General features: G+C 40.3%; 2 protein-coding genes across 2 annotated transcripts in view; one reads left to right on the top strand and one right to left on the bottom strand.

Annotated features, from left to right (window-relative positions):
* Window positions 1-14,986: 14,986 nt before the first annotated feature.
* Rdx (radixin) lies at window positions 14,987-79,050 on the bottom strand. Its single transcript, XM_070038142.1, has 16 exons — window positions 78,857-79,050; window positions 64,250-64,328; window positions 62,123-62,206; window positions 56,348-56,443; window positions 55,294-55,568; window positions 53,335-53,418; window positions 53,005-53,151; window positions 50,410-50,506; window positions 49,408-49,571; window positions 46,193-46,323; window positions 41,842-42,002; window positions 41,033-41,125; window positions 39,017-39,259; window positions 38,121-38,281; window positions 18,780-18,877; window positions 14,987-15,570 (listed from the first exon to the last, which is right to left on the bottom strand). Exons 2-15 carry the CDS (start codon window positions 64,259-64,261, stop codon window positions 18,811-18,813), a joined length of 1,815 nt encoding a protein of 604 aa, XP_069894243.1. The 5' UTR covers window positions 64,262-64,328; window positions 78,857-79,050; the 3' UTR covers window positions 14,987-15,570; window positions 18,780-18,810.
* Window positions 79,051-130,974: 51,924 nt separating this feature from the next.
* Window positions 130,975-131,059, top strand: part of Fdx1 (ferredoxin 1) — a 13,490-nt gene continuing 13,405 nt past the window's right edge. Inside the window, exon 1 of the mRNA XM_070038141.1 lies at window positions 130,975-131,059. This exon is cut by the window's right edge and continues 256 nt beyond it. The gene's annotated coding sequence lies outside the window, so the exon portion shown is untranslated.

Here is a 131,059-nt window from a genome sequence, read left to right as displayed (position 1 = left end):
CTTTTCCACTACTTGTGCAACACCATGTGTTGCACGGAGTAGGATTTGGGTATACAGTAAATGCTTCTAAAAGGCATTGTGCATATTGACATATCCAATAATCTGAACCATGTTCAGCAAACTTAATTCAGGAAAGTGAAGTCCGACACCATTTCCACTGTCGTGTTTGGCTGGAGGAGACCACGCTTACCCTTCTGAGTGGGGTTGGGGGGGAGAGCGACCCCCACACCTGTGGAGTGTCCTCCCTCCCCTTGACCGTCCTTAGCTGTAGAACAAGTCTAAATATAGAGGCCGGGTGAGTGCCAAGAATAGCGTTTCAGATGCGTAGGTTAGATACCTTTGGTTTGGGTCGCTCTGCTAAGACTTTGTAGTATGAAATTCTTTTTTTTTTTAAATTGTACCTGGGAGCTTGGCTTCCGCATGCTTCAGTTTAGCATTCTGATGATTTGAAAGTGGCCAGACGTTAGTACGTTGTTGCAGATCACATCTTCTTAGGTGAAAACAGTTGGACTCTTTGAAATATGTTGTGAGCTGGCTTTATCTTTGTGGTGGTGGTGGTGGTGGTGGTTGCTTTGGAAAAGTGTTCCCCTGTCCACTACTCCAGGGAGTAGTGAATGATAGAAAGAGCAGCGTTCTAAAGGTGAGGGGACAACCTGTCTGTCCCCTCCCCTCTTTTCTTTGGAAGCTGCTAGGCTTTAGGTACAGCCTGTTATTGCTGATCTAAAGCAGAAAGTGTTTTTCTTTTAAAGTCTGTTATTCAATTAAATCCTGTCACCAACCTTCCTTTTGAGTCAGCTCTTTCTTCCTAATTCCTACTCCCTGTCTGGCAGACTTGCTAATAGACAACCAGAAAGTAGTGTTTTCGCAAGTAGTGCAATTGGCCACAAGTGGTCAGCGGATGAGAGAGCAAGGTTGCCAATGGCTTGTATTTCCCCTAGGGATCAGCCATGTCCGGTCTGTTGCCTCTGTTTCTTACTCCAGAGGGAAGAGTACCCAACTGGCCAAATACTGGCCCTTAGTATTTCCTCCTTCCTTGCATGCAATACAAGACATTTTCAGTCTTGTTTTTATGATCTCTGTCTCCTAACGTTAACCTAAACATGAAAACGTTCACTGGTATTCAATCTCCGATACTGGTGACAACTTGAATTTTGTGTTTTATGAAAAGGCATTTATGAGAATATGTATTATAATAGAGTGTTTTTATATAGCCACACATAAATATTTCTGCTGAAGTATTAAGAATAGAGAGGGGCTTCTTTCCGTAGCTAACATTTCCCTTCTTGAATTGTTTCTTGGAGCTGTGGAAGGCCTTGCCGGGTCTGAGTGAGCAGTGAGAAGGTGTAGAACCACTTACAGGGAACGCAGCTGTTGGCTGCTGTCTTCCTTGCTAGCTTCATTTTGACTGATCTTTCTTGAGATGGAGTTCACATAGCATACCGTCCTTAGCCGTGTAACGTGTACAGAGCCACACGTGTACCATGATCAGAAGCAACTTTAGACCAGTCCATCTCCCTACAGAGCAAACTGGATCCCATCATCAGCCTAGCTGTAGGCAACTGCTGACCCATTTTCTGTTTCTATGGAGATTTCCTGTTGTGGGCACCTTCCCATAAACAGGATCCTTCAGTGGGTAGTAGCTGGTGAATTAGTCTCTAGGACTGAGGCCCTGGTTGCAAAAAGGTTGCTCTCATGAACTTGGAGCCACTCCAAAAGCCCCCGTGGTGTCTTTTGGCCTTGGTCCTATGGAAGGGAGGCAGACCCCAGGGGGCCTGGTGAATGGTGTGGCCTTAACTTGGCTGCTGCTTCCCCCTGGCTTCAGCGTCCCTGCTTTGCCTTAAGAGCTGATCATGGAAGGAGAGCTAATTCTGCTGAGATCTGCTGCTGGATTTGAGGTACTTTGTGCCGGGCCTTCCAAAAGTTTGGGGTCAATATGGAAGTCAAACCCTGCTTGAGACTCTGGTGTTGAGAAGCGAGGCCTGGTGGTGGTGAGCTCTTTCCTGGTAGACCCAGGATGGGTGTGGGCATGACAGGGTTTGGGGGTGAGGCGCGGGGAGGGGGGCGGGAGGGAGCACTAGTTAGGACTATAGCGAAGGTTCCATTCAGGAAGCTTTCTGGGGCAGGCAGACCTTCCTCAGCCCAGGTCAGCTGATGGATTGTGGTGAGACACACACAGTCAGTTTGGTTTTATCTGAAAATGTGGTTTCGTATTTGTTCCCCACTTTCTAAGTCTGTCCATTGTGTGATGCTACAAAATAAGTTATTTAGTCAACAAGCTTTAACTTAGTAGAAGTAGCTAGTGGATCCGGGGATCTATGGGAATGAAGATATTCCTTTCTTCAAGAAGCTCAAACTTGTATCCCGCCCCATCTCCCTGACCCAGTAATCTTCCTAGTATTTGATAATTTGATAATAGAAGGTATAATTTTTTTAATGCATAAAAACCTTCCAGTAGTGCTGATTATAAAAATTATTTAACATGTCTTTTATGGATGTATCTATATGCATATAAACAATAATATATTTATACAACAAATATACTTTATGTTGTAGTTCTTTGTGAAAGATGAGCGAATTTGAAGAGACAGAATGTATGTGTATGTGTGTGTTATAAAAGAAAACTAGTTTTTTCTCCCTAATTTAATAATATCTGCTCTAATGAATGTTTGCATTTTGTTATTCTATTTTCTATCCAACTTCCTTACTCAAGATAAAACAAGATATATAGTTTACTGGCCCTTCTGTTGGTGTATGTTTCTTGCCTTCTCTCTTCTTTTTAATGCTCTGATTCTTGGAGAATTCCTGATTAACCTAAAATCAAGCAGAATGTTGCTAGAGATGAGAATTCAGCTGCAGTGTCATGTAAATGAAATGGGACACATGTGCCTATGTACGCACGCACGCACGCATGCACACACACACACACACACACACACACACACACACAGACTCACATCTGTTACTCTAGTGGAAAGCTGAATACTAAGGTAAGCTCTCTTATCTTGGTCTAGAGAAACCCCATAATAGGGATGATGGCAAACTTTTCCTGGAAAGGATCACATAGTAAATAGTTCAGGCTTTGAAATCAAATGGTCTTTTAAAAATCTGCTCACCTCTGCCTTTTATAGCATAGACCAGCCATCGATAATATGAAAATAAAAGTGTGGCTGTATTCCAATAAAACTGTATATATATATAAAAGCAATGGGCCAACAAATTTGGCCTAAGGGCCATTCCTCATCATCCCTTTCCTTGAGGGAGAAAAACAGGTAGATTAAAGAGTAAAAATATATTAATGGAAGAAATAGTTATTGTATTTCAAAGGACTTTGAGAAAACAAGCTGATAGTAATTGATGTCTTTCTGAAGGTGATCTGAGACAGTAAAACATCTTAATGCATTTTCAGTTTTAGTTGGTCACACCCATTATTTGAGCTATTTCTTGGATTTTCCCATTAAAAAGCAATCTGTAAGAAAATATTTTAAGATGGGCGCTGGTGGCTCATGCCTGTAATCCTTGCTACTCAGGAGGCTGAGATCTGAGGATCACGGTTCAAAGCCAGTCAGGGTAGAATAGTCCCTTTCAGACTCATCGCCAGTTAACCACTCAAAAACTGGAAGTGGTACTGTGGTTCAAGTGGTAGTGCTATCCTTGAGAAAAAATGCTCAGGGACAGCACCCAGACCCTGAGTTCAAGCCCCACAACTGATCCCCCCCAAAAAAGATATTTTAATAAATATTGAATTTTTGACCATGAACTTTGCATTTCTGTTGCTAAACAGGAACCCTGTGTTTTTGAGTGACCTTATCAACCAGAAAACAATTCGTTTTCTTTGGAAAATTATCCTCTAATGAGCCACATTTTTTTTTTAAAGACTTGCATTTACCAGATACATTTTCCCATTGGTTTTGTCTTGTACTGTGTGACAGATCTGCCCTCCTTTAAAAATGGTTTTATAGAAAAATACCAATTCTGTAATTTCACTGCATTTAGCTAATTTTTTTTCCTCTGTAAAATTGAACATTGTAACTAGTATAATTATGGCTCAAGTGTGAGTGTATTTGTTACCTGGTGAGGCTGAGAGGCACTGTGTTTCGGCTTTCAATGTCTAAATGTTTAATAGAGGTATTTTTAGATACCTTAGGGGACTGTTGGTGATGAATGACGTTCTTCTGAGTTTATTGGAAGTCCACACTTCTGGACACATTCCTCAGGATGCTCCTACACCACGTGGAACCATAGCCGCCACCTGTGTAAGAACATTCCATAGCTGTGAAACCTACCATCCTCTCCAGTAGTGATGCTTTCTTTGACATTGGAATCTAGACTCTAGCACTGAGAATGTGTCTCATTTTAAGTGGCTACTTCTCCCCCCACCCCTTGAATGTTTTCTGTGGACTGGGCCATTCATCCTGTGAAAAACAACACTCAATGTATTCCAAGTGTATTCCAAACTAAGATCTTTTGTCTTTCAAGTTTTGACTATGTGGCAGTAGAAAATGTCAGTACATGTTTTTTTTTTAATTAAAGAATGTTGTAAGGCTTTATTTCTTAAACTATGTACTAATGTTCCTGCCCAGGTGTTTGAAGTGAACAGTAACCTGTGGACCATGAAAGCTTCTGCTACCTTCCTTTCTAGAAGGAACTTCTATCACAAAAGAAAACAACATTGGGCAGCAATGATTTGTTGGCTTTTTTTTTTATAGAGAGAGAGTTTGATAGGGATTTCCTTCACGTCTTTTAAATCATACATTTTCTACGTGATGTAAAATACCACCAACACACAGACTTCTGCAGATACAAAGGTGAAGATACATAAGTGTACCAGGTTACCAATCTGCTTTTCCTTTGTAGATTTTTACCTCCAAGCCATAGTTGAGTTAGTAAACTTACAATTTTTTAAGTAAGCAAAGGGTACATTGAAAGCATCCATCTGATAAATACAATTCTATCTCTCTGTTCTCTGGGTTTGTATAGTGGAATTCTTAGTAACTGGAAATCCATATCTAAAACAGCTATATGACTCTGTCACTGAGGGAGGAAATGAAAATAGTCCTATTTTTTTTATGATCACTTAGGTGTGCTTCATGAAGAAATGGGCCTCCTATAGCAGCATAGATGTGAAATAAATAAAAGCCTTCTCTCTCTCCACGGCTCGTCTGGTGGTGAATGACGGGGGTTTTCTGTAGAGTGAGCCAGTATTGATGTAAATGTTAGAGCCAACATTACTGCCTATGAAAACTGAAATTAAAGGTCAGCAATGACCAGTCATCATGTACAAGATGGTGAGAGTGTTTTCTTTCTAGAATGTCACAAGCGTGTGTGTTACGGGTGATATTTGATGGTGATCCATTGTCTGGCTAAGATGGAGTGACTGTTTATATGGACCTCAGCCAGTGAGTTTACAAGAAGCGCTGGATGGCACTGGTCTTCTTTCCCCAATAATGATGATTGCAAAGCATTGGGAAGACTCCTCTTGCTGGGCTGGGTAGGCTATCCTGTATACGTCCTATGAGCACTGATGTGCCTAGAGACACAATAGGCACTTGACCCATAGACCCACATTCCTGTAGTTGGGCTGAAATCTATAGGACAACATAGCTAACATATATTTAAATATACCAAACTGATCTTAAGAGAAATAGGGTCTATAGGATCTCTCTGTCTCTGTCTCTGTCTCTGTCTCTGTCTCTGTCTCTGTCTCTGTTTCTCTCTCTCTCTCTCTCTCTCTCTCTCTCTCTCTCTCTCTCTCTCTCTCTCTCTCTCTCTCTCTCTCTCTCTCTCTCTCTCTCTCTCTCTCTCTCTCTCTCTCTCTCTCTCTCTCTCTCTCTCTCCCCCTACTATTATTTTGGCTCAAACTCAGGACCTTGCACTCCTGCTTGGCTTTTATGCACAAGGCTAATGCTCTACCACTTGACCCATGCCTCCACTTCAAGCTCTTTGCCAGTTAATTGAGGATGAGTCCCTTAGAATTGTCTGCCTAGAACTGGCTTGGAACTGTGATCCTCAGATCTGTCTCCCAAGTAGCTAGGATTACAGGTGTGAGCCAGCAATGCCCAGTGAGTTTTAGTTGAAGCTGGAATCACTGTGAGGAAATGTCCTGAAACAACACCTCCACAGGGGCTGGGAAGGTGGCTCAGTGGTAGAGCACTTGCCTTGCATGCATGAAGCCCTGGGTTCGATTCCTCAGCACCACATAAGCAGAAAAAGCTGGAAGTGGCGCTGTGGCTCAAGTGGTAGAGCGCTAGCCTTGAGCTGAAGAGCTGAGGGACAGCGCCCAGGCCCAGAGTTCAGGCCCCCACAACCGACAGAAAAAAAAATGCCTCCAGAGATTGGAAGAAATGATAGGTGGCTATCAGGTACACATGCATTATAATTCCATGCCAGACCTGCATGTATCATGATGGTAATATCTCTCTCTCTCTCTCTCTCTCTCTCTCTCACACACACACACACACACACACACACACACACGATATTGTATAATCTGGGCAAGTCACTTTTCAGAACCTTTCAAACTCACTTGTGAAATGGTAGATGTCAGCAGTAAGTGGTGGGGGTGAAGGACAGATGCAAATAAATTGAATTCTCCACCTGCCCCATTCTTGCTGACATGAAGTCATCTCTTTACCCCTCATTGTTCTAGAAAGTACTGCCCTCCTGACCCAATGTTGTAGTAATTTTCCTCAATTGCAATTCTGTTTTCAGACAGGGTCATAATGAGGAGACACTCTAATGAGCTCCATGAATAAACATCCTTGTGGCTCACATTCAGGAGTAAGTACTAGTTTGTTTCAGAAGGCAAGATTTTCTTCTACATTGCTTTTCAGACCTTTGCTTATTATTTTCTCCCCTAAAATTACCACTTACTATTGTTACATACCCCCCCTTACCCCCCCACACACACACAATTGCCTAACAAGCCCAGCTGTCTCACTGGGATTATTACAGCTCTGTCATCCATGTGACTATTGGTCCTGAGATATGGCAGTCCGAGAGCTCAGCAAATCCAAAAGAAAGAAGCCTTGAGTGGGTGGGGCTCCACAAGCCAGTACTTCTTCCAGTACCATTGTCTAAAAAGCTAATACACATTGGTGAATTAAGTAAATGGGTGGGAAGGAAATGTAAGAAGCAACTGATGCTGAATGTATTCAAAACAAAATACATGGACCTGAGCCTTTCATGAGTTACATTATTACTTGGATGGCTGCCCCATCTTTGTGTGTGTGTGTGTGTGTGTGTGCGCGCGCGCGCGCGCACGCTGAGAATTGTCCCTGTGTGTGTGTGTGTGTGTGTGTGTGTGTGTGTGTGTGTGTGTGTGTGTGTGTGTGTGTGTGTGTGTGCTGAGAATTGTCCCTGAGTTTTTTTGTCCTCAAGGCTAGCACTTTACCCCTTAAGCTACATACCTACAGCTCGACTTCTGAGTTGTTGCTACTAAATTGGAGGTAAAGAGTCCCACAGATTTCCCTGCCCCAGCTGGCTTTGAATCCTGATCCTCAGAGCTCATCTTCCTGAATAGCTGGAGTTAGAGGTGTGAGCTACTCATCTCTGCTGTCTTTTGGAAGGCTTCATTTAGCTTTCAGTCTCTAACCCTGCTCACTATAGACACCTTTTCTGCTTCTGAAGCCGCTCCCTGTTGCATCAATTCAGCAAGAGATTAAAGGCAAGAACCTTTAGTGAGTGAGCTGGCCAAAAAAAAAAAATTCCCTTCCCAGCCTTCTAAGAGAACTCAGAGAGGGCCTGAAAGAATAATGCATAGTTCAAATGTATTTCCCCTGCCCAGGTCCAAAGCCAGTCCCAGTGTCCATAGAAGCACCCTTCCCAGGCATGGGGGTCCCTGCAAGAGTGGATGCTTTCCTCTGCTCAGCCCTCAAAGCTCTTCTCCCCCTGTGCTTTCCAAGGATGTAATTATCATTCATTTAAATCATTGTTTCAAATATGCATGTGAAAGGATTAAAGAAGATGGCAAATATAATTTGGTAACTACATGAAAAGCTATTCAAGAAAGTCCAGAAGAGAGATGTATGGATGGGTTTTCTTTCTTTTTTCCATGTATGTTACCAAATTAACAAGACAAGGACAAAGCCGCACATTATACCACAGAACACAATACATGGATGCTGCAGATTCTCCGTGGAAAACAGTGTGGGATGTTACGTTGCTAGTCCAAGTTCAACTGGATGGTTGTGCTCAGCAAAATCAGAGGGTGGTGTTAGTGGAGACTAGAGAAGACTCCTGGCCCCAGGATTTGGGGTGTCAGGAACACCAAGACCAGATAATGACATTCCAGCACCTCCCACTTCCCACCTTCCCACACCCCATCAGCTCCTGGCGCAGCTTGCTTCTCAACCAGTCAGAGCCAGTCAGAGATATGGAGATCATCCAGTCAACAGTGGTTAGACGCTGGTACGGAAAAGAGTAAGATAGAAGAACAAATCCTTGATCTTCAAAGTTCAAGCTGCTTCCTCAAACCCAAAAGATATTTAACCAGGAAGCCAATGGTGTACCCCAACTTTGAGAAGGTACAATCATCAGGGAGAGTTGCAATGGGCGCTAAGCTGGACCAACTCACTGGGCGAAAGCCAGGGAAGCAGTGTGAGCCACAGCTCTGAAGTGGAATCAAGACTAGGGTTTTTGTTTTACCCTTTGGTTCATTCCGGGCAAAGGGTTCAATCCATGGTGGTTCTTCAGGCTAGAGCCTGAACTAACAGCACTGTAGAATACAGTTCCTGGCCCCTAGCAGATGCCCAGCGAGCAACCATTCCTGCCACTGCCTTTAATCCTACTGCTCAGGAGGCTGAGATATGAGGGTCACGGTTCAAAGCCAACCTGGGCAGGTAAGCCTATGAGACTCTTACTGCCAGTTAACTACCAGATGTGGTGCTGTGGCTCCAAATGGTGGAGTGCTAGCTTTGAGGGAGAAAGCTCAGGGCCAGGGCCAGGCCCTGAGTTCAAGCCCCACAACTGACAAAAAATAAAAAGCTACCCAGTGGCTAAACAAGGTCACATGTGTAGTTGTGTCTTGGCTTTCTGTCCTCACCATGATCACGTGGTCCCGGCCCTGGAGCTGATACAGCCAGAGCTCAGGGAGGGCAAAGACCCCATTAAATGGCTCATGGGGAGAAAGTGTCTGTTGGGGCAGTCAGAGCTGTGGAGGGAATGGTAAGAAATGGCGTTTGTCCAAGCAACCCTTCTCCTTCAGGTATCACATCGTCCTTGCTCAGAATTTGTACCAAGTCCAGTTTTTTTGCTTTTTTTTTTAAGGCCCAAGACTGGACTGGAACTGGGTAACTGACACTCACTCATTGGCTAGCACTCCACCAATGGAGCCACGCCTCCAGCCCTGCCCTTGGTCTGTCTTTAGAGCACTTTTTGACAGCTGCCCCTTGGGATTGGGCTAGGTGTTTGCCTATGGGAACAGGACACAGGAATAGCATTGCTCTGATGATCACTGCCACCAAAAAATAACCATAAACACATCCTGACAATCAATAGATATTATTTGGGAAGCAAAAATAGTAAGATAAAAATCAGACAAGTTTCTTAGATAATTCGTTCTTTTGCAGGTGGAGAAATTAAAACCCAGAGAAGTCGAGTGACTGGCCCAAGTTACACAACAGAATCATAGTTGAGCCTGATTAAAATGGAGTATTCTCCATTTTAAATCATTGCCAGACACCACCCTTGGAGCAGAGGAGCCAAATGGGAAAAGGTTCTGACTCTGACTGGCTAATTTGGGTTACTTACACCTTGCTTCAGCAATCAACCAGAGGGAAAATAAAGAAAAGAAGAAGAAAGGGCTGGGAATGTGGTAGAGTGCTTGCCTAGTATTCATGAAGCCCTGGGTTCAATTACTCAGTACCACATACACAGAAAAAAGCCAGAAGTGGCACTGTGGCTTAAGTGCTAGAGTGCTAGCCTTGAGCAAAAGAAGGCCAGGCCCTGGGTTCAAGCCCCAGGACTTGCCCCCCCCCCCAAAAAAGAGAGAGAGAAAAGAAAATGTACTGAGAGAGAAATACATAGGATGCAAGAGGTCTAAGAACAATATTCAGGGACCCCTGGTTCCTCTCAGAGGTACCCTGTGCATTTCTTCTAGTCTAGCCTGGCTTTACTTCTTCTCCCACTGCTTTCTCTTCCCGGAACAATGTAAGGCCTATGGTCAGACGAGGTAGCAGGGTGGACCATGTTGTGTTTTAAGAAGCTTTCCAGCATCCTGGCCTCTAACTGCTAGATACCAGAACCACACTGTCTGAAGTCATAATGTCTCCAGACATGCCCCTGGATGCCCACAGGAACAGAATAATGGAGAAGGAAGAGACCGTGTGAGTGTCCAAGGCAGGGTTACAAGTAGGGTATGATCTGGCCCAGAGAATTTAAGAACAAAAGCCAGGCACTGGTGGCTGATGCCTTAATCCTAACTACTCAGGAGGCTGAGATCTGAAGATTCAAAGTTCAAAGTCATCCTTGGCAGCAAATCTGTGAGGCTCTTGTCTCCAATGAACCACCAGAAACCCCGAAGCAGGCCTGTGGCTCAGAGTGCTAGAGAGCTAGCCTTGAGCAAAAGAGCTCAGGGACAACACCCAGGCCCTGGGTTCAAACCCCATGACCGGAAAAAAAATAATACCCACAAATGTTCTGCTTTGATTTTTCCCCTTCAACATTTCTTGTACTGGAAGCTCAGTCCCCAGGAAGGTAGCAGCATCTTTAAGAGGTAGAAAATGACGAGGTCACAGAGCTCCGCCCTTGGAAGGGTTCTCTCGCGAGATTAGGTTGTTATAAAGTGAGGCTATGGTAGCCTATAGGGTTAGAATGGGTGCAGGGCATGCATCCACGTGGGAATATTGCCAGGACAACAGAGCCTTGAGGGACTTTCCAGCCAACAAATCGTAAGTCAAACAAGTCTCTGCGTATATTAAGTATTTGTAGCCAATATTCTGTTATAATCACACCACGTGGACTCATGTTTATCTGATGCTCTCTGCGCTCCAGAAAATGGTTTTTAAAAAATGAAACAGGTGTAGAAATGGAGGTGCAGAGAAAGTAAGTGACTTTCCCTAGGTTACACAGCAGAAAATGAGTAGAACTTCAGAATGGTGCTGGGTATGGCCTTTGGAAGCCAGGACGTTAGTTAGCTTTGTTGCTGAGGGGTTGTGTGTCTGATTTTGAGTGTGGAGCTGAGCTGGTGGAAACAACAGCTCCAGTGATGAGTGAGGGGCAGGAGGCCCCTGGTTTGGGGGTGCTGCAGGTGTCCTCCGCAGAGCCTTGCTTTTCATCGAAATGGAGCACTAGGGAAGGAAAGCTCCAGGGTGTTGAGTCCAAGCAGATGCAAACCGGAAGCATGATGTGGTCCACTTTGGGCAAAAAGCCATTTTGAGGCCTTCTTGTGTTTGTTGAGTCGAAGAAAGCAGACACTTGACCCGCACAAGCTGGACAATTTCACATAGAGAAAACTCAAACCAGGTGATGCTGATCTACCCAGTTAGAATTAAAGGCTTGCTAGGCCCTTGACGAGAGAAAACCTGGGGCCTGAGAAACTCACCAGCACCTGGGACAGCTCGGGTCTCTGGTCTCTGAGCTGATCTCCCAGATGTATTGAGTTTCTGGGGGATTTGTCAAGCTGTTACTTAATCTGTGAATGTTTTTATATATACAGCAAGGAAAAGCTCATGGAACCCATCCATATTGAAAAGCTGCAGTTACATGTTTATCTGTGTTGACAAGGTGTGTTGAAAGGATACATGTGTCTCTTTGATTCTGTTTTTTACCATGACATTATCTTGGGTTCTACTTGGAACGGAAATGAGTTTAAACCCCAACCAAGGCCGTGGGCTAGAAGAGGGTATTGATTTGTGATGACTTAGTCATACTGACCAAGGAATGTTTGCCAGCTCAGTTTAACAAAGGTCACCCGGCTGACTCAGACAGCCTTGAGAACATTGGGTGCCTCTGCAGTCTGAGGGGACAATAAACAGCATTTGTCTCAGACAAGCATCCTGCGCCCTGCATTGGCAGCCTCCGTCTCCCCCTCTCCCCTCCCCCAAACTTGCTAGACGTAGACAGTGGTGCTCGTGATTAAGCCCAGGTCCTTCTATTTGCCTGTGGTCTACTTCCCAAGCCTAGAAATGCAGATTATTTTGCTCATATTGGTGGGGGTGAGGGATATTGAACTCAGGGCCTAAGTGCGGTGCTTTAGCTTTTTCCACTCAAAGCTGATGCTCTACCACTTGAGTCATAGCTTTTTAGTTGTTGATTGGTGATAAGAGTCTCATGGACTGTCCTGCCCCAGCTGACTTTAAACTGGGATCCTCACAGCTCAGGCATGAGCCATTGGTACCCATTTTAGAAATACAGATTCTTGAACCCGAGGTCTGACCTGCTCCATTAGAAACGCTGGGTGTGGAACCTAGCACCTGTGTTCCAAGTCTTCCAGGTGATTCCTATACACTTTCAATGAGAGCCACTGTGCTGAATCCATTAAGAGGTAAAACAAAGGAAGAGGCAGGCAAAGGCTGTGGGAATCGCAGTGTCCATGCTAATGCTAGAGCATGTGGAATGTTGTAGCTTATTAATGATTAGAAGTGATCAGCCCTCCTCCCCTTTGAGCTGGGCTCAGCTTTGCTCTTACACAGCCAGAAATGGAATGGACTGACCCAGATGCCCTGGGGGTTAGTGGTAAGGACAGGGGGTACTCTGCGTGGCACTGCCAGGCCTGGTGCATGCTGTGTTGATAACGTGGGCTCTTCAAGTTCCTCCCTGTCTGTCCCAATGACAAGCTTCAAGTCTTTTTTCCTTATGCAGAAGAGAACCACAAATCCCACCGGTGGGATGTGAAAAGTCTCCTCAGAAGGGTTTTGACTTGATGATGCTTTGACTTGTCAATACTTGTAACAGTGTAGTTCTTAGTATCTGAACATAGCTCTTCACTCCCTCCTGCCCTCTCAGTTGCCCATTTGTACTCTCCAGTGATCTTCTCCGTAACATTGAAAATGGACTTCATTTACTGCTCCCAAGGACACACTAGAAACAGAAAGGATGCTCAGAAGTTTAGATGTTGAAATCAGTGTATTAAAAAAAGCTGTTTTCTTAAAAATTGCAAGCAAAACTTACATATTTTGTTTCCATTGTGACTTTTTTTGCCATTGACAACTTTTTCCTTTATATTCTTGCTGCCCTTTTTGTGTGTGTGGTCATACAATGTTGCTCAATCCCTCTAAATTAATCTTTTTTGCTTGATTTGTCAATGTAATTATATAATAAGGGCTTTGTTTTGCTGGTCTTATTAGCTGTCCTTTAGAAAAAAACTATATAGCAGAGGAATCAGGCTAAGCCCCTCTTGCTCCCATCCCTTACACTGGAGTGACTGGTCTAATGTCAACCACCAATGAGCAGAGCCCACGCCCAGGTTGATTTGCGAAGGCTGGAATCCCGGGCTCTCCACAGCTGCTGATAGGTAGGTTCTCTCGTTAGGATCACCTCTTGTTGCAGAATAGCCAGAAACAACTGATAATCTGTTCCATCTCTGTGAATATTCCCCTGTATCACCTTTGGGTGATACACTGGGTATGGATGGACCCTAAACCAGTCAGTCATGCCAAGGATGAGTGCATCTTAGCTAGAAAAAGCCATCTCTAGAAAAGCAGTGTCACCCAAGGGCCCTTCCATGGGAGGCAACCTCTATCTCTTGACTGGAGGCTCAGGTTCTCTCATACATGTATGGGAAGGTGAAGAGCAGATGTGGTACAGTCATTCACAGGGTTATCTGCTCAGCAGTTCAGTGTTTGACTAGATTATTTCAAGTCTCTTCAAGTCTAATATAATCACATTTTTAATCCGTAAAAAAGTAGCCTTCCAGCACTACAAACCTATGGTGCAGGGTTTTTCAACTTCAGGCTCCATTACTTCCCCGTAGCTTCGGAGGGAATGGCTTGATGCCAACTCTGGCTTAGGATCAAGGGAAGGCCTATTAGGATTCCATAACAAAGCAATTTGATAAGAAACCACAGCAAAGCATATGGTTACCTTTGAAGTTATAAAAATGCCAAGAACCAACGTTTTTAATTGAACTATGGAGGCCAGTTTCAATATTTTTTTCCTATTAGATAAACAGTATTATGCTTGCTAAATAACGGGTTATCATTGATGTGGAGGGGCTTGTCTTTAAAACATCTAGACTTAATTCCCTTGAAAACTATCAATTAAAAGATGGAAAAATTCTCTGTCATCTTGAGATAGCTCGCAGGATTGTTCAGAACATCTTTCAGGCCTACTTTTGTGCCAGTAACATCAGAGCAGCACAACACATTGTCAGAGGAAGTAGAAGAGACTGTTAAAATAGCCAACTCCTGTGTGGTGATGATAGTTCATGCCTGTAATCCTAGCTACTTGGGAAGCTGAGATCTGAGGATCATGGTTCAAAGCCAGCCTGGGCAGGAAAGTCTGTGAGATTCTTATATCCAAGTAATCACCAGAAAATCAAAGTGTCACCTGTACTTTTCCTTAGGTCAGTAGTATAATCAACTATGGAAAGACCCAGCTTGAAGTGGTAGAGCGCTAGTCTTGAGCGAAAGAGTTCAGGTACAATTCCCAAGCCTGTGTTCAAGCCCCATGGCCAACAACAACAAAATAGCTGACTACTTATAAAACAGTAACCTCTCTGAACATCACCTGAATAATAATGACAAAAATCATTTTTTAAAATAGTTAAAAAGAATGAAAAAAATCAAATAGCTGGCTCATGTCACAAACTGTCACATAATCTTCAGTCCTTGGACATTTCAAAACACCTGCAGCGTGAGGCCCAGCCATCGCCTGAATTACTAATGCTGCTTCCTGTCCCGCCTCCTCCAAGAGGCCTCCTGCTCAGTTCCTCCAAGCATTGGCTGCCTTTGAGCAGAGAACCAGAGATGGGGCCCCGCTAGGCCTTGACAATGTGATCGTATGCTCCTGCCACCAGGATGCAAAAGGAAGTGGAAAGTGAGGCTCGGGCTGGCTTAGAATATATTTATTGCTACATTTATATACAAGTATACAAACAGCCTGGATGGGAAGGGTACATTGCATCAAGTTCTGCATAATTCCACACCAGTTGCACAGGGGAAACAGAGCAGCACACCACTGAGTTTGCTCCCAGGTCAAAGCCAAAAATAAGTGTCATACTTCTTTAAAATTTTTTAATGGAAAACTTGTGAAAATTCTCTCCATAGATTCATCTTCACAAGCTAGTCATGCAGACGAGGAATGAGTTCTCAGACGCCACAGCCTTCGGGCAGCTGTGTTGAAGATGAGAGAGTGGCGGGTGCTGGCTTGGGTCTGTAGGGGGACAACGCAGAAACCCATGTCCTGGCCCACTTTCCTAGGAAAGGTTATGGAGAGGGGGTTGGGGAAGAGGGAAGAGCCAGAAAGAGGAAACCAACAGCAAACAGAGGTGAGAGAATGATGAGCAAAAGCCCTAGTTAGGGGAGGCCATTTCCAGCGGAGAGTCAGACTTCGGGGGCCGGACACCTTCCAAACACCAGAGTTGTCCTTGAATCTCCTAATCCTAGAGCTCGCCACAGGTCAGCTGCCAGGAACCTGCACGAAGACACAGAAAGGCCACAAAAAGTCAGGCCAGAAGAAAATTCCACTTGGGCACTCTCAATGGGAGGCTATAACATGCAGGGGCCAGAACACCTTTTCCATCTTCTGGACATTAACTGAGTATTCATTAGTACATTGGGAATGAAGATGAAATGATGTACCAAAATCCTGGCGACTCCACAAACACTGCTGCCCTGGGACCTTAGCCCAGAGAGAATAATTGGAGGCCCCCCACAAGGAATCTAGCATTCAATCCAGAATCCTGAGGTGAACATGAAGTTCTAGCCGAAATACCTTCCTTTCATGGCCAAGTCACAAACCTCTGGGATAGGATGCCTGAGAGAAATAGTGGCGCACCCCAGGACATGTGATCTTATTTATACCAACTCCACCTGACTCACCTCAGGTCACTTCACATGTTCAGGGACCCAGGAGCGAGACCCCGCCCCTCTTCCAGGTCAGTTCTAACCTGATCTTGTAAGCTCATGCCAACCAAGGTCTGAAGGTAAAGAGCAAGAAGCCTATGGTCTGAGACCCAAGCTCTCCAGGCCTTGGAGATGATGAGTAAGGTGGGTGCAATCTGCTTCTGAGGTTGTACAAGTAGGACACTTGGGCAGAAGAAGCCAGTCAGCGATATCCTATCTGATGCTTGGATGTAACCTTGGACGCCATCCTCACCTCCCAGCCCCATTATAACGCAGACAGGGCCGTGAGGCAGACAGGGCCGTGAAGGCCTGAAGATGGCAGAAGAACCAGATGACCATGCACAAGTCCCTGTAGTTTTCCTTAGGTCCATAATATAATCAACTCTGGAGAGACCCAGCAGTTCTTCCCAGAGAACAGGTGACATTTTCAGGCTGAAGGATGTGGCAACTGCCAACCCCCTTGCTGCCTTCATAAATTCATTTCTGGATAATTCAAAATCTCTGTCATTTGGAGCTTGACTTGGCTGGTGAGTCATGCAGTAACCAGCTTCCTACTGACTACAGCTCAGAGTCAGACTCCGATGATTCATGCTAGCAAAGCAAGCGCATTAACAGATGAAAATCAGTGAAGGAAGATGGAGAGCATCAGGGAGATTTTGACTTGGGGCCTTTTTCTTTAATTACCAGCCAAAAATAGAATAAATGAAATGGCTTAAAGATGAATAGCTAAGAAGAAAATTGTAGCAATCTGTGGAACATTTAGAATAGGTTTAAATCCAAGATTGTTACTTCCAAGTCTGGATTCTAATTCCCGGAAGAAGACTATCTGGGTTGTATGAATTCAGAACCAGCTGCACCCTTTTCAGAATGAGTGACAGCAAATGATGATAGGAGAGTCAGCACCCTCCTAGTACATTCTGAAACAGTGCAAGTGTTTTGTTGGTGTCAAGAGATGTACAGAAGATGTTAACATGACCTTAGCCACATTTCAGAGCAAATTACAATTCAAAGGTAAAGGAAGAAGTTGCTTCTAAAACTTCCCTACTTTATGTGAACGTGTCTGACATTTCTGTCACATGCAAAGATTCTAAACTATATTATTACTATAATGGAGACTTAGTCCACAAATTAAAGTATTACCTTAAACGCATCCACTCATCTGTAATCCTAGCGACTCAGGAGGCTGAGATCTAAGGATTGAGATCTAAGGCCAGCCTAGGTGGATAAATATGAGAGACTCTTACCCAGTTTACTAGTTAAAAAGCTGGAAGTGGAGGTATGGATCAAGTGGTAGAGCACCAACCTTGAGTGGAAAAAGCTAAGGACTAGCACTAAGGCCCTAAGTTCAAGCCCCAAGAAGAACCCCCTACCCTCACCCACCCCCACACAAACATAAAATGCATCCATATTTAGCTCAGCTTAGGAGCTGTTTATTTTGTTAGTCATGGAAGCTTGAAATCTAGGTCTGGGTGGTTTCCCTGAGTTCTTCAGCTCAAGGCTAGTACTCTAACACATAAGCCACAGCACCACTTCCAGTTTTCTGGTGGTTAACTAGAGATGAGTGTCTCAAAGACTTTCCTGCCCTGACTGGCTTTGAATCATGATCCTCAGATCTCAGCCTGCTGAGTAGCTAGGATTACAGGCGTGAGCCAGTAGTGTCCAGCAGCTCCTTGTTTTTAAAATCATTTTTTTAATACTGCTGGGCACTAATGGCTCATGCCTATAGTCCTAGCTACTCAGCAGGCTGAGATCTGAGGATCGCAGATTGAAACCAGCCCAGGCATTTTAAAATGTCCCTATGAGGCTCTTCTCTCCAATTAACCAATCAAAAATGGGAAGTAGAGCTGTGACTCTAAGTGTAGAGTGCTCATCTTGAGTAAAATTGCTCAGGGACAGTGCTCAGGCCCTGAGTTCAAGCCACACAACAATTTGAAGTGAGTACATAATTAACCTAGTTTATGAACTAGTTCTTTTTTCTTTTTTCTTTTTTTTGGGGTCCGGTCGTTGGGCCTGAACTCTGGGCCTGAGCACTGTCCCTCAGCTCAAGGCTAGTGCTCTACCACTTGAGCCACAGCGCCTCTTCCGGCTTTTTTCTTTTTGCTTATGTGGTGCTGAGGAATCGAACCCAGGGCCTCAGGCATGCAAGGCAAGCACTCTATCACTGAGCCACCTTCCCAGCCCTGAACTAGTTCTTTAATTTGTCTATTCAACATATAAATATAAAAACTGGGTGGGGAGGAGTTGTAAGAAAGCAGTCCAACCTTTTACATTTAGGGGCTGAGGTCTGAGGAGCAACGTTTAAAGCTGACTTGGAAAGAACAGACTCTTATCTCCAAATAACCAGCAAAAATCTGGAAGTTGGAGATGTGGCTCAAGTGACAGAGCACCAGCCTTGAGTGAAAAAGCTAAGGGACAGTGAGTTCAAGCCCTAATAATACCCCCCCCCACCATGTATAGCACTTCATTATTAAGTTTAGCTGAATTTCTTATATTTTGCAAAGGAAAATCTTCCCACAGAATTCATGTCTACCTATCTATATTTATAGACAGACAGATATAGATAGATAGATCTATATATCACTCTATACCCACTGACTCTTCTTCCTAGTTCTAACGTTGCACATGGGATCTCAAAATACTAGGTGGATCCACACAGTAGAAGATGGAGCGCATACAAGGTGCAATCAGTTGCTGTAACGGTGGAGATGGTTGCTGGTGAATAGGGGGCAGGGGTCCTGGGAACGGGTATGGTCTGGCTACAGATGCTGCTGTACTTACCTCAGGAGTGCAGGAGCCTTTGTAGGAACTCTTACATTTGCTTTATACTGTTTTGGCAAGAGCGCATCTGGAACAAGGCATACAGCTTGGGTCCCCACCTTGCAAAAGAGACATGAAGAGGTGAGAAAGCATTTAGCCAATGCACACAGAAGGACACCAGGTGTGTGTAGAGTGGGCAGCCTGCTCGGCAGTTTGGGATGCCAACTGGATAAGTCAATTGCAAACTAATTTTCTCCCTCATATTTTTAATTTAAAAAAATTTTACCTATGAAACTCCAATATCAAAATGTAGGAATAGGAGTAAACCTCTCTTTGATATGAATGTTAGGATTGTCTTACTTGTACTAATTTATCCGTTTCATAGGAATAAAGGGCTCAGAGCCCTAAATGCCAGATCTTCATCGGTGGTCTAGTAGATTTAGTTCTCCCTTGATTATTAACGTAGGCACTGTTTCCTTTCAGGTCATAATTAGTCTAACAGACCTGAGACTTTGTGGTGCCTACTTTGAAATCAACGCTATCTTTGCACACGCAAGTTCTCAATATACCTTATCTAAAAAAAAATCAATATACCATACCTGCCTACTTCAAGACTGGGATGAAAATGAAGTGGTAATAAAAGTGGTCTCCCTGAAAGCCGTACTGTCATGGCTACATTTTCAGACTTACTTTTTCTCTGGTCTTGTTTCCAGAGCTGCCATTCTCAGATACAGCCTTTAGAGATACCATAAACAAAGTTGTGGTGAACACAAAGGGCTTGCTAAATGGGCTATTTTCATGGGTCACTTCCCAGATTAGGGAGAATGGTGCTTACAGTGTTTTCTGGAATAGTGGAGCAAGCCATTAGAAATACTTCCTGGCAGTCTCTGTCTCCTAAATGGGTTATGGACCAAAAGAGCACCTGTGGTTGGTGGATCGTTTCCATGGAAACAGAGAGGCAGTGTCTTGTATTCATCATTTAAACCATAATGAAGACCTGAGTCTTGGCAATCCCAAGTTTGTCAAAGCTAATAGTAACAAAAGAGCAAAGAGACAGTAAGATTTATTGTTTTGAAATTTTCCTTTAATATCTGGGCTTGTTAAAGGGGCAGAATTAATTAGAAGATGATTGGTAGTAGTTGAACTTTCTAAGGGGAGTTTTAAGTATTTTTAAAGACCTTCAAGGCTAGCACATCTGGCACATATCAAATATTCCATAATGGATAGTTGTATTTTTTCCCCTTGTGGCCATCAGTTTCATACTTGACTGTCAACCATGATTGAAGCATATTTAGATTTGAAAAGGGATGAAGGGAGGGAAAGAGCAGAAGGAAAAGAGAATGATTTTCATAGATATCCTGAGAAAATTCAGAAGAGTAAGAGAAGGGAGAATGGGAGGATAAAGCTGAGTCAATGTAAGGAACAAGAAATAAAAGAATGAAGGGAGACAGCAAGTAACCACGAAGGATATAGTATGTAAATATCTCCCCAAAGGACAGAAAGGAAGAGATGAACTAAGACAGAAATTTCCAAAGCTTGCCACCAGGTGGTGCCATGAACTTAAACTACCTTGAAGATGAAGGGGATACACGTAGGCCGAGCAGGAAAGTCATGGTGCAGGTGGCTCAGGATTTGTGGACAGCCAAGCCATAGGCTATACCATGTCAATTTATTCTAGAAAACGAACTTGGTTTCACATTAGAAAATCTGTTTACCTAGTTCAATATGTTCACAAAAACATTTTAAAAGAGCACACACAATCTTACCACACACAAAAATTACATTTAATAACTTTAAACCCTTCTCATTCTAAAAAAAATTAAAAACCTCTTAGAAAAACATGAATATGGGTCTAAAAGGAGGTTTCATTAATCTAATAACTGTCTGGAGCAAACCTGTCTAATGATACAATGCTAGAGACGTGACACATTGTCCCTAAATCATAAAGGAGACACCTCCTATAATCCAGACTGGACTTGAACTCCTGGCCTGTTTGTACATCATCTTTACAATAAAATGAAATTAAGTTTTAAAAAAATGAAAATCAGAAAAAGAATAAAAATTATCAGTATTGGGAAGACTGACATCATTTGTAGATCACTCTGTAGAAAGTGCAAAAGACTTTGTAGGGGGCTGGGAAGGTGGCTCAATGGTAGAGTGCTTGCTTTGCATGCATGAGGCCCTCGGTTCGATTCTTCAGCACCACATAAGCAGAAAAAGCTGGAAATGGGGCTGAGGCTCAAGTGGTAGAGCCCTGATCTACAGCTGAAGAGCTGGGGGACAATGCCCAGGCCCAGAGTTCAGGCCCCACAACCACCAATAACAACAACAACAAAAAAGACAACTTTGTAAATCATTAGGAACAATAAGAATTCAGCAAAGTTTTCCTAAGGTAATAATAAAAATATAATAAAAAAAGTTTCATTACGTTAGCCAAAATATTTTCAAATGTAACTCTTAAAGTGATAGCAAAATACAAGATTCTTAGTAATAAGTCTTAATAAAAAAGTCTTAATAAAAGTCTTACTACATCTTAACAACTTTCATGAAAGGCATTCATAAATGGAGAGAAAAGGAATATAATTGTGAAACCAGACATCATGATTCGTGAAACACTAAGGCTGTAGTAATTCATTAGCATAGGATGGCACTGCCCTGGGAACAGAAACACTAAGCAATGGCACAGATCACAGTGAAAGACTTGGAAAAAATGGCAAAGCAATCTGGAGTGACTGTTAAAATGGATAACTAGTCACCATACTGGAAAAAAAAATAGAAAATTGGGTCAATAATTTATATCACACACAAAAGTTTATTCTAGCTAGAGATTTAAATGTCAAAAATATCTAAACTTTTAGAGGGAAAGAAAATCCCAGCACTTTTAGATGAAGATATAGAGTATCTGCATGGCATCAAGGAGTAAAGAATTTATTAAATAAGACAGACAGTAAAAAAAATACTATAAATCAGATAGATTCATAACTTAACCTCTAATTAATTTTTTTATTTATAAACTTCCCCCCCCAAAAAAACACTGAAAAGAGAAGATAGGGGAGAAAATATCTGCTTACTAAAATGGTAAAAGAGCTGGATGCCGGTGGCTCACACCTGCAGTCTTAGCTACTCTGGAGGCTGAGATCTAAGGATTGCATTTTGAAACCAGCCCAGTTAACCCACTCAAAACCCAGAAGTAGAGCCTTGAGCAAAAAGAGCTCAGGGACAGTGCCCAGGCACTGAGTTCAAGCCCCACAACCAACAAAAATATGTCAAAAGTTTAGTAAGTAGAACATAAGGAAATTCTAAGCCAATTAGACCAAAATAAATAGGCTATCCTGTTGCTAAAATTTCATGTCAAAGATGAGAAGACAATGAAAGGCCTTAAGTATAAGAACTACATCAATGGGCTGGGAAGGTGGCTCAGTGGTAGAGCGCTTGCCTTGCATGCATGAGGGCCTGGGTTCGATTCCTCAGCACCACATAAACAAAAAGAAAAAAGCCAGAAGTGGTGCTGTGGCTCAAGTGGTAGAGTGCTAGCTTTGAGCTGAAGAGCTGAGGGACAGTGCCCAGGCCCAGAGGCCCCACGACCAGACCCCCCCCCCAAAAAAAAAAAACTACATCAAGGAGGAGGAAAAAGTTAAAAGTACATTAAGATACCATGTTAGTTGGGCACAGGTGGCTCACCTCTGTAATCCTAAAACTACTCAGGAGACCAAGATCTGAGGATCATGGTTCAAAGCCAACCAGGGTAGGACAGCCTGTAAGAGACTTATCTCCACTACACTATTTTTTTAAAGCCAGAAGTGGAGCTCTGGCTCAAGTGGTAGAGTGCTAGCACTGAGCAAAAGAAACTCAGGGACAGCATCCAGCCCTAAGTTCAAGCCCCAGACTGGCACAAAAATAAAGTGAAATAAAAATCAAACATGTTAACCTATCAAAATGGTAGAAATGATGACAATATCTGGCAAAAATAAAGTATGGTAAATATGTGACCAGACTGTTCCTCTGAGTATGTATATGTATGTATGTAAGTATGTAAATAGGTTGGTTAATTGATGATATTTATATATTTTTTCTCTATTTCTCCTCAGTACATTTCTTTTCCTTAACACCATTGTAAAGCAATCTCTAATTTTAAGGGTTGAAAACTGAAAGTGATGGCAGGGGAGGGGGAATACTGCTATAGAGAGAGAGGTAAAGACTTTAGTCCTAATTAGCTTTGGTCTTTGAACCACTCAAAAATTTCCCCAAGTCTCAGAAGCCATGCAGAAAAGTCAATGGGTACACCAAGGCCATGAGGAAAAGCAGCAGCCCTGTGCCCACTCCGCACCCCCTGGGTCTCCTCCCTCCCTCCCCCAGCTATCACCCTGGTGCTGGCCATGCTCATCAATCGAGACAGTGATTCCCAAAGTGTGGTCTAAATCCAATAGCAAATCTATTGGGCTGCAGGAACACCCACCAAAGGAGAAATTTCTGCAACATAGAAATCCTTCACCTGATTCTGATGCCTGCCAGTTTGAGCCACCACCAAAAGGTTTTCAAAGTATAATAATAATCATTTCCTTAATGCAAATCAAAAAAACTCTGAGATTCTATCTCACCCCAGTAAAAATGGGCCAACATTGTAAATTCAGATAACAACAAACAGTATGCAGGAATGTAGGGAAAAAGGAACCCTACTGCACTGTTGATGAGAATGTACAAGCGTCTGTACAGCAGTCTGGAGGGTCCTCAAAAAGCTACACATACACCTCTAAGACCCAGCCATAACACTCCTGGGCATCTACCCTGAACATCATGAGCCAAGATATGATAGACACTTGCATATCCATGTTCATTGTCATACTATTCACAATAGCCAAGATATGGAAACAACCCAGATGCCCCACAATAGATGAATGGATCAAAAAAATGTGGTATCTATACACAATGGAATTTTACACAGCCATTATAAAGAATAATTCCATTTTTAGGGAAATGGATGGAACTAGATCAAATCATGTTAAGTGAGGTAAGCCAAGCTTAGAAAGACAAACCGCCTATAGATCTAAAATTCACTGGAATATGGTAAATTATACAGGATTCTAGATATACACAGTGAATCCAAAAGAAGCGACTCTTAGGAGAGAAACACAAATGTACAATGTCTAAGTGCTTCTTCACATTTACATAAAATAATATACATACTGAACTCAAAGATACGGAAACAAGACTTTCTTTACATTTTTTTCTTTTTTAGTTTTTAGTTTTTGCTGATCCTGTCTTCTTTAGCTTATGCATGGTTTATTCAAGTGTACACCTTTGGAAGGGTGGGGGGCAAGGTACAGAAGTTGGGGGAAAAGAGTGAAAAAGTACAGCAGTGGAGTTCACTGGACACTGATGAAAGTGAGCTATACAACTCGGTGGGTAGAGACTGGGAGGGAATGAGGGAACAGAAGACACTGTACAAAAGGAAATGTACTCACTTACCTGACTAATGTAATTGTAATCTCTCTGTACATCACCTCCATAATAACAATAAGTAACCTAAAAAATCTTTTCCTTGAAATAAAAGACCCTAATGTGATCACACCAAAAGTCTAGGCAGGTGGGAATATCATGCCATGCCACTGGCCCTTTACTCATGACTGACTACGAAATCCATTAACTCAAGGATCAGCAAACTGGCTTGTGCATCAAATCGAGTTTCCTATCTGTTTCAAAACAGTGATTTTAAGAATATGGTTACACTTTATGAGTCCAAAGACTCAAGATGGAAAGGTACTCTCAAAAATTATTAGTACTTGGACCTTTAGCTAAGTAGTTGCCAACCCAGGAATGGAGATACAAATCCATAATCCCAAATGTCGAGAAGCTGCTGGGGCAGGAGGATTTTGAGTTTGAGGCTGGTCTGAGCTATAGACTGAAGACCCTGCTTCAAAACAAACAAAAGGGAAACTTGGCCAATCCTTGTCCCAATTTGATATTTTGCATCTACAAAACTACCGTCATTATCTTTTCCCTTTAAAAAAATGTAATTTTCGGGAAGGGGGTGTAGTTGAGGAGGTGGGAGGGACGGGATGGTAGGGGAAGAACAAAGGAGGAGGCAACAATGCTGGATAAGAAATGTACTCATTACCTTGCTCGTGGAACTGTAACCCCTCTGTACAGTATTTTCACAATAAAAAAACTTATTTTAAAAATGTAATTTTCATTTTAATTTGGCAAGTTAAACTCAGAACCCCTTTTATCTATAAGTAAATGAGATAAATCCACAGAGCATCTGGAAAATGTTTCTCCCCTTGCTCTCTTTCTCTTCGAATAAGTGACAAAGAACTGACGAGTGAATTTTAATGGAATAGTCACATTCAGTTCTGAGAACTAATTTAGCATTTTCCTCCTACAGATAATCACTCAGGTGGTTAAGGAAAATGATTTGCCTGTCTCAAGCACAGGATGTTGGCCTTACTTCTTAGATCTCCTGGTGGAGGGACATCGAACCACACTGGGCTCTCTGCTCAATGCTCCTTCTGCCTCTTGCATATTCTCCAGACTGGGCTCAGTTCATATCACAGAAGTTTGGCCCACTGACTTCCTGAAATATTCAACACCTATTGAGTGTCTGAAAAAGCCTGTTTCTTCTACGTCCAACTTCACTTCTCCAATTTCATTTTCCTCTAGATCTCTTTGAGCCCAGATCTTCTGTTTATTGGAGGGAGGGGGCTTTAACAAACAATAGAAAGGGAAAGGAGGCCTTCTCTCTCCTGCAAGAGTCATTGCATGTCTCAACTTGAAGCTAAGACATATTCACCCTAGCCTGAAAATGGGAGTGCGGGGTTTTGCACCTAGGGATGAATGGCTCACATGTACACACGTGTTTGCACACACATACACAGCTTCCAAATGTACATGCAAACTCCCCTACTATGGCAAGTTACTGAACTTTAAATGCAATAATAAATAGTACACCTACCTTCAAGACCCCCTGAAGACTTTGACATCATTGTGGATTAGGAAAGCCGTCCCTCTCTTTAGACAGAGGTAGCCCCAGGTTACAGGGCCCATTGCCAAAGTCCTGGCTCTGTTGAAGGTGTCCATCAGTCCCTCAAACTTCTATTGAATTTCTTCTTAGCTTTAATCCTGGCAATAAACTACTGCTAGTTTGTCTCCAGGGCCAAACTACTCAGCAGACATCTGGCTTAGAGCCTCTAAGCTTCTTACCACAGCTTAGAAAGCAAGCTGCTTGTGGTCTGGCCCCCTTCCAACTCCATCTCACAAACTACTCTCCGTCTTCTTTCTTTCCCTTGGCCAAGCCCAGTTCTTTCTTACTTCCAGATCTTTGCACATGTGGTTCCCCTCTGTCTAGAATATTTTACAGCAAAGCCTGCAAATTGGGATCCAATAGACTTTTTTTTTTTTTTCTAGTCCGGGGACTTGAACTCTGGGCCTGTGCATTGTCCTTGAGCTTCTTTTTCTCAAGGCTAGCACTCTACTACTTGAGCCATAGGGCCACCTCCAGTTTCTGGTGGTTAATTGAAGAATCTCATGCACTTTCCTGCCCAGGCTGGCTTTGAACCACAATCCTCAGATCTCAGCCTCCTGCATAGCTAGGATTACAGGCATGAGCCACAGGTGGCTTCTGACAAGCAAACATAACTTGGAGTTTTTCAAATCTTTAAAAAATAGCTTAAAGCAAAATTTTTCAGATTACATACAAAGTCTATTCAAATACTTTTCTGATTTCACTTGGAAGATAAAAGGTTTTGGGTTTTTGTGTCCAAGTCACTGCCGTGGTTCTCTTAGGACAGGAAATGAGACTCCTAACAGTCTGTGTGGCCCTGGGATCTCTCTGGAACTGTACCCACCAACCTGCTCTAAAAAGAGAAGCTAGCCCCGTGCTCCCTTAGGTGGCAATCTACCTACCACTTCCAGGACTTCTCTGACCTTCTGATCTCTGATTATCATCATTCCCGCATTTCCCGCTCAGTCCTGGCTTTTCTAGTGAGTGGATATAAAATGGCTTTTAAGTGTCAAGTGTAATTGAATATTGGCTGTTTCACATGTAATCCTGCCACTTTCACTATTCAATTTGTTCTGCTTATTGGGATTGTGTCTTTCTTAACATAAGGACCAGGGCTGAGCCTGAATGATGAGTACACAGGGCTGGCAGGCACTAGGCGTGGAAATATTTGGATGAATATGTGGAAGGCTTCAACCCAAGCTCTTTAGCAGTCTCGGCACATCTGTCCTAAGCTCTTCCGAGGCCTCAGAGAGTAGCTCTAGTGATAAAGGAACTGATCTAAGCCACAAGGTAGACAGACCTACCACTACAATACCTGCCCACACTGCCCTTGGAAATGACTCCTAGGGTCCCATTTTCTGGAGCCTCTGAGCAAACCAGCATTGAGGGCAACAATGGATGAGCCCCTGGCCCCAAAGCTGGAGCACTAACTTGCTCAGCCTTGTCAGCTCAGCAGGGCTCGGCTGCTTGCTTGCTCTTTGCATATGCCTCGTTCACCTCATCTCAACAGTTTTTTCTTAACTCTTCTGCTTTCTCCTCTAGATTATTTAGTTATGAATCCTCAGGGCCCAGCTTCAGACATCTAATAAATGTTGAATGAATATTTAATGAATAGATAAATGTTTAATGAACCCATTCAAGTGCGCTGTCCGAATGGACTCAGTCTTTCAGGTGCCAAATTCACAAGCCATCTAGTATTTGCCTATGAAGATAAATATAGAAAAAATAGTTTACCACAGAGAATCCTGTGGACAGGGGTACAGGGTGGGGCTCATGCCAGAGTGTCCATTTCAGATTTCTATAGAGTTGTCAGGGGACTCTGCTAGGGAGATGTTCCTGTTGGGTGCTAGTGGCTCAGGCCTGTAATTTAGTTACTTGAGAAGCAAAGATTGGAAAGATCATAGTTCAAGGCTAGGCTAGGCAAAAAATTTGAGCATATCCCATCTCAACCAACAGCTGGGTCTGTCAATGGTGCCAGCCTGTTAGATCCCAGCTACATAGGAGCCTAAGATGTGAGAATCACAGTTCCAATTCAGCCTGAAGGGGAATGGGGGGGGGGGGGGGGTTGTAAGACCTCTTCTCAATAGAAAAATCTGGGCATAGTGGCACCAACTTGTCATCCTAGCTATAGAGGGAGGATTGCTCAAGTAGAAAGCAACACCATATTCAATAACTAGTGGGAATAGGAAAGCTGAAGGAAAAGAGCTGATGGCATGGCTTAAGCAGTAGAGTACTTGCTTAACAAGTATGGAGTTCAACCCCAATACCACACACACACAAGAGCATTGCCTATTCTTTGTGATGTGATAATTACATGGAGGATGGTAGGGAACATTCTCCATAAGAGATCTGTCAAGATAAGCTACAATGCTTTTAGCCATCATGACAGTGGCTGTCTTGTGTCACAGGTGAGTCACCTGGCTTGTTTGTGGGCTGCTCCTTCCTGAATGCTCTGTGCTTTGAGCTGGGGTTCACCAAGCTAAACCAGTTTCTCTCCTTCCCTTTGCCTCTGGGAAAATTTCATCTGGCATTCCATCTGCATTCCAAAAAGAAACACCACAGGCACACAGCTGCTTCCTCTCATGGTTTCCTGGTTACGTTAGAGCACCACCTTCCGAATCAGACACACTTCAGTACTAATGACAGCTGCAGCACACTAACTGATACTGTTAGTTCTATCTGGATAGCTTTTACCCCAATTTAGGAGAGCTCACCCTCTGCTGCTGCACCCCTGAGATCCTAGCACTTGAGAGGCAGAGGGAAGAAGACTGCAATTCTGAGAACTTCTGAGCTCCCAGAACCCATCCATAATGCATGGAGTATTCAGCGCCCATGGTGCACTGGGAGTACAATGAGCAAAGAGGAAAATCCCCATTCACATGGAGCTCACATTCTAGTGCAAGCAAACAAAATAGACACAGTAGGGCAAACGTGCTGCATGCTGGGTGCTGGGTGTAAGTGGGAATGGAACCTGGGGAAGGTTCAGTATTACTGAGGGCAAGAAGACAAGGGAGTCATGAAAATGTATGAAGATTGCCTGCTGAGGTAAGAGGAGTTGGTCTGGCTCGCTGACAAGGCAGCCAGGGGAGATGTCCACTTAATGAAAACAGGAAAGCACGTGACGTCTAGGAGCTACAGTGGAGACCAAACCATGCGGGGCTATATAAAAGTGATTTTGAAGGACTCCAACAGCAAGAAAAGAAATCAAGTAAATGAAATGCAAAGTCTTTTTGATAATCAGAATGGTGAAGTGACAGCTGTGGAGGATGGATGAAGGGATCTTATCTTGGGTATGTTGGAGACTTTGAATGTAGAGTGAATATATGGCCAAAGTCTGGGCAAAATTAACTGGAAGCAAGAACTTGCTCTTCCTCAATCAAGAAGGGGAAGATTGAGATCCAAGCAAGTTTAAGGGAGGAAAGGAAGTTTGGTTTCCTCTGAGCCTACACTGATTCTTATGGAACAAGATACAAATGACCAGGGAGTCTGGGTGGGAAGTTTGTTTCCAGCATAGAGATGACAGATAAAATGGCACTGAATAAGGTCACCAAGAGTCGAGAGCCAATGGAGAAGGACTAAGACTCCAATATGAAGAAGTTAAAGAAACAGCTTCATCTCCACAACACAGATGCAGATTGTCCTGGCTGCTGGGAGTGAGCCACTCATTATTTCCTGCCAAGGACAGACCATGTCTTTCTGTCTCTCCAGACTTGGCACAGGGCCTAGAACCCTGTCAATAAATGTTTGCTGACCAACACTTTTTTTGAGAGAGAATCACAAGTAAAATCCTTAAGAGGCAAATAAGATTAAAAAGAAAAAAGAAATCCAAAGGGATTGGGTACAAATAATCAATAGCCATCTACCTACAGATGGACAAAAATATATGCCACACAAGCTCACACTGTAATCCTAGCTATTCAGGAGGCTGAGATCTGAGGATCGTGGTTCAAAGTCAGCCCAGACAGAAAAGTCCCTGTGAGACTCCTATCTCCACGTAACCACTCAAAAACTGGAAGTGGTGCTGTGGCTCAAAGTGGTAGAGCACTAGTTTTAAGCAAACGAGCACTAGGACAGTGTCTAGGCCCTGAGTTCAAGCCTCATAACCAACCAAAAAAAAAAAAAAAATGCCAGAAGTGCTTATGTGTTAACCTAACCAGACCAAGACTATAGTAGCAGCAGTCCACATTTACTACAGTAAGTGCTCACTTATTGTAAAACTACTAAGAGACTAAGTACTAAACAGACTAAGTACTTCTCAAAAGAAAACTGAAATCCAAAACCCCTTCATTTATTCATCCTGCCTCACACACAGCCCAGAGACTAACTGCCAGGCATACTGGCTATGTATATGATAAAACCCTAAATGTCTTGGATAAAAAATTCAAAACATTTCCTAATGCAAGCAGATGACCCTGGGAATGTACCCCTGAAGTTCCTACATTATGGATTAAGTTAGATATCTGACTGGAGTTTGATCCGAAACCAACAGTTTCTGAGCTTTCCCAGAACATTCCGTGGTGACAGATGGCAGAGATGAGAACATGCAGCCCTGGCATGGCTAAAAGAGCAATGGAGAGAAGGGTGAACACAAAGGCTAAGTCCTTGGCGCCTCCCTGGCTCCAACTTTTGAGGAAGGGGGAAGCTGCAAACCACTAGGGACAGTCTTGTTAAAATGAGTTATCCTTAGCATTTGTTTTTCTTCCTACCAGTACTTGAGTTTGAATTTGAGGCTTCAAGATTGCTAATCAAGCATCCTACTGCTTGAGCCATACCCCCAAGTCTTTTTAGCTTTAGTTGTTTTGCAGCTATGGTCTCCATTTTTGCCTGGGGCCAGCCTTGGAGTTTGTGATTCTCCTTTCTCTCTGCCTTCCCTCATTGCTAGCATCACAGGAGTGAACCAAAAGGACTGGTCTTCAACTGTGAGCCACCATGCCTGACCCTACCAAACAAATGCAGGCTATCATCTCTAAAATATCTGTAGTCAAGTAAAGTATTTGGGAACTAACAGCAAAGTTTATAGGCACAAGAGAAATACCTAATCTAAAATTAAGCACTGAAGTCACTGGATTATCATATAGTACATAAATAAATAAAATACTGAATGGAACTGAAAGTTCAACATGGTGACCTGTCACTTGTTTAACTCTTGGATATTTCACCTCTATTTTCTTCTCCGCTTGGTAGTCTTCCTATACCTTGAGTTTGTCTCAACTCAATTTGAGTCTGGCTCACCTAGTTTTCTTGACAGTCATGGGGCCTCTTATGTCCTATAACTCCAATGATAGTTTCCATAAATAGCAATTGCTCTGTAAATCCCAGCTATAAATGAATGCACAGATATGTATATCTTATTTATGGAAAAGGGAATAAAGCCATGCCATTCTTTCATAATACCATTAATTGGAAAACCTTTTGAATAACATCTAAGAGTGAAACCTGGAATATAAGATCACTCCTGAATCTAGTAACTCACATTGTGTAGCCTTATTGGCTATTTGCCTTTCATCTCTTGTCTACTAGGTATAGCATCCCTGTGGTCCTGTCTCCTTTATAATATCTTCATTAGAAAGTTCCTTGTTTAAAAGAAGACAACTAGAGACAGCTAGGCATTGTGGCACATGCCTATTATTTCCAGCTATCAATACATTTCTATGCATCAAAAAATACTACCAAGAGTAAAAAAAGATCCGGGCATTATGATATATGCTTATAATCCCAGTGAGAGTAAAGAATCTGGGAGTCAAGGCCAGCATGAGCTACACAGTGGAATTTGTCTCAAAAAACCAAAAGTGACAAACCCACAGGATGGAAAGAATATTTGTAAGTCATATTTGATAAGAGATTAACATTCTAAATCCTAGGATGACATTAATTATCTTAAATACTAAATATAAATCACTCCTATATTTCAACACCAACAAGGATGTTATTCCAAAGGAAAAATACAAATGACCAATAAACATATTTAAAGATAACCAACATCTCTTATGATTGGAAAATTTTTTTCTTAAGAAAATGCAAGTCAATAGGCTGGGAAGTTGGCTCAGTGGTAGAGTGCTTGCCTTGCATGCATGAGGCCCTGGGTTCGATTCCTCAGCACCACATAAGCAGAAAAAAGCCGGAAGTGGCGCTGTGACTCAAGTGGTAGAGCGCTATCCTTGAGCTGAAGAGCTGAGTGACAGCACCCAGGCCCAGAGTTCAGCTCCCACGACGACAAAAAGAAAAAAAAAAAAGAAAATGCAAGTCAAAATCATAATGAGATAACCACTGCACCAGGCAATTATCAATAGGAAAAAAATCCCCCAAAAATTGTTGGTGAGAAGCTGGACACTGGTGGCTCACACCTGTAATCCTAGCTACTCAGGAAGCTGATTTGAGGATTGTGGTTTGAAGCCAGCCTGAGCAGGAAAATCCATGATATTCTCATCTCCAATAAAGTACTCAAAAAAAAAGGCCAGAAGTGGCACTGTGGCTCAAGTGGTAGAGTGATAGCCTTGAGCAAAAGCAGCTCAGGGACAGTGCTCAGGCCAAGTTCAAGCCCCCAGGACTAGCAAAAATAAAAATAAAAAAATTGTTGGTGAGGATATGGAAAAATTAGAACCCTGCATATTTCTAGTAGAGTGTAGAACAGTACAGTTACTGATAAAAGATAGTATAGCAGTTCTTAAAAAAAATTACCATGTAATCCAGCAATCTTAGTTTTAGTTTTCTAACAAAGAGAAACTGGGAATCTAACCTATTTTCACATAAGTAACATTTGCACAGTAGCATTATTGTTAATGGCCCAAATATCCACTGGCTGATGGGGGGAAAAAAACAAAATGCAGTATGTGCATACAATGGATTTTTATTCAGCCTTCAATAAAATCTACACATGCTACAACTTGGATATTATTCTAAGTCAAATACTCTAGACAGAAGGACAACTACTGTGCAAGTTCACTCTGTGAGGTACCCAGCAACCTCAAACTCAAGACAGATGGATAGAAAAAGAGAGTAGTAGTTACCTGGGATCTGAAGGAAAGAATGGGGGAGGTGGCATTAACAGGTACGGGGATCAAGAAGGGCATGATGGAAAGTTCTGGAGGTAGATGGTGTAACGGCTGCCCAACTCACAGAACACATTGCGCTGTACCTGTGAAAGTAGCTAACAAATTTTATACAAACATGCTCTGCTTCAAAAACCCTAAAAATTCCATTGAAAATCAACTTCTCAAAATTGAATACATATATTACCAATGACTATCTGGTTTGTCAGCTGGAGTCTTCCTATAAAATTAGAAAGAAAAAAAAACCTTTCAAACCAGATTTTATCTTTTAATATATCATTATCAACCAATGTCTAGAACTTGACTTATGAAATGAAGACATAGTAATTTATGAGGAGCAAGCATACTTGAGAAACCTATCTGGCATACTCATGTTTAGTCATTAACTGTCCTGCAGTTGATATGTCTTATTCTGTAGTTTCCTTCAGCATGGTATTCTTAGCTTTTAGCTAAAACATCTCCAATTTAAAAACAAACAAAATATATAGAGTGAGAGAACAATGATATATACGATTCACATACTAGACTTGAATTTCAAAGACTTGAGAACCACCTTATGATGCCAAGAAATACATGCATTTTTGAGTTCTAAAAAGTAAAAACATAAAAACATTTAATTTGAAAGAACCAAAGGGGACATCACGGCATCAACTTTAACACAGTGCAAGAACCCATGTGTAATCAGAAGGAAAGTTTCCAAGGCTATCATAAATCTCAGATATCCTGATGCCACATTTCCACAAAAAGAAAAAAAAAACCAAGCTATATTACTCTTAGGAGCAAAGTCAAGAACATGCACAAATAACAAACCCAAATTTGAAAAATGACTCAATACAAGTGGAGACTAGGCAAATAAATTTGACATGTGGAAGGAACTGGCTAGCTGTAAGACTGGAGGAATCTGGGCATACAAGTAACACAAATCAACAATACTGCCCTGCCATTTCTAAAAGTAACTTGATATTGTGATAAATACAAATGATCTAAGAGTTAATACTTGATGTTCAGCATTTTAAGATGGCCAAAACAAAAGCTCACAGTCATTTAAATCTTGTTTCTTCATTCTCAAAAATAGTTTCTGGCTATATTTAAGTATGAATGTGTAAAAGTAGCTAAGGGGCTAGAGAGCCACACAAACGTGCATATCAATAGGACTAGTTATCTTATTATCTTTTTAACACAGCAAGTCTACAGGGAATGCTAGAAACACTTCAGCAAGGTGTAGAGATAGCGCCAAATCAGCAAGCTCCTCTATTGAAGACTGTAAGAGGCCAAAGAAAGGAGACAAAGCAAGGAGTCTCAAACTTTCCCAGAGGGAAATGGCAGCTCTTAAATTCTTGAAATGGCTCTATTATCAAGTAGATCTTCTAAGGATAAAAATAAGTTAAAATTGTTTAATTGGAAAAGCTAAGGATGAGAATGTGCAACATCACTATTCTAGTTTTTCTACCTTCTCGTACAGAATACAAGGACTCAGATTGCAGGTTATATTGTTACCAAATAGCTACAGAATCCACTGAACTTTTTAATAGAGAATATTTAGAATGCTCTAGAATATTTGGTTAGATTATGTTTAAAGAAAAAAGTTCTATTAATTTATAACAAATTTAAGAGCAGATCCTGCTCCTAGTGTAGGTGCATTTCACTATTTTCCTTTTTTTTTTTTTTTTTGTTTTGCTAGGAATCCCTATGCTTTGACTTACTGATCAGTTCAGAAAATTAATGCTAACTTAATAATTCTACTTTAGTTTCAACTTGTTAAATGTGATGTTTTCATTATATGTACATATAATTTGATGCTTTTGAATATGTATCTTGTTTTTCCTTCTATAAACATCCTAAATCTACATGGTATCAAAATTGTGACAAAACATGGGGAGATTTTTTTTTTAAATCACAAGTCTAACATTTTTTTCTTTTTAAGTAGTTATATGAAGGAGTTTCAATTTTAAGAACAGCTATTAAAATAATAATCGAAACAATAAGTTCTTTGCTTAAGCAGAGGAAAGCCTGCCTAGCAAGCAGGAAGGCCTGAGTTCAAACCCCAGTACTGCCAAGAAGTTAAAAACCCATTCCAACAAAATGTAAGCTAAGCAAACTCTAGAAAAAAGGAAAACATTAAGCGGAGTGCTAGTGGCTTACTCTTGTAATCTTAGATACTCAGGAGACTGAGATCTAATGATCGCAGTTCAAAGCTAGCCCAGCCAGGAAAATTTGTGAGACTTATCTTCAATGAACTGCCAAAAAGGTAGAAGTAGAGCTGTGTGACTCAATGGTAGAGTACTAGCTTTGAACACAAAAGCTCAGGACCAGAGTACACCTTGAGTTCAAGCCCTGGGATGGGCGCATGCACACATACACCACCCCGCCAAAAAAGCAAAACATTATATTGAAAATTTTCTTTTATTACAGAATCACAGTAATGAAATTACCTGTCCTTGGGAATAGAAATAATGTCATGACAAATACTACTATATACTGAATAAGAATCATTGTGAGCTGAGGTGTGTCTCAAACTATAGAGTGCCTGCTTAAGGAACTGAGAAGCCCTAGTTCTATCAAAGAAAGAAAAAAAAAATCTTTGTGAAAAATCAGTAAAATACTTTAAAAAACAGCATTTAGCTTCTACATTTGTGGTAAATGATCTGTAATATAACTTTGAATTTGTTAAGTCAATTGATGACAATGAAACAATCTCCCAAAAGGAAAGGAAACTAAATACTATACAAGGAAAGCAGTGACTAAAAAGCCTAAATTACCTTCTGTTACTGAGAGTGATTTATTTATTTTTTACCAAAGTATTTGCTAATAACTGGTATTCCCTTAGTTTAAAAAAAGGTATAATTTGGGGAAAAGAGTGACTATATGAGGATTTTAAAACTTTTCTATCCACTTCTCATTTTTAATATGTGATGATTCATGGCTCAGAGAGATTATAATTCTTAGGAAATATACAAGAAAACCATGTTAAATAACAACAGTGAACCTTGAGGGCATGAGCTTTTGTCACTTTATTGTTAACCAGTGAATATTATCCAAAATTAGAGCTGTAACTGTAATTTTATTGTACAACACAAAATTATGCTAAAGAGCCTACTGGAATTCATCAGATATTCATTAGTGGATTTTTTACATTATATGATAATCATTAGTGGATTTTAACATTGCTATATGAACATATGTTCTTGACTGCTAATGAGAAAAGATGTAACTGGTTTAATCAGGATGAAAACCCCTACTGTAATGGCTGTTCCTATTTAGAAAATTCACACAGGCTTCAAAAATGGATTGAATCCATTTTAATCCTAATCTACTAATAGATTATGAATAGCAAATAAAATTGGTACTATTTTAACACTGAAAAAATCTTTAACAATGGTTGTGCACACAATTCAAATGAGTGGAGTTGAGGTTTTACCAATTTTGAAAATTGCTTTAATGCCTGGGAAAAGCATTTTTATTTCGGAGCAAGAATGGTAAGGTCTACCAGAGTGTTTGAAGTGTGTACACAATCACCACACAGCAGCTACTCCAAGATGAACCAGTTATCTTTTGTCCTGGAGACTTCAAAAATATATTAAACAAAACACTTCCTCTTCATGTTTGCCCAGATTAATCCATTAAGTCAGCAAAATCAAAAAAAGCGTAAAAGGTATTTTCAGACACAATTTGAATCTACTGTGTATGAAAATGTTTAATAAAATGGCATTTTAATAGAGAATGTAAATTTGACTGCACATTACCAAATGGAAAGTAGCTGAACCACACAGAGAAAACAAGGCATTCTGTATCTTCAAATCCAGGTGTTTCACAATAAAAATATTAGAAAATCTTTCTAACAGGAAGATTTCAGTAAGATATAATTTAAATAAAACCTAAAATTATAATTTCTGAAACAGGATTAACAAACCAAATTTAAGTTTTTTACTTAGATTGAAAGGAAATGAAGTTATTAAGAAACAAATATACTCAAATGATTATGTAATTACCAACTCAAGAAATGAAGATAGACATTCTTAGGCTATCAAGTAATATTCCACACACACACACACACACACACACACACGCACACACGTGCACTTTCTCTCTCTCTCACACACACAGAATACTCCCCTCTCCCCGAAAAATAGTATACCAGTGAAAATTTATCATTTAATACAAATCAGAGCCCACAATCAACTCAACAAAAAGGCAGTCAAAAAATTAGCACTCAGATATTCTGAAGGAAAATGAAATCTCCTAAGTATTCCTTCATGATTCACACTGTTTGTATTATAAAACATATAGCTTACACACACCATTGTGTTTGAATAACCAGTCCCCGCATGGGTTGTAGTGAGGTAGTATTTACTGTCCCTTTCTTGGGACTGATGTTTTCATATGCTGCCCTTCCAGAAAGGTCCATGTTTGTTTGTTTAATAATTGAAACCAGTTACCAACAAATATATATTTTCTTTTATTAGACATGTTTTTCAAATCAACTTATTGAAAAAGCAAGTCTCTGAGTCTTTCAGAGACAACATTTTCAGGCAGTGTTTCACTAATCAACTCTCGCAGGAACTACCTGCTGTCTGCACCTCTGAAGCGGCAGGCAAAGAAAATCACCAAAGGATTGATAATAGGAAATAAAATACTAATCACTTTATCTGTAAAGATGACTAATTAAGTAAACAAATAACAAATATCCAATGTAATTAAACTGGGATTAAGAAAAAAAATAACCCCCAGCTGCACACAGTACTATTAAATATGCTAATCCTTTTCATAATGAAGTCACCTTCTACATAACGATTAATGACTGCTACCTACCATCATCTTCAACACTGCCAATCATCTGTGTGACAGCATAATTTATGGCTGTTGGCATGGAGGGCACACTGATAATGTGAGTGAGAGGATGTGGAAACACATGCAGGTAAAACATGAAAAGGGCAAGGGAAAACAGTTCTCATTGAGATGTTCACCATTATCCTTTAAAATGTACAAAGTTGCTCAACCCACACATACACATTTGTCAGACATGATCATTAGTGTTAATCTTCAACAGAAAATAAAATGAAAACTGAAAAATGTGAAAGGAGGTGATGGAACACCATTCTCCATTCTGACCCAAAAGGAAAAGAAAACCAAGTATGATATCGCACTGCCTTAATATTGAAGAGCTCCCCTTAAATTTCCTTTTAGCCATCATAGTCAAACTGGTATAAAAGTGCTTTGGCAAGGTGGGATGCATTCCATCACATCTGCAAAGGCCTGCTTTTCTCTGTTGGTGGTTCAGCTTATGAAGGACATGTATGCAAAATTAACAGCTCTCACATTGCTTCAAACTCATCAATACGTTGCTTTGTGTTGCCTTGTCGAATCTGTCGAAGTGTCTTGTACTTATCACGGCCTGCTTTAACATTCTCAGCATGAAGAACATCATTTTGTGTTTTCTTGGTTTCATCTCTGGCTTGGGCTAATTCTGAACTTAATGCCTATATTTGAAAAATAAAAAGTATGACTGTTCTTAAACTTTAAGAAAATGGTTTAAAGATGCAAAAACACATATACATGAAATTCTTCACTTCTTAACATATACAACTTTCCGCTGGGAGGTTGTAATCTTAATTAGGGTGTACAAGCTTACTTTAATTCTAGTAATGGTGATGGAGCTTGAGGAGGAAGACAATGGCCTTCCATTTCTACTTGTCAACCGTAACATTGAAGACTGTATATTTCCTTTGCCTTCTCATCCAATTAATGAAATAACTTTGTCAAGTTCAAGGTTGTCACTATAGGGGAATATTACTATAAGATCTCAAATCTATACCATGAGGGAAAAGCACTACTATATTTCAACTGCCACCTTACCTTCATTTTTTTTCTAATATTTTAAATATTTTACCACTTAAAAAAGGAAAGCTATAGTAACAGTAAAATTTCTAATCTTGATCTAGTCCTGTGAATTAGCTGGCCATTTCTGCCAAGTAATATGTTCAATGTATTACTTATCTTTGCAATTAAACATGTACTTCTGTTTAACACTCACAAGTTGACCAATGAGCATTTGCAAATACAACCAGATATAGAAAACATGAGACATGACTGGAGGACAAATATAAACCAATCCCAGTGTCAGCAGTGTTTAAAGCTTGTAAACCCTTACGTTTTTTTGAAGTAGTTGTACCTCAGGTAGAGAAAACAAACTTTTTTATCAAGCAACGGAATACCTGAAGCTGCTTCTTCACGCGCTCGTTCTTTTGGGTCTCTGTCACGCGCTCTTCCTCACTCCTGTGGTTCATCACTCCTTCACTGGATAACTCAGCACTGGCCTCCGCATTATTCTCGTCATGCTCATCATGTTCGTTTTCTGTTGGAGGTACGACTGGTGGTGGTGGAGGTGGAGGGGGGGCAGACATCACAGTTTTCAACTCTTCTTTGGTCTTTTCCAAGTCTTCCTGGGCTGCAAAAGCCTGAACATTAAAAAAATAAGCTGATGAACAACTCTTGATAATTTAAAGAATCAATTTTTCTTACCTAACAAAATTTCAGTAATGAAATCTCTATTCTTACAGAATAGCAGCAAGTAACTTTAAAACCAAATTATACAAAAATAAAATGAGTTCTCGCCATGATTATCCACCATGACTAAAAATGCATGTGCCTGCTTGATATGCAATGCTCAAGAATGCTACACCAAATGTATAAACTGTCTTGGTCTCAGGGTCTGGATGCTCTGAGCTCTTTCACTTAAGGCTAGTGTTCTACCACTTGAGGTACAGCTCCACTTCCAGCTTTTTGCCAATTAATTGGATAGAATTACTTGGACAGAATTGCCTAGGCTGGCTTTGAACCACAAACCTCAGACCAGTCTCTTGGGTAACTGGGATTACAGGCAGGTAACTGGGATTAGCCAGTGACTGGCTAATATAGTCTAATTTTAAATGAGTATTCGCTAAAACAAAAATACATGTACAGTAAGACCTCAATTCAAATACATAAGTGTGTATATTCACACACACAGGAATAGTAAAAGTATGTTCTGAGAGGATATACATTAGGGTTTTATAATACTGTAAGATATAATTTTCTCTTCTGTGCATTTCTAATTGTATATAGTAACTGTTTGAAGTTCATAGGACTGGTCTGTAACACATTTTTAAGTTTCTCTCTGAAGCTGTTTAAGCCACCTCTAAATAAAGTATAACTTCTAATAACAACAGTAGTCTAATAAGAAGAATAACTGCATCCCTTCTGTAGGCACACATACAATTGTAAAAAGAAAATTTTACAGTAAAAGCATTTTCCATAATTGCACATTTTACTGTAGAAGAATCACAAGTATATATCTTGGAGCATAAAAAATTACAATTGGTGAGTGAATCTTAAGAACTGATGTGATGTAAAGTTTGAATTAAACTATGCTTTCCACCATAGCAAGGATGACATAAATGCATCACCATGCTCAGCTATTGGCTGAGGAAGGGTTTCTTGAATTATATGTAAGGCTGGCCTAGAACCATGATCCTCCTGAGTAACTAGGATAACAGGCTTGGCCCACCAGGGTCCAGCTTTCTCCTTATCTTGTATGTTTCACCCCTCCAACTAAACATGACTTTACACTTGTGGGCTCCAAAAGGAGACTGTCATGTACTTTGGAACTCTTATCAGCAATATAAATCCTCCCAACAAATGTATATCCCCAAAATGGTCGTCACACCTTTTTCCAGTCTATCATAGAATGCCTCTTAACTTTCCCTTCCTATTTTTATCCTTTAAGTATCCAATATCCCAATCCACCCTTCATATATTATAAATAGGTTACTTTTATAAAATCACACCTGATTCTGCTACAGTGCTATTCTGGAACACTGAAACCGACGTCTGTATGTATTCTCTATGACCTTGCCTCGGCAGTCAAGATTAGACATGTCTCCCATTTCTGGACCTAAATTCTGAGCACTGGTCATTTATTTTAAACCTATCATAAACATCTGTATTTCCTATACTTAGTCAATTCCTTTCTGTGTGGAATGTTCACTTCTAACTATTCCGTATTTTTCCTATCTCCCCAAACTAATTTATTAAAGACCCAGTTTATATGTGTATGGATTCCCTAGACATCTGTCTTGTTCTCACAGAAAGGAATCACCTCTTCTGTATTCCCCAAGTACTGGGCACAAAGTCAGCACAATGGGCTTAGCAATGAGTACAGAATAGTTAGTCAATAAACCACATATGATTACTTTGTGTTGCCACTCAGTAGCTTCTTCTTCCTTTTTCTTCTTGGCTTCTTCTAGAAGTGCAATCTTGGCAGTAAATTCAGCAAGTTCTGCTGCCTAAAATCAACAATACAATTACCAGGACTAGAAAAAAACAATATATTTTGAATAAAACAGTTTAACATAATAATATATGCTTCAGTTGTTTTATGTTTTTTCTTGGCTTTCCATTTTTTTTGGGGGGTAGGGGGAGCCCGGTCGTGGGGCCTGAACTCTGGGCCTGGGAGCTATCCCTCAACTCGTTAGCTCAAGGCTAGTGCTCTACCGCTTAAGCCACAGTGCCACTTCCGGCTTTTTTCTTTTTGCTTATGTGGTGCTGAGGAATCGAACCCAGGGCCTCAGGCATGCAAGGTAAGCGCTCTACCACAGAGCCACCTTCCCAGCCCAACTTTCCATTTTTTTAAAAGCAATATTCTTAAAGATCTTAGTATCATAGGCTTCTAAAGTAATTAATAAGGAGACAAAGTAAAAATAATTTTTATTAATCTATAGACAAGTAGTTAATCCTGCCCCAATAGCAGGGACTTAAAATGTGTAACTCAAGTTCTATTTTTATACTGATATTACTATTTTTCTTTCATAGATTTTAGCCAATTGTTTAGTTGGCTATTGCAGAACTTACTAAAGTCTAAATGAATATTGAGAATCTTGTTCGCAATGATCTCCATTTATAAATAAATCATAGATTTGGTTTAGCTTCAGGTTTTCTAAAGACAGAAATGACAAGTTTTAGATTTATCTTCGACTAAGAAAGACCAAAGACAATTCCTTACAAGCTGTTCCTGGTTCTTCATTTGGTCAGCAGCTTGTTTTGCTATAGCAGATTTGGCCTCTTCAGCAGCTCGACGCTCCTTTTCTAGCCGTTCTGCTTCTTCTTTTGCTCGCTTTCGTTCCTGATCCAGTTCTAGAGCTTTTCGGGTCTGTTCTTCTAGTTCTGTGTGTTATATACACATACACACATTATATATACACATATATGTATATTTGTATATATATATGTGTGTGTGTGTGTGTGTGTACGTGTATATATATATATATTCACAATATCCAAAGGATAATTAATTCTCATTCCTGAGTAATACCAACACAGTAGCCAAGAATCTTCTGTGAACAGCTTAAAACTTAGCCTCTATCTTAATACACATTGAATTCATTTTGACCTTTGTTAAAAAGACTAGCAGTTTTAAGGAATCTATTAAGTAGTTTATCCAGGCATGGTAGCTCATGTCTACAGTCCTAACTACTCAGGAGGTAAATGAGGAGAGATCATGGTCTGAGACTAGCCTAGGGCAAAAGTAAGGGCATAACAGATAAATAACAATGCCCGCTTAGGAAGCATGAGACCATGAGTTCAAATTCCAGTCCTCCATCCCATCATTCCCCCTTAAAAAAACACCTGCAAAGACAAGAAAACATTTTGTAATTCCAGTTATGTCAAAATTAGAAGCATATACCTTTATTAGAAAAAATTAACCTCTCTATTTGAAGCTGACTTCAAGATGACAAAAACTTCAAAAAAAGGTGGAGAGAACTGGTTGTGACTCAGTAGTGCACTTGCTGAGTGTTAATTTCGAGTGTTTACAACAGACCGAAAGCACAAATTAGGGATGGGATCCAATCTAAACACGAACTCCTTGCTTATGTATACCTTATATACACAGCATGATGGCAATTTTATGCAGTGTTTCTAGTGCACCTATGTTGTAAATGAGACCTGTGACGTGTGGCCAAGTGTGGAATTTTCTACTCATGGCATCAAGTAAGCACTCAAACTTTTGGGTTTGGGGCACTTCATATCTTTAACTTTATTAGAGAACAGCAGTCTAAGAAAAATCTAAGAAATGAAGTTCCTAAATGAATTACTAAAAACTGTTACTGGCATAGATACATTCCTAAGGCATGATGACATGAATTCATGTAAACAAACCAGTTTAAAGAATTGAAAGCAGGAACTCAAACATTTGCATTCCTGTATTAGTAGTGCCATTCTTCACATCAGTTAAAATGTAAAAGCAACTCAAGCATCAACAAAGGCCCAGCCCAGTCTTTTAAAAAGGAAATCCTGACAGGGACCAACATGGATACACCTCAAGACCATTATGCTAAGTGATGTGAGCCAGTTATACACCTCAAGACCATTATGCTAAGTGATGTGAGCCAGTTACTAAAAGACAAACAGTACAGGATTCCACTTAGCAGGTAGAGTAAGCAAAATCATAAAGGCAAGTAGCTGCTGGGGGCTTCAGGCAGTGAAGAATAAGAGGTTACTGTTTAACAGGTAGAGTTTTGGTTTTATAAGTTCAAGAGTTACAGAAAGTGGTGAATGCTCAAAACAAATATATGTACTATCACTGAAAGATAAATTTAGAAATGGTAAGTTAGTTTTTTGTTTTGGGGGGTTTTTTTGGTCTGTCATGGGGCCTGAACTCTGGGCCTCAGCTCTTCAGCTCAAGGCTAGCCCTACCACTTGAGCCACAGCACCACTACCAACTTTTTTCTGCTTATGTGGTGTTGAGCAATCAAACCCAGTGAGCCCAAGATAGTAAATTTTATGATGTGTACTTTTTATTGCAACAATAAGACAAATTATACAGTGCTTGATTTCATAACAAAATCTGTTCATTCCCTAATTCAGCTTTTAAAATGTCTTTAAAATTTTCAAATGGTAGATAAATCAATAGCTGCCTGACAGTATGCCAAAAATTGAAATAAAAATCTGGTAAGTTTCTTTTAAAATGTTGTACATGAACTTTGAAAACATGAGATATATCCTAGTCTTCTCATAAATGATTCCCTTTCTATTTAACTGATAAGAATGAGCCAAACCTCAAGCCTTTTTTGGAAGACCATGTTTTACTGGAGGCTCATCCATGCACACTCATTCAGGTATTCTAGATGAATGCTTTCACACTGTGGGGACATAAGGCCTATGTATCCTAACTATTTGCTCAATCAGGCCATGGTTCAGTAAAAACCACTGCAAAGGAGATTAAAATGAGATGAATTATCAATATTTTGCCTACTTTGTTCATAAAAGTCTAGAATTACAGTAGAACTTATCAATGAGTCTGGCTTTTTTAGAATAGCAGTTCATGTTGATAAGAGAATTAAAGCTTTGCCCCTAATTATATATCTAAAGTCGACACAGTAGGTAGGTATCATATTATCTATCATAGTTGATTCAAACTAAATGATTTTACCATTTGTTTAGGTTATTGGTGGCCCCTCAATAAAATAAAAGCTGCATGAAAACAGGGAGGAGACTTTCTGTGTTCAGTTCATCTAGAACAATGCCTAGCACACACAGGTACTTTACTAAATATCCAGAATGAAAGAAGTCATTATACTCCAGAATTTCTTCTATAGTTTGTCTTATTGGAGATGAGAGTTCATTTTGATATCTATTGGTAAGAGTAACTGACACAGGTTGGGATATATTTCATGTCAAATGTCTCATCAGGATGATTAAAAATCATAAATGAAGTTATGTAACAATGCTGGCTAATGTGTAAAAAAAGTTTCTTAAAAACAGTTTATTCTATGAAACATTACTAATTAGGTATAGCCAAAGTTAATGCATTTGAATGGGAAGCTAAGCACAGATTAATCATGTAGCTTTTAAGACAGTTGAGCAAAGCCTTATTAGAAAAAACAAAAACAAACTGGATGTCCTTTGCCTTAAGATGACTGATTTGAATTGTCTTGATAGGGATGGTCTATATTCTTTCTCATGGTCTAGCTTTCTTATATTCTTCAGGGCTTCTTTGAGTGGTTTTTTGTAATGAAAATCATTAATATTTTTATTATACATCCTAAATGAATGAGATTAAAAGATTTAGTAAGCAACGATGTAAGAGTTGTATGATTTAATCTTAACATCTGCTAGTGTAAGGCAGATTATTCTGAGCACATGGTGCTGACCTCAGGTTACTTGTTTAAATGTGAGTCCCTCTGGGATCCACTGCCAATCCACACATTTCATCATTATTTCTGCGTAGTCATGTGGCACTTACTACATAAGATCTCACTTTACTTATATACATATATTTTAATAAACTACACCTTTGCTTCCATACATGCTAAATGCTTCTATTCGCACAATACAACTTAAAGTAGGCATTTCATATATATTTGATTATATTGCACCTGAAGTGGGAGAAATAGAATCAAACTGGAATTCAAAGAAACAACTTCTGCTCTGAGGCTGGCCTGTAAACAAATGTTTCACAGGCAACTGGACGCTAAACTTAGTTTCCAATTCTATAGCTCTGAGAAGTATGGCTTTAGTACTAAGAAAATTCAGTGTTTCTAAGAGAACAGGGGTTAAAAAAAAACTATTTCTAATCCATTTGGAATTAGAAAGATGATTGGTTGTTCTGACTTTCCTTCTGGTCACCTCTGAAGACAAATAGGGATTTATTTAAGAAACTACTATTTCCCACAGTTGAATGGCTAGTTCTGGTTGTCAGAAAATTAGTTTTACAATCATAGATGGCATATTACCCTGAGATCTTAATGCTTAGAAAAGTCCAAAACATTTTACTTTGTTCAATGTTTTATTTTGCTCTGCTACCTTAGTAAAAGTGGTATATCCTAAAGTTATTTCATATAAACTGCTCAATATATCCTTTATATGCTTTCTACACACTCTATAGTATTTTGGCTACATGCTGCCTGGGTAATTACCAAAAGCAAACAAAAAACAGAGTTCCTCTATCTGGTGATCAAACCCAGGGGCTCACACATGCTAGAATACCTCCAACTTGAGTGTATTCTAATATAAAGTCTTTTTCTAGGCGTCCTTTCAAAAATTTTTGTACAGTCATAACAAGAAAAAACATTTTCAAGTACTTAAATTTTCATGAAGCACTCTATAAATGCCTTTGTTTTAATGCTGTAAGGTATAGAATGTGGTTTTATTTTTGAAAACTTCAATAGTAGTAAGTCTAAACTAAATGAAAGAAAGGAGCACCACAGAATTCAAAAGTGCCTTAAACATATGTGATTTCACCCATCTGGCTTACAATAGTGCAACTGTCCTTACATGACAAATAAAATGACATGGAAATACTATATTGAGATCACAGAGTGAGGACTTTGCCCTCATGTCTAAAAGCAGCTTACCTTTTTGGGCTTTCATCGTCTGCTCTTCAATTTGCCTCAAACGCTCCATTAGCTCATCCTTTTCACGTTCTATTCTTTCTTTTTCCTTTTCTGCTATTTCTCTCTTTTTCTTTTCATTTTCTAATTGTGCCCTTAGAAGGAATTGCAATTTCTATGTTACAAATTTGAAAGGTTAAATTCACTTATATCCAAAATATGGAATGCTAAAAATATAGGGCGATGCTGTTACACTCATTGAGTAGATACACCTGCTAGGTTCACTATAGGGTCATAATGAAGACAGATTAACTATTAAAAACTTAGAACATTATAGAACATAGAAAATGGTATACAGAGCCTATTTTTAAGGCAATGGGGGATTTTCCCCTTATATATAGGATGAACTCTGACAATTGATATGTCAACATCCTAAAAGCTGTACAGAGCCAGGTGCCAGTGGCTTATGCCTATAATTCTAGCTACTTAGGAGGCTGAGATCTGAGGATCGCGGTTCAAAGCTAGCCTGGGCAGGAAACTCTACGAGACTCTCATCTCCAATGAACAATCAGAAAACTGGAAGTGGTACTGTGGCTCAAGTGGTAGAGCACTCATCTTGAGCTGAAGAGTGCAAGGACAGCGTCCAAGCCCAGAGTTCAAGCCCCACAACCAACAAGAAAAACCCCAAAAAAACTGTACAGTTGCCTACCCCAGGAAAGTGCCTTCTTAAGATTAGCATGAGCCTTCCAGTGGGCAAATAACAAAGGTTTAAAGGAAACACAAGTATCCTAAACAGGAAAATGGCCTGGAAGGTCAATGATTTCCAGTAGTTGAAATGAGTCAACAAAAATTTGGGGTAGTACCCTTTATGCCTAGAATAAAATGAATTTAACAATTTTGACAACTTCATTAGAATGTCAACAGATATTTAATGCTGTTAAAAAAAAAAAGATGACCAGAGCTCCATGAGAAATAATGCTAAGCTGTATTGGTGAAGGGCCTGAGTGTTTCTTTTAAATATAGCCAAATTCATTGATGCTATATCTACCAATATCCCACCATAGGTCAGACTCATGCTGTGGCCCAAAGCCAAAAAGATGAAGAGAAGTCAGATGTGAGACTGTTACTTAATATGTTTGACCTATGTTCAAATTACTACTTCAATATCAATGAGAGTAATTTTCCCATTAAAAAGTATCAGTTTGGTTTATCCCTAACACTTGTTCAACTTTTCACAAAAGACATTACTGCCATCTAGTGTTAATTTTGAATTCCAGGCACAAAAGCACATTTCTAGTCTGTTTTACATTACAAACCTATATTATGAAATTCCTACAGGTTCTAGATACCCATCTGCACCTATTTGACTTTGGAGCAAACAAAAGTGCTCTAAGTCTGCAAACTACAAGACAAATACCCTGCTATACATACATCAGGCTACACAGGAAGTGTAAAGGACCCCATTCCAGCACTTAAGAAGTAAGGGCTTTGAACTCACTCATGCCTGGAAAGCTCTTCAGTTTCCTACAAGGTACTTCCCAACACCCAGGAGAAAGAGCCCCTGGGACTTGAGACTACAGCATGTTCTTTCAACCTAAAAAGCATATATAAGCAGAGCTGATTTGGAGGTTTCTGCCCATTAGAAAAGCTAAATGATAAAGTTTAATAGAATGTTCATTTCCCAGTTTCCTCGGCAAAGTCTAGAGGCTGCTGTTCACCACCAAAGGATGTTGATCAGCCTATCCCATTCATACCCATGGCTACCATGTACGTCCCCAGACAGTGACTTTCCTGCCTTCTGCCAGGACCCAAGGTACATCTAAAGAATTTAATGTGTAAAACCAAATCTTGAGACCTGCAGAGCACTTCAGGTCCAGCTCTCAAATATGGAGCCTCTTCTTGGAATGGGTTCTGGTTTTATTTAGCTTTTCCTAACCGATGCTACTTTCACCCTCCTACAGGGATGGAGGTGAATGAGATGAGGAAGCAGAACGACTAATGGAACCCTGGCCAGAAGCAAGATGGGGGCAAAAATCTTACTGAAAAATGGAGTAAGTGTGCCATTTTTCTCTGACCTATAAAGCAAGGACTAAATGAAAACTAGTCATGCCATTCCTAAAAGATTGCCAATCCTGAGGTAGCTAGAATAATAGTTAGATAGTTACTGAATACCTACTGTGTACAAGAAATTCTCATGGAAGTGCATAGTACGTATCCAAAAGGAACTATAGATTATTATGCCAGAAAAGAAACTGTTATCTTCCGTTTCCTTCCTGGCTTCAATGAAACTGAACTACAGCACTATTACCAAATTGTACTGATTAAGCAGACTATTAAGAAACAGCCACAACGTACTCCTATCTATGTGATGAGAATAAAGGACAGACAGATGTCCAGTGCAGAACATTGCACGTACGTAACTCTTCATTAATGATAAAAGACCTTAAATGATAAAAGACCTTAAATAAAGACCATGTGTAAGAATAGAACCACAAAATCCAAAAGCACACAACTGTAAAAATTACTCCATTCCCACAGATCGTAGTGCCTTAAAATTACTTCCTTAATAAATGTTAAATCTGAGTCTCTAATTTGTTTTTCCAAATAAAGCATAAACTAAATTAATCTAAACTCAAACTCACGAATTGTGTTGTTTGAACCCAGTAATCTGATTCCAGGGTTGATAGGACTTTAAGCAATTCATTCCATTTTTAAAACTCTCAATGACATCTTATTCAAAATTAGAGAAACACTCAGTATCTAATTTTTCAGCTGAGTTATTTCAAAGTTAAACATGTAGTACATTCTTATCCTAAAATTAATTTTTTTTCTTGGTTCCAGTCATGGGGCCTGAACTCTGGGCCTGGGCGCTGTCCCTCAGCTCTTCAGCTCAAGGGTAGCCCTCTACCACTTGAGCCACAGTGCCACTTACGGCTTTTTTCTTTGTGCTTATGTGGTGCTGAGGAATCAAACGCAGGGCCTCATGCATGCAAGGCAAGCGCTCTACCACTGAGCCACCTTCCCAGCCCCAAGAAATGTTATAAGTAAAAGAAATCTGAAAATTTCAAACTACTCTAAGAAAGACATCTATGAAGTTGTAAAGAGCTGTTTCTTAGAAATATGTCAATTTCTACCTCAAAAATTACATACTCAACATTGTCTTTCAATCTTAATACAGTGAAAAGAATCATATGAAATTAAGAGTACATCAATTAAAATAAAAGGCTATAAATGCATACCTTTCCAACTGTTTTTGCTGTTTCTCCTCCCTGGCCTGAGCCTTCATCTGCTGTACTTCAATAGTATCGGGCTTCCTTCTTCGCATGTATAGTTCATGGTTTCCCATACACAAGGCCAAAATCCGCTTATTGATTCTCAGACGAGGTGCATAAAAAACAAAATCCTGAACACAAAATGTTCCAAATTTAAATACTTCCTAGGATAATATTTCACAACAATTCACTGAATTTCAAAGTGAAGTTTGAGTCCTAATGGCATGGTAGATAATGGTTCAATTTCACAGTTCCATATATGATATACTTCCATACAAATAACACACTACTTCGTGTTCTGAGGGTTATGGAAAGGGGCTAACATGTTCTCAATGTAGATATAGTGAGGGCCATTCTTTCTTCTTCTCCACAGTAACTATGAGCACCTCTCCTTCCACACGAGAGGAGGAGGGTTATGGTTTGCCTTTGTCATTAATGTCAAAGTTGGTCCTTGTTTATGGCTGTTTTCTATGACTTAGAAATGTCCTCTCTTTCATCTTTTCAATAACTAAAAAAGCAGTAGAGTATATCTGCTCTGACACCAAAGAATTTTTAAAAATCTGTTGAAATCTAAAGTCAATGCTTCAAAATTAGAATCCTTAACACAATATTCTATTAAGAGTTAATTTTAGAATAGGGCTATCTCTACATTCTAGTGACCAATAAACAATAAATAATTTTTAGATATTGTTTCTTAGGAATAGTGATTGCATATCACCTACTTCATAACTGAATTTCGTTAAAATAAAACTATCTCGTAAAAATGTAAACCTTGTGCTTTAGTAATCTTCATTACTGCAGCACTTAGAAACACTTGGAAACTTAAAGTATGGAAAGACCTAAGATCATGTTCCTTAGAAGCGATTTAGTAAGTGATTGATGTCATCTTCCATGTGACATCACAAGAAAGAAACTAGCAGAAATTCAAAGAATACATAAAACACAAGGAAAATAAACCATTCTACTTACAGGTGCCTTTTTATCAATTGGCTTTATAACAAACTTTTTGTCATTAAATGAAATATTGCGGATCTCACTCCATGGAAAACCAATTTTAGGTGTTAACCTTAAAAAAATGAGAATATCCTTTCAATTAATGGCAGAAAACAATTGACAAAGTTCCTAACTTTGAGCCACCCTTGCTCAATGACCAAGTACAGATTTTCTAAAGATATCTTACTGTACATTTGACATCATCTTTTAAGGGGAAATGTGACAAATTACATCACATAAAACCATATAATACAAAGACTCATGAATGTATGATTAACCTTAGAAGCATTATAGTTATTTTCCTAAAATTACCTAACAAAACTATCTGGAAACCAGTGTATAGACTTGTACTTCTTGCTTTAGTTCTGTTCAGTTTTTATTCTGTTTTCTCTCAAATTACTACAACCATTAGTTTAAATACATTTAAGAAGGCGAAAAGACAGTAACTTCTAATTCTGGATATAAATGATTTTCCTTTCTGTTTAATTCTTAAATATTTGGATATATGTTTCAAACACTAAATTTCACTATATCATAAAAGGATTATGGTGTGTGAATTGTATCACAAAGAATTTTAAAGAATTTTAAGATATAGAGTTGGCTAAGTGGTAGAGCTAGAATTCAAACTCAAAAACAAGTCCTTGTTAGCTGGGCACCGGTGGCTCATGCCTGTAATCCTAGCTACTCAGGAGGCTGAGATCTGAGGATCGCGGTTCAAACCCAGCCCAGGCAGGAAAGTCCGTGAGACTCTTATCTCCAATAAAGCACTAGAAAAAAACCAGAAGTGGTGCTGTGGCTCAAGTGGTACAGTGCTCGCCGTGAGCTGAAGAGTGCAGGGACAGCACCCAAACCCAGAGTTCAAGCCCCACGACCAACTAAAAACAAAAACCAAAACCAAGTCCTCGCTTTCTCGACAACCTCCTCTTCTCTAGTGGCTGGGAGTGCTGAAGTGTGCCACTGATCCTGGCATTGTTTTCCCTTGTTACCATTCTACATAGAAATAGACCTAGTCTAGGGCTGGGAAGGTGGCTCAGTGGTAGAGCGCTTGCCTTGCATGCCTGAGGCCCTGGGTTCGATTCCTCAGCACCACATAAGCAAAAAGAAAAAAGCCGGAAGTGGCACTGTGGCTCAAGTGGTAGAGCACTAACTAGCCTTGAGCTGAAGAGCTGAGGGACAGTGCCCAGGCCCAGAGTTCAGGCTCCACGACTGGACCCCCCCCCCAAAAAAAAAGAAAGAAAGAAATAGACCTAGTCTAGAATAATTGTTTCTGCTTTTCTTGTATTTACTGTTATTTTTAAAAAGTCATCAAATGAATCATCATTCTAAACACAAGAGTGAAAATGACTCTGACACTAACATTTACCAAAAGGTATATGTTAGCTGGCTTCTGATAACAGAACAAGAATTCCTAACTGTTTATACTACTTTTAATACAAACTGAAGGTACTGCAGTACAACAAATTATTTTTTCTATGTAAAACATTCTGAAATCAAGATGTTTTATTGCCCTCTAATGGCCACAGAAATAAGTAACCTACTTGAAAAGGCTACAGACCACTTTTAAAGTAACAAATACCATGCTACATTTATGTGCTACTTAAAACAAGTGACCAGTATAATTCTCAGCAATCTTTAACATGAACCTGGGAACTAATACAAACCCCACAACCAGCAAAAAACAACAAACAAACAAACAAACCACCTTTGAAAAAGAAGATTGCCATGTATGGTGACACTAACAAAATGCTTGAGTAGCTCAAGCTTCAAGGGTCAACCCAGCAAATTAAAGACTCTTAGTTCAAACTCCAGTAGCAACACACAGTAAAACATAAAAGATGGTCAACCTCAAAATATTAGACTGTTCACTATGCATACTAACCAGGAATATTTTCTTTAACTGATATCTAAAAATACTTAACATTTAACAGGTGCTCTAAAATTCAATACCCATCTATTAGTTCTGTTCTCTCATTGCTCCTGATTTCTTATATATGTTAATTTTTTTTCAACCATAACATTTAAGGAATTATTCCTGACTTGTTGGGAGAATAAGGTACTACACATGATTCAGAGACAAATGAGCACACATTAAATAACATCAAAATGTGCCATTTGAAGAATACACCTAGAAGCAGAACTCTGAAATTGCAATGTGCTACAAAAATGGAAACATGGTATCAAAAAGTCTGTGGTGGCTGGTAATGTGCCTTATTGATAGAGTGCTTGCCTAGCATGCATGAAGCCCTGGGTTTGTTTCCTCAGTACCACATACACAGAAAAAGCTGGAAGTGTGCTGGCTCAAATGCCAAAAGTGCTAGCCTTGAGCAAAGCAGCTCAGGGACAGTGCCCAGACCCTGAGTTCATAAGCCAGGACTGACAAAAAAAAGAAAAAAGAAAAAAAAAGTCTGTGGCATAGTTAATGCCTAACAGATTAGTTAATTCCTAACAGATTAATCTGTTAATGTGAAAAAAAGCAAAGCTAAGACAAGACACAACTGTCAAACCGTGTAATTTGGAAGCTATTTAGACCACTGAAGAATGACTAGCTCCTTATGAAAAGAATTTACTTACTTGTCATCATGCTCATAAATATTCAGACCCAAAGCATCAACACCTAGCCATAATTCAGTACCCTTTTTATTCTTTATTTCAAAATAGTTGACGCCGTACATTTCTAGATCTTGTGCAATCTTCAAGTATTCCATCATTGAATCTTCCCTGTTGAAATAAAGCTTAATGTAATACATTTAAGTAGAAGCACCTACACACCAAACTAAAAGTGCTAAAGTACCTTGGATTAAAACTGAGTATTGTTATTTACCCTTCCCAATCAAATTGTTTGGGAGGATAATCTGATATAATGTTAAAGTTTTCATGAAAATACTTATAAACTTGAAATACCTTAGCATCCCTCTATGTTCTTCATGCCAGTTTTGTATTCTTTCTTCCCACTGTTCTTTTGTCAATTTGTGTTGTTCCAAAACACTACAAGGAAGAAAAATTATTACAAAGTATTTATGATCCAAAATCAATATACCTTTAAAAATCTAGAATCCATTTACTAACTTGATTCTAGTGGTTGTCATACAGATCAATATATGTGATAAAACTGAATAGAAAGAAATACATACACACAAGTAAGAACATGAAAAACTGATGAGATCATAGTAGGCAGTGGCTTTTGTCAAGTTATCCTGACTGTGATTCTGTATTAGTTAGCACAGGATGTTTCCATTAAGGAAGGTTTCTTTTGAAGGATTTTTTTTTTTTTTAACAAATGCATCTGGAATCTACAATTATCTCAGAACAAAAAGGTTCTAGATAGCTTACGTTTTAAATATCATGCTTTAAAAATGCCTACTGTAAAAACATTTCATAGGAATTCAAATGTTTCAAATACATTAATATGTTGTACCAAAATGGTTTCTCATTAACAGAAAAGTTAAAGTACAGGAAGAAAACCAGAATTTCTTTAGAGCTAAAGGACTATGTAGACTCACTAACGTGCTTTTCACACCTGACACCCACTGCCTGCAATCCACCAACATGTGGGCTTCACCTCCAAATTTCTTACAAAAGCCACTAAATACTAAATCCACCTGATACTTTAGTTTCTGCCGTTCTAACTTGGCTTCCATATATAATACTTTCTTACTTAGTCTTATTTGTGAATCTCTGTTTTTTCTCAGTATTCCCTATAAGGCCCTCTTCCTCTGCACTCACAAATTTGAGATCCGAAAGGGTCTATCCTACATGTTTTTCTCACTTTACATCTACTTCAAATCATTCTTCATTCCCATGCATTCACCACCTCCTATTTGCTGATTAATCTCAAAACTTTTAATAAAGTACACACTGCTCTAAATACTAAATTTCTCTTATATATTTCAAACTTGGTAGTATCAAAACTGAGTCTGCCCTCCTTTCAAATTTGTATGTTCTTTTCCTTGATAAAAAGTATTACCAACTAGCTACCACACCAAGACAGAACCTAGCACAGAAAACTACGCAAACCTAGCTCTTTTCAGAAAGAAGTAATATTATGTGGCAGAGTTCATTGTCCATATTACCAGAAACTAAATTCTGTAGAATACTAGATTTTCATCCAGGTTTTCTATATGGGGAACAGCAGACCCTCTCTCTAGGTTCTGAAAGAAAAGATCTAAATACACTTTCTAGTATTAAGAGTGTACGCTAAAAATTAAAAATCAGGGTGCTGGAAAGCATTATTTGATGTTGCATTTTCTAAATATCAAATAACCAAACACTTGTACCATGCCTTACAGTTAAAACTAAACCATGAGGTGTATTTATAAACTAGGCATGGGCAAGACGAGATCATAGGTGGGACAGAATTATTATCCCCATTTTACAGATTTAGATAGGATCAAATACTTTGGGTTGCACATCTATGTCACATAACTAGCAGAGGGAAGAATGCAGGTAGAAGGCTCAGTGTCCTGTCACTGACTTCCCCTGTGCTATGCACAGGGTATTGACAGTATTGCACTATGATGACAGCACCAATGAGGAGTCTGAAGCCTACCTGAGAGCCTTTTCATAAACCTAAACACCTACTGTGAAAGAAACACAGCCTGACACTTATTCTCAAAACAGTTATTAAGCACTGATCTGCCTGTGCTGGAATATTACCAAGTGGCAACCATTTACACACCCTTCCTTCAAGCGCAAATTGTAGAGTCTCTTTTACTGCCTATCCTACGGAAATAGAGAAGAGCACATAAATATAAGTAAGCAGCTAAGTCATGACTGTTAAGTTTATTTAGTCTAACTGGCAGTTTTAAGATCCCAAAATGCATTTAATAAACAGACTATAACATGAAGACACATTCCACTTACCGCTGGGGTAGGAGTCTGTCATTAGCCAGGTAACCTGATTTGTGAATCTCCTTATTGTAATCTCCATATTTGGCTTGGACAGCATAGGAAGCCAAAAGAACGGCAGTTTCTGGTGGGCAATATATCTCATCATTCAAGATGGCTTCTTTAACTTGCAAGAAGAAAAGTCTCTGCGTTATTTCTTGGATTAATTCTTCAGAAACATCTTCAGGAAAGAATTTAGCTCTAAACTTGAATTGCAAAGGATTCTCTTTTTTAACATCTTGTTGTGTTACCTAGAATAATAATTTCAAGTATAATCAGAAAAAAAATTAATGTATGGAAAGAAAGGGGGTAGAGGGGGGTAGGTCTGGAATATGGTGTGAAACTAAAAATGAAATCTCCCCATAATAAGTAATTCATATTTTTCTAGTCACACTGAATTCTTTTTTGGGTGAAAATGAGACATGAAATAAAAGATTCTAAATTCCTATGTTAAAGTTCTAAATAATGACTACTTATAATCACAGATCCCACTGAGGAACCTAACCGAAAACCTCTCTTCATAATCCTGCGTCAGTTACTTAATTACACCAACATACCTATTTTAAATACTTTCTCTTACATGCTAAATTTTCCAACTAGAAAAAAGTGAGAATGTCACTTTTCTAAGATGAAAGCTGATGGTGCCTAAATGAATTTAAGGACATGACACTGGTAAAGCTTAAGAGAGACTGTGCCCAGTGCTAGTGGCTCATGCCTATAATCCTATTTAGGAGGCTGAGATGAGAATCAATGTTTGAAGCTAACCGGGGCAGGAAAGTCTATGAGACTTTTATCTCCAATTAACAAGCAAAAAGCCAGAAGTTAAGGTATGGCCCAAGTGGTAAAGCATAGCTTTGAGCAAAAAAGCCAGAGGGCCTTTAGTCAAATTGAATCTTCAATACTGGCACAAGAGAGGAGAGACAGAGAATTGTAAAGGAGGGCTTGAAATCAGCCCTTTTACTTTCCAGGACAAATTCATGATTATGATAAATTAACTTTATTATTAGTTTAATTTTATTATACATTTTACCTTTTTATTCAGTTTAAGCCATGTAGAATAACCTTTGCTGTCTACATACTGCAGCCCAAAAAACCAGACCTCGCGCAAACCAACTGTTTTCACCACCTAAAAAATAAATAAATAAATTATTCAGTTCAACATCCACATTGTAACTAGGTGACACCAGACACTATTGCAAAGAATACTACACAGATTGAGGCATATTCCTTTGCTACAGAAAAGGCCTTTTCTAAATTTAACATATTCAAAGAACATTTCTAAAACCTGAAATCCAGATTTTCTGTGTTCCTTACTTGACTTGCTCTCGCATCTCTTCAACAAGTACAAAGTCCTAAAGTAAAAACAGTGTCATAATCCTGCACTCCTGTTTCTATTCACCCTATTTGTGCCTTGTATTTGGGGCAAAGCCTATCTGGGTGGTAAATCTCATGTATCCAATATTCTACCTGTACTGAGCAAGAACTCCATCTTGGAACATGCTGTAACTTTCACCTTTTATCTCCAGTTATGTTTTTGTCCCTAGCACAAAATGTTCCTCCTGTACTTTTTATCACATGTACAATAATCTACTCTTCAAAGCCTCGTTCAACTAATATGCCTACTGTAAAAAGTGTTCATTGTTCTCACTACTTACTCATTCCCTGATGGTCCTGGAGTTTCTACTGATATAGGACACCTGTCTGTCCTGACACCACTGATGGCAGCGATCAGTGATCTATTTTCTGTCTTTCACTGTCTAACACTTAAGGACAGAAATTACTATTTTAAAATGCACTTAAATATTCACATCTCAAATAATTCTCACTGGCCTGTGGGGGAGGCACTCTACATAAAGTGCTATAGTAAACTAGGATCCTCAGAACTACCCCACACTTAACCAAAACCACTTGTCAAAAGGAACAAACAACAATAACGAACAACAACATACACACAAACTCTTTCACACACACACACACTCTCTCTCTCTCTCTCTCTTTAAAATAAAACATTCTGGGTTTCCTTTTTTCTTTGCCAGACTTGAACTCTGGGCCTATGAATCACCAGTGCCTGGCTCTTGGTTTCTTTCTTTTTTTTTTGGGGGGGGGGGGGGTCCAGTCGTGGGACTTGAACTCTGGGCCTGGGTGCTGTCCCTCAGCTCTTCAGCTCAAGGCGAGCCCTCTACCACTTGAGCCACAGCGCCACTTCCAGCTTTTTTTTTCTTTTTGCTTATGTGGTGCTGAGGAATCAAACTCAGGGCCTCAGGCATGCAAGGCAAGCGCTCTACCACTGAGCCACCTTCCCAGCCCCTGGTTTCTTTTTTAAGACAAAATATTATAGGACTTTGGTTTCAAATAGCAAAGTAAAGCATTCTGTTTATTTTTAAAATTTTCACTGAAATAATGTATACAGACAATATAAAAAAAGCAAACTATGCTAAAATACACTAAATGTTCATTTCTGGAGACTACAGAACATAAAGATTCGTGATATAAAAGCTAACCAGTTTTAAACACTGAGAGGTTTCATATGGACAGTCAAGTGAGTAACTTCATGTTAGCAAATGGAAGCCGTCCAAGCCAAGCCCCAGCCAACTCTGAAGCTCAGCACTGCCTGTGATAGCCCAGAGCATATGAAAGTGGGGCCAAGCAACTGCCCAGCTTTGCCCCAGCCCCAAGGCTAGCCCCAGCAGGCACAAGGGAAAGAGGAGCAGGAGGGGCCAGCGAGCTCAGCTAGGAAATTCCCCAACAGCCCTTAGCTCCCCCGTGCTTTTTTCCTACTTCTAGGTCCAATTAGAAATTTCTCATGACATAGTTTAAAGTATAACTGCTGGCACATAACTACATGTATATTCACTTATAAAACATAAACAAACAAGCTAATAAACTACAAAGCATATATTTTTTAAAGGATTTTAGGTGATAAAAACATTTTATTACTTCATATACCCTAACATTTTCTTGTGGACTCCTTGGTGCATGAATACTTTGTATTTTAATCCTCCAGGTAAAAGCTACATGAAGCTAATAAAGGGAGAGTCAAATAAAAGGTCAAGATGCACTTAATATGAGAACCCCCAACACACAGGAGCTAGCTTCAATCTAACCAACTGCAATTATTTATAAACCCAGCTATTCAGGAGTCAGACTAAGTAAGGGAAAAAGCTAGAGACCCTATCTTAAAAACAGGACAGGCACGTTGGTTTACACCTGTAATCATAGCTATTTGGGTGTCAGAGATTGGAGGATTACCATCCAAAGCTGGTTACCTACTGGAAAAACAAACTAAACAAAAAGACCTGGAGGCCATGGCTCAAGGTGTACAGAGACTAAATTCACTCCCCAATACTGTGAAAAAAAAGTGGAATTTCATAACATGTGGACCTCCACAGCTATGAACTCTTGAGGACTTAGTCTGTTCCTGTCTCACCTGAACAAACCTATGTGCTAGCTTATCCCACATACTCACACACCCAAGGTAAATAAAGCCTGCTCACAAATTCTTGCATTTGGGCTCAAGGGAAATAGTTAAGAAACTGAACTGTGGCTGAGAATTGCTGAGAATAGTCTAAAACAGACGAAAATCCTCAATAACTTACACTATTAATTATAGAACAATCAAATACTATTCAATGTATTTTACATGGATTCTCACAATTGGCTTTGGAAAAAGTAATGTTATCATGTAAATTGTACAAAATAGTAAAATGAGGCAAAGTCAATCAGCTACAGCTGAGATTACTAAAGGTGATATATATAGCTCAAGAGTTCATGCTTTCAAGACACCATTGCAACAAATGAGCTTTTCTTTTCTTTTCTTTGTTTTTTTGGCCAATCCTGGGACTTGAACTCAGGACCTGGGAAGCTTTTTTTTACTCAAGGCTAGTGCTCTATCACATCAGTCACAGGATCTCTTCCAACAAATAAGCTTCTTTTCCTCAGTAGTCAAAACTAATTCAAGCTGGTATATGCCTATAATCCTAGGTACTGAGGTGGTAGAGATGAAGGATCGCAGTTCGAGGCCAGTATGTACCAAAAGTTAGCAAGATCCCATCTCAACAAATGATGGAACATGCCTGTGTTCCTAGCTACATGGCAGGCATTGTGGTCCAAACAGGCTCCAGGTAAAAAAAATGGAGAAAAATAACTAAAAACTTTTTGAAAAAGACCTAAAACCAAAATAAAGTGCCTGCCTAGCAATCTTGAGAACCAAAGTTCAAACCTCAGTACTACCAAAGTAAGAAAATAATCCTATATATAACATGCATATAGATGATGTATACATGCACAAATGTTTACAAACAAAGGGGCCTGAAAGAATTAACCCTGGTTGATAGTAGTCCACCAGGTATGGTGCAGATAGCTGATCTGCTCATGATATCACTTTACAAGTAAGTGTGCATGTACATGTGCACATGCCCCTACACAGCCTTGTATCTTCCAAAAAGGCCTTATCAGGGCTTCCAGACTTCATTAATTAGCTAATTACACCCTGAAAGGAATTTTAAAATTTCATCAGATGTTAGATCACTCTGGGCTGACATATAAGCTGTTATTTATTGGTATAATGCTAGAAACACTCTACTTAAGATGAAGTTCAAAAGACCATAGACTGTGGCTCCCCCACTCCTGTGTGAAGTCTTTGGAAAGGTTATCCTCCCTATGTCTCCTGGGAGACACATCACCTTCCTCTCCTCACAGTGTGTGTCTTCTTCACCTCTTGACACCTGACCATCCACTATAGCTCTCCACTCCTGTGTGTGAAGTCTGTGAAAAGGTTATCTTCCCTCTAATCTCCTGTAAGATACTTCATCTTCCTCTCTTCTCCTCATTTGACCTCTGAGCACCAGTTTCTTCCTTTTCTCAGTAAAACTTGATGACCTAAAACACCGCATTACGTGAGCTTAAATTTTAGAATACTAAAACAGTTTCAAATTAAGCCAGAAACCTTAGAGGTAGTTTTAAGTAGCAACCACTACCTTTGCTATAAAAAATAAAATAAAGGCCAGGTGCCTGGTGGCTCACACCTGTAATCCTAGCTACTCAGGAGGCTGAGACCTGAGCTGAGGCTCACGGTTCAAAGCCAGCCCAGGCAGGAAAGTCCATGAGACTCTTATCTCTAATAAACTACCAGAAAACCAGAAGTAGCAATGTGGCTCAAGTGGGAGAGCACTAGACTTAAGCTGAAGAGCTGAGAGACAGCACCCAGGCCTAGAGTTCAAGCCCCACGACTGACAAATAAATAAATAAATAAATAAATAAATAAATAAATAAATAAATAAATAAATAAATAAATAGCCTATGACACAGGGCCGCAGGCATGCAAGGCAAGCGCTCTACCACTGACCCACCTTCCCAGCCCCTCAAAAATTTTTTTGTATGTGTTGGTCCTGGGGCTTGAAGTCAGGGCCTCGGTTATCTAACACTTGAGCCACAGCTCTATTTCCAGCTTTTTTCATGGTTAACTGGATCTAAGAATCTCATTAACTTTCCTGCCTGGGCTTGGCTTTGAATCATTATCCTTAGATCTCATTTTCTAAGTAACTATGATTAGAGGTACAAGCCACTGGGACCCAGCTTTAAAATTCTTTTCTAGCCAGGCTCTGGTGGCTCATGCCTGTAATCCTAGCTACCCAGGAGGCTAAAATCTGAAGATCTCGGTTTGAAGCCAGCCAGGGCAGAAAAGCCCAGTGAGACTCTTATCTCCAATTAACCACTCAAAAACTAGAAGTGGCGCTATGGCTCAAGTGATAGACTGCTAGTTTTGAGCACAAAGAGGCTCAGGGACAGTGCCCAAGCTGTTAGCTATCTCTCCTTGCTGTGTGTCCTCTTCTGTGTTTCTGCTATCCAGAGTCTAAGTTCTTGACCTATTTTATTCAAAGGCTAGGTTAAATGTCTTTGCATTCAATTGGTCACCATTATAATAATTTTCATAGCGATGACTAATACTTTTTGATTCTTTTTATTAAAGTCTCATCCTAGCTGCCAGTGGTTCACACTTGTAATCCTAGCTACTTAGAAGGCTGAGATCTGGGGACTGTAGTTTCAAAGCCAGCCCAGTTAACTGGAGACTCTCATCTCCAATTAACCACCAAAAAAGCCAGTGGTAGAGGTCTGGCTCAAGTGGTAGAGTGCTAGCCTTGAGCACAAAAATTTAGGAACATTGCCCAGGCCCTGAGTTCAAGCTCTACTACTAACCGAAAACAAAAAAAAAAAAGTCCCATCCTGTGACAACAGGGTATTATGTTAAGTGAAATAAGCCAAACACAGAAAGGCAAGTACTGCATGATCTCATTCATTTTGGAGTTTAAAAGCATTGGTCTCATTAAAGTTGAGATGAGAATGGTGGGTCATCAGGGGCTAAAGCAGGAGGTACAGTCAGTCAGTTGTTACCACTGAGGTAGTCAGTTATAGTTAGGGAGGAATAAAATATTCTGGTATGTTACAGCACTGTAGCAGGACTAAAGTTAACAATAATGCACAATACATTTCAAAAAGCTAAGGAAAGGATTTTGGAACGTTTTCACCTAAAGATAGGACATCTGAGATAATTATGTCTATACAATGTGTATTTGCCTTGGGTATCACATGTAGAATTTTTATGATTTTAGGCAAGAGTTTTAAAAATTAGTTTTCAAAAAAACAACAAATGTAGGAATGAGAAAAAGAATATCCCTAGAGCTATTCAAAATATCTAATTACTGTGAAAAATTCCAGGTGCTACATTGTTGGGTGATGAATGGACAGGAAGCAGAAAGGAGCACATGCATACCACGTGTCAGACCACAAATTCATGACAGAGTGCTACCTGGTCAAAAAGTTGTTTGCCCGTCGTATTGGGCTGAATGGCAAATTCCAGCTCAGCATCCATTGTAGTTACTCTCACATTGATCTGAAATACAATCATAAGAGACAATCGTTAGATGAAATACACTTGTGAAGTAGTAGACATGAGAAAAGCCGTTAGTTGCTCAGGAGGCTGACATCTGAGGATCACAGTTCAATTCTTATCTCCAATTAACCACAAAAAAGCCACAAGTGAAGCTATGGCTCAAATGGTAGAAGTGCCAGATAAGGGCACAGCAAAGGGACAGCACCTGGACCCAGAGTTCAAGCCCCAGTACTGGTACAAACAAAGAAAACAAAAACAAATTAACTGACTAAACCAAATTGATTTTCTCTAGGTGGTGTACTTTGAAAAGGTAGAGTTTCTTTCTTTTTTTTTGTTTAAATTAGAGTGAATAGGTAAAGAAGGTTGGCTATATTCTAACCTAAAAGTTTAAGGATAACATATTATTGGCTATTAATATGTTAAAAGTAGTTTCTTCCATAATTTTTAATTTGTAAATAACACACATACCTGATATCCAACTGCATATAAAAATTTAAATTCTTTACTTAATTACAATGGCAAGGAATTTTCCAAAGTACTTGTAAACTTTCAAATTCCGACTAGCAGAGAATTAAAGATATCTGGCATCCTTTCCTGCACTAATACGAGTCATTAATTGTTGTCCCCTCCCATCCCCAGAGTATAGCATGGCAGCTCACTGTAGTTTTAATATATATTTCCTCATTAGCTAAAAAAAAGCCTTTATACACTGATTTCATACTGTTACTTTCTTTTTCACACTATGCTATAAATTCTTTCTGATCTTTGTCTTTTCTATTCCTCTTGTTCCCCAACAACACACATTATGTTACCTGCTGAGACTTTGAAGTCATTCTGAAGTGAAACTCATGCCAGAAAATTCTGACAACTACAACCAACAATTTTCTTTAAAAACATACTTGAGTCATGCATGTTGACTTATGTTTGTAATTTCAATCCCAGCATTCAGAAGGCTGAGGCTGGAGGATTGTGAATTCAAGTCCAGCCTTGAATTAAAAAAAGTTGGCCAGTAGGAATATTATTATTATATATATATATATATTTTTTTTTTTTGGGTCCGGTCGTGGGGCCTGAACTCTGGGCCTGGGCGCTGTCCCTCAGCTCTTCAGCTCAAGGCTAGCACTCTACCACTTGAGCCACAGCGCCACTTCTGGCTTTTTTTCTTTTTGCTTATGTGGTGCTGAGGAATCGAACCCAGGGCCTCATATATGCGAGGCAAGCACTCTACCACTGAGCCACCTTCCCAGCCCCCAGAAGGAATATTATTGAAGAAAACACTGTGTTCTTTTTTAGATGAAGAACATTTACCATAGGCGAAAGTCATCAGACCAGTATTATCAGTGTTAGTACTATCACAGCGAGAATGAGAAAACTAAGAACATGAGCCCTCTGGAGCCCTCATGATCATTTCTGAAGAATATGCTACCATTTATAGAGCACTGACACTGAGCATTGAATGTGTACCAGAATCTTCTAATCCTCACTACACTCCATAAATTAAATGATTCTATCATCATTTCTCATAAGAAATTAAGAGTTGAGCAAGTTGGACTAAATTAACAAAGGTCATCCAGATTAAACAGCACGGCCAGGATAAGGACTGAAGCTCTGACCTCCATGCCATGATGTGCAACCTTAGCTGCAAAGCTGCCATGACTGGTGCTCACTGCCCATGAAGGCATGGTTCAGCCATGATAACCTAAGGACTAGTCAGAGCAGTGAATTTTTCTTCCATGAACCCTCCCAGAGAGTTCCAGAGAAAACTTAAGAACACCTTATTAAGAAGGTAGTATTCGGCTAGGAATATGATTTGTGGCAGAGTGCTTGCCTAGCATGTATGAAGCCCTGGGTTCCATACCTCAGTACCACACACACAGAAAAAGCTAGAAGTGGCACTGTGGCGCAAGTAGTAGAGTGCAAAAGAAGCTTGAGCAAAAGAAGCTCAGGGACAAGGGCCTGGCCCTGAGTTCAAGACAAGACTGGCAAAAAGAAAGAAAGACAGGCAGGCAGGCAAGAAGTGTCAAAGTAATGAGATATACTTACTGGTTTCGGCATTTTCCTTCTCTTTCTGTTACTTCCCTTAAATAAAAATTCTTCAATTCTATAAAAACAAAACTTTTACCTGTTAAAGAAAGAAAAGATAACTTGTTACCTTTTCATATAAGCATTTCCATAAGCGTTTTTGAAAAGGCCTAATTATCATTTTTTTAGCCAAACTTGTTTAGAATAAAGTAAAAACCAACTCATTTTAATACTTATTTTCAGTGTCTTCTATTTGTGTTCCCTAAAAAGTTGAAATACATTTTAAATACCACATATCTCACATGCAATACAAAGCATGCTGACTTATTGAAAGTTTTCATTTAATTACAGACAAGGACACATGACTGCAGGAGCCAAGACTGCCTCTGGGAGCCAGGTTCATGCCTGGACCCAATCCAGCAAGGAAGAGATGGAAAAAAAAGAAGGTAAGTGGATTCAGAATCTAAGGAATAGTTTTCAACCTTTTTCCTATCCTGTGAAAGACAAAAGGAAATTGTGACCAATGTAATGTCTAAATAAGACGTTTTACAAAGCAATTCCTTTTCTCTTGAAAATTAGAGTAAATTTGTATGTAGCTTATTTACCTAGGGTGTATAAAACAGCTATAAACTGTAGCTCATTAACAACCTGCATGCTATACACCAGCAAGCCAGTGCCTTTTCCAAAATTTAGAATTGCCTTTAAGACCATTAGAATTTTTTCTTTTCTTCCTAAGGCAGTAAACCTTAGCAAAGGAGACCCATTATGTTGTCTTAGAGTAAATGTTCTTAGTAAGAAGTATTTTGCTGGATTTAATACTTAGACTGAGACAAGAGAATCAAGATTTAGAGGCTAGTCTGGGCTATAGGGCAATCACAAGGCCAGCCTGAATTACACAGTGAGATCCTAAAAAATACAAAAATTAGGTGTGACATTGCCGGCTGCAATCCTGGCTGTCGGGAAGTACACAGGATGATCAAAGTCTGAGGGTGGTCCCCGGGGAGGGGGGGGGGGGTGGAGGACGACGACAACCAAAAGCTGGGTAACATGTAGTGGTGCATGCCTGCCATCCCAACTACTAGAGAGGCAGGTATCAGGAGGCTCAAGGCTCAAAGCTAGTCCAGCCTAAGACACCTGCCTCCCCACTTCCCCCACACGCAATAAAGCAGTGTGCTGGTGTCTGCCTGTGATTCCAGCTACACAGGAAGCAATAGATAGGACTGCAGTTCAGGCTAGCCCCAGACGAACACATGAGATCTTACCCAAAAAGTAAAGCAAGCCAGGTGCCAACGGCACCTAGCTACTCAGAAGGCTGAGCTCACAGAACTCATATTCAAAGCCAGCTGGGGCAGGAAAATCATGGACTCATCTTCAATTAACTAGCAAAAAGCCAGAAGTGGAGCTATGGCTCAAGTGGTAGAGCACCAGCCTTGAGCAAAAAAGGTAAGGGACATCACCCAGGCCCTGAATTCAAATCCAAGTAATAAAGAAATAGAAGAAAGCAAAAAGGTATGCTGGATGTGGCTCAAATCAGAGCACCTGCCTAAGAATATGAGGCTCTGAGTTCAAACCCCAGTGCTGTTCCACCCCAAAAGAAAAAAAAAAACTAGTGTTTCCCTTCTTGATAAACATACCAGAAAATCAAAAATTCTTAATCATCATTACCAATACAGAAAAGAGATTAGCATTCCAATTTAAAATTTACTACTGGTAATACAATTTAAGTTATTTAAAAATAGACTTAGGTGATATATCTGCCAAGAAACTACTTGTTACAGTGGAATTGATTAACTGAATATCTGAATTGAGGTCAGGCCCCAAATTCCACTAACACATGTGCCCATAAATCCCTTAGACAGCCGGGCATCGGTGGCTCACACCTATAATCCTAGCTACTCAGGAGGCTGAGATCTGAGGATCATGGTTCAAAGCCAGCCCAGGCAGGAAGTCTGTGAGACTCTTTTCTTTTCTTTTTGTCAGTTGTGGGGCCTGACCTCTGGGCCTAGGCTCTGTCCTTCAGCTCTAGGCAAGCGCTCTACCACTTGAGCCAGTGCCACTTCCAGCTTTTTCTGCTTATGTGGTGCTGAGGAATTGAACCCAGGGCCTCATGCATAGAAGGCAAGCACTCTACCACTAAGCCACCTTCCCAGCCCAGTCTGTGAGACTCTTATCTCCGATAAACCACTAGAAAACTGGAAGTGCAGCTGTGGCTCAAGTGGTAGAGTGCTCACCTTGAGCTGAAGAGCACAGGGACAGTGCCCAAGCCCAGAGTTCAAGCCCCACCACCGACCAAAAAAAAAAAAAAATCCCTCCTGAGATTTTTGTAGTCTGAGTCATGAGCAATGAAATTTGGTAAGAATTTCAACCCTGCCTTTTCCCAACCTGTTTTGAGTCTACCCCTCACCACAAACACCGTTATAACCTAAGCATAGTTCCCATGAATTTTTCTATGCTGCTTACCATGCCAATGGCCAATGCCTTACTTCAGATCTCATCATCTCATTCTTGACTAACACCATCTCCAAAGTAACTGCTTTTCACATGGGCTTATCAGCCAGTAATCCCCACATGGCATTTCTACTTGTTTGCTAACTTTGCTTGCTCACTGTCTAGAAGATTTTTTTCAAGTATACAAAGGCCCAAACACTTTAATCCCTATAGCAGACCAAATCTGCAGTTCTTCAAGGCTGCACATTATTACATATTTCCAGAAAGCTATTGATAGAAATATAAAAATTCTAAGAAATATTATCAGATGTGAAGTTATGGCCCTTTTTATTCCTAATACTATTAAATTTTATCTGCCTTTTTTTTGGTTAATCTTGCCAGAAGTCTGTTATTTTTTTTTCTTGTTATTTCATTGCTTTCACTAGTACCTTGACTCGTTTATTGTTTTATGTCTTATTCCCTAAAAATTATAAAGTTTACCTAAGTAAACTCCACTATCTTTCCTTAATAACTTGTCCACTAAGATCATAAACTTGAGGCCTGATGTGGGAACACATGCCTGTAATGACAGCTACTTAGGAGGCAGAGGCTGTAAAATAAGGATTTGAGGTCAGCCCAGGCAAAAAAGTGAGAGATTTCATCTCAACAAACAACCTGGGCCTGCTATGTATCTGTAATTCTAGCTATACAAAACTTATTGAGATGCAAGGCCAGTGATAGAAAAACTATGCTCTGAACCGAAAAATAACTAAAATGCATAAAAATAACTAAAATGAATACCACTTTAGCTGTTCAAGTGATGATACCTAACCCCTTTACACCTCTTCCCTCCAAGAAAAGGGAAAAGAAAAAGAAAAACCAATTGGCCAGCATGGTGGCTCCCACTTTAAAAAAAAAATAATAATTTTACTCTAAAAGTGATATACAGAGGGGTTACAGTTATGTAAGGTAATGAGTATATTTCTTGTTGAATGTTGTTAATCCCACCCCTCATTTTTCCCCCACTTCCTCCCCGCCCAAGTTGTAAAGTTCATTTTCAACACAGTGTCTTATACAGCTGTTCTATTGGTTCACCCTTTGTCCTTTGTCTCACCATTGTGTTACCCTTCCCTTCCCCAAATCAGATAAATGCATATACAAGACAGTGTACCAAAATCAAAACCATTGACAACAAGGGATAAACAAAAGGAAAAAGAAATACAAAAGAAAAAAAGAACTTCACACAGTACATTAAAAACAAAAACCCCATTTCCTTATCTTGGAGTTCATTTCACTCAGTAGATGAATGGATCAAGAAAATGTAATACACACATACAATCAAATTCGATGCTTCTATCAGAAAGAATGCTCGCCCCATTTGTAAGGAAATGTTAAGATAGAAAAAAACCTTATTAAATGAAGCCAGACCCAAAGAAACTATAGGCTCCATGATTTACCCCATTTGTAATAATTAGTATATGTCTAGGATAGTCCTAGCAGAGGATCACAATAACTCAATAGCTATATACATTGACCATATAATGGCTCACACTTTTAATCCCAGCTATTTAGAAGGGGAAGAATGAAAGGATCAGGGTCCAAAGCTAGTTCTGGAGAAAATGTAGGACTCTGAAAAATAAAAACAGAAAAGAAGCTGGGCACTGGTGGCTCACACCTATAATCCTAGCTACTCAGGAGGCTGAGATCTGAGGACTGTGGGAAGAAAAGTCCATGAGCCTCTCATCTCCAACTAACCACCAGAAAATTGGAGTGGCACTGTGGCTCTAAATGGTAGAGCACTAGCCTTGAGCAAAAAGAGCTCAGGGACCACATGAGCCACAAAAAAAAGTCTGGGTTCAAGTTCAAATCCCAGTATTGTCCTCCTACCAAAAGAGAAGCCATGAACTAAATTATAAGGTAAACAGTAACTCATTATAAGGTATAAAGTAAATCTAAATATATAATAATTTCACTAATCAGTGAGAAAATATTAATGTTCACTAATAACACATGTTAGCAAACTTAACTAAGATCATGATTTTATAAAACATTGCGTTAGATATAATACTATTTGCTCCACCTCACATTCCATAAACTATTTTATTTAGACCCTCTTACACATTTGCAATACTGTCCAGGCCTTCACAATGAAGCTTCTAAAAAATATTCAGCTGAGCACTGGTGGTTCATGCCCTTAATCCTAGCTACTCAGGAGACTGAGATCTAAGGATCAAGGTTGAAAGCCAGACTGGGCAGTTAAGTCTAAGGGACTCTTATCTCCATTTAACCACCAAAAAGCAGGAGGTAGGGCTGTAGCTCAAGTGGTAGAGCACTACTATAATTTTAGCTAATTCAGAAGGCTGAGATCTGAGAATCATGCTTCAAGCTAGCCCTTTCTGTGGAAGGAAAGTCCATGAGACTCTTATTTCCAATTTACCACCAAAAAGCCCTAAGTGGAACTGTGGCCTCAAGTAATAGAGCCCCAGCCTTCAGTGAATAAAGCTAAGGGACAATGTCTAGGATATGAGTTCAAGCCCCAGTAACTGCGCCCCCCACCCAAAAAAAAAATGCAGCACTGGAAGCATGGTGGTAAAGACCACTACCAAGCAAACAAAATGAGTACTAGGCTCTGGGTTCAAACCCAATACAGCCCCTCCACAATCTAGATTTGAAGGACTACTGTAAGTAAAGGTAGTATATAGTTTATGAAAGCAGGTAAATATTTTAAATCCTTTATAAGCAGAATAAAGTATCAAAATTATAATACCATAATAGCAAAAAAACACAACAGTCATAATAAAGTTGCTATGCAAAATACTTAACACTGCACTCAGTTAAAGTCTTCACTACACTAGGAAATTAAGCATTACATATGCCAATCAACGTTGCAGACTGTTGATAAGCAATTGGGTAAATATCACTGATGTTAACATAAATTGGGACCCTATTTCTAGGAAGAAAGCTGCTAATATGTAACAAAAGCTCAAAGCTTTTTTGAACATGAAATTTTGCTTCTGGAATAAACCCTCAGGGAAATAAAAATGAAAAAAAAAGAAATCTAGTATAATCTTCTTGGCAGTAATCCTTTACAATAGCCAATGATTAAAACTATGTGACAGATAGCATGATAGATACCATACTCCAGAGGGACTGTTGTCAGGTGTTTTGTTTTTGTACATAAGGACAAAGGTGAGGCTAACTGGGAAGGCAGAATCTAACTCCTTACAACTAGGTAAAAACAGATGCTGTTCTAAAGGATATTTAGATGTAGAGAAAGAGCATTTAGTATAATAAGTGTTTGATTCTTAAGTTTCTAACAAATGACAATTTCAAAACTATATCACACTGAACTATTTATATATTGCTACCAATATCTTATATGTGCAAGAATTCTACCTCAAATTTTCTAAAACAAAGCTATATATAAATGTAACTGAAACATAAATTTGAGCCTGGCACCAGTGGCTCACCTGAGCTCAGTAGACTGAGATCTGATGATCACAGTTCAAAGCTAGCCCAGGCAAGAAAATCTGTGAGACTGTTATCTCCAATTAACCAGCTGTGGCTCACGTTGGAGAATACTAGCTTTGAGCAAAAAAGATAAGGGACTCTCCAGGCCCTGAGTTCAACCCCTTTCTATCCCACACAAAGTAGGTCTGAGCCAATTTAATGTTCAGAATAATTTATAAAATATCACATGCAAAGTTAAGAAACCAAGACATGTCTCAAAGTACACCTTTAATCTGAAGCCAATTTCATGTTGTGTCGTCTTAAATACTACATAATTTGCCTGAGCTATTACATTTCAAAGATGTTTGTACAACAAATGTTTATATATTTCACCTGTTCCCTCACAAAAGAGAAAAAAATTACTCCATTCTCCAACTCTTAATTTTCTAGAGTTTCTTAATTTAAGTTGAATTAAATTTTCTTAATTTTCCCTACCCCTGAGAGGGGAGTGGACAGTACTGGAGTCAGTGGGCAGGCTACACCCAGGCTACTTGAGCTACACCCCTGGCCCCTAAGTTCCTTCCTGACAGCGGTCCTGCCCTGCCCTGCCCTGCCCTGCCCCACAGGGACACCAAGAGTAGTGATGAGCTGCCACTGTGGCAGCACCATACCAGCCAGTGGTCTCAGGAAATGCTGCCAACATGCTGTCTCCCATTTCCAGACTTTGCCATGTTGACGGTATGGATGCAGACACAATGGCTTATGTTAAAACATATCAGTATAAAAAAAAATTCTCTTCTTGGCCCTAAAAGAGCCTCAGCTTCCTCAAACCCTGGAGCAGCTTCACGTAGGGGCTCTGCCTCAGTGGCACAGCAGATTCTCAACAATGAGCTGCAAGAGTGACTTAGGCTACCCATACCCTCTCCATCAATTTATACCGGGCTTCCTAAGAAGACTTTTAGCTGTATTTTTCCCCAAGCCTAACTTCAATTGTCTCCAACTTTTGACATTGGAATGGCCTCAGAACACCAATGTAGTCTCCATCAACTTCTGAGAAAAAAAAAATCCTAAAGTATAAATTAAATGAATAAGCAGTAAGGGCACTGACAAAAGTACTAGCTCACTTTTTCCCCCTGGTTGGAAAACTCTGGGGAAGCTTAGGAATCTTCTCCTACTAGAAAAGTGTCATTTTTTTGTTTTGAGTGGTTTTTTTTTGTTTTGTTTTTGTTTGTTTGTTTTTTGCCAGTCCTAGGGCTTGAACTCAGGGCCTGGGCACTATCCCTGAGCCTCTCTGTGCTCAAGGCTAGTGCTCTACCACTAGAGCCATAGCACTACTTCTGGCTTTTTCTAAGTAGTTTATTAGAGATAAAACTAAGTCTCACAGACTTTCTTGCCTGGGCTGGCTTCGAACCTCAATCCTCAGATCTCAGCTTCCTGGGTAGGTAGGATTACAGGTGTGAGGCATCAGCACATGGTTTAGAAAAGTTTTTTTGAAGTATTTTAAGTGCATAAAATAAATGCATAGAACACAAAATTACAAAAGGAAACCAACTATATTAGATCACAATTATCAAGATTTTTTAAAAATATGCTATATGTGTTGCTTCCAAATTAATGCTTTAACAGTATCTACTAGTAAATGTAATGCCTAAATCTGTAAGAGATGATGACTACAAATGTTATTTTGAAACTTTATTATAAAAATGTCTAGAAATTCTGTTAATGCCTTGGCTACTTATATTTGTGATGAAATATATATATTACATATATATAAATATAAACACAAGAAGTAACTTTTTAAAAACACAAGAGGTAAGTTGATTCTATTTTAGCTCAGATTAATATCAATAATAACAATACATTTTACCTACATAGTTTGATTTCCAGGAACAAAGAGCCCAAACTCTCAGCATGTATAGAAGGCTCACCCTATAGACATGGGGCTGTATCACCTTATCTATACAGGAACTGCCTCCCTCCTCCTGCAAATTTCTCCTACTTGAAAGTCAGAATGCTCCTCAAGCCCAGTCCTAAGCTTTCCGACTAGCCTATTCTGCTTTTCTCACCTGGTATTCGTTGAGAAGCAGCACGTTAAAGACTTCCTTACATTGGACACATAAATGGGCAAGTTAACTACCCCCCCATACAATTATTTGAAGATTAATTTTTTAAAAAAACGAACTCTTAGAGATGTCCTAAGTGTACATTATTAGCTGGTATGATCATCTTTAAAGAGGTAGATTTCTGGGAAGGGTGATGGGCAACTCTTAAGTAAGATATTTAGTACTGGCTCATGTAGAAGTAATCTCTGTTTTAAGGATATTGTCAAGAAAATGAAATATTTAACATTTTTGAGAAAATGAAAGCACAAAGGAAGTTTCTAAAACTTGCAGAACTACAACAGTAAACTGAAACATTGAATATAGATTCTCTTGTGAAAGTTTTGTAAATTTTCAAGAATATCTGTATTTTTCTTAAAGTAAGTAGAAAGATACATTGCCATTTGTAATTATTAACTTTAAGCGCTAAAAAAAAAGTTAAATCCACTTCAACTCCTTCATTTTTACACTTATGACAACATTAAAAATTCATTTAATAGGGGCTGGGAAGGTGGCTCAGTGGTAGAGTGCTTGCCTTGCATGCATGAGGCCCTGGGTTTGATTCCTCAGCACCACATAAGCAAAAAGAAGAAAGCCAGAAGTGGCGCTGTGGAGCAAATGGTAGAGCGCTAGCTAGCCTTGAGCTGAAGAGCTGAGGGACAGCGCCCAGGTCCAGAGTTCAGGCCCCACAACTGAACCCCCCCCCAAAAAAATTCATTTAATAGATGCTTAAAAACAGTAAGACAAAGACAGGTATATGTAAGTCATCTATGCAGCAGTAAAGAACCAAAGACTTAGGGAAGTGGTGCTGTGGCTCAAGCAGTAGAGCGCTCACCTTGAGCTGAAGAGCACAGGGAAAGTACCCAGGCCCGACTAACAGGCGCACGCGCATGCAGACGTGCACGCGGACACATGGACACATACACACAAACCCACCACTCCTCACAGAAACAAAGAACGAAAGACAGACACACACACACACACACACACACACACACACACACACACACACACACACACACACACACACACACACACACACACACACACACACACACACACACACACACACACACACACACACACACACACACCACTCCCCACAGAAACAAAGACTCAAATTGACTTAAGTTCAGTTCACTTCAAACTGACTTATTTGACAGTTCTACACTGTATATGTTCTGAGGCACCCAATATTATACAGCAGTAGCTGATTTTTGGACATTTCTTAAATATCTTTAAAATTAGACATTTCTCATGCAGCCAATCAGGCAGTCCTACCACAAAAACCACTAATCTTCTACTTTGTGATATCAAATCCCCCTTCTGAGAAACTGAAATGGTGCCTCAGGTGTGTCTCAAATGTTTGTTCTTTTGTTGATGAATTAAGCCTCCATGTAATACTCATTGTAACTTTTCTACTTACTGTCAAGGATAATACTTCCCTTCACTTTAATGCTATAAAATGACTAAACTAACAGAAAACAAGAACAAACAACAAACAGGCATTTATCATCCCTATCCAAAATGGTTTCAGTCTCAGTTAATTTAACAACCAAGGTAAATCTGAAGGCCAGGTAATCTGACACAATTAATGACTATAATTGTCATGTGTACTGATTTGATTTATGGTAGTCAAACCTCTGCTTAATAACCAAACTGTTTCTCGAGCTTTTCTAAGCTCAGAACTTATATAAGCAATTTAAATATCAAAAGCGCTAACAAAGTTTAACCCATCCTACACATTCCATAATGGTCTTTAGTGAGACTTCCTATGTCCTCCATTTCCCTTTATGCCACTACAATGGCATCAGGATATTTTTTTTTCACACACGTAATACAGTGCCTGTCTCTTCACTGTAGTGTAGACTCCTCAAAAACTAAGCATCTTTCCATCCTCCAGTGCAGAGACTACTTGGCACGTGATAACAACTGCCTGGCTAGGACTGGTTCTTTGAAACAGGGGTGACCAAACTTTCTGTAAAGGACAGGAAGGCAAATATTTTAGGTTTTGTACATTTTTGTTGAAACTACTTTGCTACTGAGTAAACAAATGAGCTATAATATGTTCAAATGAAACCTTACTTACAAAAACAGCCAAGAGGCTACATTATAGCCCAGGAACCCTATCCTACCAAGTATTTATATAGAAATTAGTGTTTATCCTTCCACAATTTTGTGCCCAAGAATGTAAACTCACATGTTGGTACTAAATAATGTATGATTATGTGTAACAGATCTATCTTTAATCTCATTTGGTTTGAGGGAAGAATTCAAGACTTTTACTATATGACTAAGGAAAAGTAATGGGAGCAGAAATAGAAGAAAGGGTTAAGTCAATTAACTGTGCCAGTGACTGGCGAGATAAGAAGTATGCTTAAGCCTGGCAATGAGAGGAAGAGGGCACCACTCAGGCAGATGTTTCACTCATTCTTCTGGATACTATCTGGATGAGATGCTAGTCCTTGCAACAACTATTTTGGAAGGAGAATGGGAGTCACTATTGAGTCTTTCCTGAGCCTCTGAACTTTATTATGTAAGATATTAAATTTCCTCATTGGCTAAGCTAGTTAGATTATTTTCTGTTATTTGCAGCTAAAACATCTTAAAATAATGTAAAGGCTCAAAACTGAAAACTGCTCACAAACTCACTTGCAGCTAATCCTATCTGACTTTAACTTTTCACAAATAAAAGAAACATTACGGTCTTGAAAGCCTACAAACTAACTAAACTGGGGGAGGGGAATGTCTCCATTACTCAATTTACTAATTTTATAAATTCTATCATCCTAGCAAATACAGCACCTCCTCCTTTGACACTGTGGCTAACAGTATCTTTTTGAAGGATTTTTTTTTTCTAGCCAAGGATTAGCTCCCTTTTTCAGGGACACATTGTAACAACTTCACATTTTGTTAGTCATAAGGGCCTTTCACCAAGCTCAAAAGCAGCCATGGGTGATATACAAATGAATGTCATGTACATGTGCCAATAAAACTTCAATTACAAAAATAAACAGCGGATTCAATCCACTGTCCATAGTTAGCCTGCCCCCCCCCCGCTCTAAACGGGTAATAGAAACCATCTTCTCAAATAGATCAACTCACTATTTTATATGGATATGAATTATGAAGAGTAGTAACTAGCATTTTTTTTTTGAGATGGAGTCACACTATGCAGCAGCCCAGGCTGGTCTTGAACTCAAGACCTGCCACCACACCTGGCACTATTTCTTTATCATTGTATCACCTGATATAAAGTTACTTTGTTTATAGAATCTATATACTTGTAACATTTATAGAAAAACTAAGCAGTTATGCAAGGATTGGTATAAGTGAGGCAGGGGGTGTCTTACACAACAGCCTACCTGAATGAAACTATCCCTTCCAGGAAGCTGACTCTAGTGTTCACTATTAAACAGAATACTGAAATAAGAAGTATACAGTTCACTATTCCTGTCTAAAGAGTTTCCAGTTAAGATACCTATCATATGACTATTAAATTGTCAGTTACACACCAAACTCTAGAAAAGAAAAAAATGAGCTTCACCTCCACTTTCAAGAAAATCTGCACAAGCATTTACACAAACACTTGTGAGAATTACCATAGAAAATTGCATAATTTTAATAGAACGATGAACATTTGAATAACAAGGTAATCTTAACCAACTTTAAGATCCCAAGTGAAGGATTAAAACGATGCTTATACTTGTGCAAGTACTGGCATTTTCTATAAACTAGGAATTGCTAACTTATTTTTAAAAAATATAACCAGGAGTTCTGGCAATAAAAAGAACTTTTACCTTTTCCTTTTCATCTTTCTAAATGTAATTACAAAGATATATTCAACTGGGAAGATATAACATAGCTATGCCAAAAATGTACTCTGCTTTTTAAAAATGGTTTTAAATGTAATTCAATATAAACATTAAAAAATATACCAGGAACTAGGGCTGGGGTTGGTAGCCTAGATCTATGATCTCAGCTACTCAGAAGGCAGATGACAGAAGTTTGAGGCCAACACTGGTAAAGTTAGCAAGAGACCCTCACCAAAAACAGAACAACAAAAACCTAAAATTAAATTGGGGTGTGGTTCAAGACCTACGGCACTTGCCTGACAAGTATCAAGTCCTGAGTTAAATCCCCAGTAATAAAAAGAAAGAAATAGGACAGACAGAAAGAGAAATAATAAATCAGGAACTTAAGAAATGAAGAGGCCAGGTGAGGTTTCTCTAAAACAGGTTGAGAGAGAACTCTCTGAGGTGAGAAGGGGCACCTCTACCACCAAAGAAATGAGGATGCTTACCTCCTGGCTCCAGAAGTCAGGGAGGTTCCCAGAAGAGCCAGCAGTGACCACTAACACCAGGAAACTTAAAATAACCTTGTAAGAGTGGAGCCTATAGAAACCCAATCCAGCTCCACCAAATGCTATACCCAGAGGTCCCATCAGAGTAAACTAGCACCCACCAATGCTGTGGGAGGAGCCATCAGGTGACATCCTAGACTTCCAAATTCACAGCAAAATGATGAAATTCTCCCGCATGGGCTCTACCCTCCAGCCTGCTCCGCACCTATTGTCCTAGGCTTTAATCTTTGGCTAATATTGGTTCAAATTTGCTCCCACTAAGTAGCACTGGTTAAAAAGCAGCATTACCTTGTAAAATGGATTAAAACTCAGCAACATCGTTCAACACTTCAGACTCTGTACACAGAATGTACAGTTGGATATATTAAAAGATTTTAGAACTGAAAGTAAAAACACAAAGACTTCTGCCTCAACAGCTTGCCAAAGATAAACAGTGAATAATTAAAAAAAAAAAATCCAATTCTGCTCTTGGGACTGGTGAAGCAATAAACAAAAAACCGTTGTTCTCATCCCCAGGGCTACTGACAATTAGCAGAGAGGAAAAGCACAGCCAAACTTGTCGTTTCTTAGCATCACAGAGAAAATAACTTCATTTCCAGTTAAGTTATAACAATTTAAAAAATGAAAAAAAAGGGGGGGACAACAAATGCAACGATTTTCCCGATATGGACATTAATTACGTCTTTCCACAAACACTTTTGAGACTCTCCTACAAACTCATGTGTGTGACTATAGGATATCGGCTTTAACAACAACGTCTCAAAAAAGCAAGAATCTAACATTTCCAAGTGCCATCATCAAATCCTAGCTCATTAAAAAAACCTCTAAAGCACCTCAATGTCTATTCCTTCCTTACTAACAGTTTACCAGCTGCTTAAGTTCCAAAATACATTTTAAAGTGAGGAGGCAGAGAAACAAAGTCAATGAAATCCTTTTTACAGTACACTATTAACTTCAAGAGGAGTAACTCTACATGTTGTCATAATTCAAAAGCATGGTCACCCTCGAAGATATATGCACCCTGGCGAAAAGTAACACACACACACAAATTCTCATCTTTCAAAAAAAAAAAAAAAAGGACCTGCAACCCCAAAGTGGTAGCCTTTTCTCAAATCTAATTTTGCTCTTTTGCTGCGGGCAAAGGGATTAAACTATTATTTATCCAACAAAAACGAACAGGGCAATTGTTCATCCCGAGTTCTGTCCATCCTAGGGGGGGAAAGGAGTATTTAGTGTTCTAAAACGAAAAAGTACGCTCAGTCAACAATAGCTTACAATGTCTGTGTCCCAGTCCTCGTGTATCCAATAAACCTTTATTATCGGAAGCTTTTGTATTTACATCCTGCCCGGTCCTGTGTGCCCCCGGACAGCCCGGGGGGGGGGGGGACTCCACGCGACGCCCCAACATCTCCCCCAAAACACAAAGACATCTCACTGGTATCTCAAAACATATACTTTGATGTACGATCTCATCCATAGGCGAGTGGAGATGGGCCGGGGGGGGGGGGGGCGGCAAACCAGACCAAAAAGGAGAAGAAAACCCCACCGCGCACGTTTCCGGCCCCAGGCCAGCCGCGCAGGCCCCGACGTGCCCGGGGAAGCAGCCCGCCCGCCCGCCCACCCGGCCCCGCGCTCCCAGCTGGCTCGCGCGCGTGGAGTTCGGAACCCTTCCAGGAAAAGTGGGGGGGGGTCCGTCGGTGACACCCCCTTGGCCAACTTCTCGGTGGGCTTCTTAAAGACTCAGGACCGGACGGGTAGAAGCAGCCAAGGAAAAGTTCCCGGGCCCGGCCGCCGCCCGCATCCCCCCTGGCCGGCTGCTGCAGCAGGTAGCGCCGACGGCCAGGACCCGGGGTTGAGGGGAGTGAGCCGAGGCCTGCACCCCAAACCCCGCAACGCACGCACGCACGCACGCTCGCGGTCGGGTAACCCGACACCCCACTTTCAGACTGCCGGTCGGAGGAAGGGGGGGGGGGGAGTTCGGCCAACGCCCTCCCTGGACGGCCCCGGGCCGCGCCCGCCCGAGCTCAGGCCCGGCGGCGGCCCCGGAACGGAACCCGGCGCGGGGCCGCCGCCGAGGCCGGACGCAGACGCGGGGCCGCGCGGGGCATCTCCGGGCCGGGGAGCCTCGCGCTTCCCGCGCGTCTTCGCAGGCCGTCGGCCATGGCGACTCCCGGCTGGGGCGCGTCAAGGCCCCGCGCCGCGCGGGGCAACTTGCGGCCGCCGCCGGCTCAGTGTCTCCGGCGGAGCGCGCGAACGCGAGTGGGGGAAGGGACGGCTCCGGAGGCTTACCCGAGAGTGAGCGGGTCCTGCCCCGCCGCCGAGTGGCTGAGGCGGAGCGCGGGGCGTCGCGGCTGCCGGCAGCGAGGGCGGGAGGGACGGCAACGAAGCGAGCGAGACGGTGGTGCGAGCGCTCGGCCGCCCGGGAGGAAGGAGCAGGCGCCGCCGCCACCGCCGCCGCAGACAGCTCGGCAATATGGCCGCCCGGCGCCTCCTCAGGGGGAAAGGCGGGGCCGCCCCGCGCCCCCCGCCTCCCCCTGCCGGCCAACGGGCCTGGCGCCCGGGCCTTGAGCGCCAACGCCGCGGCCGCCGTCAGGGCGGGGTCGGCCCGGGGCCCCGGCGCCGCCACAGTCTGTGCGCGCGCGCGTGCGCGCGCTCACGCGGGGCGGAGGCCGCCGCCTCAGGCCGCGAAGCGTGAGGTTCCGAGGGGCGGGGTGAGGGAACCCCGAGGTGAGGGACTACGGGGTAGGTCGTCGGGGGGGAGGTGGACGACGAACGAGCGCGTCCTGCGGCCCTGACGACCCCGCGCCAGCGAAGCCTGCGGCGGCGGGAAGCGCAGCCCCTCCCCTCCCCTTCCCCGGCCCGCCGTGGAAACTTGAAACTCCCGCGGGCGCCAGCGGAGCCGCCCGGGGCGCTTCCCGGGAGGAGAGCGGCGGGGTTCCCCGGCGGGCCTGGGCTGGGAGGGAGACACGGGGGACCCCTCCCCGAGCAACTTCGCTGTGCCGACGGGGAACGTTTTTTGGGGGGCAGTTTTTAAGCCACTAGATGAAGCTTGCGTTTTCTTGTTAACTTTGCTCCCCAAACCCTCAAGTGGCTGCAACTCCCGATCGGGGGGGGGGGGGGGTCCGTTCTAAAGGTTTTGTTTTTAGGCCTCGGTGCTGGGCGCTGGGATGCGGGGTAACACTTGATCGCAGCCTCCGAAGGGCCAAGAGTTCAAAACTAGATTTGCTCTGGCGTCCTTGCTGGGCGATTGCCTGACGTGGTATCTCTGGGCGAATCGACTCGGAATTCAAATAAAACTCAAAAGAGTGTACTTCACTTTTATAGAACAAATAAGTCACCTCCTTCCTGAGCTTCTGCGAGAGACGGAACTACGGGGGCTCGTTCTGGTTCTCTCTCTTGACTCCTCTCACGAAGCTTCCTCTCCAGTGAGTTTACCACCTACGCCCTCCAAGGCCTCCCCAGAGCAATTAAAGGCCCCGCGAGACTTGAGGGTTAAGCTGCGAAGCCTTTAGATGGCAAATTCCTCAAGGATGGGAACCAGGTGTGCTTTGCCACCGAGGCATAACCAGACAGGTTTATGTGGTTCTTAAGACCACATAATCGCTCAGACCACCCAAAGATTCCTTCAGGCTCTTTCCTTCTGGAAGTGCAAGAATTTTCCAGATAATTGTTCAATGATAAAGAGATTGTTCAGGGATTAAAAATAATCAAATTGAATTCCGAAACAGTCTATTAGCCAGACATTAGTAACACTAATGAAAAAAATGAGGGGGCGGGGGCTGGGAATGTGGTAGAGCGGTTGCCTGGCATACATGGAGCCCCGGGTTTGATTTCTCAGTACCACATAAACAGAAAAAGCCAGAAATGGTGGTATGGTAGAGTGCTAGTCTTGAGCAAAAGAAACTCAGGGACAGTGCCCAGGCCCTGAGTTCAAGCCCCACGACTGTCTAATTAAATAAATAAAAATGAAGGTGTGTGTGGGGGGTCACTATTATTGATCACATGTCAAGTACAGGTGTGAAATACACCTGTGATTACAACAATCCAGTGTTTAAGGTGAAAACAGTTATCAACATTTAAAGAAATACTAATGTATAAAGAGAGCCTCCAAAAGGGTTAAAGAATTTGCTCTATGTAACCCAGCTGGAATGAGCCACAGTTATGACCAATTCCAAATATATATTTGACTCAAATCCTGATCTTATCCTATCCTCTGCAACAGCAAACAGACCAGAAGTTGTAACGTTTTAGTTGGCAACTGTTTTAGTAAATATTTAAGTAAAAGATAATATTCAAGACTGGTGAGATTTAAAAGGGTACTCTCAGACATGGTGAGTGGCAGAATAAACTGAAATAACCTCTTTAAAAAGCAATCCAGCACCACAATTCAATCTTTAGGAATGTTCATAACTCTAGAACTCATAATCCCATATCTGGGATTCCTTATGAAGGAAATAATCTGAAATGAAGCAAAAGGCATATTCATAAATTATATCACCATATGACATAAGAAGTAAACATTAAAAATAAGAAAATTTAAGTATCTAGAGAACTATATCTGTTGTACTTTAGGGAACCATCTTAAATTTTTATATAAGGTTTAAAACAACACAGCAAGATGTTGGTGTTAATTGGGGATAAAAACATGAAACTGCATACAATATGGTCAGCTCTGTTTTTAGAAATGTATGATATATCAGGAAAAAAAATCACCTTTCAGTTTTCTCTGAGGAATGTTTCTTTTCCATCCTTGATTCTTTTCTGTATTATTTCCAGTTTTTGTTTTGTTTTGTTTTTTAATTTAGTTTGACTTACTGAAACATGGGTTGCTGATTACATAAAAGCAGCAGACACCTTTTCTAAAGGGTGGTGGTACAGGCCTGAAATTCCAGCACTCTGGAGGAAGAGGCAGGAGGATCCAGAGTTCCAGGTCAGCCTGGGCTATATAATGAGCCACTGCCCTCTGGTGAAGTAATGGGAGAGGCAGACAGTGCTGCAGAGTATAGTTATAATTAAGGTAAACTCCCAAGTCAAGGGAGGCTGGGAAGAGGGCAATCAACTCTGCTTAGAGATAAGAACATCACAGGAGCTGGCCAGAGGGATGTGTAGACCTTATTCTAATAAGGAAAGCCTGAGCTCTTAGTTAACAAGTAGCAAGAAAGGGTTAATGTTTAGATGTTTCCATACCTATACCCAGAGGTTTCAGAATCCAGTTGAGAACCATTTGGACAGTGCATATTTTTTGCCTACATCCTACAGGAAATACGAATCTTATCTGAACGTATTAAGAAGAGAAATAATAAGATCCAATTTACATTTTAGGAAAGTGACTGGCAACCACATGGGTTGCTTGTGACAGAGTGTTCATTGAGGTCAACAGGGACTCAGGGTGGGAACCTATTGCCTGAGAGCTATGAAAGGCCTATGAAGTCATTTGTACGTGAGGAGACAGACATGTATGCTTTTCATTGCCTGGGAGTTGAGCTTGGGAGGTTGTGAGGGCAAAGAAGAAACAATAGAATCTGTTAAAAGTTTTGGAGAGAGAAACTGAAGAGTAAGAGAAGAGATGTGCAATGGTTTCAGGGCTTCTGATGGCTATCAGTAAGGTAAATGGGGAGTAGAGGAAGTAGAATTGCTTTCCACATTCCCCAAAGGTGGCTGGGGGTAAGGGAGGCCTACATCAGTGTTTTCCTTGAATTCCATGGCAACTTAAAGGGAAACACAGTGACCAAGGCAAATAAAGAATGTCTTCAGATCTGTGCAGCTCAGGTGGCAGAAAGGTTGACTTCCAGGTAGAACAGTACATCGACACAAGGAAAAGAGATGGTGTCTGCATGGGAAGTCTGAAGAGGACCGGAGGGTTGCTCCTGGTGCCAGCTCTAGCCCCAGCTGTCATTGGAAGTCCTGCTGAAATCAGTGTCATATCTCCCAGGAATCCTGGTTCTCTGGACTGTGCTGAAGTGTCCTGCAGCCACTGGGACTGCTGGCCTGTTCACCCTTAGATCACTAACCAGATCCTGGGAACTGCTTGTGGTAGTGTGTGATCTCAACCTCTCACTAAGGGCTGGGCTGGATCTTCTACCCTTTGTTCCACGTAACACAAATTCTCCTCTGCCCTGTGTGGACATCGCTATCACTTGCAGCAAGGTAGCTCACGCAGTACGTCCAATAGGGTAAATGCTGCCCTGGGAAGTTCTGTGTGTATGTGGCACCATCTCCTGTGAACATCCATGGGAGGAGGACATGTCTGATCACTCCTTCCTCAGAGATCCTTAACAGACTGAGAAGGAAGAGCATGCCACTGCCAAAAAGGCGGTCAACAAGGAAGAATTTCAGGGTACGTGGACTGCTCTGGCGCCTGAGTTCACTGCTACTCAACCTGAGAGCACAGAGTGTTCTGAAGACAGGCATGGGGCTACCCAACAGTTCCCTACTGGAGACTGGAGCGCCCTGCTGGCCACTGAAAACCAGGCAACAGAACCACTGCAAAAGCCACTGAATGGTGGCAACACCACCAAGCCATCTTCTGTAGTTCTGCAAAGCAAAATGGAAAGATGGTTAACAAGGAAATAAAAACCAGTTCAAAGAATAAATAAGTAGAACTGAGAAATCACAACAACATGACCCATTGAGAACATGCAAGAAATTTAAACTTAGAGAATCTAGGCACAAATGTATGTTCAGTAACTAGATGTAGATGAACTACTAGAACTATAAATGATGACAAATAAAAATGAAGACTTGCTTGTTAAACAAAAATGGGCAACATGCTAAAATAGGCCTTTTACATTTATTCCTTTGGAAAATAGAGTTTTGTATATAAGACAAAGATAAAGATTACACATTTAGAAGGGTTTGGATATTCATCTAAAACACTTAATATATGAAAATGTCTTTCCATCAGTATTCACTATTTTTTAAAGCTAAAAAGTGCAAAATCGCAATTATTTTTTAAACCTGCACATAGAAATGCAAGAGAATTTTTACACAATGCACTAATTGTACTATTCACATCTTGCATATTTAAATACATATTCACAGTGTGTTCACCAATATAGCCCTCAGTAAAATTAGACAAAGTAAATAAAGCTATTTTATCATTTACTCTGTATGCCCAGTGAGCTACACAAATTTAATTGCTGATATAAGCTATAAAATTTCCTACAGTCAATAGAGGTATGATGGCTAATGTAATGTATTATCATACTAAGTGTCAGGAAACCACAGGTTTACTCCTACCTTTATTATCTCCCTATCTAAGATCAAATTACATAAGTACACAATTCATGTGTTTACAGATATGAGCATATTAGTCATCAGCTAAGACAAGGTAGAAGTTATTACTTTGCCCTCTGTTTATACAGTAAAGACTAGTTTGCGATAAACGGCAATAAACAGAGTGAAGTAAGTAATAAACAGAATGGAAAGAGTGTCAATGAGGGAATCTACAACCTTGGCTTTATTCCCAATTTCTACTAACAAGTTACAGAGGGACCTTGAAAGAGTTTATGTAAGCTACTTGCAAGCAGGTGTTTGCTTTCCTCGGGTGCTGTTTCAAAACACATTTTTCAAGCTGGAAGAAAAGCATTGACTATCGTTACCAAATGACCATCTCATCAACAGTGGCTTTCTGCTACTTTCTGTGAGAGCTCTAAAGGTATGTGAGAGAGAGAGAGAGAGAGAGAGAGAGAGAGAGAGAGGGAAGGAGAGAATGTGTGTGTGATAGAGAGAGAGAAAGAGATTTTCTCACCTTATAATTGAAGGAACTGGACTGAACCATCTATATATAAGCTTTCTTCAAACCCTAAAACTCTTCAGCTCTTACATATGAAAGATTTGATCTAATAATACCTGTGTAAATGCACAGATCACAAAGTTGAAGGGACTGTCTGAATTAGAGCTGGAAGTTACAGGTAACTAGGAGCAATGCATGAAGAAAGGTTGTAAATTTAGGGATCTTTTCCAAGTTTATTTACGTCCTTGACTTAGTCTTAATTGTTGATCTAGGGAGTTCTTAAGCCATTGGGTGGTGTCTCTGCTTCTGTCCTTAAGACTACTGCTCACAGCTGGGTGGTGGACCTAACTCCAACTGAGGGTGACGCAGGTGGCAATAAGACATTTCGATAGTGGCCCTTGTGCTCTGTACCTCTTTGGTGGTTGATTGTCTTGTCACTTGTGCAATAGACCTGTGGACCTCCATGGAGCACAGGCAGGTATTAACAGTAAGATTTTTCAAGAGATGACATGAACTGGTTAAGAATCTTTGGGTCCAAATGTCTGGTGTAAACTACTTGGGAACTTGAGAGATATTTTATTTTTCCCCCTATGAAAATGTTTTTGAAGGCTGGTTTTGCTCTGAGGCTAGCCTGTTGCTAAAATACAAGGTTTGTAATCTTGTTTCAATCAGAATATATATTGGAGTTTAACTTGAGATGATTAAAAATAAGTTCTGTGTTTGACTAATTGAAATTCATTTATTCATTTGCTCGTCATTTATTGCAAGCTCTGTGCTTGGTGCTATGAACATAAACTATTTCATCCTCAAGAAACTGAACATTACAACCAGAAAATTACAAAATTATGCCAAAAGGCCTGTAGCTAAACCCTCCACTGTGCTAAAAAAGATATTTATCACCTTCTGGGAATCTTCACTGGGTCCAGGGATGTCTCAAACTCAACCTGCCCATGGCAAGTTCATTTTCTCTTATTATCTTTTCCTCCTCTTTCCCTGCTTCTTCCTCCTCTGCTGCCTTCTCCTTCTTCTGTATATATTCCCTATCAATTTGTGAAATCATCTTCTAAACAATCATCTATCCCAGAAAAGTGCAAATAATTCTGAACTTGTTCAGGCTCCACTTTCCATCAGTATCCAAATCCCTACTAATCTTGTCTACAGTTTTTGTCAGACTTTTTGCCTCTGTAGCAAATAACTGAGTCTAACTTTCAATCTTAAGTTTGGCTCCAGCCATTGGTTTGGCCCTGAGGTGAGGTAGATTAGCATGGTGGCAGGAGATGAGGCAGAGGCTGCTGGTCTCATCCTGGCCAGAAATTAAGAGAAAGAGACAGAGACAAAAAGGGCCCAGGACAAGATATACTACCAAGGACATAGTCCCAGTGACCTATTTCCTTCAATTAGGCCCCTCATCTGAAAGTCTCCCATCACCTCTAATTCATGCCATCAAATTGTGAACCCATCAGTAGATTAATCCATTGATTAGAACAAAGTCTCCATGATGGGGATCAACTCTTCAACAAATGAGCTGCTTTTTTCTCCCCTGTAGAGAGATGCTTTGTATCCAGATTATAACATCTGTAAGTCATCTCCTCTACAATTCTACTTGCCACTGTTTTAGTCCTAGAAGCTAGGAAACCTCCCAGCTAGATTCCCAGGCTGGTGTTCAGGCCTTCTGTAAGCTGCCCTTCATAGAATTAAAAATCCTTGGGTTTTGAGAAGTGTATGAATAGAGCTGACCCATAGTAAATATTTTTATATTAAGAGCACACATTATTTAGCATGCCAAACCCTACATTCCAGGCTGCTGAACAGGGAGTGTGGTATTTGTCTTTGCTAGGAATGTCAACACTGTGTTTACTCAAGGCCAATCAGCTCAGAGCATATGTAGCTCATATAAGTGTGTAAGAGACAATATCATAACAATAATTTAAAAGAATTGACCTTCTGATTCAGATAGCCCTGCATTCTAAATCCACTGCTGCTAGATAGTATGCCATAGAAAAATTCTACTTGGTGATATTTTGTTGTCTTCCATTGCTCTCCTTCATATAGAAAGCCAGTTTTCTACCTGAACAGATAGGATTAAACTCAGCAGAAAGTGACCAAAAGTCCAAAATAATGGTGGTTTTTAAAAGGTCTTTTATTTTTCCTCCTTCAAAATGATAACCAAGTATGCAGTCTAGACACAGCATTTGTTCCAGCATCAAGAGCCCCACTTCTACCACCCATGTGCTCCACCATCCTCAACTGTGGCTTCTACCTCCTGGCCAAAGACAGCTGGCCCAGCTCCAACCATTATGTTCATGTTAAAGACATGGGGCCTGAACTCTGGGCCTGGCGCTGTCCCTCAGCTCTTCAGTTCAAGGCTAGCGCTCTACCACTGGAGCCACAGCGCTACTTCCGGCTTTTTCTGCTTATGTGGTGCTGAGCAATTGAACCCAGGGCCTCATGCATGCAAGGCAAGTGCTCTACCACTGAGCCACCTTCCCAGCCTGAGAGAAACTTAAAAAGGAAGAAGTGCATTTAAAGACATGTCCCAGATTCTTTCTCTCTCTCTCTCTCTCTCTCTCTCTCTCTCTCTCTCTCTCTCTCTCTCTCTCTCTCTCTCTCTCTCTTTCTCTCTCTATATACACACACTATATATATTGATATATGAATCATATATTCTACTATTGATTGGTCAAAACTTACATGATTTTGGAAAAGGGGATTGTGAGGAGGGGTTCCCAGGCTGACCTTGAGCTCTGCTCTCTACTTGTTTCAGCCTCCCAAATACTAGGATTACTTGGGAATCTGTAGGAGGAGGCATGGGCATGCTGAGGAGGTTCACCGCCACATACCATCCACATGAAGTCTGATCCCAAGCAGAGCTGGTCGGCTACAGAGTGGCCAGTCCAAAACCTGAGGCTGACACCCAGAAACAAAGGAAACAGAAAGATCCAAGGTGACATCCAGCAGTCTCTGCTACATGGCTCTAAATCTAGGTTGATGCTTCATGGACTAATGTGTATGCCCCATACTGAAGGTATGTGCACAACGAATTAGTAAGAGGAAGTCCACTGTTAGAGTTTGGATGTGAATACCTCCCACAGGCTTAGGTTTTGGGGACTTAGTTGCCACCTGCTAAGCTTTTTGGGAAATGACTGGATCTTGAGGGCTCTAATTTATTCATTGGATTACTTGGTGGATTCATAATATGATGGCATTTGGGGAGGTGATGAACTCTGGAAGACAGGACCTACTTCCCTACAAGGAAATGAATGGAGATATTCACATGGCTGGAAATCGCTGAAACCAGGATCTGCACTCAGAAAACATCTGGAACTAGCCTGCTTGCTGCTGTAAGTATTAATAATATGAAAGCTGCAAAAACAAATGCCAAGATTATAAGAATATATATTGGGGAAGGAAATTTTATGATCTTAACATATCTGATGGGGGAAAAAATACAAGAATCTTTAGCTCCACCTAGAAACTGGTCATGCATTTCATTTCCAGGGTGCCCCCTACTCATCGTTTTCTTTTAGAGGGTTCAATTCCTACCCGAGTTTTCTTCTAAAGCTACCCCTGATGCCCAGCCTGTCTCCTTCTTTTACACTAGAGAAACAATGTCATTGTCTACTTTCTCTCTTCCTTGTCTCTATACCAGAAAATGACTCTGAGTGCTTCTGAAGAATTTTACAGTTCACAAAAGAGAAAAGCATATGGAGGACTAAAATAACATCATACAGAAATTTCAAGTTTATAAGTATCCTTAAAAGCATGATAGCTACATTACTCTTTTCTTTTCCTGGAATGCCCATGTAACTAGGTCAGTCTCTATAAAGTTTCTGCTTTTCTCTGAACTATCATTTTGGTAAAAATTAGACCCAAAAATCAAATTCCTGAGACTCATTTAGTCTCAGGAGCAGATCCTTTGAGAGGGAAGACATGATTTTGTTTTGTTTTTGTTTTTGTTTTGTTTTTGCCAGTCCTGGGGCTTGAACTTAGGGTCTAGGCTCTGTCCCTGAGCCTCTCTGTGCTCAAGGCTAGTGCTCTACCACTTGAGGCACAACACTACTTCTGGCCTTTTTATGTTCATATGGTACTGAGAAATTGAACCCAGGGCTTAATGCATGCTAGACAAGTACTCTAACACTAAGTCACATTCCCAGCCCAAGACATGATTTTTGTTCCACCTTACCAACTTGTAAAAATCTGGATTGGAGAGAACAGAAATAATGAAGGAGGGAAAATAGATTGATAAGGGTTCAGTAGGATTCATTTAAATTTCAAAGAAACCTCAGACTGCTTATCTTGATATTTATATCTTCATTCTGCACATAGAAACATCATCCAAGGTTGCATTCATTCTAAAGTCTTTCTGTTTTGTTGGGATTATTGTACTCTCCATTAAAAAATTCTTAGACAACCACTTGTCCACTCAGCAAATTTTTAGTAAGTACCTGAGAGTAAGAAACTTGCACCTGTCATTTCAAGATCACTCTTGATCATTTCAACACATTTTTATGACCTACAAGTGGAAATCACATTTTAGATAATTTTAGATAATTTCTTTGTGAGCAGGTTCCTATAGATCATATCCATAGTATATTTACTCACTTTTGGCTTCAAGTCATATAACTTTCTGTCTGCTTCTTTATCATTTTTTTCCTCCAAATACTGAACTGAAGGCTCATCTAACATCGGGCCTTTGGGCCAAGGCTGGGGCTGAGTATGCTTGAGGGAAGGCCCTCCAGAATCACAGCCTGTCTGAGGCTAAATCAGTCACTGGCATTAAACTGAAGGGGCACATCAATCACTTAGCAAGAAGCTAGAATCAGTATTCTGAAAAAATACCCCAAATAAAGATATACTGGTTCTAATGTTATCACTGATGTGACACATTTAAAAATAAGAAACCTATCTAGACTATTGATAGAATGACTCTTCATAGTCTTGACTATAGGTATTATATAAGATCGTACTTGGCATTTGTAGCTTACTTCTTTACTAGGTGACAATTCCTAGCAGAGACCTATAATAATAATGCACTAAGCTAAAAAAAAAACATAGTCATTTCACAGGTTATGTCTCAGATATCTCCAAAATTTTTCACAGTTTTTTTGTCAGAATTAGAGACTATTTATGGCAGAGGATTTGTATATTAGCAAAAGATATTACTAGCGTGAATGAGAGAGTAGCACAGAACTGGGTGATTTACAGTTTAGTGCAGTGTTAGTGAATATGACACCACATGTGCCATCAAAGTGATAGTTTGGGTTTTACTTTTCTGAAAGGCTGACTCATCTTTTAAATAAGATGTCACATCAAGATAATAACTTCTTTCAAGAAATTTCCTTGTTACCTTAAACAGGAATAATGATACTAAAATTTGAAAGCTTCTTAGTCAGGCACAGTGGCATATACCTGTAATTCCAGCACTTAGGAGGCTGAGGCAGGAGATTTTCAAGTTCTAGTCCAGCCTGGGCTATATAGCAGTACCCTGTCTTTAGGGGGAGGGGGAGTTAAAGCTCCAAGATACTCACTACTGTGGAGTATATAATGAAATGTGTTCTCTAAAGAGCTTTTATATACTTTGAATACAAATGTAAGAAAAGCATTCCCAGAAAATTTGGCAGTGTATGTCGAGTCCTAAATATATTCATACTCTTTGATCATCCATCTATTTCTAAGAATTCAAACAAAAAATAAGGACATGGTCTAACACACACATACGGATGTTCATCACAGCAGTGTGTTAAATATATTGTAAACTTGAGAACTTAAATAGCCCCAAATCAGAATATGACTTTAATTTTTTAATTACTTTTATGAAACCATCACCTAAACCAGATAATGAATATAACCACCATCCCAAAATGTTTTGTAGCCTTTAGAATTCACTTTTCCTTGTCCCAACCCAGACTCAAGTGAAAATTGACCTGCTTTTTCTTTTTGTTTTTTATATAGGGTCTTGATATGTAGCTCAGGATGGCCTGGAACTCTTGATTCTCCTGAATGTCCTGAGTGCTAGGATTACAGGCATGTGCCACCATACCTGTCTCTGACCTGATTTTGCAGAATTTTATATAGGTGGAATCATTCAGCATGTTTTTTTAAATCTTGCTTCTTTATCATTATATATATATATATATATATATATATATATATATACATACATACATACAGAGAGAGAGAGAGAGAGAGAGAGAGAGAGAGAGAGAGAGAGAGAGAGAGAGGTAGATGGCTACCCAGTCTTTCCTCTACTATTTGTTGAAAAGATACTTCTTTCCCCAATGAATGAATTGCTTAGTATCCTGGAATGAAAAACTGTTTGAGCTATTTACTCTTTCTCTTCAGTTCCATTGATCAAAATGTCTATTTCATGTCTATTTCAAACAGTTTTAATATTGTAGATTTATAGCAAATTTGAAACTAGATAATCTATATCTATTACCTTGGTTCTTTATTTTCAATGTTATTTTGACTATTCTAGATACTTGAATAATGCTATGAATTACAGGAAAAAAGAATGAAAAATTTTTTATTTTAATTTTGTTGACTATGTCAATTTAGGAAGAACGGATATTTTTGGCTTCTAAATCATAAATACACTACATATCTTTGTTAATTTTTTCCCTAATTTTCCTAGCAATGTTTTATAGTTTCAGCATAGAAATCTTGACACATTTGGTCAAATTTATCCCTCTTTTATACCTTTCATTTTAAATGACATAAAATTAATTACAAATAATTTCCTCAATATTAAAGTGATTAGTATACTAGATTCTATAATAAGTAGAATTTTAAATGATTTGAGTTTGAGGGCAATTTCCTCTTCACAACCAACTTAGATTTTAGTTGTGATATATTGTGTGAATTAAAGCAGTTAAGCTTAGAAATAAATAGCGAGGCATTTGTAGTACATGCCTGTATTTCCAGCACTCAGGAGGATCTTGAGTTCAAAGTCAGCCTGGGCTACATGGTGAAGTTTCACTATTTCAAAAGAGCAACAACAATAAAAAAAATCGGAACTGTGTTAAATTAATAATAATTACCTCAGTGTGGTAATAAATACAGATATTTAACTATTAAGACTTATTTGTATAGCTCTGAAGCTCTGTGTTGTAGGTGATGTTTGGGTAGCAATGTCTGTTGCCACCTCTAACACTCCCTTCTGGAGGAGTGGAGACTAGGCTGTCCTGTGGACAACATGGCTCTTAATATTATAATGGTGCATCACTAAGGACATATTTTAGGGAATTTTGATGAAGAGAAAAACCAACCCTGATGTAGATTAGCAAAGTCAAGAGAACCATTGAAAATAAAATTCTTGCTGGGCACCTGTGGCTCACGCCTGTAATCCTAGCTACTCAGGAGGCTGAGATCTGAGGACCACAATTCAAAGCCAGCCCAGGCAGGAACGTCAGTGAGACTCATCGTCTGTTAACCACTAGAAATCCAGAAGTGGTGCTGTGGCTCAAGTGGTAGAGCTCTCACCTTGAGCTGAAGAGCTTGGGGACAATGCCCAGGCCCAGAGTTCAAGTCCCACAACCGACAAAGAAAAAAAATCTGCAAACACCCCCATCTTTGGTTGTTCCTAAGATCCACTGTTATTTTTAATCATAGGTGTAGAATGTGCCATTTAATGAAAACATGCAAAGATGTTATCATAACTTCTAGACAGATTGTCAGGAAATTCTCTTAGTAAAAGAGAGAGAAAAAAAGAGCCACACCTAACTTACTATCATTTGGAAAAATCCATTGGTTTGTGTGATGAAGATAAAATAGATTGACTATATATCTGGCTAGGAACCAACACATTCTTCTGGGAACTCTAGGAGAATGGACCCTCATTGTTCATTTGTTATCATCGCTTCTTCCTGTCAGACTGGTCCTCAGTTATATGGCCACTGCCATTTATCAAAAGTCCGAGGCTTAAAAAAAAATCGCCTCTCCTTGTCTAAAACAACAATCTACTTGTTTATTTAGTACACACTCGATGAAATTGCTGAAGCTCAAAAGTGAGTGGTAAACTTCCACTATTTGTAAATGAAGGAAATGTGTAAAACTGTATTATTGTAGAAAAAAACACACTCCACACTTTGAAGTAGTCACCTTCCACCATCATTAGTTTAACAATCCTTTTAGATATCATAGAAATAAGAATTTTCTGTTATTTAGGGGGAGTCATGCTTGGCAAAATGTATGATCTTCAGTAGGTAGTAAGAGTGTTGCAAAATTATGTAATTAAAGCAAAATAAGAGCTGATTTTTTTTTTTTGAAGATGAAGATAGTTGCAGTGTGGTGCTGGTGGCTCACCCCCTGTAATCCTATGTACTCAGAAGGCTGAGATCTAAGGATCATGGTTCAAAGCCAGCCTGGGCAGGATGGTCAATGAGTCTCTTTATCTCCAATTAACCACTAGAAAACTGGAAGTGGCATTGTGGCTCAAAGTAGTAGAGGGCTAGGTTTAGACAAAAGTGCTCAGGCACAGCACCTAGGCCCTGAGTTTAAAAAAAAAAAAAAAAAAAGTTGCCATAGAATTCCTGTATTAGCTTTGTTTTCTAGACAAAGATGTTACTATGTCATTTTCTGTTACTATTTAGTTTCTTCACTGTACAAGGTTAAAAGTTGTAGAAATTTCTTTTTGCATTTTGATTATAAAGTCTTCCAGTCCTTTGGGAACTTTGAGATTATTTTATTATTATTGTTTTATTTTACTTTTATTATTTTTATTTTAAAACCTGTTAAATGACATTTTTATGAACCCTCAAATACAGATTTGTGAAATAAAGATAAGACCAGCTCTGACAGCATGATACACAAAACCACTAGTGTGTTTTCTTTTGGTTTGGGTTCATGAATGAGTTACAGGCGAGTCTAGAAAGGGACTAGCGAAAACAGGAAGATAACGACATAAAACATGTACTCAGTTCCTAAGTTCATTTTGATGAGCTGCTTTGCAAAAATAAACATCAGAAACAGAAAAGAAAAAAGAGAAAGGTGGGAAGTAGGATTAGAAAATTATTAGTCATAGAAAATACTAATGACATCTTGTTAATGTCACACTTTATTTGTATAGGTTCTGCAGAAGAGACTAAAGAAAGACAGTCTAAAAATCTTTACTCAAAGATTTCCTTAAAAAAAAAAAAGAATATTCTTTTTAAAAGTCTCTTGATCCCTGGTCAATTTCAGAATGTGAGAGCATCTCTTTTTTTTAATTTAATTGTTTTACATTTTTATTATTATTATCTTTAAGTAGTTATACAAACAAGTTCCCATTCTACAAAACAGTACATGAATACAAGGTGTCTTGACAACATTGTCATCCGTCTGTGAGAGCCTCTCTATGGCCCATAAGGATACTCAGACACTGTGTACAAGTCAAACAGGATGAGCTTGAATAAGGCACATCAGTTGCAATGAGCCTTCCCAGCCTTTAAATATATCAAGAGCTCATAGCAACATTAAGCCATGTGTTCCAGTTCTCATCTCCAGCATCTATGTCTGATGCTCTTTGTCCAGGCTACAGCATCTCCCACCCTGATCCCTAGGAAGGATGAGGAGGAAGGACAGGTTTAGTTTCCAGGTCATATTAATTACCTACATATTGTAAAGGTTGGTTTTAAACTTAGGCACTTCCCCTAGATAGGATTCACAAACAGATTGCCTGGTTAAGTCCTATGTTCCCAGGTTTTCCTTTACATTAAAGGTAATACCGACTTCTTATTTTCTGGGGCAGTTCCAAGATAAGATGGCAGGATTTCCCTTGTGAGAGAAGACAAATGCTTCCATGCAGGCAGTCCTCTTATTTGTTCCTCCTGCCTAGACAATGGGAAGTCACAAACCTTTCACCTCTGGCCCAAGGCCACTGAGTAATCAGAACTTTAAGGAAAAGCATAGAGATAAAGTAAGAGTCCCCAGGAAGGAAGGTGTTAGCATGGCCTCCTATACAGAGCCCTCATCCAACTTCCTGGCTTTTCTCTTGGCTTCAGACTCACTGGTACTCCCTCCCCACCTCCACCTTATCTCCCTGTGGAACACTTCCATTATTTATCCTGATTTAGGGGTGGGGAAATCAGTTTTCCTCTTGGTTCAGCTGGGACTCGGTTGGAATGAAAAACAATAAAACTAAAGGGAAAGAAAGCAAATATGAGAGCACAGGAATAGATAAGCTTACAAAACCCAAGTGCTTTTATTTTATTTATTTATTATTTAAATCCCAATCTCGCCAATGTCTCTGGTGAGATTGGCAAAGTGTAACACTCAGCTCTAATTCTTTCTCCTGGTCTCCACACTGTCTGGGCTGATAGGGGGGAGGCTAGACTCAGCGCCTCAGATTTCTGGTCACATGTTCCTTTGGAACAAATGATCTCTAGTGGAATTTCAGAAAGAATTTTTGGTTCCTTCTGGAACTTGCCTGTTCTCTTGGAATTATGGCCTCAGGTTGTCAGTTCCAGCCAGGTCTCTACTGAATTTATGATTTTACTTCCCATAGACCCCTTTTGTTGGCCGAAATTTATTTTTCTGTCTTTCTAAATAATAACAAAGGAAACATTTCCCTTCCTTCTTTGTGAGGATCCTGACCTTGATCTTCCGGCTTTTCTAATCAGCCTTGCCATACCAGCAACTCTGTGTGGCTCTGCTGTCTGGAAACAGGATTTTTTGGAAAAGCTAATCTCCACCATCTTTCCTGTTTAAGTTTGGCTGATGGAGCTGGGCGCTCTGGTGGCTCACGACTGAATCCTAGCTACTCAGGAGGCTGAGATCTGAGGATTGTGGTTCAAAGCCAGCCCTGGCAGAAAAGTCTGTGAGATTCCTTATCTCCAATAAACCACTAGAAAACTGGAAGTGGTATTGTGGCTCAAGTGGTAGAATGCTCACCTTGAGCTGAAGAGCTGAGGGACAGTGCCCAGGCCCAGAGTTCAAGCCCCATGACCGACAAAAAAAAAGTTTGGCTGATGGATATCCGGAATGGGATATTAGAATTGTGTTTACCAATTGGGTATTACAAATAATTTCTTCATCTTAATTTAAAGCCAGCTTCTAGGCTCACTGTGTATCCCTCCTTTCCTCCTGCCTTAGGCTTGTCTCCCTTAAATTATGACTAGCAGACAGCTCCTCTGGTCCTGTGTAAAACATACAGTCTCTATTGGACAATCCAGTTGTCTAGTTCAGGATGGCTACCATGATTGGACCATAACCAGGAAGGCCCGTGTCTATACAGATGGGATTTAAGTTGCTGATAGGACCACGTGAAAAGGAGACTACTCTGTCTGTTGTTTTTCTTTATGTGCCTGGACTGGATTAGGAAAAAGGTAAATTATCCAATAAAATGTGATCTATCCATAAGGCTTGTCAGGCAGATATGTCTTCTTTGTAATTGTAAAGAGAAATATACTTTACACAAATAAGAATAATGTGGTCCGGTTCATTGAGAATAAAAACAGAGAGGCCAAGGAAATTGAGATCAACTCTCTACTACATTCCCTATTCCAGTTTCATAAATTTCAATTCCTTTTATGCTAGTCATTAAATTCCTATAAGCATTAGAATTGTACCTGGGTGAGTATGTGAACATACCAAGATAACTTCTTTCTTGACCTTTTCTGGACTAACCATCTGACAAATATTTACAAAGCACTGACTCCTTCCTTCCACACCTCTCCTCCTTCTTTTGCCACAGGCCTTAAGTGAGTCATGATCAGGATTAGAGGTGGTACTTAGGGTTGAGGCAAAATGAGAGAAAACATACCTACTCTGGATTGGGATCCAGGCACTCAATCTTTTTTTTAATCTTTTTTTATCGCAGGTCCTGGAAACAGACTTATAAGAAGTTAGAAAGATCAATTACATGTCTAGCTCTACCACTATCATGCTGGTATGTCACAAGACTTCTCTGTTTCGTTGCCTTTTTACTAAGACAAAACTAGTATTATCCCTTTCTTTCTTCCTTCTGCTTTCATCTTTCTTTCTTGTCCAACTCCAACGGATCTGTTACATAGATAAATGAGCTATTACTGGTCACATTTCTCTGGGAAAAATCAAAACCAAAGTATGTTCTTTTTCAAAAGAATCTCTCTGCCCAACTCCAGTGGGTGAACCCAGGCGAATCATATACCAGGGCCAATACCCTGACAGTGTCACAGAATTTGGCCACCTTCCTTTGTGTGGATAGGCATTTCGTAGAATAAGTTCTTGCTTCACTGCAGGTAATGAGTGAGATACAACTTAGTTCCATGTATGAGGTCTTGTTGTGATTTTTCATTATAGTAGTCTCTCATTAATTTACCCAACTTACCTCTGGTAAGTACCTACAATATACCAGAGCACTCCTTGGTTCTAGACACTGGGAATACAAGAGTGAATGAGGCACAAGTCCTCGTGCTTTTGAGTGCTACATATTCTTAACAGAGATACTCAAAATTAACACTGGCATGCACACACATGCACAAAATATTAGGGAGCAGCAAGAAAAGTGGGCCGGGAAGACAGCAAGTGATTAGACAGGCCTCTGAGAAGTTGAGCAGAGGCATATGTGAAATGAAGTGAAGAGAACCATGGCAACAATTGAGTGAATGTCAAGGTCCCAAGCTGGGACTATCCAGAGTGGGGAAAACTCAAGAGATGTTTGAAAGAGTCAGAGAGATAAAGCAGTCAGGACCAGATTGTGTAGTAAGATTGTGTGGTAACATTTTATTGTATGTATGATGGAAAGTCACAGAAAAGACATGACTAAGGAAATGAATTGATCTAGTTTAGGAGGCTCTCTCTCTCTCTCTCTCTCTCTCTCTCTCTCTCTCTCTCTCTCTCTGTTTCTCTGTGTCTCTCTCTCTCTCTGCTACATAGAGAATAAGGCAAGAATGGAATCAGAGAGATCCATTGGGAATGCACTAGAAAGATCCAGAAGGTAGAAAAGGGTGTTTGGAGGTGAGCTAGTCATGATAGAGGTAGGAAGAGATGGTAAAATTTAATATAGATTGAGAGCAAATTTAAAGGAGTTCTTGGTAAGTTGAATGTGATAACTCAGAAAGGAAGAAAAGCTAGGGAAGAGTCTAAGGTTTCTTTTTGGCCTGACCCACTGAAGTAATAGGAACATCATTCTATAAAAGAAAGAACAATAGGAGAAGAGTAGATTGGGTAAAATGAGAAGGGCAGCCGCATCCACGTGACAGCACAGAGAGTTTGAAGCATCTGTTAGTGACCTGAGAGAGGATGTGGAGTATGGAGATAGACACAAGAGACAAATGGGAAAATGGAGGGCTGGAAATGGGAATTTAGGAGCCATTTACATTTATGAATCATAGAGTAGGATGTCAGCTAAGGCAATGCTTAGAAGAGAGTGCGGCAAATACTTTTAAGGGTCTGAAATAATTTACCCTAAACTCTGCCTTCTTAAAGGTCGGCAGTAATCTTGACAGAAAGTTTCTGCATGATGTTGAGATCAAATTTTCAGACCAATCTTCTCTGATCAAAGTAATTATCTATTTGGAGGGATTGAGGTTTGAACTCAAGTCCTTGTTCTTGGTAGGCAGGGGCTCTACCACTGGAGCCATTTCCCACCCCTGCCCCCTGCCCCCAAAACCCTTTTGGCTTTTGTTATTTTTCTAATAGGATATTTTTCTGATAGGGCACCTTTCTAGCATTTTTGCATGGAATGGCCATGGAGATCCTCCAGATCTCCACCTCCTAAGTAGCTGGGTAGTTTCTAACTTATTATTGAAGATCTGTTCATTTTTAGTCTCTTTAGTTTTCTCGCACTCTTTGAACCAATAGCCAATGCAGAATAAATGCTCAATGGGTATTTCTGGACTCTTCCGTTCTTTTCAGAATATTTGTGATTGTAAGGATTTCCTTGAAGTTGTAGAGCAATGATTTAGTAGTGATTTTAAGGGAAGGAGAAAGAGATTTATAATGTCATCAAAATTTAAAAATTTCTGACAAATACTGACTTTCTAAGTTTCTAAGGGTGAATGTGTTTCAAGGCTACAATGTAATCACAAAAAAATAAATGTCTCACTTTGGGTAAGCTGAGACCTGGAAATACATGCATATCCTATTACTTGGTATGGAAAAAAAGCTTAACTTTGAGATAAAACATGAGTGAGAAATAGAATTTATTTCCTTAGAAGCTATTTTCTCCAGAGAAGAAAATGAGGCACTTTTGGCTTAGAGAGCTGAACCTGTACCTTTTAGTGAATCTCCCGTGCTTGCTCACTCAATTGGCAACAGTATGGATTTTTAGGAAAGGTGAGGCCTAATATTACCTATTTGTTCACATTAGCTCAGGTTTTCCTTTTGCCAAACTTACTGGAAATAAGTATCATGAAAAACTAAGCAATTTCATTTCCTCCTCAGATCACTAAGGAACATTTGGTAAATTGCTGCTTTAGTGCATAAAATAGCTTCTATTATCTTAGAAGTGTATTGTTATGTGCCAGTGGTCCCTAAATTGCTCTGAGGGGAAGGATTTGAAATCAGGCCCAATCAGGACGACATGAACAAAAAGCTAGACGTGAGTATCTCTCTGTTTAGTAGAAGCATAGTTAAAATTGTACAGGCCAACCAAGTGCCAAAATGATTAGATTAAGTACAAGAAGGTTTAAGGATTGTTCTTTAGCTGATTAAGTTCTTCTTAGAATTACTCAAAACTTTTATAACCCGAGACTCGTGTCCTGGTAAATATACTCCTGACAATGATAGTTGATAGAAACAGGTCTTCTGGGAAAAAGAGAGAGAGAGAGAGAGAGAGAGAGAGAGAGAGAGAGAGAGAGAGAGAGAGAGAGAGAGAGAGAGAGAGAGAGAGAGAGAGAGATCATCTTTGAGATAAGAAAAAAAAAGAAATGGAAATTTCCCAGAATTTTACATGCTATGAAGATACAGAGGGTTTAGTAAAGAAGAAGAATTTTGTTTCTGAGTGACAGACGTTTGTTGTAATAGATGTGGAAATCGTGAAATACAGCAAGAGTACCGAATTCCTCTAAACCTTTGTCATCATTGAAGCAATAGGTCCTGCACAAGGCACTAGAGACTTGCTGGGTCTCACGCCCTTTGGACAGGAGAGGGAGAGGGCGAGTTGGGTGGACTGGGCCCAAAGGTGGACAAGTACTAATGAATCCCAGGGTCTCTGTTTATCTAAATGTTCTTTCTCACTGAACAATTAGTCTTAGTGATCAGAACTAGGGTCTTCTCCAGAGATTTTTTTGTTAACCATTCCTGCAGTGAGAAGCAAGTTCAACATAATATAATCATTTCTTCTTGGTCATTGAGACACTTTGACAGGCAATGTAAATCTCGGGGACTATTAACTAAAAACTATCTTGTAATGATTCATTCTCAGGATCCCAGGCTGAATTTTTTTTTTAACTCAGTTTAGAGATGATCAGTTTTTTTAAAAAGTGGGCTTAGAACATTTAAAACATCCAGGAACCATCAATACATATATAAATTGCCTATCCAGATGACATTTATTGAAAAGTTCTCACCCATCTAGCAGGGAGGCCATTGTGTTCTCTTGGCCATACATTTCATCCACGCCTGAGAATGGTGCCCATAAACTTGCTGACTAGAAGCCACTTCTGCAGGTCTACAGCCTTTTCTAATATTGACATGGCAGCGAAGGAGAACAGTATGTGTCAAAGTATTTAGCAAATGCCTGGCTGAAAAGGTTGTCATTTTTGCTTTCCTTTTCCATTGTGCCCCTCACCTAATTCCCACATATCGCTGATACTTACTTATGGAAAGAATAATAGAAGGAGTAAATGGAGTTTTTAGCAAAGATTTCTATACAGGCAGGCACATTTCTAAATTTTATATTTACATTTAAAAAGGAAGAGTTTTGTCAATTAGCCATTCTTTCATAGATAGATAGATAGATAGATAGATAGATAGATAGATAGATAGATAGATAGATAGATAGCTATTGTTCAATGGTTTTAGAGCTAGTGAGTTTATGTCACAGGAACTCTGATGTGACAGGTGAAGTCATCAATCCTTCCCCTTCTGCCTTGCTCTCCTCCTTTTTCCTTGCTAGCTTCTATACCTTCCTTCTTTCCTTTTGACTTGTTTTTCAGCAAACATTTGTGGACGATTAATGATGTATGAGCTCACACTTGACTCTAACTGAGGGGCCCAAAAAGAAGAAAGAAGAGGGGGAGACAAATCTGCATGAGGTTCTTAGTGAAAAACCAGCAGCATTGAGGCTATTTTAGTCTTGGAGGGCCAGATCTAAGACACCACGATGGAAATGGGTGAAGTCCTCCCCCGTCCTGGCAGAAGTCTGAGCTGGGGGAAGGGAGGGCAGCATGTCATGCCTCCTTATGGGACAAGGTCTGGGCAGCAAGGAGGGAGAAGAGCACAGGGGAGGGCTGTGAGATAGACCGGGGCCCTCCCTCAAAATACACCAGCACATGGAAGCTGTCAACTTAAGAATCAGGTGACTACTTTTGGCAGGCCAAAAGAAACACAGACTTTTTGAGGTTCAATTGTCTCTAATTGGCTAAAAGAGATGTCCTACTTAGGAAGGAAATACCTCTTTTGGTAGTAGAAAGAGTTGGAGCTTTCTTTGGTAATGCTGGGCAGAGGGTAGGAGGGGATTTCCCCCTCCCCCCCTCAGTATTTCAACCTTTCCTATCAATCAAGTTTACTGTTTTTTTGTGGGGCTGGAAATTCAGGGCCTCTGTGCTGTCCTTGGAGCTCTTTGGCCCAAGGCTAGAACTCTACCATGTTGAGACACACTGCACCTTCTAGTTTTCTGGTGGCTAACTGGAGAAAAGAGTCTCATGGACTTTCCTGCCTGGGTTGGCTTTGAACCAAGACCCTCTGATCTCAGCCTCCTGAGTAGCTAGGATTACAGTCATGAGCTACCAGCGCCCAGTCAAGTTTACCTTTTAAAAAATAATTCCTATCCTGGTCAGTGCTAGTGGCACATGCCTGTAATCCTAGCTACTCACAAGGCTGAGATCTGGGGATCACACTTTGAAATCAATCCAGACAACAAAACCCATGAGACTTCTCTCTCCAATAAACCAAAAGTCAGAAAACAAAAAAGCTCAGGGACAGCCCAGGCCCTGAATTCAAGCCCCAGGACTAGAGTGGCATGCACATCCAAATCCATAGCACATCCACACATTGCATTTAACTGACTATTTGACTAAATGCATTTAACCAACATGTCTGAACACTGTCCCTGAGCTTTTTTGCTCAAGACTAGAGCTCTTCCACTTGAGCCACAACCCCATTTGCAGCTTTTTGGAGAGAAGAATCTCATGGACTTTTCTGCTGGGGCTGTCTCCAAACCATTATTCTTTTATCTCAATCTCCCAAGAACGAGGATTACAGGTGTGAGCCACAGGTGCTCAGCTATTAAATGATTTTTTTAAATTTACATATCCTGTAAATGACAGGCCTGGAATTGGAACCCACATCTGTTTGATTTAAAACCCTGTGTTCTTTTCTATTTGTATTCCTTTGTCTTCCAAGGGTCTGTATTAAGGATTAGATGGTAACTTTTTACTAAAATGTTGATAATTATTTGATTAAATGCCCAGTTATCCCAATATCATCTTAGTTTTAGGGAAAAAATCTGAGAGTGTGTGTTTATATTATTTTTTTCAAATATTATTACCTTGTACTTTTTCTATTTAAAAGATATTTCCTTCATTCCTATATATGTTTTTGCCATTTTAGTTTACTTTGTTATATTGTTCCTTTTTTTTTTTCTTTTGTCGTTGTGGTACCTGAACTCTGGGCCTGGGCACTGTCCCTGAGCTCTTCAGCTCAAGGCTAGTGCTCTACCACTTGAGCCACAGTTTCACTTCCTTTTTTTTCTGTTTATGTGGTGCCGAGGAATCAAACCCAGGGCCTCATGCATGCAAGGCAAGCACTCTACCATTGAGCTGCCTTCTCAGCCCTATATTGTTACTTTTTAAGGAAAAAAGAAACACCATTGAATATCATAAAAATGGTCAGGGTAGTATAACTCTTTATGAGAGTGTTCACAAGTAGTCACTATTTCCTTGTTACCCCAGGGACATGGGACAGGATGGTGTTTCTGGGAATCTGGGAACCCAGGTTCTAATCCAAGGCCTTCTGAGTTTGTTGTCCTGTATTTATCTTAGGCCAGTTACCCTCTTTGGCCTGGTACTGCTATCAGGTGAGATGGTTGGAAAAATTCCCATACCATAAAGAGTCTAGGTATTGAAGATTGACCCCCACCTTGTTTTCCCAGGTGTATACAGACATCAGGCAAGCCACCAAAGATATGTGCAGACTGCCTGACTCAGGCAGGGCGATCCGACCTGAGCCTGGCTGTAAACATTCCATGGTGGGCCTAGCCTATAAGGCTTTGAGGCCAAGCTGTGAGGCCAGGAAAGGGTTAAGAGGTTGGAAGACTAAAAACCGTTTCCTGTGAAGGTCAAAGCATCTAGGCAAGACTGATGTAGAATGGTTTGAACATTAAAAAAGCTTGAGACCTTGGATAAGGGAATAATTATCCTATTCTCTTCCCACACCTGCAGTCACACCCCTGCCCCCCCCCATACCAAACCTATATAACCCCTGTCTCCTTGCTCAGACCCCATAAAAACCCAACTCCTGTCCCAGCTCTTTGAAGAGTCTCCAAGCCCAGGTGAAGGCTTTGCCCCTTGCCTGTGGAAGATGGAGTCTGGCTGGTTACCTTCCTTTCTCCTCCATTTTCCTAACATGTATGGTTCCTTGTAATTTTTTAAAGAGAACATCCTGAAAGGTATAATTTTGTACCATTTTGTAGAATTACTCCTGGCTCTAAGCATTTGGAAAGAAAAAAAAAACCCTTAGGAATTAAAGACATCTGACTAGACAGTACCTTCTATCTGACTCTAAAATGTATGATTAAAGTAATACTAGGTAATCTCCTAGTACTTTGTACTGTTTCAATGATTTTCATTTGGTTTGTCCTTTCTGATCCTCCCAGGGACAATAGAAAGCAGTGAAGTGATTTCATCCAGGTTCTGGGCAGCTCTAGGTCACTCTTTGCTAGCTAGAGACAGAGCTGGGACAGAAAGGCTTTGTGACCCTTGCTCTCTCCCAAGCTCAATAAATATTAACTGTTATGGAAGGTCGCCTAAGACAAAGCTACATTTTATCCCAGTTTGACAGATGAGTAATCCCCAGTGATAAATTCCTTTTTTGAAAAGTCCAAAGTGTTTAGTTGAGCAGATTTGAGTCATTTGTGAAGTCACAGAGGTTAGGACAAACAATACTCACCACTTTTCTCTAATTCCAAGTCAGAAAAACAACAGGGAAAAATTTTACATTTTGCTTCTCAGTTTAAAAAGGTCAAATAACATACTAAATTTTCTTTGATCTAAGATGTGTTTTCTTTAAAAAAAAAAAAGGATTATTTGCAGTTACAAATCTCTGTATTAAATGTTACTGTCATGATTATGGAAAAGATAAGATCACCAGGCAAATTTTCACTCTTAAATTATTTATTTATAATACAAACTGCTAGCTCATGGCTGTAATCCTAGCTCCTCAGGAAGCTGAGATCTGGAGACTCAATTGTGTTTTAATTTCTATGATTTTTGTAGAAGTACTATATGTACACAGAAAGAAAGGCTTAAGAGTACAGAAGGTATAAAATAAATATTTTCTGTCCCTTTTGAGCCCAGGTTAGTGTCTAGAAACCTGTACTGTTAGCAGTTGCTAACATGCAGCAGTTACCATCATAATTTAAAATAACATGTGCGCATCTACATTTAAAAAGATTATCAGCCTTAAAAAATATTTGCTGACTCCCCCACGGTATAACCTCTGCTTTCATTGTATTTGATATTGGTATAATTTGTGGAGGGGAAGGGCAAAAACAAACCGTTTAAATAGGGATACAGGTGGACCCATTGCAACAATGAGATGTACAAGTCCTAATGTTGAAAAAACGAACTTTACAACTTTGGCTGGGTGGGGCGGGGCTGGGGGGTGGGGGAGGGAGGGGAGGAGATGGGAAGGGATGGGAAGGGGAAACAAAGGAGGAGGCAACAATGCTTGATAAGAAATGTACTCATTACCTTGCCCAAGTAATTGTAACCCCTCTGTATGGTATTTTCACAATAAAAAATTAAAAATATATATTTGCTGAAATTATCTCACAGACTTTCCTGCCCAGACTGGCTTTGAACTTCAATCCTCAAATCTCAGCTTCCTAAGTAGCTAAGATTTCAAGCATGAGTTGCTGGTACCTAGCTAAAAACTTTTTAATGTAAGGAATTTCATTCTATTATTTTTATTGCTTTTTCTTCATAGTCCTATACACTTTCTGAAAACCATGTATTTTATTTTATTTTATTTTATTTTTTGATTGGTCATGGGGCTTGAACTCTGGGCCTGGGTGCTGTCCCTGCGCTCTTAAGCTCAAGGCCAGCACTCTACCACTTGAGCCACAGCGCCACTTCCGGTTTTCTAGTGGTTTATTGGAGATAAGAGTCTCATGGACTTTCCTGCCTGGGCTGTCTTTGAACTGTGATCCTCAGATCTCAGCCTCCTGAGTAGCTAGGATGACAGGCATGAGCCACCAGCGCCCAGCTCCCTGTATTACACTTCTGGGCATTAGTTTTTAATGTGTCTTAATTTTCTCTCATATTTCCTGTCATTTACTTCCTTTATCTTGCAGGTAACTGAAACTTCAATGATGTCTATGCTATTATTTAGCAATTTCTTTTTTTGGGGGGGTGGGGGTCCGGTTGTGGGGCCTGAACTCTGGGCCTGGGCGCTGTCCCTCAGCTCTTCAGCTCAAGGCTAGCACTCTACCACTTGAGCCACAGCGCCACTTCCGGCTTTTTTTCTTTTTTTGCTTATGTGGTGCTGAGGAATCGAACCCAGGGCCTCAGGCATGCAAGGCAAGCGCTCTACCACTGAGCCACCTTCCCAGCCCCATGATTTTTAACTCGTAGTTTGTTAAAGAAATAATTAGCTTCCTCTGCTTCCATAGAATTACCACTTTCCTCCAAGTCAAGTCAGTTTATTTGTCTGAAGCTCTTACTTTTGTATTATTTTTTACACACAAGTTCAGGAAAGAATTAAACAATTTGGTGTAAATAGCTTCATGAGGTTCCTCTTCCATTGGGTAGGTCTGTTTCTCCAGAGATGCCTTTTTCTCTGCCAGAATGAATGGTAGGAATTCTGTCATCAAGTTGATGAGACTTGTTGATAAGGTAGGCTTCCCTAAAGTGTTTCTTTCTGAAAGAAAGTTTTTAGAACCCCAGGCCCAAAGTCCAGGAATCCCAAGTTAGGTTTGGCCACTTGCCCCCATATGACAAATAACGAGACCTGGTGCAATGCAGAGAAATGATTTATTCCTGGAAGCCATGCGGGGGGGGGGGGGGGGAACCAGCACTTTAGTACATATTAGACATCTTCAGCAGTACAGACATTGGCTTCGGGTTAAATAGTGAGAATTGAAGACAGAGGATGGGAAGGGAATGCAGAATTAAAACAGTCTTAGGTCACAGGTATGGCCAGGTTGACCTTTAGCTCAATCTTTGTTCATAGAAGTGATCCAGAGACATTGTTATCTAACTTTATGACAGGAACAGAACGGGACTAAGCCGCTCTTGAGTTCTGGGCTGTTTGCTTTAAGATAATAAGAAGACATGGGCCGATGGAGGGGCAGTTTGCCATTATCACTGAATCTTCCCTTTCCTCCTGGAAACAAAGCGTGAAGAGATTGCAGCAGGGAATAGCTCAGATCAAAGGGCACAGCTAAAGTTGGGGAACTTTTAGTTGATTCGGAGGACCTAGCCAAAGCATATGGTAAGTCTTCTTCTAACTTACCCCGTGGACAAAATGTTTATCTGAAAGAAGAGAATGGATAGAGGCTGGGAAAGGAGGAACGAGAACAGAGGGAAGTTGGGTAATGTGTACCAAAATCATCAGACAGGAGTAGTACATGCCAGTGCCCTGTGGCACTGTAGGGTGACTGCTGTTTACAACAACCTATTTTATATTTTATGAAGAACTAAAAGAGAGGAGATTGAAGGCTCCAAATATGAAGAAATGTTAAGGAGATGGAATGCCAGTTGTCCTGATTTACACGATTGAATCATCATCCTGCTTTCATAAGTATGTACAATTTTTATACGACAATTAAAGATAAAAGAACCTGCTGCAGAGTCTCCCAGGGAGGAGGTGGAGGTCAAGGTGCTTTTTGAGTTTGTATGTTTCACCTCTGAGCTTATTGTAGAGATTTAGTATCTTCAGTGACTTCTCTCAGGCCACAAGACCCTGACTAGGAGCCTTCCCTGTGTGATTGCTTGCTTTCTAAAGGGCAGTAAGTGTCCTGGCTTTTTGCCTGAGGGCAAAAGTCTCAGCTGCCAAGCTCTGTTTACTCAGGTCATATGAAAGGGGCCCAGCTGTCCCAAGGCACTGAATGCAGCTGAGTAATGAGGCCACGGGTAATTGCCCCACAGTGTATGATTGCATGTTGATGGGTGTGGAGACTTCCTGGGTTCCCAAGAGAAGATGCATACTCTTTTCTTAGGTCCAGACCTGTAGTTACTCCTGTTCTTGCTCATCCATCCATCCATCCATCCATCCATCAGTCCATTCATCCATCTATCTGCTTTGTATATTGCAGAAATCATTTTTTTCCTTCCTTCCTTCCTTCCTTCCTTCCTTCCTTCCTTCCTTCCTTCCTTCCTTCCTTCCTTCCCTCCCTCTCTCCCTCCCTCCCTCCCTCCTTTTCTTCCTTCCTTCCTTCCTTCCTGTTTCTTTCTTTCTTTCTTTTTCTCTCTTACCTTTCTTTTTCCTTTCTTCCTTTCTTTCATTCCTTTCTTCCTTTCTTTTCTTTCTCTTTCTTTCCTGTCTTCCTTCTTCTCTCCCTTTCTTCCTTCCCCCTCTTCCTCCTTTCTTTCTTTCTTTCTTTCTTTCTTTCTTTTCTCATTGCTGTTATTATCTAATTATTTTTTTAAAGACTTTTCTGTCTGGGTGCCTATGGCTCCCACCTGTAATCCTAGCTACTCAAGGGGTCTGAGATCTGAGGATCAAGGTTCAAAGCCAGCCTTGGTAGGAAAGTCCATGAGATTTTTATCTCCAATTAACTTCCTCAAAAGCTGGAAATGGACCTGTGACTCCAGATCTATCTTATTGGGCAAAAATGCTCAGGGACCAAGCCCTAAATTGAAGCTTCAGGACCTGTATACAAAAAACTGTTCTGTTACATGGATCGGACTTGGAAGATGGAAAGGGAAATGCTCAAGCTCACCACTACTCTGTGTGTCTCTGTGTGTGCATGTGAACGTGTGCATTTGAAAAGTCATAATAATGCATACAGTCAAATCCTTTTGAGACAAGATGGATTCCTGCAAATTAGTAATAACCTCTCTGGGTTTCCTAGTTGGTTCTGATGTTTTGCCCAGTTCATGATTGTTTAAAAAATATTAAATAATATCAGGAATTGCTATCATAAAATCTGAAAATGAAGACATTTAAAGTGATATTTAAAAATAATTTCACAAGCTAGGTGCCAGTGGCTCATGCAGGTAATCCTAGCTACTTAGGAAGCTGAGATCTGAAGATTGCAGGAAAGTCCAGGACACTCTGAAGTCTCCAATTAACTGCCAAAATGCCAGAAGTAAAGCTGTGGCTCAAATAGTAGAGCGCTAGCCTGGAGCAAGAAAAAGCTCAGGACAAGCACCCAGACCCTGAGTTAAAGCCTCAGGACCAGCACAGAATAATCTTCCTGAATAGGAAGGATAGTTTATTGTTGTTAGTGTTTTCTCAATCCCTTTATCTTGAGATTTGTGTGTGAGTACACTTTTTTTTTTTTTGGTCATGGTACTTGAACTCTGGGCTTGGGCACTGTTCCTTAGCTCTTCAGCTCAAGGTAAGAGCTCTACCACTTAAGCCACAGAAACACTTCCGGTTTTCTTAGTGGTTTATTGGAGATAAGAGTCTCACGAACTTTCCTGCTTGGGCTGGCTTTGAACTGTGATCCTCAGATCTCAGCCTCCTGAGTAGCTAGGATTATAGGCATGAGCCACTGGCGCCCAGCTCAATTCTTGAGTTACATATGAAGATTTCTTTGTGTATGCTTTGATTGAAGCATTGTTTTGTAAGGAGTATTGCTCAACTTACAGATTCTATAGCCACAAGAATGTCTTGTGTTTGTTTATTATTTATTTATTTTAGTACTAGGAATTAAACCCGGAGTCTTGCTCATGATCTGCACATTTTCTACTCCTCTTCTGCCACTCAGTGAAATCCCTGGGTCATTAGTCATTTAGATTCTCTTTCTTCAGATTTCTACCCTTAGAAATGCCTTCCCGAACTGCTTAACTGAAGACAAAAGGAGCCATATGATTTTTTATTGTAAAAATATAGAACTCAATCTCTGATATGAGCATTGTATTCAAAGAAGTAACTCTTAAGGTCAGATCTGGATTCTCCTGTTCACATGAGCAAATGTTTCAAATTCTTCTTTCTTCTCTTCCCTTCCTTCTCTTTCCTTTTTTTTTTTTTTTTGGTGGTGTTTTGAATTCAAGACTGCAAGCTTGATAGTCAGGCAGTGTACCTTAATCTTTACTAAATGTTTTTAACCTCAATTTTTCAAAAACTTATGTTCTTGTCATTATTTTACCCCATAGGACCTAATGATAATAGAAACACTTATATCCATATCATTTTCAATTTCATCCAGCTAACACTTATATCCATATCATTTTCAATTTCCTCAGGCCTAAGAAAGCATCAATGACAAAGATCAGGACTGGTGTTTAAAAAGCTCATATCTGCCAGGGTGGCTCATGCCTGTAATCCTAGCTACTCAGGAGGCTGAGATCTGAGGATCATGGTTCAAAGCCAGCTTTGGCAGGAAAGTCTGTGAGACTCTTATCTCCAATAAACCATCAGAAAACTGGAAGTGGTGCTGTGGTTCAAGTGGTAGAGCACTCACCTTGAGCTGAATAGCTGAGGGACAGCATCCAGGCCCAGAGTTCAAGACCCACGACAAAAAAGAAAATCTATTGTAGTAAATTTGGTGGCACACAAAGAACAGTACAAACTCACCTGTTCATTGTTCCATTACCCAGAGATAACCAACAATTTGTTAAATGTTTGCCTGGTCTACTTTATAATCCCTTGAAGTTTTAATTTATTTTTCTTGTTGCTGCTTTTTGTAGAATAGCTATTTTTTGTGAAATAATTCTGGGGAACATTTCTGAGCCAGATGTTTTGTAAATGTATACTGTTTTTTAAAAGAATGTTTTCTTTATGAAAGGAAAATTGAGGCATCCGCAAGTTATTGGCATCTGCAAGTTATTGTTGATCTGATGCTAAAGGCCAGTCAACTGAAGATTACATATATATATATATATATATATATATATATATATATATATGTATATATATATGCACTTGCTGCCACCTAAAGGAAGGATGCTGAAAACACTGAAATGACATTAATAAGCTGAAGTATGAAGAGAGCTTATCCTGTGCTTTTTAACAAATCTTTACCAAAGTTTACTTTTTTCTCCTTTAAAATTACTTTAATACATTGATCATGCAGTTCCTAGTACACATTTTTGGTTTTGGTTTTGGCATGACTGGAGATTGAATTCAAGGTCTAGTTTCCACCTCATGGCCTCATTCCTTATCTGCTTGGAGACGTTGTGTTTGGCTTTTCAGGAGACTCAGATCTTTGCATTCCTTTCTCAACATTATCCCTACTGTGGCAGGTAAGTTACTTCTCATCCATGTGTTCTCCTTCTTCCAAATATATAATCCTTTGATAAAATAAAGATTTGTCAAAATGCTCTTCTCTTTATAATTTTATACCTTCTTCCTGCCTTCAGTTATTGCTTGGTAGAACATGGATCATCTGGGCAAGAGAGTTGTTCTCTGGGGCTATTGTGACAAAATGTCACAAAATTAGTGACTTAAAGCCACAGAAAACTATTTTGTCACAGTTCTAAAAGCCAGGACTTTCACATCAGTTTTGCTAGCACTAAATCAAAGTATTGGCAAAGCCATGAGTCTTCTGAAGCTCTAGAGGAAAATCTCTTACTCCACCCAGCTTCTGGTGTCTGCTAACATTCCTTGGCCTGTGGCCACATCAATCCAGTTTTTGCCTCCATGGTCACAATACTTCCTCCTTGTGTCCTGGGTCAACTCTCCTTGTGCCTCCCTCCTATAAGGAAGGATGCTGTGATTGCACCTAGACTTCACCCAGGTGATCTACCATAGCCTTTTTACCTCAAGATCCTTAACTTCATCAAATCTGCAAGGTATTCCTTGTCAAATAAACACAAGAGCTTGGGGATTCAGATGTAGATACAGGAAACCCATTTTTTTTGACAGTCCAATCACATGTAAAGAAGATAAATGTGCTGGACCACTCTGCCCCACTTACTGTCCATGTTTGAGATTCCTTGATGTACATTTTGAATCTTTGATCCAGTTGGAACTGATCGTGAAATAGAGCATCCTTCTTACCCTAAACACCCATCCAGTAAATATCTGGCCTCCTCTTCACCAAGATGAAAGAAAGATGACTAGTGTTTAAGCAGTGAAAATGAAAAAAAAATTGCTTTTTTTGCACTAACTATAAGATTTGTTTTACATAAACAACAACAAAAAAAGAAAATAGATTTAAGTGTGAGGAGTTGCTTTGGCTCATTTTGAAGTCTGATGAGTGACATGCCCCGGGTACAAAAAGAATAAATACTGATGGCTGACAACACCCCAGCTCCAGGCACCTGGCTGACACAATCCAAGCACTTGACATTATTTCTACAGACAAGCAACAGTGGGTGGACTGTGTGGTTAGGAAATGATCGCCTTTATACACTTTCTGGCCTTTCCCTGCCTTACAGGGAGCAACGTGACACACTCGGGCCGTCACTGTGACACATGCAGCAGTGGGTGGTAAGAAGAAAGTCCATGATGGCCTTACTCATACTTCCCCAGGGCCCACAGGCCTAGCTGCTCCTCAGACTGAGCTTAAAGAGTACGCAGTGTTCAGGTTTTCCTTGTTTGTGGCATTCCCAGAGCCAGTAGCTCATTGCTTTCATGAGAGTTTCTATCTATGCAATGAATAAGGATTTTTTTTTCCATTTTGTTTAAGAACTATTTAGAGTAGGTTGGCAAACTTGTTTTATTTTATTTTATTTATTTTTGGGTCCAGTCGTGGGGCCTGAACTCTGGGCCTGGGTGCTGTCCCTCAGCTCTTCAGCTCAAGGCTAGCGCTCTACCACTTGAGCCACAGCGCCACTTCTGGCTTTTTTTTTTTTCTTCGGCTTATGTGGTGCTGAGGAATCAAACCTAGGGCCTCATGCATGCAAGGCAAGCGCTCTACCACTGAGCCACCTTCCCAGCCCCGAACTTGTTTTAATGTATTACAATACAGTTTCTTGAGCTTCTGAGTCTGCCATCACTACTGTTTCAGTGCTAAGACATACAAATAGAATAATAATATTTCTGAAAACTTGAGGCTTCAGGCTGGATCTCTTATTTCTTATTTCTATTTTCTTGTTAGTTTTAGTCTTAAAAAATGTTATTGGGGGGGCACTGGTGGCTCATGCCTTTAATCCTAGATATTCAGGAGGCTGAGCTCTGAGGATCATAATTTGAAGCCACCTAGAGCAGAGAAAAGTCTGTGAGACTCTTATCTCCAGTAAACTATTCAGAAAAGGCCGGAAGTGGTGTGTGGCTCAAGTGGTAGAGTGCTAGCCTTGAGCACAAAGAGGCTCAGAGACAGTGCCTTCTATGCCTTGAGTTCAAGCCCCAGGGCCAGAAAAAAATTTTTTTTAAATATTTTTTAATACTGTCTTGCTCTGTTGCCCATGCTAGCCCCAAACTCGTGGGCTTACGGGATCCTCACACTTCAGACTTCAACTTTCCCAGTAATTGGTATTTTGGCCTAGCTTAGGTTTAGTCTTAATCAAGATGATTATATCATTAAAAGAAGAAATGCAGCTTTTTAAAAACCCCTTTATTTTGTTGAACTGGAGATTGAACTTAGGCCTTACTCTACTATGTCCCCATTCCAAGAATGACGAAATTTGAGTCATATTTTATCCTCAAGCACTGACGTAACAAACTGATGTTCAATTTTATAACATAATCTATTTCTTTTATATATGGATCATTGACATTTTGGTTTTGTTTTCTTCCACCCCTAACTTCCCACCTGCCAGCCAAACATAAATACATATAGCTCAGACATCCTCCTCTTCATCCTCTTTCTCCTCTTCCTCCTCTGCCAGTACTGAGACTTGAATTCAGGGCCTCATACTCTTGCTTTGCTTTTTTACTTGAGACTGATGCTGTACCACTTAAGCCATACCTCGACTTCTGGCATTTTGCTGGTTAATTGAAGGTAAGCCTCATAGACTTTTCTGTCCAACCTGACTTTACTGCAATCCTCAGATCTCAGACTCCTGAGGATTACAGACATGAGCTAGCAGTGTCTGGCTTTAGTGACTTCATACTTCCTAGCATCCTTTTTTATTTTTTTGTCGGTTGTGGGACTTGAACTCTGGGCTTAGGAGCTGTCCCTCAGATCTTCAGCTCAAGGCAAGCACTCTACAACTTGAGCCACAGTGCCACTTCCAGTTTTCTGGTGGTTTATTGGAGATAAGAGTCTCATGGCCTTTCCTGCTGGGGCCATGATCCTCAGATCTCAGCCTCCTGAGTAGCTAGAATTACAAGTGTGAGCCACTAGTGCTGGCTTAGCATCCTTTGTTAAAGTCTTACTCCCCTCTATTTGTGCAGCACCAGCTCTTTCTTCTTGTCACAGAACAATAAAGAACTAAGAAAGGAGTCAGTGAATGGAAAAGAGGTTGTGGACAAATAAGAGAAGAGGAGTCTGCAGAGGAGTACTGGCTCTTAAAGAAAGGTCTTACATCTTTTTCCTGTTTTAACATTTGGAGCTAACAGCAAAAACCACACTTGATTCTGAATTATCTGGAGTGCCTGAGTCCATAGGAATAAATAACCAACAATAACAGAAATTAGGGCTGCCATCAATTTTCTTACATCCTCTCTTTCTCCCTCTTTGGCTTGCTCCTTTGTAAATACCTTAGCACAATGCACACTTGATTGGTCCACAAGACACTCATTTCTGAAAGTTGCTAAGGTGAGAGGAAGGTTCTTAGAATCAGAAAGACCACATTTTAGGTCCTGGTTTGGCTATGTAACCTTGGACACATTTTTTTTTTACTTCCTTCAGATTTAGTTGGTTTTCATAATAAACGTTGCTCTCATGAGAGGTGAATGAGAAAATGTATACAGAAATCCCAGTCTGGAGCCTGGCACTTCAAACACGCGAAATACCAGCAGGGGAGGTCAGGGGAGGCCTCAGTGTTCTCTGCAGAAAGGGGATGCCACCCGTGCCAAGAGCTGTTTAAGGCAGAGGAAATTGGGTCACTGGCTCAGAAAGAGATTGAGTTCTACTTTGCATCTGAGGCCAGCAGTGCAAGGTTCCATCGTGTCTACTTATGACCCATGTCCTTCTATAGCCCTGGCCACTGAGAAGCGGCTAGCCTGTGACAGATTTTTGCACCTGTATCTGCTTCCTCATTTCGTCAGCCTAAATTCAATGATCAATCATTATCACGTCCTGGAAGAGATCCTACTCATGAATAGCCCATCTCAGTGGTACTTTTTACCCACTTAGGTAAAGCCTCCAAACCCTGCCTCCCTGCAGCCTTCCACCCTACTCCACACCTGCATCTATGGAGTATTGTGCAGAATGACTGACAACCTCCTAGACCAGTAATGTGAGGATCTGAATGTTGGTTCCTCTCTCCATTCACTGAATTTGAATCTTTCCTAATGTGAGGGTCTGAATGTTAGTTCCTCTCTCCACTCACTGAATCTGAGTCTTTCCTACCCAGGCACTGGTGGCTCATGCCTGGAATCCTAGCTGCTCAGGAGGCTGAAATCTGAGGATCGTGGTTCAAAGCCAGCCCAGATTGGAAAGTCAGTGAAACTCTTAATTACACACACACACACACACACACACACACACACACACACACACACACACACACACACACACACACACACACACACACACACACACACACACACACACACACGCATGCCAGAAGTGGAGCTGGGTCTTAAGTATAGTGGAACACTAGCTTTGAGCCAAAAAGCTCAGCGACAGCACCCAAACAGTGCTCCAGGACTGACACAGAAAAATAAAAAGAAAACATAAAAAAGAAAAAGATGCCATGTATGAGGATACCAAGTGTGTTGGTGCCCTGATCTGAGATTCTAACTTCCAAGACTATGAGACATAAAGCTGTAATTATTTATAAAGCACCCAACCTAAGGTATTTTTATTATAGTAGCCTGAATGCACTAAAGGTGCTGGTTTCATTCACTGCAAAGGCAGGGAAGTCCTCATGCTGCTCAGCCGCTTATGAAGTCTCTAGGTCTGTCTCTTCCTCACTCTCCTAGATCCAGGGTGACAGAGAGGGGACGGTGACCTCAGCTTCCCTGGGCTTCTCTGTGCCCTTCCATCACACTCCATGCTTCAAAGCTCGGGAAAAGTTCCCTTAGTCCAACTCCCAAAGCCTACTTGAAAAGTAAAGGGCACAAATGAGACTGGGTGGCTTCAAGAGCTTACCACAAAGGAGTGAGGGTACTTAAGACATGACCGTTGTTTTTTGTTTGTTTGTTTTTGTTGGTCATGGGGGCTGAACTCTGGGCCTGGGCGCTGTCCCTCAGCTCTTCAGCTTAAGGCTAAGGCTCTACCACTTGAGCCACAGCACCACTTCCATTTTTTTTTTCTGCTTATGTGGTGCTGAGGAATCGAATGCAGGGCCTCAGGCATGCAAGGTAAGCACTCTACCACTGAGCCACCTTCCCAGCCTAGACATGACCAGTTTTTATTGGTAGATGGGCAAACCATTAATTTCTGTGTCTGACATTTGCTCTGATCAAGATGTGTGTGAGGACCTTTTGAAGTAGTAGAGCAGAAGATATATCTAGGACCTGTGATCCAACAGATTTAATTCAGGAAAATTTTATTAGTGTCACAATGATTAAATGACCCACAGAATTTAAGTACTCCCATGTATCTGATTATTAATAAGTCACAGTTATCTGGTGACATTAATGGACATTCTCTCCGCATTCCCCCCCCCCCCCCTTTAAGGCCAGTGCTCTACTGCTTGAGCCACACTTTCAGTTCTGGTTCCCCTCCCCACCCCAGGTTAATTAGAGATAAGAGTCTGAAGGATTTCTCTGTTCTCACCGGCCTCAAACAGCAATCCTCAGATCTCAGCCTCCTGAGTAGCTAGGATTGCAGGTGTGAGCCATTGGCAATCAGTATTCTTTTAAACATTTTTTTTCTCTCCTTCAAATATCTGCCATAAAATCACACATCCTTACAACTTCAGTTATTAGTCTTTTATTTCTAATCCAGAGAGTATCACAAATCCATCTTCAACCCATGTTCCTTTCTTCCTTTCTTTTTGTTTTTCTTTGGTGGTAGTTGGGCTGGAACTCATGATCTTAAACTTGCTAGGCAAGTGGTCTTTTACTTGAGCCATCTCCCCAAACCCTATTTATCTTTCATTCTTTTTTTTTTTTTTTTTCCTTCAGGTAGGTCTTGTCCCTGGGGAGGGCCTTAGACCACGATCCTCCTATTTATGGCCTCTTGAGAAGCTGGGATTACCAGTGTCCATCCTCTGATTTATTTTCTAAGGCTCAAAGTTTTATACATCAGCAAAAACAAATCCTTTGACTTCAGATTAAGATCCAGTTTTGTGTTCTTTTGGCTGTACATTGCTTCACCCTGTTGTTTGCTTTATTAGTTCATTTCAGGCTAATTCTCCTCCCCTTATTCGAATCAGCTGGGAAGGTCTCTGGCAGGCTGCTTACAGGACTCTCAGGATTTAGAACCCATCCTGTATAGCATTCATTCCTAGTTGTGTAAATTTGCCATCGTCCAGTGACAATTGTTCTCTCTACTTTGGCTCCATCTAGTGGACCACACTAGCAGTGCTACCTTAATTTCATGGCTTACTAATTTCCAATAAGGTAGCAGTCTAATACGTTTTTCCTTAATATTATTGTCTCAATCTGTTCAGGCTGATATTACAGAATACCATGAACTAGTTGGCTTATAAGCAATAGAGTTTTATTTCTTTCCCACAGCTATAGGGGCTGGCCTGTCCAAGATCAAGATATCAACAAATTTGGTATTTGGTAAAGGTCACTTTTTTTTTTTTTTTTTAATAGATGACTTCTTGTTCTGTTCTCACATGGTGGGATAGGCAACTGAGGTACTTTGGATCTTTCTTCTTTCTCCCTCCCTCTCCCTCTCTCTCTTTCTCTCTTTCTTTGGGGGGAGGTTGTATGAGGAGGAGGTTCAAACTCAGAGCAATTACACTTGCTGGTCAAGTGCTCTATCACTCCAGTCTCACTTTTACATGGGTTAGTCATGTGTCACTTTGTGCCCTGGGCCAGCATGGGCTGCAGTCTTCCCCCTGGTATATCTTTGCATTACTGTGCACCTAGCCTTGGGGCAGGGGTGGGAGGGAGGGGGAGAGGGGGCAGAGATATGCACTCTTCAGCTCAAGGCAAGCACTCTACTGCTTGAGCCATAGCACACTTCCAGTTTTCTAGTGGTTTATTGGAGATAAGAATCTCACAGAGTTTCTTGCGTGGGCTAGCTTTGAACTGTGACCCTCAGATCTCAGCCTCCTGAGTAGCTAGGATGACAGGCATGAGCCACCGGCATCCAGCCACATTTTCTTTCTTGAAGAACAATTCTAGAGTTCCTTAACAGTATTTACTCCTGCTAGTAGGACCTTTCAGAAGCTGTGCCCTTCTGTTCATGTCACTGATCCTTAATGGCTGTTTTCAATGTGCAAAGACAAAAGAAAATGCTTCCCCATGGGGTAATTGTTACCTTTCATAGGAACACCTGGACTGACCTGGCGCTTGGGTGTTACACAGCTTCCCAAATCCTGTTCCATGCTCAGAGAAATGTGGTCCACAAGGGAATGTACAAATCCCAAATACCTGGAATGAATTCTATTTCTAATGGTTTCCCTTTGCTTTGACTCTCAAGTCCAGGGATGATTTTCCTCAATTCATTTATTATTCATAGCAAACTGGTATTTGCTGAGCATCTACCTCCTATGGGCTAATTTAGGAATTGTGAGTTTATTAACCCTGCTACTCTCCTGGAGCAAATATCTGGGGGTGGGGCAGGGGGGGGAGGGGAGGAAGGGCAAGGTTGCTGTGAGAACATAAAACAGATAAGTAAAGCCTCAGTATGTGAGAAGGCTGGTTAGGTGTTATGAGAACAGGAAAGCAGGGAGGGGTCATTAGTTGCTTTGTTATGCTTTGCAAGCAATTCATGAATGACGTGACATTTGAAAAGGTACCCAAAGAAAGTGGGGGAGTGAGGCTGTCTATGAGTATCAGGTGGAGCTATCCCCAAAATAAAACTGACAGGGCTTGCTGAGGGGTTCATTAGATAGGAAAAGAGTTCTCAAGCACGACTGCTAGATTTTTTTTTGTGGGGGGAGGGGAAGCTTAGAAGGGGAATGGATGGGTGAGGCCTTGGGTTCAATATCTGACACCAAGACAACAACAATAACAACAACAACAATAACAATACCATCAAAGAAACAAAGTAAGACCCAGAAGATAGAGCCATTAATTGAAGTAGAAACAACTATGGTAAAAGATAATGAAGAAATGAGTCCTTCTGTTCATTTGCATATGTTAATTTGAAGTGCCTGGTTAGGTATCCAGGTGTAGGTGTTGAATGGGTAGTGGGAAAATCAGATGCGGTAGACAGAGCCTGAGCTAGCGATACAAATTTATGCTTTCACAACATGCAAATCCTTAGGTGTGTTTTATAGCCAGAAACCAGTCTGAGATTCCTCAATAGGAATAAGGAATAAATAGAAAGTTAGGATGGGTCTCCGGGGACATTCCAGTGGTCAGAGCTGAGGATGGGAAGACAGGCAGATGAAAGGAGCAGAAGAACCGGAAGTGCAGTCTGTGAACACAAGGTAAGGAGTGTGATGTTTGTTCGTGACATGACAAATGCTCTGCTGATGTGAGACAAAGATGGGAAACTGACCGTGACATTTAGCTGCGGGGGAGTCATCACTGACCTTAACTGGCTGATTTCAGTGAAGAATGACGTGCAAGTCTCAAAGGAATGGCTTAAAGGTGTAATGGGAGGAGAGAAAGGGAAGACAGAGTTAATATAACCCTTGACTTTTTCCATAAAGAAGGACAGAAAATGGAACAATAGTTGGAGGGCTTTGTAATATCAAGAAAGTATGTGTGTGTGTGTGTGTGTGTTTAAAGCCAACTTTACCAGGTACTGGTAGCTGATGACTGCAATCCTAATCACTTAGGAGGCTGAGATCTGAGTTTCCTGGTTCAAAGCCAGCCTGGGCAGAAAAGACCATGAGATCCTTATCTCCAATTAACTACCAAAAATGCCAGAAGTGGAGCTGTGACTCAAGTAGTTGAGCGCCAGCTATAAGCAAAAAAAGCCAAGTGGGAATGTGAGGTACTGAGTTCAAGCCCTACAACCCACACAAAATGAATAAGCAAATGCCAAGTTCATTGATGTTTAATTCACATAGAATAAATGCTCACAGTTTAAGTGTACTCATACAAGTTTTTTTTTTTTTCTGTCAGTTGCGGGGCTTGAACTTACAGCCTGTGCACTATCCCTAAGCTTTTTTGCTCAAGGTTAGCACTCTATCACTTTGAGCTATAGTGCCACTTCCGGTTTTCTGGGGGTTAATTGGAGATAAGAGTCTCAGGAACCCTCCTGCTTGCGCTGGCTTTGAACTGTGATCCTCAGATCTCAGCCTCTGGAGTAGCTAGGATTACAGGCATGAGCCACCAGTGCCTGGCCTCATATATAAGTTTTAACAAATGTATACCCTAGTGACCACTACTCTAGTCTCTACACAGAACATTTCCTTTTCTAGAGTATTCTCTTACTATTTTTCTGTCATTATTTCATCACTCATAATTCCAGATAACCACAAGATAGATTTTGCTTCTTTTAGCTCTAGACTTAGCATATTGGAATTGTGCAGCACACATTTTTTTCTACTCTCTAGCTTCTTTTGCTTGGCATAATGGTTTTCATATTCATTCTGGCCATATTTGTTAGTCTTTCATTCCTTTTTTTATTGCTGACTTGTATTCTATAGTTTGGACAAAGGTATTCCTGTATGGACATTAAGAAGAACCATGTACAAAACTGTGAGGATTGTATGTCATTTCCATTGGGTATATAAATGTGTATATTAAGAATATATTCAAATTGATACTATTTATCTTTAAAATAAGTGTTTTAAGAGAAATGGAATATTGCCTTATCAGTCTTTAATTTTAGCCAGTGTTGTGTAGTATATCATTGTAGTTTTGAATTCCCTGATGAATACTACTATTGATCATCTTTTCAAGTACTCAGTTTTGTGTGTGTGGTGGGGAGGGATACTGGGCTGTTACTCAGGACCTTGAACTCTTCTTTACCTTTTCTATTCCAAGTTTGTGCTACCATTTGAGCCGTATCTCCACATCCAGCATGTTGCTGGTTAATTGGAGATAAGAGTCTCACTGACTTTCCTACCTTGTCTGGCTTTGAATCAGAATTCTCCTATCTCAGCCTCCTCAGAAGCTAGGAATATAGGAATGAGCCACCAGCACACAGCCCAGAGTTTCTTTGTTGTTTGATGAACTTGACAGCTTTAAGGAGTACTAACCTACAGAAGGTTTCTCAACTGAGGTTCCACTGTGGTGATTCTCATGATTAGTGCTGTACTTGGGGTGTGTTTTGAGTATGCGCCCTAAAGATTTGTGCATTGGCCACCTGGTCTCAGCATGGTGGTGAAGTGAGACAGAGGAAACTCTAAGAGTGGGGACCAAATGGGAGGTGATGAGGTTATTGGGATTGCAATTGAAGGAAAGGGTCAATGCTGGACTCTCACAGTGAGTTAGCTCCTGAATCAGCCGTTGAGGAAGGCTAAGTCTGGGCCTGAGGCCCTCTGACTTCCTGTCTGACTGGGATCTCTTCCACTACCTGCCTCTGGTATTGTTATGTCATCCACCATGAAACCCTCATTAGAGGCCAGGTGGATACCATTACCTGACCTTCAGCTCCCAGCCACCCAAAGTATCAGCTAAATAAACACTTCCTTGTAAGAACCCAGCTTCAGGTACGTTGTTACAGCAATAGAAAGGGAGCTAATGTAGTCAGTCTGGGGTTAGGAGACTTAGAGGAAGATTACAGAATTGATGTGTCATTCCTCTCACATCATATTCATGGTGTACATATCAACAGGATCTCACTATTGGTGCTGGAGTAGGTCCCTTGACTGAGGTAGTCTTTCTCAGGACTCTCCTGTAAAGCTATGTCCTTTGTGTCCCCTTCTCACCTGTACTCTTGGGAACAAACCCATTATGTACAGATGTCACTGAGAGGTGAGAATTGAGCCTCTTCTCTTGAGGGTTTGCCTTCTCAAGAGAAGTTTACCCTTTATAAAATGACTTGGAATTCTCCACAGGAGAGATTTGTCTAGTTTCTACTCTATGTTTAATTACTTATTTTGACCAGTATGGATATCTATTTCATGCTTTAGGTTAAAATCCATTGTTTATTTTACTGTTGAAATTGTTCTATTGAAGAGAAAAGAGGAGAGGAGAAAAGGAGAAAAAAAGGAGATGTGAAGAAGAACAAGAGGAGGAGGAGAGGAGAGGAGTGAGGAGAATAGAGGAAAGGGGAGGAGAGGACAGGAAATTGTTGATTTCCCCATTGGTAACTTTCTTGGTTGGCTCCTGTGACACATTTACATCATTGTGTGTGTGTGTGTGTGTGTGTGTGTGTGTGTGTGTGTGTGTGTGTGTTAGAACTTGCTCAATTTCAGGTACTACAAGTTATTTATCTTTTGTGTATTCCCTCCCTACTCCTCAGGGCAGGCATTTCTTCAAGGATCCCTGGTTCTTTTTAAATTAGAGAACGATACTGGAGATCATGTGGGTATTTTACTTATTTTATGATGGGCTGCATTACCGGTGTCAGGAATAAGAGAATATTGCTATAGGTTCTACAAAGGATAATGGAATATTATAGACAGGTGTGAACCAGTTAACTTTAATAACCTGGATACAAACATACAAGTCCCAAAACATACAAGTTTCAATTGAAGAAGCAATTGAAAGTATGAATACATATATATTGATGTATATAAATTGTTATAAAAACCCTTTCCACAAAGAAAACTCCAGGCCCATATGATTTCACTGGTTAATTAAACATTAAAGAAGAAATAACATGAATATTACACCAGCCTTTTAAAGAAACGGAGGAGTGAACACTGCGTAAGGCAGTTTATGATGTCATAAGTCTAACACCATACCTGACAAAAATATGAAATATCTTTTCTCTCTATAAATACATACATATCAAATATAAATATATAACTAGAACATGTAATGTATACATTATATAAATATATTTGAGAAATTCTTTTTCAAATATAGCCAAGTAAAATCCAGGAATAGAATAAGAGGATAGTATATCATGATCAAATGGATATTATTACAAGGATGTGAGGGTCACCCACATCCAAAGACATATATCAATATATCAATGCAACTTTTCTCTGGAGCCACAATTTCATCTGTTGTTGCTCAATGCCTGGAAAGAATTACTTTTCTTTGGGTCCAGATGTGTAGTGATGGCAAAGGGGCAAACTAGGCCAATGCCTTTTTCTCTATAACTGCCAGAAATGAAAACTCTGGAATTGGCTCCTTGAAAATGGACCATTTTCATGTGTGTACATTGATGGAAATGACTCAGTAGACAGTGAAAGATGGAAGGGGATTGAAATGTTGATTTTGTGAACAACCCAGACTTCCCCATCTCCTTTCCCCCTCCCTCCCCTTTTCATACCTTGTTTGGGCAATTGGCCATTTGTAACTTTAGGCTCTTGGGAAATAGAGGTTTTTCCTGTTCATGCTCCAGCTACTGCCCTCTACCTTCTGGGACTTGGTTTCTTGTTCCAGATTATGGAACGCTTGTGAGAGTCAGCCTCCTTTGGCTATAAGGGTACACCTTGGCCATCTCACCAAACCACATGAAAGGAAGAAAATCTTTAGAGCTGACAGCAACGATCTTCTGATTTAAGATCAGTGACCATAGATAGCCTAAGCCGTGAGCTCATCACTCCTTTCCTTTTCTGATTTACTTTCTGAACTTTGAACCTGGTAGGGCCATAGCACCATCTAGGTATGATCTATCTTTTTTTTTTTTCAGATGTTTTTCACATCTGGAACTTCCTCCTTTTATCTTCATGCGACACTGAGATTGAGAACCTTACTCTTTGACTTCTTAGGCAATATAATCTGGCTCTTTGCCAACCACCATCTTCTTGGAGCTGGAGAATTTTGCTAGTATTGATTGCTTAGATATCTACTTAGTTCCGTTCCTAGCTCACCTCATAGTTACAGGCAGGGTAATAGATCATCCCCCCTCCCCCCAGGCTACTGCTGGTCATTATATCCTGAAATCAAAATGATTCTGGATATCACAGTTCCAGATTATGCTTTCATGGTACACATTTTTTATGTTAAGGCTAAGCTGTATTTGATATTGCGATCATGAAGTGTCATCAATTCCAAAGCAACTGTCTTTGCATTCCAACTAGGGGACGGAAAGCACAGCATTTGCCAAGCAATCCCCTCTTACCTCATCTCATCTGTACCAGAGTGGCTTGCTGCCTCTATTGGAAATCTGGCATGATTTTCTCATCAAAGAACCAAGTTTTACATTGGAATATGAATCATGGCAATGATTCTTCAATGTTGCATAAAGAAGAATTTATAAATAATATGATACACATTTATCATCGATATAGGAACAAGATCAAAGCTTTCAGTGCAGAGAAATGGCATCGCTCTTTCTTAATAGCCAGTTGAGAAGAAGCACAAGGGATAGAAATAGAATTGGCACAATGAAGGCATTAAAAACACAAGATTAGGGGCGGGGAGTTTAGCCCAGCGGAAGGGCGCCTACCCGGTGCGCGCAAGGCCCTGGGTTTGGTCCTCAGCCCTGGAAAAAAAAATAAAAAATAAATAAAAACAAAAAATAAAAACACAAGGTTAGTGCTAGAGGCTCAAGCCAACCTGAGCAGGAAATTATCTGAGACTCTTACCTCTAATTAAGCACAGCAAAGCTAGATGTGGAACTGTGGCTTTTGTAGTAGAGCATTAACTTATTAGTGAAAAACTACCTAAAGGACAGCACCCAGGTTCAAGCCCTAGACAAAAATAATAATAATAGAGAAATACATACTGAGATCATTAGTTATGGTCATGGGATTGTGATAAGCAATATAACATTTTGGGCTTCAGTTTCTTTTCTTTAGATTTGGACTATCTTTTTTTTTTTTTGTTTGTTTGTTTGCTTTTTGGGGAGGGGGAGTCGAGTTGTGGGGCCTGAACTTGCCTGGGTGCTATCCCTCAGCTCTTCAGCTCAAGGCTAGCGCTCTACCACTTGAGCCACAGCACCACTTCCGGCTTTTTTCTTTTTGCTTATGTGGTGCTGAGGAATTGAACCCAGGGCCTCATGCATACTACCACTGAGCCACCTTCCCAGCCCTGGAGTATCTTTTTAAAAAATCTAAAATCGTAATCATCTGAATTTATAAAACAAATGAACACAAGGATTTGAGGACAGATTACATTTTTCTTCCTGGGGTGCATACAGATTAGTTATACTGAACTGGCCCTCCATGTTTCAAGGAGTAATTGCAACTTTAAAATATTATTAAAACATTCAACAGGTGATGTATTCCCTTAGCAGTGTACCATGATATGTCATGATAATGTTAAGAAAAATACAAACTTCTAAGGGAAAGGATAAAAAAGGTTTCAATCATTTTAAGTGGTAAGAATAATGCTAAAGCATAGTCTTCAGGGTTTTAACTTGTTATTTTTTGATGCGCAAACATAATTATTTCACATAACATGCGTTAGTGTTCCATAGCTAGCCACCCATCTGCACAGAAAGCTCTTCTTCCCTCCTCTTTCCCCACCCCCTCTCTTTTTCCCTTTAGCTTCATATTACTCAATTGTGGAGTGTAACCACAGTTTACTGAGCTAATCTTCTAATCAAGGACAACTGAATTGTTTAAGCTAACATTTTGCAATTACAGAACATTTTGCAAATGCCTAAGTCTATGCAGGTATCATTTTGTCCTACTTAACTTCTATATGGCTATTTAGAAGATAAATTCGGGGGGGGGGGGATAGGATGGGACTCCTGGGTTAGAGGGTGAATTAATTTTTAATTAAGAAAAATATTATCATATTTCCCTCAATAGACATTGCACCATTTCTCCTACTGACATATACAAGATTGCCTCACCAGCATAATGAGCTGTCAAACGCTGGGCTTATAAATCACTGGGAAGATACAATGGTATGCAGTGATTTTATCTTGTGGGAGGATAACTTTGAAAAAAAAGAGTTGGAAATTTAAAATGCCCATCACATTGAAAGTAAACTACCCTGCAAAATGGGTTTTTCAAGGTAGCTTCTAAATCTAAAGCTTTGCCGTGGAAAATCTCATAAATTACAAGTGAGATTGAAAGAGAATAAACTAACGCTCAGCTTTAAGGAAACCTGATAGTTAGTTGCTCTCTGGTAACTCAGTCTTAAAGCAGATAGTGCAATGTTGCATTCCTGAGGACTGGCCTTTGATTTTTTTTTCTTCTTCTCCCTTCCTTTCCCTCCTCTTTTTTTCTTTCCTCCCTTCCTTCCTTCTTTCCTTTTTTTAAAAATATTTTTGGGGACAGGGTCTTTTCACGTAGCCCAGGCTGGTTTTGAACTCTTGATTCTTCGGCCTTTGCCTCCCAAGTACTGGGATTACAAGTGTGCACCTAATTTAGCTGAATTCCTAAATCTGGTCTTCATTTTAATAACACCAAACAAATAACTGCATATTAATGAACAAAGAATATACCTAATGTCATGAACAGATATCCTAGAATAAAATGTCAGAAACAAGATGACAACTGAACAAGAGGACATACTTTTTAATACTGGGTTAAAGTCTCCCCAACACACACACACACACACACACACACACACACACACACACACACACACACACACACACACACACACACAGAAGTATTTCTTTAAATACAAAGAAATGGAAAGGGAAATAGGAAGTGTAGATTCTACTCTATTGTTTCTTAACTCTGAAAGTGAATGAATCTATTTTATACAGTGCTACACAAAATATGCATATGTGGTTTCATTTGTGCTCGTATGTTACCAAAACTATTGTGCCCAATGCCATCTAATATCATTGTTTTTAAGCAACACCTGAAACCTCATTTAACTTAAGTCTACACAGTGCTGAAGTTTATTCATTGGGGAAGTGGTGAGGATGTTATTATCTATCATATAGAGTTGTTGGGTTTCTTTTCAGTGTTAAAGATTAAAAGTCAAACCATCAGAAGCATCTGAAAGTGTGCTTGGCACAGAGCAAGCTTCCGATAAATGTTGGAAATTTTTTATGACTCTAGACTCTTCAGATTTGGCACTGGTAAAACACATGGGAGGCACATTACACCTTATCTCTTCACATTGAGGGAAAGTTGGAAACCTTTCATTAATGTTCATAGCCAAAAGCATCTCAGAAAGTAAGACGGTGGAAAATGAATCGCTAGTGGTTTGTGTTGATGCTGAGCTTGCTTGATATTTAAACTCAAATGTACAAGGAGAAAAGAGTGGCTCTTCATATCCATCTAGCTTTGGGTCTTGGAGCACATGCATCCAAGACTTTACCTGGCAAAAGGCCTTTTGCAGATGTAGTGAAAGGTGGAACCTAAAAATGGGGAAATGCCCTGGGCTGTCAGTAGGGGTCCAAATGAGTCACAGGAGTCTTTAGAAGCAGAAAAGCTTTTCTGTGTGGTGGGAGGACAATGAAAAGGGCCAGAGAGATGCCCGGAGAGGACTCACCAGCTGTGGCCAGCTTTCAGACAAAGAATTGAGCCACCAGGTATAAATGATCTCTGGAGTCTGTAGAAGACTAGGAAACATATTCTATCCTAGAGCTTCTGAAAAGGAGAGAGAGACCCTGTGGACACCTTGACTTGAGCCTTGAGCTTGTGGCAGATTTCCACTCTAAGGACTATAGCATAATAAATCACTGACTCCTATCAGACTTCTGACCTAAGAAGGGGAAAATAATGTGTTATTAAAGCAGCAGCAACAGCACAGCCAAGGTAGTGATCTTTCACAAGACAAACTTAAACCTAATGATTGAATATTTTGTAATAAAAATTAGAACATGTCAAGGATTGATATGGATAGATATATACATATATATGTATATATATCACTATATATACTATATTCTATTGGAAAGAAGACAAGCCTGCAGGCAGGGAAGATCAATAAGACTAATAGGGAAATTTATTTAAATAAGTAAGTTGCATCTTTAATTTGAATGTAAGAAATGAGCAATCCTTTTCCTTCTGTCTTGCATTTGAAACCAACAACAGCTAGATTTGAATGGTGAACCTACTACTCACAAACAGTATGATTCCTAAGGAAGTCACAACCACAGTGAGCCTTGGTTTCCTCATCTGTAAAACAAGAGGACAAAGATTGTTTTGTGCACTACTATACCTCCAGCCCAAGCTTCCAGTGTTGTTAATAATCCAATGAGCTAGAAATGGTGAAAGTTTAATATAGTTCCTAATACAGCCCACTACTGAATGTCTTCTGTGCAGAGTCCTGGTTTTGACCAGCAGATTCCGGGGAAACAGATGAAGAAATGCCCATGCAGTGATATATCTCAGAATATTGTTTATTAAATAATTAATATTCAAATTACCACCATGAGGCAAGAAAGGAGTTAAACTGTGAAACACAGTGTTTCACAATTAAACTCAAATTTTCTTTCAACCTCTGATACTATTGGTTCAAATTAGCACAATGAAAACTTTAAGGAGTTACAGGAAAACAGGCAAAAGGACACATTTGGAGGGGAATGACAAAAAGTCAAGAAGTTCTTTAGCACATTTTGGTAAGGGATCCAGGAACTTCCACTAAGATAAGTACATGCAAGGGTGATAGCATTTTTTTTTTTTCTCAGTCGTGGGGCCTGAACTCTGGGCCTGGGCGCTGTCCCTCAGCTCTTCAGCTCAAAGTTAGCGCTCTACCACTTGAGCCACAGCACCACTTCTAGCTTTTTCTGCTTATGTGGTACTGAGAAATTGAACCCAGGGCCTCGTGCATGCAAGGTAAGCACTCTACCACTGAGCTACCTTCCCAGCCCCAGGTGATGTCTTTTGACAGGAATTAATACAAAAGGTCAAACATTCATAACCCTGTGTGTTTTAGACACCAGAGTAAAAAAATCATTCAGACAGTGGTTTTCTTCCATTGTACGGTCAGAATTTCTGCAGCCAGTCACAATCCCCACAGGACTCTGGGGTTTCCCACAGCAGGGTACTATGCCAAGTACTGAGGAGAGGATAACAAAGATAGCATCCCTACTCTTTGGAACTCCAGTGGAGATCTTAGACTAGGTCCTTAATAAACATTGGAACTTTATGGCCGATCTCTATATACTACAAGGCACTTCCTATAAACATCCTTCCATGTGAAACTATGGACACAGCACAGTTTATGAGAATACATGCAGGGTGCAGGCCTTTAGCTGACAATGAGATGATCTGTTGGGATGAGTAGGCTTCATGGGAAAGGTGGCATTTGGAGAAAGGGGAAATGGTTTGAATATTTGCCTTGCCCCTAAGATCCAAGTTGAATTTTAATTCTCAATCTAGCGGTATTAAGGGGTGGGGTCTTCAATACCACCCAAAAATGAAGAAGGAGAAGAAAGAAGAAGAGGAGGAGGAGGAAGAGAAGGAGGAAGAAGAAAAAAGGAAGAAGAGGAAGAAGAGGAGGAAGGGGAAATGATAATGTTTGAGGATATAGATATGTTTAAGTTGATTTAAGCACTTACCTAGTCTGCGTCATTTTGTGATAGCAACAAGAACTTCAAAATATGGATTTAATAGACGAGAAAGATGGGGCAGTGGGCATTTTATGAACAAGGAATCTTTAAGCAAATACACAAAAGCACACACTCAAGGATGCCCTGTTGCCTGGTCTGTGTTTATAAACTCTATGTTCACTAATCCCTCTGGAATTCTGTAATCTTTAGTTAACAGTTGCTTACCTTTAAAAATCTGGACAACATGTTTCCATCCTCGATCTCCATGATCACGCTGAATAATTCTGATGCTTACTAAGGAATATTGGAATGTGCAAGCTTCTTTATCTGAGATCTCTGGGGCTACTAAGGCAAATATACAGTCATTTTGTGTATATAGAGCATTGTCCTCAAAACAGAATGCTGTTTCTCACCCAAGTCAAAGCTGGATCTGGATTTTCTAGAGGAGGGCTGGGCAGAGAAGGAATGTGTGTCTGTGTTCCTTTCATTCTCATTAAACCACCTGACCTTGAAGATTTGATCATGTGAAAAACCATAACCAAAACCAAAACACCAAAAGCAACTATTCTTTTACAGCTTCCTTTTCAAGATTGTCCGAATTTTGTGGTATCCTTTCCAACTTGAATGATTGTTCTTTACTCAAGCCATCTCCACCAATAAATGTAATTATGATCCATACATTGTCTGGACTTTGCCCAATCTATACTGTTTTCCTATGAATTTTGTGTATCTGAGTGTGTGCGCATGTGCAGGCATTGAGGTTTGAACTCAGGGCCTGGGCACTGTCCCTTAACTTTTTTTAAGGCTGGCACTCTACCACTTGAGCCACAGCTCCACTTCTGGCCTTTTGGTACTTCATTGGAGATAAGATTCTCATGGACTTTTCTGCCTTCATTGGCTTTGAACTTCAATTCTTAGATCTCAGCCTCCTATATAGCTAGATTATAAGCATGAGCTACCGGAGCCAGGCTTGGATATTCTTTAAAGCATCTTATATTGTATTTAGAGCATTTACACTTGTGTCTTTAGCTGTTTTATGGGAAAGGCTCGGGAAGATGTACTGAGCATGGTTTGTGACACTCTGGACATTGTGTGTCCGTTTGTCTAACCCTGGGAGTGGCCCTGACATGCCATATCTTATCCATGAGTTGTGGAAACACTGATCCTTGGAGAGAAAAATTTATCCAAGGTCTTGGATTGCTTATGTGGTAGACCTTGGGTTTGAACATTGCCTTTTTTTTCTGATCTCAAAGCCTCTCTTTTCATTACATACTAAATACAATGAAGTATATTTTACAATTCATTTTTCTGGTTTTAGAAATTTCATTCGAACAAAAGAAAATTTCCTTCCAATTCTCATTTTGTGTTCGCAGCATTTGTCTGACCTACCTTCTCTAGCAGCCCTAAATAAATTTATGATTGTAACAATCTATAATTTTATAGTCATAATTGTAAAATAATTATGCATAACTTCTATTGGCATTTGGAAACTTTCCAAATCTCTTACCGTCCTTATTTGATATGCCCAGAATAGCTGTTGCTGTAAACTGTTTTGTTTTTCTAGGGAGTGGGGAGTGAGAGAGAGAGATTTAGTTATTAACCAGAGATTGTTTTTACTGGGTATTTGCCTCCAGATATTCTATTTGGCTTTATCTTTTGAAATGAATCGTTCCTGCTAGGCATGTTTTAAACGACTAAGACTAAGACAAAGAAACCGAGATACATGTCATAATCATGATGGAGGATCTTTAAAAGCATTCTTCTACAGTTTAGGCATTGAGGATATTTAAGTGTTGTTTCAAATAATTTCTTCAAAGTATATATTACCTCATCATTATACTTTGTGTAGTTTTTATCAGTTGTAGAGAATATTTTAATGGTGATCAAACTTGAAAACTTGAATACAAGATATGCCCACCTTTCCATGTAAATACTACATTTTTTGTTAAGAAATGCTGATGTTGCGGTTTAATCAAGATGTTTCTTATTTTTAATAACATTTTCAAAACAAGGCCTATTATGACATTTTAAAGAAGCTACTTTATCAAATTTGGGTAGTTTTGAGTCATATAATCACTAGAAGGTGCATTTATATTCGTAAGGGCTATAATTCCTTATGTGCTTTGCAGATTTTCCTACGACATATTGAATTTATGTTTTTTAAAATCATTACATCTCAGGGCTGGGAAGGTGGCTCAGTGGTAAAGTGCTTGTCCTTGCATGCATGAGGCCCTGAGTTCCATTCTTCAGCACCACATAAGCAAAAAAAAAAAAGTAGATAAATAAAAAAAATAAAATCATAACTAGACAAGGGTAAGTGCTATTTCTTAGCTGGTGCAAACTAGCCATTTTACCAAGTGCTTTATATTTTTATAAAATACAGAAGCACACTGACTAGGTTTAAAATTGAGTAAATAAAAATCACTGAAAAGGTAGATTATTTAAGTCATTTAACTATTCCACGTTTTGAAATATTTGACGTGTCTATGGTTGCTTCACAAAGGTGACATTATTTTGTTTTAATAAATGAAATTTTTGTACTTGAAGCCCGAAGGTTAAAGCAAAACCGGCCGTTCGCACGTAGCCCCGCCCCTAAGGAAAGGGAGTGGGCGGGGCCTGGAGGAGAGGGGCGGGGTCTTCCGCGGGAGGGGCGGGGCCGACCTCGGAGCGGGCCGGTTTATAGGTCACGCCGAAGGTCGGCGGCGCGCTGCGCATCCGCTCAGAGCAACAACACGCGCGGCCCGTCCGGCGCCCC

Source organism: Dipodomys merriami, unplaced genomic scaffold (genome assembly GCF_024711535.1).
Source record: "Dipodomys merriami isolate MVZ:Mamm:240054 unplaced genomic scaffold, mDipMer1.0.p SCAF_29, whole genome shotgun sequence".
In the NCBI taxonomy this organism is placed as follows: domain Eukaryota; kingdom Metazoa; phylum Chordata; class Mammalia; order Rodentia; family Heteromyidae; genus Dipodomys; species Dipodomys merriami.
The sequence above is the reverse complement of the archived record's forward strand: the minus strand, read 5'-3'. Positions and strand labels throughout refer to the sequence as shown.

Excerpts from the sequence above, each read along its gene's own strand:
- Rdx (XM_070038142.1), bottom strand. Across the intron at positions 41,126-41,841 it reads TGAAGAACCAGGAACAGCTT|GCAGCAGAACTTGCTGAATT; the intron begins GTAAGGAATTGT and ends TGTTGATTTTAG. Across the intron at positions 38,282-39,016 it reads GCGTGAAGAAGCAGCTTCAG|GCATTAAGTTCAGAATTAGC; the intron begins GTATTCCGTTGC and ends TTTCAAATATAG.